General features: G+C 43.4%; 6 protein-coding genes, 1 long non-coding RNA gene and 1 other non-coding gene across 22 annotated transcripts; 4 read left to right on the top strand and 4 right to left on the bottom strand.

Annotated features, from left to right (window-relative positions):
• Positions 1–6,999: 6,999 nt before the first annotated feature.
• SLC9A6 (solute carrier family 9 member A6) lies at positions 7,000–24,843 on the bottom strand. Its single transcript, XM_031594245.2, has 16 exons — positions 24,540–24,843; positions 21,261–21,460; positions 20,841–20,918; positions 20,154–20,230; positions 19,257–19,369; positions 17,456–17,561; positions 15,370–15,511; positions 15,036–15,141; positions 14,744–14,832; positions 14,433–14,546; positions 12,795–12,906; positions 12,432–12,585; positions 12,269–12,299; positions 11,240–11,319; positions 10,605–10,710; positions 7,000–10,165 (listed from the first exon to the last, which is right to left on the bottom strand). Exons 1-16 carry the CDS (start codon positions 24,799–24,801, stop codon positions 9,890–9,892), a joined length of 2,046 nt encoding a protein of 681 aa, XP_031450105.2. The 5' UTR covers positions 24,802–24,843; the 3' UTR covers positions 7,000–9,889.
• A 79-nt stretch (positions 24,844–24,922) lies between these two features.
• MMGT1 (membrane magnesium transporter 1) lies at positions 24,923–29,877 on the top strand. The gene is made up of 4 exons (XM_031594246.2): positions 24,923–25,340; positions 25,595–25,647; positions 26,488–26,591; positions 27,793–29,877. The coding sequence occupies exons 1-4, from the start codon at positions 25,259–25,261 to the stop codon at positions 27,953–27,955; spliced, it is 402 nt and encodes a 133-aa protein (XP_031450106.1). The 5' UTR covers positions 24,923–25,258; the 3' UTR covers positions 27,956–29,877.
• An 8,561-nt stretch (positions 29,878–38,438) lies between these two features.
• On the bottom strand, positions 38,439–71,564 carry LOC116229635 (integrator complex subunit 6-like). Of its 5 annotated transcripts, none has more exons than XR_004167051.2 (19): positions 71,243–71,417; positions 71,086–71,163; positions 58,020–58,169; positions 57,256–57,345; positions 56,765–56,948; positions 55,827–55,955; positions 53,728–53,891; positions 52,575–52,727; positions 50,889–51,021; positions 46,883–46,977; positions 46,040–46,150; positions 44,248–44,463; positions 43,679–43,802; positions 43,009–43,151; positions 42,624–42,855; positions 41,368–41,760; positions 39,867–39,960; positions 39,151–39,452; positions 38,439–38,710 (listed from the first exon to the last, which is right to left on the bottom strand). XR_004167051.2 is itself a non-coding variant. In XM_090150332.1 (19 exons), exons 1-19 carry the CDS (start codon positions 71,559–71,561, stop codon positions 39,353–39,355), a joined length of 2,862 nt encoding a protein of 953 aa, XP_090006458.1. In that variant the 5' UTR covers positions 71,562–71,564; the 3' UTR covers positions 38,439–39,352. The 5 variants fall into 5 exon arrangements, 3 of the variants coding, with proteins under 3 accessions (XP_090006458.1, XP_031450101.1, XP_031450102.1); XR_004167050.2 differs by having other exon boundaries at positions 39,075–39,452; XM_090150332.1 differs by adding an exon at positions 71,429–71,564 and having other exon boundaries at positions 38,439–39,452; positions 71,243–71,382.
• An 8,549-nt stretch (positions 71,565–80,113) lies between these two features.
• On the bottom strand, positions 80,114–92,445 carry LOC149916041 (uncharacterized). 3 transcript variants are annotated; one of them, XR_016471139.1, is made up of 4 exons: positions 92,031–92,445; positions 84,134–84,241; positions 82,109–82,230; positions 80,114–81,212 (listed from the first exon to the last, which is right to left on the bottom strand). It is a non-coding gene; the product is annotated as an uncharacterized LOC149916041 (long non-coding RNA). The 3 variants fall into 3 exon arrangements; XR_016471140.1 differs by lacking the exon at positions 82,109–82,230; XR_016471138.1 differs by lacking the exon at positions 80,114–81,212 and having other exon boundaries at positions 81,245–82,230.
• Positions 92,446–92,485: 40 nt separating this feature from the next.
• MOSPD1 (motile sperm domain containing 1) lies at positions 92,486–106,482 on the top strand. 2 transcript variants are annotated; one of them, XM_031594239.2, is made up of 6 exons: positions 92,486–92,618; positions 98,164–98,421; positions 98,605–98,680; positions 101,678–101,907; positions 103,525–103,686; positions 105,941–106,482. In XM_031594239.2, the coding sequence occupies exons 2-6, from the start codon at positions 98,268–98,270 to the stop codon at positions 105,970–105,972; spliced, it is 654 nt and encodes a 217-aa protein (XP_031450099.1). In that variant the 5' UTR covers positions 92,486–92,618; positions 98,164–98,267; the 3' UTR covers positions 105,973–106,482. The 2 variants fall into 2 exon arrangements, with proteins under 2 accessions (XP_031450099.1, XP_031450100.1); XM_031594240.2 differs by having other exon boundaries at positions 101,678–101,904.
• Positions 106,483–109,103: 2,621 nt separating this feature from the next.
• Positions 109,104–124,026, bottom strand: LOC116229633 (P2R1A-PPP2R2A-interacting phosphatase regulator 1). Of its 8 annotated transcripts, none has more exons than XM_031594236.2 (10): positions 123,629–124,023; positions 121,991–122,069; positions 118,671–118,727; positions 116,422–116,465; positions 116,288–116,342; positions 115,777–115,869; positions 115,170–115,258; positions 114,486–114,547; positions 113,790–113,886; positions 109,104–112,744 (listed from the first exon to the last, which is right to left on the bottom strand). In XM_031594236.2, exons 1-10 carry the CDS (start codon positions 123,742–123,744, stop codon positions 112,585–112,587), a joined length of 852 nt encoding a protein of 283 aa, XP_031450096.2. In that variant the 5' UTR covers positions 123,745–124,023; the 3' UTR covers positions 109,104–112,584. The 8 variants fall into 8 exon arrangements, with proteins under 8 accessions (XP_031450096.2, XP_090006459.1, XP_090006460.1 ...); XM_090150333.1 differs by lacking the exon at positions 123,629–124,023 and adding an exon at positions 122,825–123,568 and having other exon boundaries at positions 114,486–114,550; XM_031594235.2 differs by having other exon boundaries at positions 109,105–112,744; positions 114,486–114,550; positions 123,629–124,022.
• Positions 124,027–125,919: 1,893 nt separating this feature from the next.
• PABIR2 (PABIR family member 2) lies at positions 125,920–136,369 on the top strand. Its single transcript, XM_031594234.2, has 10 exons — positions 125,920–126,140; positions 126,390–126,468; positions 127,718–127,774; positions 128,153–128,196; positions 128,275–128,329; positions 128,556–128,657; positions 129,880–129,968; positions 130,527–130,591; positions 132,789–132,885; positions 133,942–136,369. Exons 1-10 carry the CDS (start codon positions 126,025–126,027, stop codon positions 134,090–134,092), a joined length of 855 nt encoding a protein of 284 aa, XP_031450094.1. The 5' UTR covers positions 125,920–126,024; the 3' UTR covers positions 134,093–136,369.
• LOC116229791 (small nucleolar RNA U109) lies at positions 133,712–133,856 on the top strand. The gene has a single exon (XR_004167104.1). It is a non-coding gene; the product is annotated as a small nucleolar RNA U109 (small nucleolar RNA).
• Positions 136,370–141,713: the final 5,344 nt, after the last annotated feature.

Raw genomic sequence — 141,713 nt, forward strand, 5'->3', positions numbered from 1 at the left:
AGCCATCTACCTGCCTCCTCCCTTCCTTCCCCTCACAGCTGCTCACTCCAGGTGGGACAATTACCAATTCCCTCATAACTCTCTCCAGGCAAACACCCTTTCTCACAAGCAGCGTTATTCTTTCCTTCAAAACATCCTGGAAAAGCCCTTTTCCCCTTGCAACGCTGCAGCCTGAGGGAGGGCAGCCATGTGGGGGCTTGGCACAAACACAGCCCCCTCATCCCACCAGTGCCTGAGAGCAGGAAACATTCCTCTGGTGGAAAAAGAGAAGGAACAAAGCAGGGGAGGAGGCACAGCAGTCTCCACACCCGCCATTTTGTGGCCCTGGGGACAACTCCGGCCAAGCTGGGCCCACAGCAGCTGAGCCTCACCTGCAGGCAGGCCTCAGCAACACATCGCCAGGCAGGAGAAGTAATGGAAAAGCTGAAGTATTTCAGAGTCATTCCTCTCAGGGAGTAAGGAAGGGTGGGGCTTTGGGGATTTTGTAACGGTGTGGTTAAAGCATCAGTGATGTAAACCCTTTTTCCATGGAGTTTAATGCGGAGACTGCTGGGCTGTCAGGCTCTGTGCCAGGTGCACCTCTGCAAAGCACAGGCGTCGGTCAAGCAGAAAGCAGAGCCTGAGGAGCAGCGTTCAGCCCCCCTTGCAGCCAGCAAACATCAACAGGAGGCGAGAGCCACACATTTCCACCTCTTTGGGGTATGGACCAGCAGCCCAGCAAAGACCAGTTCATGTGCTCATCTTCAAAAACAACATTACTTGACCACAGCCTTGCTAGCTGGAGATGCTGAAGCAATACACTACAGGCAGCAAACCCATCCAGGTGCAGCTGTGGGTTTGTTTGATTTTTCTCAGCAGGTGATAAACTGCTAAGCAGAGGGCACCACTTTTTCTGCAGTAAAACCCATCTTTGCATACAATGTAATTCTTCCTGTTGGTATGGTTTGGGCATTATACGTGCACACACAATAGAGAGAGGGGTCACATTGCTGCCAATGGGGATCAATGGACCCTTTTTCATCAGCAGCTGTGCCTCCAGCCAAGGATGTAGGAGGAGGTTCCAAGCACAGCAAGCAGGCAGTAAGACAAGAAGAGGGCTGTGGCTGCTGCTACCCTACTCTGCTTTCCACCCTTTAATGTCAAAATACGTCTGTAGCACAGCCCTACAATGCCATCAGCAAACCTGGACCAAAAAAGAGTTTCAAAAGCTAGAAAATCACCTGCTGAAAGGCCGGTGCCAAACAAGCCCGTGAGCAGTTACAGTGACCGTGTTATTCGAGGCATCACCACCACTCAGATTTTCCTGAGTGACACCAGAACCTGCACTTTGAGAGAGGATCTCACTAAGGATTGTTCCCACCTTCAAAAAGCAGCTGTGGGGAGGGTTCAGCTGTCAGGTTAAGAGGGGTGGCCGTGTCAGCCTGCACGCTGGCCTTTGGCAGAGGTCAAAACACTTCTCCCAGTACATGGAAAATCGCAAAGGTGACTCCCATTTATAAAGGATGATGCACCAGAGCCCTGCAGAAATGGACCCATCTGTTGGCTCGCCGGCTGCATTCTGAAAAGGCAGTGCTGACAAAGGTTTCCACCTCTCTTTCCAGCAACAATATAAGTTTTCAAGGAATGCTGGCGGCATAGGCGGGCATTTATCTGCAGCCTGTGGGGGGCTGTTAAACACATCAGGTTTTCTGCCAAGGGCAGGGCTGGAGGCTTTGTGCTGCATTGTTGTTTGAAGCTCAGCATTTCCAGCCACGTTCGCGTGCTGTGCTTTGTTTTGTTTGCTCTGCTGCTGGATGTGGAAGCCAAGGGGCAGCAGCATGGGGGTGTGCACCTATAGGGCGTGCTACCCCTCTAAATGGACAAACATCTGCTTCCCCCTCCCCATGCTGAGGCCTCCTCCAGCTTCAGGGCTTGTGTAAACCTTTCGTGACCCTTGCAGTCTGCAGCACGGGGAACAGTCTGGGCAAATAACTTTCCTCCAGCAGAACTACTGCTGTGACTAAAATTTTTCAGCCATCCTCCACTGAAGTCAAGTCAGTTTCCATTGACTTCCACAGCTGCAGGGTCACCGTTTGCTTAAGTGTTTCCAGACTTTGGCCCTGCAGCAAACACCTTCAGCTGATATCTCTCAAATATTTTAGTATCTGCATAAGCAAACCAGATAACATCTGTGACAAGGTTTGGTTCTTCTTCGTCTTTATCAGTTATTGCTATCGAGTGGATATATATCCATCCATATATCAAACAGTTACCCTGTGATTATCAAACAAAGGGTGCTGGCAGCAATGAGGTAAACTGATAGCAGTACAAGGCTTTACTTTTAACGTAGCAATGGGATTTGCAGAGGTATCTCTTATTGCCACCTCAAACATCCTTAGTTTCGTCTTGCTGTCCATAACTCCCCTCACCATGTTCTTTTTGTATGGTGTCAGTCTCAGCGTGACATTCATGTTCTGAAAAATGGCTTCTGGATATCAGATCAAAATTAAGTCCTTTTATTAATTTTAGCTTTTGATCTTAGTCTCATTAAAAATAATAATAATAATAATATTTCAAGGAATCTACAGGCTAACATCAGTAAAGTAAGTGTTTAAGAGGGGTTTTTCAAAGCACAACAAATTTTGTTTTGCTTGAGTCTGCAGCTAAAATCAAATCAATTAGCAAGCCGAGGACCATGAAAACACACACAACTGGGTTAGATCATTGAGATGCCCATGAGAAATGATAGGTACAGCATGGGCTAGGCTTTACAGCTCAGGGAACTCAAACAGAATTCCTCATCCTGCTACAAGTGCCTCACTCCATTTTGGCCATCACGTACCCTCTGTCCCCTGGGCACTACCTGCCTGGCTCTGGTACAGGCAGACCCACTCATGCCCAATGCATGCAGTCCCTGCTTTGTGGCTGCCTTCACCCTGTCTGTATGAGCTTTTTTACCTTCTCTCTCAGTTCAATTTCCCCTTTCCTGAAGAAGCTTTTGTTAAAGCTACAAGGCTATTTATGGAAGGTTTAATCCCTAATAATAAGGTTTGAAGGGGTCTTCATTCCCTGTCTCACAAATGGACAGCGTTCCCATAAACTGTGTGCTTTGTGTTTGCTTCATAGTCAGGAAAAAGTCAATCTCTGAGCACTTTACAAAGGCTTTGTTTTGCGAGCAACAAAAAAAAAAAAAAAAAAAGAAATAGTCATGGGAAAATTACAAACTCCTTGGCACTAAGGAAATTATGAATGCAATTTCCTGAGCTCCATGTGCTGGAGGAGCTGCAGCAGATTGCAATCAGGCAGCTTTCTCTACCAAAAGGTTTCAGCCACAACACCAGGCTTTGGGATCTGCCTGTGCTGGACTTCTGCTTTCCTTCCATTTCAGCAAAGATTTGCAGCTGATTTAGATCACAAAGCGAGCACGGGTGTGTTTTCTGTGGTTTTAAACCAAGTTTTCTGGGAATCAGCTTTTATGCCAAAATGAGAGCTCTCTTTTTATCTGAATTCTGCTGAAGAAAAGTGATTCAGAGATGGTTTGAAATCGAAGCTGAAAGAGACCCAAGAGAAAGAGCGCAGATATATGCATGGATATAGAGAAACTGTCTTCCTGCCACTTTCATACTGAAATAAATATCTTCAGTAAAAACAGATTGAGATTTTTCCTTTCGGCAGCTCAAGCAAGGGAACAGAAGAATGAACTGAACCAACAGTGGGGAAAAATATTTGGCAGTAGGCACAGTGGATCTGAGGAAGAACGTGAGAGGTATGCTGAGGCCGTTTAGATTTTGTCAGATGAGCAGCACCCTGCAGCAAGGAGCCATCTGCATACAGCAGAGGCTGGTGCACACACTGACCTCATAATACGCTGCACAGAAATCCTTTCTCCCCACACACACAGGGTCTGGGGACAAAAATGCTGCTAGAACAACATTTAGGGACTCATCAGTACCTGTCACACTTCCCAAGGCTTCTGGCGCTTGGTGAGTGCAGATGTGATGCTGGGATGTTGCCCTGCAGCTTGAGCCAGCCCTTGCCCTGTGCTCTGCTGCCTGGGAGCAGCTCTGCAGCAATGCCCCTGGCTCCTGAAAAGAGGTTTGTGCCCCTTGAGCAGGGCTGTGAGTGTCCCTGGCAACTCAGAGCCACAAACATGGAGTGGTCGGAGCCAAGAGGGACCAGCCAAACTTGAAACCTGGTAACTGCGGTGTAAATATTTACACGCTGCGCCTTGGTTTGACTCATTGTGCTACATCAGGAGCACGGCCAGCCACAGAAGTCCAGGTATTAACTGTCCCATTTGTTGTGATCCAGGACTTCCAGCCGGACTGTGATCCCACCGCCTTGATGTCTCACGTCAGCCCCGGAAAGCTGTGGGTGCTCCTCACACTCCTCTTCCCAACCCAAGGTTGCTCTAGTCTTAGCAGATCTACAGCATTTGATTTGCCCACTGCTCCCCATGCGTTCCAAGCCTTGCAGCCCAGCCTGCTCTGTGCTGCTGCTAACACAGCTGCTCCAGTGCAATTGGAAGGACTGCTGGCTAGGAAAGCTCTAGGATGATCATCTTTTTCCAGGGAATGTTTTACTCAACCTCTACACCCTTGTCACGAGTGCCATCAGTCTATTATCAGCTCTGTCATCGCAGCACAGGCTGATTCCAGCTGAAGCTACACGTTGCTGGTGGGAGCTGAGTTTAGGCATGCGAGTGTGCCAAACAGTACTGGCATCTCTCTAGTGGGACAATAGCACTGAGCACTTTAAGGCAGCTGGCCCAGAGCTAAGGCATTTTATTGACAGCAAATATCTCTGCAACAAAGCTCCAGCTGGCAAACCAGTCCAGGAAAAGCAGGAATCAAGTCACAGGGGAATTCATTTGCCTTTTGTAACAATTGGGGCATTCTCATGTAAGCAGCAGGCACAATCATGAGATCCCAGGGTGGAAAATGTGACCTTGTGCATTTGCAGTGTTGTATCTCTTTACCTGATGCTCACACCTGCTCTGTCAGAGTCATCCAGGCTCCAGCACTGCCTTGGTGTTGCACCTTGAAAACAAACAGCCATGCACATAGTGACCTCAGACCACTCAACCTTAGCTAAATGGCTCCAAAGTTAAAAAACATAGCAAGTCTGTTGTTCCCCTTGTAGCTCTGGGAGCTTGGGAAGCAGATTTAGCCATCCACTGCTGTTTATCTTGCTCCACAGCTTCTGTTCTCAACAGTTTTTCTTGTATTCCCACAATTCACCATCACAAAGGAGCCACTTCAGGGTGCTGCAGGAACTCAGCTATCCTTCAGGTTATGCCTATAGAGCTACTAAGCAGAAAGGATTCATTCTGGGATGTTCCCCCCCCCACTGGAGGGGCAAGGAAGGTGCAGCAGATGCATTCCAGGTAAAAAACATGCCTACAATTGGAGAGGTGTGGTTGCCCTCTAATTGTCTGTAATTAGCCCATCCTAAATGAGAGGCATTAGCCGGGTACCTGCAGCGTGGTTTAGGTGTACTCAGAGGAGAGAGAAGGGTGAGGGGAAGTATTCCTACTGCAGTCTCAGACTGGGTACATTTACACTGTGAAGTGCTTTGATGTTCAGTGGTTGGCATTCTCCTGCTCACAAAGCATCCTTCGCACCACGGTGCCTCCCCAGCTCTGCTGGAGGGTGCTAACCTTGCTGCTGCTGGGAGGAGAGCAGGCACCATGCAGAGAGCCGATGGCTGTAGTCTGTGCACTTTTTATCTTCGTCTGCATTCCTGGCAGCTTATGCATACAGGAAAGGGAGTGACATTCACACATACCCTTAGAAGTATCTTTGACTGCACTATTCAGCTGAATACAAGGGGTTAGGGATCACAGCCTTATACGGGCTCCTCGGGGCCAGAGCACTGCTGGCACCTCTGGTGGAGAACAGATGGTGGAACTGCCTGTGAAAGGCCAATTAAGAAAGATCAAATCCTTTTGTGTTTATGTATGCCTAAACATTTGACAATAAATCCAAAACTCTGCTAATGGGAGTCCTAAATCTCAGAGAGTTTTCTAGGGAGCTGACTGTCAGCAAGGACCTGCTTCTTCATTTCCTCACCACTTGCCTGGTCTGCCAGCTGTTCTTCAACGACAAACACAGGTGGCTGAGGGATGCTTGGAGCTCAGTACTGGAGGAACAGACCGTGTAGGTCTGTGAGCCTTATGACCAGCAGGACACTGGAGATGGACAGTTGCTGTCCTTTGCAATATTGCCATCTAGAGGGCCCAGCAGGAACAGGAGATCCCTGTGTGCCACCATGAGGTAAGGAAAGAAATTCCAAAGCTGCTTTTTTTTTTTTTTTTTTGCTTTGCTTTGTTTTCGTAATTTTGCCTTACATGAAGGCTTTCTCAGCATGGAGGTGGCAAGCCAAGCACACAACACTCAGGCATGAGAATACATCACTGCTCTGAAAACAGGCCTGTGGTTTGTTTGAGGCTGTAGATACAGTGCTGGCCAATTCCCAGTGCTTGATTGATCCCATGTGAGTATTGTGGCTTGGCTGAAAGCTGCCCATGACCTCTCCAATTAATTGAACTAATAGAATGGGGGCTGCTCAGCAGCTCTGTGCACCTATCTGCAGTGCAAGTCCATGCTGGGATCTGTCTCTCCCTTCCTCCAGAGCAGCACCTATGCAGCATTGCCCCTATTACAGACACTCAGCCCCAATGCCTGCGCTGCAAAACAGCTCCAATGAATGCAGCCATGTGCACTGGGGAGCACTGGTGTGCTGGAGAGAGCATTCAGCAACGGTGAGCCCAATCATCCCCTATTTCAACACAGCAGTTGAATTATAAGGGTGTGCTGCACTTCTCTGGAGGGTTTGTGAAGATAAGGAGCTGCCAAAAGGCATTTATTTGATCACTGAACTGTGTCCTTGCACAGAAGAGTTCCCTGGTCTGCTGGCACAATCGAGTAGCCTTGCTGTCTTTTACATGACCCACAATGGATTGACATAGGCTTGGAGCAGCAAGCCCTGTACATCCACAAAGAGGTCCAAGAAGGTAAAGCAGCACCTCTTCTCTTTGCTACAGGTTTATTTCCGTGTGAATTAAGGAAACAATACGCACAATTCCAGAAAAAAAAAAGTTATTTTATAGGCCCAGAATCCTTCTTTCACAGTACAACGCAACAGTAAAGGATTTAGTCAGTGTAAACAGAAGGTCCAATAGTGATCATCAGCTATCACAGATCAGCTGCACAAACACCACAGCTACAGGGTTAATGCCATTACCACACAAATTGACAGTACTAGTACAAACCATAACTTCACCTACAGTGCTTTTTCCTGTGCAAAAACCATGACAATTCAATTCAGAGAAGGAGGGCACCTCCCCTAAATTTTTGTGTGAGATGTTAACTTCCTCCTCAGAGTTGTCCTATTTGGCAAAGGGCCTTGGGGCTCAGGACACCTTTTCCCAGCCCCTGCAGCACACAGAGCAGTACAGCTCCACGTCCCAACCCAGCACTCATGAGCTCCGTGCTGCAGAACAGAGAAGGGAATCAGCTGAGGATCAGATGAGTCATTTACTGCATCACCCCTGAACTGCAGCGTACATTCATTCTTTCAAAAAGTTTTGGTGAAATAGTTCTGGTTATGTGATGTATGGATAATAGCAGTTCATAGGTACCCCATAAAATCATCATTTGTTCATTTATTTTTTTTTTTATGTACTAATTGAGCCGTGACTGCCATCAAGAGCTAAGGCTTACAGTAATCTGTTGGCAAGCTTGAAGAAAGTGGATAAATGATTCAAGTGGGAGAGTGAGAGAAAGAGAAGGATGCCACCAAGGCTGTGGCATGGGCTGCAGCTCTGCGCCTCAGCCAAGATCACAGGAGGGAGCCCTGCAGCACCCACATGCTTCTGCTGCACGGAGCCCAGCGACTGCACCGTCAGTTGAATTCAGTCTGACCACACAGGAAAAAGCAAGAGGTGGTTATTTATCATACCTCTTCAAAAAGGCAAAACCAACAAAAAGGATGGAGGAGTGATGTAGTAAACCTAAAGTCAACACGTACCTACTTTTTTTTTTTTTTTTTTTAAATTTTATTTTAATCATTTATTTTTCCAAACACATGGAGTTAAGTTACAGATGCCATATAAAATGCACACTTTATGGAATTCCTGCATAGCAGGAAACAAAGAGCCTAGCGCTAATCCAACAGCTACGTTAACAGCGGGACTGCCATTTACTGGTGCAAGGAAGATTCCCTACCTAAATAGAAACAGAGTACACCCCCCTTCTAGAGGAGTCCTATGGCAACACATATACATCTTGTTCAGAAGGAAAAAGAAAGCATTTTCTTGGAGATAAACTGCCAAAATAATTGGTTTCGCATCCATAAATTTAAGGCAATGTTACTTAGACCTGAGAAAATGAAAAAAAATATATATTTGAATTTATTTTCTCACCCATAAATATACACTCAGAATTTCAGTGTCTCCTGTCTCCTCCAACTCTCAGGTGCCACTGGGGAAAACAGCCATAGGGAAACTGCTCTGAGGTCTCAGGGTCGGATCCTATGAGATGCAGAGTTCATTCCAAGGAAAGCAGCTGGGAGGGCACACCCTCCCCTGGCTCCATCAAATACTCTCTTTTTAAACACTTTTGTCTGAGACCTCTGGAGGGGGTTAACTCCAGAACAGGCTACAGTGCACTGGTAACCCTGAAAGGTTTGTATAGCAAAACTGCAGCTAAAACAGACAATAAAACATTGAATTTTGGTGCTTTCCTCCATTGAAGAAGGAAAAGAAGGATGCCAGGGTTAATAATTTCACTGCACCTTTATAGCCTTTCCTGTAACTACAGCTCAAATCCTGTAACACTAGTGTGAAATCACAAATTGTTCTGCACTCTTCCTTGGGAAAAAAAATAAAACAATAATAAGAAGAAAATCAACTGGCAAACATTGCTCATTAAATGGTAAAAGACGTGAGAGAGATCAGGTGGGGATTACAGACACACAGCATGCTAATGCTAAGGAGTTATTAAACAAAGTGCAATGATTTCGACCCTACAGGAGGACGGACGGATGGACAACTCCCTTCAGTACCACTCAGGTGCTGAGTGCCCCTGGGGAAGCGTGGAGGCACCATGGCAGCCTGCAGCCATCTGCCACCAGACTGGCCGCACTCTGGTTCAGCACATCCACGGCTTCAGCAGAGATTTGCTTGCACAAAGACACAGTCGCTTCCCAAATGTGAAATCTGGTCGCCAATTCAGGGTTTGTTGGCTGCTTCTAGAAAGCTGCTGAGAGACAGAGTCGGCCCTATAACCTGTGCACGTCCTGTAGCTTCTGTGGGACCAGCTCATTCTCCAGCACAACTCACCCCACCTAACACATGAGGCTGTTAGTCTGGGGGGGTCTGCCATCAGCCCTGGGCAGAGCTGTCGGGTCATTAAAAGCAGGAAATCTCCAGTTCCCTGCTCAGGTTCCCAGACAGCCAATGAGAGCCTGCAGTCTGGTGTTCTGCTGACATATCAAGCACAACTATCCAAAGATCAGAGGCAAAAACTAACCGTCATCTGAGCAGAAAGCAACTCCTGCTGCTGGCCAGCACCTCCTGCATTCAGAGGAGGGACGGGGAGTCAGCTGCTTTACTTACCTAGCTGGGAACAAAACCCTTCATCAAATCACACATTACAGAAGCTCACTGTGTGCAATAGACTCTTAACGCTAAAACGGTTCCACCCTACACAGTGCAGTCAACACAGTTTTTAACTTAAAATTGCAGCTTGTTCTTTACAAGTGCTTGGCAGAGAATATTTATATTCTTCTGACACCATATAAATAATATTTATACAGCTTAAACATTTTGAGACATGCATTAGACTTTAGGTAGTACACATTTCTTGATCATATATGCAAATATTACTGTCAATTAAACCAAGCAGCCTTACGCTGGGCCGTGCCTCGCGCTATCCAGAATGCTTGACGGCGGCTCCGAATCGTCCATGGGAAGGACCAGGCGTGTTCCCCGGATCACAAGTTCATGGTCCCCAAAAGCCAGCTCCCGATCAAGAGCATCCTCAGAGCTGTTCCCCACGAAGCGCCGTGGCACATTGCTGGACGTGACCGAGTCAGTGTTGACGGTGGAATCCCCGTAGGTCAGGCTGATGTCCCCATCGTTCAAAATGAGGTCGGAGTCATCGTCCTTCAGCTGCTCCTGGTTCTGGGCAATGAACAGAGGGAAAGTGCTGCTTAATGTTTCCCAAACAGCTGTCGTAGAATACCCCGAGTTAGAAGGGATACATAAGGATCGCTGAGTCCAACTCCAACAGGATCACCCAAACTTCATGGTGCTGAATGAGCAAAGGCGCTGCACCGCAGCCTTTCCTACCTTGTGGCCCTGCAGATTTGGGAAAAACCTGAACTTCCCTGCTGGAAAACCCTGAGAAAGGACACCTAAGCTTCATGCAGCCAGCACCAAAGGAACTGCCACCCACACACCACGTGACCCTTCATGGCCAAACAATCAGCTGAAAGAGCAACACGTTCATGGGACTCAGCCCATGCATCTGACTTCCTCCTTGGCATCCAAAGGCTGCAGAGGAACACAAGCACATCAATCCCCACTGACACCACCAAAAAGGTGGCACCACTGGACTCACCTCGTAGGCCTGAGGGCTCGTCAGGCAGCGGGCGATGGGCCCACAGCAGCCTGGCAGTGTGGTGGTGAGGGGAGGGCCACTGTGTGTCAGCAGAGGCTTCAGGTAGCTGCAGGGAGGGGTAAGGAAGAACAAGGAACACAAGAGGAGCACAGCAGTGTCAAGAAGTCAGGAGTGGATGCAGCAGTGGGGCTTGGTGTCTGGGGGAAATCACAGGAAGGAAAGAAACACAAACCCCTGGAACCACAAAACTGAAAGGGATAAATAACCTTATCCCTTAAGTACAACCAACAAGAGGGATAAGAGTGGATCGGGACACTGCAAGAGGATTTGCAGCATCCCTTGTCCCATCATCCTGCACCTCTCAGCCTAGCATATGTTAGCTCATGGCAAAGCATTTGAGACGGAGGAGAGACACTGATCCAGCAGGAAAAGGAATGTCCCTCTGCCTCCCCACCCTCCTGCCCTGGGGAATAGACACCAGAGACCTTTGGGGACCTTCTGGGTTTCCAGGCTGGGAACACAGCTTTAGACTGAGCACTGTACTGAATGGCCAGGGGACAGGCAAGTGAATGCTGGCTCATCTGCAAAGCTGGCATGGGGGATTTGGCACAGCCCTGAGCACAACTCAAGGATACTTGTGATCAAAGTTGTACCACATGCGGAACAGCCAGGCGCTTTCTGCCTTCGTGCTCCTCCTCTCACTCTCTGGGACGCCCTGTGAGAGAGCAAAATGTTATCAGTAGAAGAGCAAAATGCTGATTCCGGGGAATGCAGGAGAACACCTTCCTACTGCTCCCTAGCAGAGTGCTTAGGGTGCAGTGAGCACGTGGACATCACTCACAGCCTCAGGGAGATTTTTTCTGCTGGGGCCTTCCAGCTTCTGGCCCTAAACGTTAGTGCCTCACAGCCAGCAATCATGCTTAATGGCAGCTGACAGGGCCAGCCTCTTTCCAATCTCCCTTGAGGTTTAATATGCAAATAATCATGTGCCATGGGCACTCAGTGCTTCCTTCTAGTTGGATAAAAACACAAAACTGTTTGGAAGAGTCTATGAATACAATTATACATTTCACAGCAATTTGGCTTTCAGATTCCAGCTGCCTTTTTCTTCAGGAGATGAGCAACCCAGACAAAGGCACTGAATGAAACAAGCCCCTGGGGTGCAGAGCCCACCCTGAAATCAGCCAGAGGCACAGCCACAGCATGGCCAGGCTGCAGCACTCATCTCACTGCCACCAATGGTCCCTGCTCAGCCACGTGGCTGCTCCCAGCACACAGAGGCACGGCAAGCCTGGAGATGCTACATGAAGTGGGGCAATGAATGGCACTTCTGTCCTGCATGAGATGCTGGGATGGCAGAGAACCTCTGTGTCAGGCAGATTTTGATATTAACTTCAAAGAGAGAGACAAAATGTCTTGCAGCAATAACACGGGCTGTCTAAACACTGCAATGAAACACTTCTAAGGCTTTCTTTCAAACTGAGCAAAGAAAAGCCCTATTAGAACTCCAGAGGGCACAGAAAAGCAATGACTCCTACTGACTACAAACTGCTGAAAATCCTCCCATGGCAAGAAGGGAGCAGAGCAGAGAGGAGTATTCCCAGGCTCCCAGGCACAACTCCTGCACCAAGGAGTGCAGTGCGAAGACCAAAAGCTGCACTCACCACGTTCTCCTGGTCCGCATCCACACCGACCCTGAGGAGGAGAAAACAAGCACAGGGTGAGCACAGGCAATGCCTGTGGGTGCGTGTGCTGCCTGGCATGGGGAAGGATGGGGAAGCTCTGCAGCTCTCATGCCCACGCAGCCACACTGGTGGCTGTACTCACCGGACATTCAGGCAGGACAGCATGGCTGTGGTGCCCCCACCAAAAACCCACACGGTGAAGAAGACGATGAGCAGCGTGGTGCTGAACATCATCTGCCGGGCGTAGGTGGCCGTGTCACGGATGGCAAGGGCAAATGCCATGGCTCCTCGCAGCCCTGTGAGAGGAAGGGACAGTGGAGTAGCTATCTGGGACAGGGCTCCACCTCTACTGCAGGCTTCCCAACGTGGTACCAACATCCCACTGCCCAGACCCCCCTGCTCCACCTGGTGAGTCCCACAGAGCTCTGTCCTGCTCAGCCCTGAGAGGTGGCTCGGGTGGGAAACAATGTACAGCATGTTCAGAGAAAAGGATGCAACAACGTACCAGCAAACATCATCATATGCTGCAGATTTGTTCCAATCTTATTTCTCCTCCCCAAATTCAGTAAAAATGACAGTGGGTAAATATTGGCAGCTCTTCCTAGGAAGATAGCAAGCTGTGTTTGTACTTGTTAAGGAAACCGTTCTTCCTGTGTTTCCCATCGTATCCCACCTCTGCACACAGAGCCAATTCCTGCTGCCAAGCAGCAACACGAGGAGCTCTGTAAACACCAGTCCTTGAGATGCAAAGACAACAACCCAGCTCAGTGTGGGAAAAGCATGCTATGCATCACCAAAGCGAAGCACACACAACAAATCAGAAATATCACACAGGGACAAACACAAATAAACAAGGGAAATGATGAGAGGGCAGGTTTGACAAGAGAGAAGAGAGGAAAAACACCACTTCTCACTGCACGTTCTCCCGTGCTGTGCTCCTTTTCCACTACAAGCACTACTTGTCCTTTGCAAACCTCAGGTTTTCACAGCTTCCACGACCCCTGCCATTCCTCAGCACACCACACAGCTTGGCTTGAAGCAATAAGCAAGGCCTCATTCCCAAAGATTATTCAGCAAAATGAAAGCAGCAGCAGCTGAGAAGGAAAAAAAATACCCTAATGCTGTTTCCATAGCCTGTGAGATACAAGGAAGAGCAGCCCCTTCACACTGCTTTTCTCTTTGAAGCCATATCTTTTAATACCAGTGCCCAGATGGCAAAACTAATCTTGCAGCCACCAGTATTCAGTGCAGCCTCAAATAATATGTAAAATGCTCCCAGCTTTTATGTTCTTTCCTGAACATCATGAATTTGCATAAGAGATGTATTTCGTGTTCCTTCACATGAATGAGCCACTTCAACAGTGAGCCAGTTCCTACTAAGAGACAGAGCACATAATTGCAATCTGAGCACCCAAATGCATTTTCATGTTCTTCCTCCCTTTACCCCAAAGCAACTTTGCAAAAGCTAAGTGGGGGAATTCAGCAAATTCCACTCACAGGTCAGCACTGGTGAAGATAACATTTATTCATCTGTATAAACGTGCTTCAGTGCAGGCAAAGAGTGAAAATAATTCCGCACATCCACAATGGCTTCCCTGTGATACGAACAAAATTCCTTCAGATTCTCACTTTTCTGAGACATACCAGGGCTGGTAGTGTGTCCCCACTAGCATCAGCCAGTGGAAGGGAAAATCTTTCTCATTCCATCACTCAAAAGCATCTCCAATAGTTTTACTATGCTATTTTGACAAAAAGGTGCTTTTTTCAGGTTTAACCAAAGGGAATAGCACAGAACAAAGGAAACAAACTGCTGCATTCAGGAGGTGACTATCTGCAAAGCCACTCCTGTGCCATGCTGCCACATGACGAGGCATCACAGTCACAGCCAGCCCTGAGCCCCTGCAGCAGCCAATGGATGGCCCTTGGAAGCAGGCAAGACAGCAAAAAAGAAGAAAAGCTGGGAAAACGTATCATAAAATAACCAGCAACAGCATCATTACCTGGGATAAATCCTCTTTTAAAAATAAAGCGAGGCTGAGTGGGGGAAAAAAAATGCATCTGTATGAAAAACCACAAACTAGGAATGAGGAACCTCTCCTTTTCTTTTCTTATTCATAAAAAAAAAAAAGACATCAAAGGATACAAAAGCCCCCACCACGAAGGTAGGGTTAAAGATGTGGTTCTGGAAGGTGAACAGTGCAAGTCCCATGTAGGAGAAGATGAAGTTTTCTGCCAAGAAATTCAGAAGTTCGAACAACTGAAAGAGGAAGACAAATTAAAAGGGAGTTAAACATAGATTTAACAAGAAGGTTAGCCCATCCATCACAGAATAAACACTTCTGCAGAAGCAGCCCTAGCAAAACGAAGCTGCAGACTGCCAGATGCCCTTCACTCTGGCTAGAGAGAAGCAGAGAATACTGAGCTGCAGATTCAGAGGATGAAGGGGGTTCTCACCTGCTTAGTTCTGTGCTGGGACTCTGTAGATAAGTTGTTATAGGTGTAATGGGCTTGTGTGATCCCACAGAAGAGTACAGCCACCACACCTGGGGAGCACAGCATTGCGTTAAACTCCTGGCCACAAAAAGGGAGCTAAGCTACACCCCACCAGCATGGGGTTCAATGCAATAACCCTAAAACCCAGAGCAATTAAATCTGTGGAAGCAGAGGGAGAGCCCTCTGCAAGAAGCAAAACCCAATGGCACCACCATCCCTATGGATTTCTATCCCAGGTGGAGCTGGAGCTTACCTGTAAAGCCACACGCTTCGGCCAGCAGGAAGGTGCTCCAGGACATCAAGAAGAACAGGCCAGTCTCCAGCAGTGGGAACTCCCGCAGCTTGGTGAACTTGGTGACGTTGCAGATGGTTAAAGACAACTCAGAGAGCAACCGTAGGTGAAAGGGTGTGCAAGCTGTGTGTCACAGCAGCACTGCATCACCTGCCCCCACACAAAGGCCATGGGGCTGCCTTTCATTCATTTACAATCGTGAAACACTGAGTCTGGGTGAAACGCAGCACAGCGAAAGAGGAAGCTGTTATGAAAAAGCTCAGGGGGAAGAAAAAGAACACAAAGAAAAGGATATTAAAGCTGTCACAACTCCCGTAGCTGCTCCCATTGCAAAAGATCCACTGAATATCCCCAGGAAGATCCCGATGGACTTGAACATTGCTGTGACATCAAACGTGTGGCTGTTGTCACCCGCCGGCTGGTATGCAACAATTGAACTGAAATAGGGAAGAAAAATGCACACAAGAACAAAACACTCCTTAGTCTGCTTATCAAAATGCTATGACTGCTGCAAACTGTGAGCATGAGAAAACAGAGCAGCAGGGAGGGAGCAAACTGCCCCTGGCCACTTGAGCTGCCCTTCACTCCCAGCCCCACTCCTGCAGCCCGGCTGCCCCAGGAAGGCTCTGCATTTGCTCCCTCAAGAGCATCAGACCAAAGCCCATCTCTTGCACATCTGCAAATGCATTTGCTAGGCAACAGTTCATTATTTACAATGGCATTGTGGGGGCTTGGCATCAGCTCTCCATAAAGCCAGACCCTCCAGGAACACAGAGCATTTAATTGGGAAGCCAGCACTTCTCTGTCGACACCACAGAAGCAGCAGATGCAAATATCCCATGGAGAACTGCAAGTTCCTCAGTTTTACTGCATTTAACATGCACCATGTTTAGCACCCAGAGCAGTGCAGCATAAAGTGCAATCTCACAGGGCAGCAGGGTGAACGGGGCTGGTTCACAACTGGCCTTCTTTGAGTTCCACGTGCTGAGAACATTAATTCCTGGTTAGCCATCCCTTGGCTGCCTCTTGGCCATGACCTTTGGGCAGTTGCTGTTTAACCTACTGAGTTATGCTGGAATGAAAACTTACTGTCACCCACACTTCCTCCAGCTTTCCTCCAAATAACAGACCAACATTTTTCTGCAACACGAATGATAAACCAACACTTTCCAGCTTGTAATGAGTCCCTTCCCTTGCTAAATTTCCCTGCTTTTCATAAAGTTTGCTTCTTCTGCATCATCTTTTACAGTGCAAGCCACAGGTTTCATCTCTTTCATCCATCTTTTACTTCCCACTCACCACCATGGTCTCATTCTGTGGCTTCGTTGTTTTGTGTGGGTTTTTGTTAAATCCCAGTTGGTTTCCCCCTGTTTGGATGTTGGTTGGGCACTTGACCCTTTTGCAGCCTTCCTCCTTTTTTGCACCACTAATAAAACTCCATTGCCCAGGCCTTTTGGGAGCCATGCTTCAGCCACTGTGAAATCCCCTTTGGGAGAAGCAAGCTGCAGCCCAGCTCCACACTGCACACCATTTTTCAGTTCTGGGTTCAGTTCCCCTTTACAGCCAAGTTCCCTGCCACCAACTCTGCCACAAAGCACCTCCTTGCAGGGCAGGAGTGATGCAAACAGTTCCAGAAATGCTCGATTTAGTAAATACAACCCAGTATGGAGCTCACAGTGCTGCCTCCACGTCAGTAAAGCCCACACAAGCAGCGTGACAAGTATTCCAGAAATGTTTTCTGCATTAGTCGTAGCTATAAGTTAACCTGTCACAACTGCAGACACGATATATTTCCAGATAGGCTCCCATGATGACAACACAAAGGCAACTCAGATAAAATATGTCCCACATGCAGAGGACATAAAATATTAAAGAATATTATAAAACACTCTTTAGAAAGGCAGCCACTTTCTGGTGCAGGAGCTCAGCACAGGATCCAGCAATGCCCTCTTCTTGGGCACACAGACAATGGGCAGAGAAAGCAGACAGCTGCTTTAGCATCTATTCCCACCCAAACCAACACAGCATTTGTGGGTGGGGGGCAGGCAGGAGCAGACACTGAGCAAAGGGCTTCAGTGGGATCCTGTGGCTGGCATAGAGATGCAGTGCTTTTGGCATTTCAGAGAGGCTGGGACAGCAGGCCATCAGAGAGCACAACATTGTGCAGCAAGTCACTGTAACTCCAACCCACACTCTGCAACAGTGTCTTCAAGGAGGAGAGTGATCAGAAGGTCACTACAGCTTCTGGGGACACTCAATAGGAAATTTTGGTCTGGGCAGCACTGATGCTCCTGTTTTACAGGAGTGAGGCCTGGTGGCTCCCCACAATGCCCAACATGTAATGTACAAAACAATTAAAAGTAAAAACAGAACACACTTACGAAGACAGCACTATGGCAACGGCATCATTGAGGACGCTTTCGCCAAAGAGAAGGGCATACAGCTCAACATCAACCTGGAGTTCATGGAATATGGCAAGAACAGTCACTGACAAATAGAAAAATAGAGAGACATTCAAAAAGGTGCCATCAGTTTGGTGTCATCAAAGACAAAAGGTCCCTTTTAGAAAGCTGCCTTCCTGTACTTCCAGAGGCACCAGCTGCCCCCATGCTCTTCCTGTCTTCCTTCTTTTCTTTAAGACACAGGTTTATTTTATGATTGACCCTCCCATCTTTTTAGGAAGACGCATCCTGGGCATCAGTTCTACATCCTAAAGCAGAGAGCAGAGTCTGCTGCCAAGGGCTGCTAACTAACTCCAGCCAGCTTCTTGGGGTCACCTTTCCAACAATGGATGTGGCTTTGGGCAGCCTGGTCTGGCAGTTGGTGACCCTGCACATAGCAGGAGGATTGAAACTGGATGATCATTGTGGTCCTTTTCAACCCAGGCTATTCTATGATTCTGTGATATACAAGTAAGATAAATACATTAGAATTGAGAATATTCAGGGACTCCCTCTTGCACACTGATGGGGGTTTAACCCCTATGGGTTCTGTTTTCACCCATGAAATCTTGCTCCTACTTTCAAGCTTGAAGAAGGGACGTGTCACCAACAGCTCTGCATCATATCTAAGCATTACCTACAGAGGCTGCCTGACCTCTGCTCATCTGCCATAAGGGTTCCCCACACACCCACAGGGTGCTCTCCCCATTGCAGGCACTCCAGTCCCCTAGGGAGACTACAGGGAGGAGGCTCAGCCTCAGGGGGACATGCCTGGAGAAGCTGGGAAATCACAGTCAGCTTGATTTTTTTTAAGGTTTGGGGTTTTTTTAATAAAAATATCAGGAGTAATAACCACATATACATATACATACACTCCTTAATTTGTCTTCAAAAATGGAAATGAATGGTGAGATAAGCAGGTAAGAGCCAAATTCGTCAGAAATGACAGCCACTGGCACCTGTTTCAGAACAGCAGAAGATTTGGCTTACCCAGGCCTGCAGCCCTTCCCTCTCATGTAAAACTGACCAGTATCTGTATTTAGAGATCCCAGAGCTACTGCAACTCCACCACACCTTTCCCAAATGCAGCAGCCGGGCTGACTCCAGAACTGGTCAACAAAGGGCAGAAGGAAGGAGAGGCCCTCTCATGGCCCTGTGTTTTTAGGGGAAACTGGAATGTGCAAACAAACAGCTACCATGTAAAAGCAACCATCAATCACGTGGTGTTCAGCTGGACAAGGTGTGGTTTTCTTAGTTTTCATTGACAAAGTGCTTCAGCAGACCAAGTTGTCACTACTGTCCTCAGTACTGCTCATGAAGATCAATTTTCTGTTAGATTAGCCACTTCCAAAATCCCATCCAAATGGAGGCTGAAGGCATTTGGTTTTATTAAGGTTGAACTAAAACCTCCTACAAAGTACATCTTGTTCTGCATTTGCTACTTGTGCAGGATGTCAGAAGCAGACAGCAGAAGCAAACACCTGTCCCAATGGACCCAGAAAAGGTGAAAGAGATACTGGGCTTCACAGCAAACAAAAATTAAGAAAAGCAGAAGTTTGGAAAATATATTACACATAACTGGAAGGAAACAAAAGGGAAGAAATCTGACCACTGAGAGCACTGCAAATAAACCTAACTTCAAAATTCAGAAAATGGGAAACTGCACAGGTTTCAGATCTCTCCTTTCTTCCCCTCTTCCCCAAACGCAAGCAAAACAAGGGAAAAAGAGCACCTAACATACCTGGGTCAGTAGCTGATACAATGGCCCCGAAGAGGAGGCAGTCGGTGAAGTAGAAGTCTCCCCCAAGCTGCCCGGTGACCTTCATCAGCGCGACACAGCCATACAGGACCGAGCTGCGGGAGCAGAAGAGGCCACTGCTGAGATCTGCAGAGCAAAGAGTTCCCCAGAATCTGCCAAAGTAACTCCCGAAAGTTGCCCAAGGATAGGAACACTGAAGAACTGCGTTGCATGAACTCAGTCTGATGCAACAACAGGGTCCCAAAGCAGAGTGCAGAACTGGAATCCAAAGCACCGGCAGCACAGCACCAAAGTACAGCACTGGGAGGAGATGGCACTGAAGCTGTCAGCAACATGGCCACAAAGAGCAGCAGGCAGGAAAATTGGACAGGTCATGGCAACACCTCTGGGACTGCTTCACAGTCTTCATGCCAACACATTTCAGTGGGACAGACTTGGCCTCACTACAAAACATCCCAAACTTCCAGCTAGGAAGAGATAATGCAGGTGCTGAGCTTGGCTGAATCCCCTGGATCTCCAGTGGAAAACACCATACATTCACATACTGCTATTGAGAGCAGGAATTATCTAGCTCCCTCTGTGCACACAGACAAATAGTTTGAAACACAATATGTGTTTGCCAGACATCTGTCTCCAGCAAGTAAGGGCAGGACACACATTTACGATTCTGCTCTCCACTCGTGTGTCTCATGCTTGCTAGGACTGCACTTTCAATAATTTCAAGTTAGCACCTGTTTTTTCACCTGCTGGCTGCATGTATAGACGTTCTGTATGAGGTGCAGAGGAAGCACTGCATACAGAGAAGCCTGCCTGACCTCCCAACCCCAATCCACACACAGCTCACAGCCTCCCCAGCACCGCCCGGCCTCTGCTGCTCACCCAATCACCAGGCAGGAAATCGCAGTGCCAAGAAAAGCGTACGCCAGAATCGATCCCAAGTTCCTGAAGAAGTGCCTCTAGAAGGAAAAAAAATGGAAGAAAATGAATGACACCTCACTAAGAATTTATTTCAAGCTGTGCCAATGGATAGATACCCACAGCAGCCTGTGTCCAGTGCGAATACCAAGAGCTGTGTGAGCACAGCAGCACGGTGTGCAGTCAGAGCAGCACAGCTGGTGCAGCATTAATAAACATGAGGATATTTTCCTGTACCAATGTATTTAATAAGGTGCTGCTCCGAGCCTTGGGAACTGATTTCCTAATGCAGCATGAGTTCTCCTTCCTTCTCCCGCAAGCTAAACAGAACCGTTTTCCTCTCCCTCTCCATTTCAGAGCTTTCTAAAACCTTCCCTCCTCCAAAGTGTTTCGTAAGTTGGGATGGCTGGAATGGCCCAGCTGACACCCAAACCCCTGCACAAATCCATGCTGCCAACGGCTGAAGTCACCAACTCTTCCTGGGGCAAGGATGAGATCCACAACCCTGCTTCCCACCATCCTATGTGCACTGGGAACACTGCACCCAATTCCACAGCTGTGGCTGCTAAGCAAGCTTCAAAGTACTCTCAAGTATGAAAAATGCTCTGGTGGCAGAGGAACTGAAAACGTGGGCATTGTAAAGGCACATACCCTTTTTAAGCTGTAGCCTGCATAAAATATAATTGGAGGAAGCAAAATGTTGAAAAACACCTCAGGATCAAAAGTCACCTGTAAAACAAACACACAAAAAAAAAACGGTAGAATGGTTTGTTAAGATTTTGCAAGACAAAAAAGAAAGAAGGAGGAGGTATGAGATACCCTGTACTCCCAAAAGGTGGGCATAGAGGTGTCAGGGCTCTTTCACACCCACAAGCCGAAGTCTAAAGCAGCTCAAATTAAGATCAGCTGCAATCACAGCTTCATTACGTTGCACGTTAGCTAAGAACGTGGAGAACCAAAGCAAATATTGACTAAAACAATCACTTGATCCAGCAGACACAGGGTTTCTGTATTTGCACACACCCACTGGAACTGGTGGGGAGCACCCCATCCCCTTGCCAGCATTCTTACCTTCCTCAGCATCTCATTGTCCTGGACATTGTTGAGCTCGTGGGCGCTGATTTCCCCCTTCAGAGTATACTCATAGAACTTCCCGCTGACGTTCACCAGCAGTGTGGCAGGGCTGGTCTGCACCTGGCAGCTCAGAGTCACGTTGTTGACATCACTGGGGACGTGGATGCCGTAGCGCAGGACCACACCAACCAGGACACCTGGGGAGAGATGCACAAAGGGCCAGGGATGGATGCTGTGAGCATTTACAGCTGGAGACCCAATTGGACATGTATCACCAGCACAGAAAGACATTTTGGCAGGGGATTAAAAAAAGGCACCAGGAGCCGTTGTGAATGCTTTGAGGACAGTAAGCATCTTTCTGTTCCAGGCCAGCGTGAAGGGATGCTCACAGGCACTGGCCAGAACAGCACAGATGGTTTGGGGTCACTTTTTTTGCCATCAATTCCCTCACTCCAACTCAGCAGAGTCATTCTATGAACTTCTACACTCCTCCTTCCATGAAACAATGGGAATAGCTCCCTTCTTCCCCACACAGCAAGACCCTATCCACCAGGCAGTGGAGCCACACAGTCACCTCCTGCACCAGGGAGCTTCCCAGCAGCAATCCCTGCTGCAGTAACTCAGGTAGCATTTGGGGCCAGCTCTGCTCAGTGCCCTGCAAGCTTTGTCTCCACACCACCAGCACCAACCTAACGGTGAGCCAACACTGCCTGCTGGGGTCCAGTGTGGTGGATTTGCAAGTCAGCAGTTTATATGGCACTCCTCGTTTGCAGCACAGCTCGTTAGCTGCACGTAAAGGTCTTGCATCCAGTTTGATGGCATTTGCCAGCATGAGCTCCCTCTCTCAGGCACTGAGCACTCTCCCAGCAGTGCCTCCTGACAGCCACAAGCTGTGAGGATGGGATGTCCCATGGACCCTTCCCACTCGGCCTTCTGCACAAAAAAGTTTGGAAAATCCTTGATTCAGGCAGCGCAGCCAGAAACTCCTGTGGCAGCTCTCTGTCTCCTCAGCTGGAATCCCACCCAGGGACACCAGGACTCGTGGCTTTGAAATGAGATGCCCTGCTCAGGGGAAGGAGGGAGAGGTTTCGGTGGCGGCTGGAAATTCAGGAAGGATCCTGACTCACCCACCTCTCACCTCTTAATCCCTGTCCCAAAGAGGAGCTACATCTGATAGCAGTGTTCATCCTCACCAGCTCACTTACTCACGCAGCTGTTCCCAGCCCCACATGTCAGCCAAATCCCTGCTCTGGCCAGGAACAGGAGAAGGAAGGGAATGGGAATGCTCTGGAGCCAACCTTTCCTGCTCACCTCCCATGTAAGGGAGCTGCCCAAAGGCTCCTGGCACAAACCTGACCCAGACGGCCCAACTTGTCAGACACCAGCACTAGCCCTGGGCTAAGCAGACTAAGCCCAGTATGTCCTCTTCTTTCTGATGGTCTCTTAGGAAATAGCTTTAAATCCTCTGGCATTCGAAGGACTGTTCTAGCAGCAATCCATGAGCCGCCTGGTATCAACATGGGACAAAAGTGAGAACCTGACACCAGGAAGCTGCAAGCAGCAAGGAGCTGCAGGCAAGGCCAGAGAATTCATGGAGCTCTTCTATGCAAAGTACAACTTTATTTTCATTGCATTTATCCCAACCTCATTAAAAAGAACAAAAGCCCACAGGCTTTTTTTTTTTAGGTGCTGTTGAACATATCTCAGCTAAGATTTAAAATACAGACTAACAGATTATGACAGCAGCACCAGGAAGCCAATGGCACACATTAATCTGGACACTAAAAGGAAAGAAAAATGCAGTGAGCACCCAAAAGCATCGTGCCAACACCCAGCTGGGATGAATCCAGGGGCCAAGAGGGAACCAGTACAAGGAAGCTGAACTTCTGGAGAAGCTTCAGCACATCCCCGCCAGCCCCCGAGCCGAAATAAAATGAGACTGCTCATTTAATTGGCCTAAATGCTAAGTACCTGGGGTGTGGGAACCTAATTTTAAACACTGAAATGAAGCCTAGGGGCTGCTGAGCACCTACTGTCTATCCCAGCGAAATAACTCCAGCTCCTGAACACCAGCCCTGAGCCAACAGTGTAATTTGTAAGGTATAAATCCACCCGAAGCAACAGCTTACAACTCAGGGTGAGAACACAGACACCAGGGAGTTTGAAGTAAGGCAGCAGGAAGAGATGCATGCAGAAGTTCTCAGTAATTGGGCTTTTTTGTAAAAGACAAGCTTTTACAAACTGCTCCTCTGCCCAGATGTGAGGGGCTGTTGTGCAGCCCTCCTGCTGCAGCACCTCCACATCTTCTACCAACGTCCTCTGGGGTGAAAGCATCACAGGAGCCAGGCATGGTCAAGCTGAAGTCCCCTGATTTTGTTCCCAGCACCTTTAATGGTGTTGCTGCAGAACAGCGGGTTCTCACCAAAACCACATCCCTGTTCTGACCCGAGGGACAGAGCACAAAAAGCAGTGAGAAGTCGGGATTTTCCACCTGACCAGACAGGAGATGTTACTTTTTTTTTTTTTTTTGCCAACACCTCCCTAAGTGCAGCCTGTGAAAGAGACAATGGAAAAGATGTGTTTTAGAAACTGAGATGCTGAGGGTCACCCTCTGAGAGCACAGTGCAAGCAGGAGGTGACAACCATGGCCTGCAGCGATGGGTGAGCGCAGGCACCGTGTGCTTCCCCACACCTTTCTGAAGGACGCTCGCAGCTGAACCGTGGCACAGCAGGAGGCAAGGAGCACAGCGGGCCACCACCCTCACAGCAGGGCTTCCATCCACGGGCAGCTCAGCCACGACCAAGCGTGGCTGTACAACACCCGGGGCGGGCAGCACGAAGACAAGTGGACTCCAACACCCAGCAGAAGACGCCTTTTGTACGCCGCGCTCATCGCTCCTGCCTGGATAGGGATCCGTGCCCGCGTTAATCATTCCCCCAGCACAACGCCCAGCCGAGGGCCGGTCGGCCTTCAAACCGCACCGCGTGACCTCGGCCCGGCCGCGTTTCCATCCGCACACCCGGGGCACGAGGAGGACCAACGGCAGCGGCAGCCCGCGCCCGTGGCTGCCAGCACAGCCCGTAGCGCCGGGCACGGTGCAGGCCACGCCGCGCCCCCCGGCCCGTGCCCGCCGCAGGCTCCGCCCGCACCCCGCCGCCACCGGGATGAAGGCGAGAAGGCGCGGATCGGGGCGCCGCCGCCCCCGGGGATGCGCGGGGTGCCGGGGTTGGGGGGCGGGGGCGGCGGGAGGGGACGGCCGTGCCCGCGCCCCTCACCGTAGATCATGGCGAGCCCGGTCTCGTGGAGGAAGCGGGCGCGGCGGTGCTTAAAGAGCCAGATGGTGAGGATGGTGAGGGTGAGCAGCAGGATGAAGACCAGCAGGTTGGCGCTGTCCTGGCGGTGGCTTTCCTCCGCCGCTTTCTCCGACACGATCTCCTCCTCCAGAGCCCCGGGTCGCCCCGCCGCCGCCGCCGCCCCGATCCATAGCGCCGCCGCCAGCACCGGACCCGAGCCCGGCCACCGCCGCGGCCCTGCCATCGCCCCGGCACGGCACGGCCCGGCCCCGCCGCCAGCAGGAAGCGGCGCTGGGCGCAGGCGTGGGGCGGGGACGGCGGCGCCGGGAGCCCGGATAGGGGCGGAGACCGCGGGGACGAAGTTTGGCGCCGGGGTGGGGATGAGGACGCGGTGCTGCGCGGCCGGGGCTGCAAAGCGATTGTTTGCGAGCTGGGCGAGAGGGGAAAAAGCCCTCAAACGGAGCGACGAGTACCGAGCGGGGCTGCGGCGCAGGGGGGGGTGCGGGACCGCCCCGCCCACAACCCCACAGGCCCCGCCCACAGCCCTTCATGCCCCGCCCACAGTCCCACAGACCACGCCCCCAAGCCGTCAGGCCCCGCCCACCGGCTTTCCGGTCCCGTCCCCCCGTGGCCCCGCCCACCCGTGACGCCATCACTCCGCGCCCGGTCGGGGCGCCCCTGGCGGCGGCGCGGCGGGCAGGATGGCGGCCGCCTCGCTGTGGAAGGGGCTGGTGGGGCTCGGCCTCTTCGCTTTGGCCCACGCGGCCTTCTCGGCGGCGCAGCGTGAGTGTGGCGGGTGTCAGCGCCGCGGAGAGGTGGGAGGGGGGTCGGCGGGTGCGCGGCCGGCACTCCGGGGAACTCGGGGCCGGGCTGCGGCCCTGCGGGGCGGGGGGGACGAGGGGCTCGGAGCTGCCCGGGGCCGGGAGGGCCGGCCGTGTCCGTGCGCGGCGGTTGGCGCGGGGTGGAGGTGCCGTGTCCGCAGAGGCCGGGCTGGGCCGGGCTCCGCGTTGGACGCCCCGCGCGTTTGTGTGTTGCAGATCGCTCCTACATGCGGCTGACAGAGAAGGAGGACGAGACGCTTCCCATAGATGTAAGTCGGGGTCGTGGGGTGGTTGGGAAGCGCGGTGCCGTTCGGTTTGCTGGGTCTCCCTTGTGTTGATGTGGTAGGCAGGAATCCACATGGAGCAGCTTTTAGGTTACCCTTCGATTCAGGTTTCTTCTGTTGAAAAGAACACGATTTCTCCATCCCCACATCCTGCAGTCTGTCAGTGCACAGCAGCCCGGCCTCCCTCTGCGCTCCCCCTGTCCTGATGCCTCTCAGCCAGGCAGACCCTGAGCACAGCCTGAGCTCCAGACAGCTGCTGCCCTTGTCTCCTGCTCTGCAGCATAAACACCATCCTCCCTCTGGCTCTTGTTGGCTGACATTTGTTTATCTAGCGTGGCTCTGTGCATGTTTCATGCCAGCACAACCCACTTCTGAAAGGCCTTCTGTATTTATTTCTTTTTTTTAAATTCCGCTCCAGTTCTCTGTTCTGGTTTTGTTGAACCTGAAAGGTGAGGAGGTGCTTACCCCCTACAAACAGCACCCTTCCCCTCTGTGCAGCTACCATTGGCCACTGATACACTTCTCTAAACGAACATTAGATCCTTAAGTGCATGAGAACAGTGTGTTGTTGTGCAGATCTCCCCATGGAGTTGTGTGAATCGGTGCAGTTCATGCAGCACAGACAAGTTGTCAGGTGCTGTGAGCTTTTCTCATCTCTAATGCTCAATAATCCCATGCCTCAGTTTCCCTGCTGTTGAACTGGAAAGTACTTTCTGTTATTGGGTGAAAAGCGCAGGAGACACAGTTTGAAAGATGAGATTTTTTTTTTGTTACCATGAAGAATATTTAGTAATCAGTGTGTTGCATTGTTCCCCTCTCTTACAGATAGTTCTTCAGACTCTGTTAGCCTTTGCAGTTACCTGCTATGGGATAGTACATATCGCAGGAGAATTTAAAGACATGGATGCCACTTCAGAACTAAAAAATAAGTATGTTTTATTTCTTCTCATAAACACACACATATCCATTACACTCTGTGCAATTGGGGCACGTCTGTGAAGTGGCAGCATCAGGCTTGGCTTCTCTTTAGCTCAGCTCCTTCACACATACAGCTGTGACACACAGGATCAGTTATATTTGGGGAAGCCCAATAACATGTGGAACTAAAGGTGGAGTTGAATAACTGGAACAAATTAAATACGTTTTCCCTTTGCTTCTGTTCCAAAATCCTGCTGTGCAGAAATGTTTGACTGGGAGTAAGAGCTCAGCAGTCACAGAGCACTGCTGTGAGACAGTCTCACATATCACAGGGCCGTGTGCCTGTCACACCCCCTGTTGCTTATGGCTTCTTCACAGCAAAAGTCTGTGTTGTTTGAAACTCTCAGTGAAATATTCCAGGCAGAATGACAGACTTCGGCAGATTTCAAAAAAATAATGAACTTTGAATTGAGATTTTGAAAAGGATGTGAAGTTAGGATGGTAGAGGTGACCTTTTTGGCCGTCCCCATAAACCTAGGAGAATATGGAAACTAAACAAGTTGACATTGCTATGGCATTGCTTCATAGCATTTACTTAAAACCCTGAAGTTCAGACATAGAAAGGAATGGGAAACTGACAGTGACGACAAGTCATGAGGCTGTCACGTGTGGCATACATGGAAATAGCCATCCACAGCTCTGCCCCTAAGCTCAAGGAAGGAAAGTGAAGTTTGACAGCAGTATGGGCCGCCTCTGCAAAATGAACAAGCAGAATTTGTCAAGCACCTTGGCTTTGTATTTCATGGAATGCCTTGCATTGCAGGGGACCTTGAAGATCATTAGTTCCAAGCCATGAGTTGGGTACCCCCCACCAGTTCAGGCTGCCCAGGGCCCCATCCAACCCAGCTTTGAACACCTCCAGAGATGGAGCACGCACAGCTCTCTGGGCAGCAGTGCAAGGCCTCACTGCCCTCTGATTAAAAACTTCCTCCTGACATCTAACATAAATGTCCCCTTTTAGTTTAAAGCCATTCCTCCTTGTCTTATTTTCTCTGTCTTAGTTTAGAAAACACATGAAGTGAGCATGGCCTTCCTGAGTTTTCTTTTCAAAACTTGTATTGCTTTGTAAAAGCTGGAATACCCCAGACTGACTCTTCTAAAACTCCTGCTCTAGAACAGTATTAACGCTGACTATCTGCCTTTATTTTGAAGGACGTTTGACACGTTAAGGAACCATCCATCTTTTTATGTATTTAATCATCGTGGTAGAGTATTGTTCCAGTCCCCAGACACAGTGAATTCTTCTTCAAATCAAGATGCTTTGTCATCCAGCTCGTCACTGAAATTTCGAAAACTTGAACCTCTGCGCCGCTAAGACTTTTACAGATTCTAATAATAATCCAGGACACTGAGATGTAATATTGAAGTCGGGGATGTAAACACTTTTTTTTTAATTTCTGGAGCAGTATTTATATTGATCTTCCAGACTTTATAAAGTATATATATAAAAACTAAGGACCTTCTTTGTATGCTGTTAATGAAAACGAATTGGCAATGCGGTATAAATTATTCTACAGTTATGCTGTGAAACACATCTTCAAAATTTCATATACTAACAAAGTTGCAGGTGACCTAACTTCAGCTAAAATGAAAAACAAGCTAGTTTGTTTGTTCTTTTACCACGATTACTGTTCTTTGTTAGGAGGGAATGTTTTAGTGCTATTTATTATCTCAGTTTGCTTGCACTACAGTTTATAGAACTCCTTCAGAAATACTGTGTGCACTGCATCACTTATCAGCAGAAAAAGGGCAGTGTTTCCTGTTCCTACAGAGCCACAGAGACCTGTGTGGTGTAGGTACAGGAAGTCAGAATGGTTGCATTTGTTTTTATTTTTTTTACAGTACTGGAAAGTAGTTTTGTGAAGGGTGGGTTTGTTTTTTTTTTTTCCCTTAATTCTTCATTATCACATTATTTCCTTGTTGCCCTCCTTTCTTTAAAAGCAAACTGTCCTATGTTGCCCCCGTTTGCCTGGGATGTGGCTGTACAGTTGGTGCCTGCGTGGGGGAGGCAGCTCACTGCTGATCACATCAGTAATCTACTATGCTCAGTTTCTTCACCCACTGCATTTTTGTTCTTTGATTGTGAATACAGATGACTGAATGGTGTGTAAGTACTTCAAAATGGTAGCAGATAGTAGTTCCCATTTTCTGTGAGAGGTATTCAGGTATCAGTAAGCAATGTCCCTTCTGCAAAGGTTACAAGAGTAAGGTCCATACGGTCCAGCAGCTGTGTCTGTTTACTGGCATTAATACAGTACAGGTATTCAGCTAATTATAGTACAGTTTCCCCTTTTCTGTCTACAGAGCCATTAAAATTGATTTCTTTTTCTAGCTGAGCCCTTCGGTGATTTAAAATGACTGTCTTGATTGTATTTATTAGGACAGATGATGTGGTCCTTAACTACTGACTTCTAAATTCTGATCCCCTCTTAGGGGCTGAATCAATGCTAACGTTTTCCTCGGTCTGGCATTTCAGTCCAGCAGTGGAATGCTCTTCTCCCACCTACCTGCCACAGCAAAGAGAGGGCAGTGTGAGATACTGATGGGGCCAACTAGAATTTTGCATAGTCTGAGGATGATGTCTCACTGCCTCTGTGCAAAGTCAACCTTTTGTCCTAGCACCTGTTTTTTAAACAGCTAAGAACTGTCAAAAGCAAAAAGCTTAGCAAAACTACCGTGTAAACTGAAGCCTCTCTTTCTAGCTCTGCCCATCCTATGGATTGGGTGCCCCAATGCTAGAGCAATACCCGTAGCTGCTGCTCTACAATCACTCTTAAACATCTGGGTTTGGTTGGAAAGGGTTACTCTGCCAATTAAAACCTTAAGTGTTCTGGTTCCCCCCTAGCTGGTGTCAGGGAGGGAAAGTGAGGCCGAAGGTCTGTAATCATTGTACCAGACTGATCCTGCAACTGTGGTTGGCAGTGAGCCATTGGGAGAGGGTATCTTAGAGCAAGGCTGCTCACCTTATATGTCTAAGAAGCCCCATTTGTGCTATGGTAAGGCTACACAGGCCTGTCCAAGGTGGGTGGTGCTACCATCTGACAGTTGTAAATCATTCTTGGAGAAAAACATCAGTTCCTCAGATGTGAGTCATGCTGGGAGCACCCTGTTGGCTGTACCAGGACTCTGTGGTGTGACAAGTAGCCTTACTCTTCAGCAGCAATGGTGTACAAAGCTGTACAAATTATTTTTTCTTATTGATCTTGCAATGTCCAATAAAAACTGATATCTTAAAAAGTGTTTGGGAGTGGTCTTTATTTCTCACCTGGAGCCTGCTGCAGGAAATCCCCAGTGAGAGCATATTGAAGTGATTGTACCAACAGTAAGTGATCTTGCCTTAATTATGGCAGCTCTGCGTGAAAGTGTGTGTCTGGCCTGGTGTTCATTTCTGGGAGATAAGATCAGTGTATGGAATGAAAGTAACATGCTGCAAGGAGCTAAAGAAGACACTTTGGATGAAGATGTTACAGGCTGGTGGTTTTCTGCCTTGGCGATCCTTAGCCAACATGTTTTCTGCCTTCCGTTTAACCATAGCAAAGGCTTTCCTAGCCCTGCCTGCCCACAAGGACAGGCTCCAGCAAGGGCTGCTATTGCAACAGCTGCTGGGGGAACAGGCAGACTGCTTCCAGGCTGGAGGTAGTTCCAATCACAGACTTGAGCAAGATCTCTTTGCACTGCCTGTCCTGCTTTTCTTACAGGGAAGGTTGGAAAGATATCAAAATAGAGGAGCTTGCTTAACTACAGAGTGAAGAAAGCAGCAGGCTCACCCTTCATCTGCTTCCTGTGCTGTCACAGCTGTCTGCATCCAGCACTGAATACAAGAGTGCAAAAGCCAGCAATTGGTGTCTTAAAGCAGCTTAACCTGCTCCCAAGGATGCGTTGTGCTTACCCTGCATGGCAGTTCCTCACAGGAACATAAATTGTACCAACAGCCCCTTGGATGAGACCAAATAGGAAAAGTTTCAGCCTCACCCCAACACTCTTCTACTGCTTTCAACTGATTTGGCTGCAGGATGCGATGTTTCTACTACATTAAATCCTAAAAAAAAAAAAAGAGCTGATAATTTGCATTCGTTGTTCCACAGATCGTTCCCTGCCAGGGGCTGGGCTGGGAGATCTCTGGTGGAGAGTTCTATGCTCCAAGAGGGGTCAGTGAGGGCAGAACTGCAGCACCTCTTCTGAAAATGATTTCAATAGCACACGTTTGTTCCAGGTCTGTCTGCTCCCCCCCCTGGGTGAGAGTTGGATCCCGCAGCTCCCCGTGCAATTCCTGCTGCCCCCAGGCCTGGCAGGCAGCCAGCATCCAGAGAAAGGGCACAGAAAAGCTGTTCTGAATGTTAAACAAGCAGAAAATGTTGGTACCAGCTTTCCTAGACCACAACCAGCAGCGAAGGGAAACCTCCTGGCTGCTTGGCCTTGAGGGTCACCTTGGAGCCTTCACCACCTGGGGGAGAACTGCAGTATGAACAGATCGGGCACTCCAGCAGGTGAGGGCCTGTTAATCAGTCCGACATTTGTCTCAGTGACACAATGTCATTTCAAAACACTTCAGACCACAATAAAAGCTATATCCTTAAAATGGCAGCTAATTGATTTTCCTGTCTTGCTCATTTAATCCGCTTTCCAGCCAAGAAAGGCAAACAGCAAGCAGGAAGGCTGTCAGGGGCACAGAATGCAGGAGCACTGAACACAGGAGCATAGAACACAGGATCACTGAACAGAGCCTCAGAGCACTTCAGCAGGGGTGCAGGCTGTGCCATGTCACACTTTATCAGGTCATTTTTTAGAGTAAGAAAGGGGAAAAAAGGGTGAAATTTGGATTATCCAACCAATGGCTCGTCCTACACCAGTGGTCTGTGGGAACACACAGAGCCCCAGTGCAATCATGGCAGCCAGGCAGTGCCCTCCTGCCCTTGCTGGTGCTGCTGAACCTGTTTCCCTAGGATTAGCCACAGGCACTCCAGATTTAAAACTGAAAAATCATCCCCCTCCCCCCCAAGAATTTTCAGCTGTGTGCTTTAGGGAAGTTCAGGGCCAGCCATGCAAGGCCAGAGCTGATGTGCTCAGAGCCCCAGGGCCCTGAGAGGGCTCTGCTGCTGGATGCACCGGTGCAGAGAACAGACGCTACAAGTGGTTGGCAGCCCTCTGTCACATACAGAACACATACAGGGACTTCAGTGCAACCTGTGTGATTTCAGCCACAGCTCCACCACCATCACCACTTGGAAGCAGTTCTGCTTGTGTTGCTGCTGCAATACCCACCTGAATAGATCAGCTCCAAAAGCATTGCAAAGGAAAAGCTATAGCAGAGTGAGACCTGCACTCTTCTTGCATAGGACAGACCCACATATCATCTGGGGTACAACAGGGCTGGTTAATAAACCCAAATGTAGTGCAGGCACAGCCATGTTGCTGCTTGGGTTTGGCCAGAGCTGACAGCAGAGGACAACCTCTGGAAGGGACAGGGCGAGATGTCCTCTTACCCTGCACAACATGAACAGTGCTCATTTCTTGTGGTATGGGGAGGGCTGCAAGGCTTTCTCCTTTCTGCCCTTGCTTCTCACAGCAAGAGGGAGCTGCACAGCTCAGAAGAACTCAAACCTGCAACGTTCCCAGCAGCTGGGACCAGCCAACACACAAGTTAGGACAGAAGCCCTTGAAGAAGCAAGGTGAGTCATTGCAGATGTGGTTCCAGAAGAGCAGCAGGGCACAGATGCCCATCAACCCAAAACCACAACCCCGGCTGGCAATGGGAACGAGCACACAGCCTCCCAAAGACAGGCACAGCTTAGGTTTGCACCTATCTCAGGCAGACAGACATCTCTGGGCACAGATGTCTAAGGATGGACAAAGCAAAGCTTTAACTGGCATTTTCAAACTCCTACAGGCTTCCTACTGTGACATGAGCAGTCCCCTCCATGTCCTTGCTCGCTCAGCCCCGTCCTGCCTCAACGTGGTGAGCACACCAAGTCCTCAGGTGCAATGCAGGCCCTAGGAAGGAAAGTGCTCTCTGGTTACATCTGTGTGAACGTAGCATTTTGCAGCTGGAACCCAGGCAGCTTTCAGTTGCCCTGTGAAGTCAGAGCCTCCTTGGGGCTGTGTTGCACTCATGGAAAAAGCCAGCACCCAACCTACCCAGCAGCAGCTTCCTTTCTCAGCCCGGGCTGTGACTCACCACAGACCGCCTTCCCCCTGGGGAACGTGCTGCCAGCTGCCAGAAAGGACCAGTCTCCTGCCCTCACCTCACCTCACCTGCACCAGGTGAGCTCCCTGCCCAGGGCAGCACTGAGCCCCTGCATGCCCTGCCCACACCCAGCCCTGGGCGAGGGAATGGTGCTGCCGCAGCATTTCAAGTACACTGAGTTTGTATTCCTGCTCTCTGCCCGTACTCCTGCAGAAGGATTTGCTGAATGCAATGTATTTCAAATGGCCTTTTCTAGAGCTCGCCAGTCCCCCACCATCTCCTCTCCCACTAATGACTACTTTGGATTGTGGCTTCTACGCTCTGCCCACTGCTTGTTGGCAGAGGAGAGAGCACTGAATCCAGGGATGCCAGAGGAATTCAAAACACGCTTTTATAACGGCTGAGAAAGACAAGGTGCTGGAGCAGCTCAGGTCAGAAACCAGAACTCGAATGTTAAGAGGAGACAGCAGCCTATGGCCCTTGGCCACATCTTTGCAGCCCTCCTCCCTCCCGCTGTCCCAGCCCCTTCCCTCCAGCTCTACTCAGCCCACTGACAGCACAGGCCCAGCAGCCTGCATGCTGCTGTACGGTGGGATTTCCAACACCAGGGAAAGAATTCAGTGTACAAGACCAAATTAGGGCATGGATTTTACAATCTTTGCTAGTGACATGCTATACGACCTTGGGTAAGTCCCTCCATCCTTCTTTAAAGATGCTAACAGAGGAGTGCCATGACACCCTAATTAGCAGCCCAAGAAGCACTCGAGATAGTTTGTCTCTCTTCCAAAATACCCAACCGCAGATGAACTGGAACAATCTTAGTTTTGAATTCTGCAAGCAACTGAGATCCAAGCTGCTCTCAGATCAGCCACTTAAACAACACAATCAAAGTTAAATGTGCCAGCTGTGCACAAAGGATTGTAATATGCTGCACAGACTGGAAAATAGCTTCAAGAACTGATGTTATTTTTCCATGGCTGGGATGCCACTGTCGAGCAGCTGCATTATAATAGTCTGCAATCAGCAAAAATTTTATCACTTTTTAGTCCTGGGGAGGAAGGCTCATTGTTATTTCTGTCCAACTTACAAAAGCAGCCTTGATTCCTGAGGCACCCTTTACCAAGAACCACTACAGCAAGAAAAACTGACAAAAAGCCTCCAATGTCCCATGCTCAGAGCCCAATTACACCAATTTCCTAAGTGAAACAAGTTGTGCACGCAGTACCTGCTCACACCACTACTCCCACTTCAACAAATAGCATTTGGCTTTCCACAAACCCAGGAAAAGCTCCTGCTGCCCACTGCCAAACACCCAATGTGGTCACTGTCAGTGCACCCAACCACTGCGCCCATCCATCGGGCCATGCAGTGCGATGGCTGCAGGGCACGGTCCCTCCCTGCAGGAGCCCTGCTGCCTCCTCTGCACAGCAGCAAGAGGGAAAGCCTTCCGACTGCATCGCTCCTAAAGGATGGAATGTCTCTCTGATATATTCTACAAATTAAATATTGACAAATAAAATTAAAATATGTACGCGCTCTGAGAAAATGACAAAAACCAGGCGGGCCTTGCAGAACAAGCTTTGCCCTTTTGGCTACAAAAACACTCTGTAAGCCCCTCCCTCCTTCTCTCTGTCCTGCAAGCATTTTACAACAGGCACAGCACACAGATGCCTCGGCAACAGCTCTGTCCTGCTCAGCATGGCAAGGGCAGCACAGGTACCCAGAAATTCGCCAGAGGTGCACGGTATTTTCAGGGACATCACACAGGACTGCTTGCATTAGAGGAGTGGCAGTGACTGAGATGACAGCAAAAATGCCAAGGATTTGGCTACTTCCACTGCTGCTGGAGCTGATCCTAGAATCAAAAATAGCTGTGAAACTCCCATTGCAGATGCTGAAAGAGAGAAAACTTTCCCCGGCTCTCAGAAAACAAATAAATCTGCAGCAAAAATCTGACTGGGGGTTTCCATTTTGCTGTGTTTCCCAGACCAAGCTGTTCTTCTCAGCTTAACCAGAAACTGTACGTGAGCTTTGGTCCAAGTTCAAAAACACAGATGGCAGCTTCTTTAGCAGCTCCCCAATTCATGTTAAAGGCTCCTTTTCTTGACACGGTATCAGCAGTCTCCATTCCAGGAAAACCCACATGGCTGCCAGTCCAGGGCAGCCATACGCAGTGATGTTGTTTCACCACATCTGAAAATACCCTCCACTGAGCTGACCGCAAGGTTGTACCAACAGTTTCACCTCTTCCTCAGAATTTCTTCCTCATTTTTCTGAACTCTCAACAATCAGCTGCTAAAGTCACCACATCTGCTCTCCCAGCCCTGAGAACAGTCTCGTATGCTTCTTAAATAAGGTTCTGAAGCAGAAAACAGATGAAACGAAACTGGCTTTTACAGCATCCAAGAGGTAGCTGCCTTTCCTACCAACTCTACCAAACCCTGTACTCACACTCCCTGATGGACAATAGGGTTCCTGCAGAACTCCATGCAGTGTCAGCCACTACCAAGAGACAGTTGCAAGCATTATCAACACAAGAGAGAAGAAAAAGCATCAACACTAAAGCCACGCCAGCAGGCCGCTTCCAGGGATGAAGTAATGTGCTAATTTGCAGCTGGACTGGAATGGCCCAGTAAATCAGACACATTGGTGGTTTTGGTTTAGTCTTCCCCACCTGAAACGCCACTGGAAGTAAGGCAGTCAAAAAGCTGATCACAGGATTGAGATTTAAAAGCACAACTTAACAGTTCCTGCAGGCCACAAGCTTTTGCTAAATCCCAAAGCATTCTCCTTCTCCCATTTCTTCCTTTTCCACTTGACAGACTTCAGAGCTTGTTTTTGCAGACCTGAAAGTTGTAGCTCCATTTAAACCCAGTGACTAACATCCTTCCTTCAGATCTCTGCCAAATGCTGTTTTTGCCAGATTTGAGGTGTCTTTGGCCTCATTTTCAGCTTAACTGGGTTGCATATTCTTCAGGACAAGTGCTCCAGAACCTATTTGCTAAAGGTGTGATGTTGCCATGTTGGCTGTTACGAAACACTCCAGTTCAGCTTTACAAACTTTTATGGTTTGTTTCCATTAGGCAATCCATTTCACTCTTATTTTTCCGTCAGAATCTTCTTAGCAGATATTAAAGAAATAAAAATTCAATACACTACATCACTGCCATTTCAGCCAGCCAGCTCAGAGGCAGGACCCAGAAAAAACTACAAAACAAAAATGTTACAGGAGAATTACTTTTTCCTATAAAGGGAGATGTGAAACCTCTTAACCACTGCAAAGCCAAGCATAGCTGAGCAACAGCCTCTCCAGCTGCTGTTTTGGAAGATGACAGTCACCTTCTGATGTTGGCTAGGCCTGGGGAAGAATACATCCCTGCACATCATAAATGTACAGCACACAAATGGGAACAGAAGCACCTGAGAGACATCTGCAGCAAGTGGGCCCTGGGAGCAGTAAGGCTGCAGGCTCACTTTAGGAAAGAGGAAAACTCCATGTTTATAAGAAAAGAATGAAGACAATAAGCACCGAGAACACCCAATCAGGGTCAAGAAATAGAAAAAGCAGAACACATACAGATATCTGGACACCAGGGCACCACACTTTTCCACCTTTAGCAGGAAGATACACCGTACACCGTTAATTCAGACTGTTACAATGCTTTTCATGCTCCTTAGAGAAAACACAGCAAACTATAGTTTTTGGTTTTTTTTTCCCTAACGTTTCACTTCAGATGTGCTGCATTATTTCAATCTTGTACAAGGGCTCAACAAACGCAAGTATCAACAAAGCACATACAGCTTTCCAAATTCCATCTACAGACACATTTCCACTTCCCAGCCTGTGCCCGTTTCCTGATCCCATGGAACACTCTTGCAGCTCAGAAGCTGACCAGACACACTCAGTAACACAGCTGCAGGGGTCACGATCTCCACGCACAAGAAGGAAGGTCTGACACCAGCACAACCCTTCCTGGCTGTCCTGGTTGCACATCAAAGTGAACTGTGCTATTTGGAAGCCACGGCTGTATTTTTTCAATGCATTTGCCACCCACGTCAAAGAAGGTTGTTTGTTTTACAAAGGATTCTGTTAATATTCTCTCTAACACAAGTCTAAGAACATCCACTGGCTTCCTAAGCAAACAAGTTCATTATGTGCTCCACTTGGGATGTAGGACTGTGTGCATCCAAACAGAGTTTTCTTCATCTTCTGACTGAACAATCTGAAGATGGTATGTCTTCCTTCCTTCTTATGAAGATTCATGTTCAGTTCAGTGTGAAGCTTCTTCTCCTCTGATGCTGTTACCCAAATTCATTTTATTCCTGTGCATTTTCTGATATACAGGTTTCCAAACAAGGTCACCATCTCCCTATAACTGATTTGGCAGCCAACTGTATCACAAAAGATTATATTCAGATACCACACAAACAAGGTCACTAGCTAAAAACTCAGCCTCTGCTCAGGCACACTGTGATCAAGTAGCTCTCCTGGAATCCGTGAAGAAAATTAAGTAAGAATTAACTAGAAGAAGCCCATCTCCTCTTACCACCTACTATTAAAAACCAGCATAACCGCAAGCAATTTGATGCACATAACTATGCATTTTAAAACCATGTACATGCAGTACATGTGACCTACTGTAAATAAATTCCATCTCAAGAATCCAACATTAGGCACGCGAGGTCCATTGTGGTGACATACAACTTCCACATAATGATTCTGAAGAGATAAATCCCAGTTTGTATCACTTATCTCTGATGTATTACTGTATCTTTTAAAAATATGTTCAACTGCACAGGTAAGTAACAGCTAGGAGTTTACAGTAACTTCTTTCCCTGTATCACTTCGTCCACATAACACTGTAACAGAGAGCTGCTGCTGCTGGAATTTATTTCTTTTTTGAATTTCACTGGTGCAATTCCAATGGTCAAACTACCTCTTCCAGAGGGACACGGCTGCTTCAGAGAACAAGGAAAATACATCTGACAGGCCGGCTAGTACTGAAAACACTAGCAGGAACAGAATTTCAGGTCACCAACTTTTATCTCTTTCCCTGCCTCTTGTGCTGGCTTGTCAAGTAGAATCCTTAGGATATTTGCAGTACTTCATAAAGAGCTCGTTCATATGAGCACAACTTCATCCTGTCTTTTAAAACAAAGCTGTTAAAGGATCAGAGGATGTTTTTATACGTGAACATCTGAAAACACAGAATTATCTGAAGAGTCACCTACTACTGGCATCTTATTGGTACTGTTAAAAGGAAGAATTCAATTACATGCAGGTGCTTCAGTCTTCTTCTCATGTTCTGTGAATATAAAATTGCCTTTTGACAAAAGAGGAATAGAGGAGAGGATACCAACTCAGGTAACCAAGGATTTGGTAAGACGGAACTCAGTGAGTAAAAATGTGCACCCTGCACAAGCTGAACTGACTGATGGGGCAGGCACTCCAGGGCACGTGCCATAGGAAAATAAATACATTCTGCAGCTATTACCATAAGCTGAGTTTGAGGGCGTGCAGACCAGAATTACAAAAATATCAGCAGTCTGCTGGTGACAGACAATTGGCGGAACTCAATGCTGCCCGCTACAGACTCCTCAGATCAGCACTTCTTAAAAATTAATAAAATGGTTTATTTTATATATACATTATGTTCCAAAAAATTTATACAGTTAAAATATCAAATTAGTGATCTGGTAACAATACTGTTCAAAATAATCTCTTTTGTATGAACATTAAAATACACGTTTTTAAAAGCGTTTCCTTTTAGTGCTTCCAAAGCACAGCGTGTGCCAAGGCCACCTGAAGAATCTCCGTCCTCCTCACAGGATGAAAGAGAACTGAAGTCGGGGACCTGGGAAGCCTCAGGTGCACTTTCATAATGTCTGCAGACAAAACAGAAGAGAGTCTGAGGTAGATTGTTTAGTGACCATCAGGTGGTAACAGTCACAGGGCTGTCTTTAGCTTTCATTAACACAATAGCAGTTTCTTTACTCTCAATCTACACTGAATCTCAAGTTTAAAGGCATGGCTAGTAGTTCTCAGGAACAAGACCCTTGTCTCTGTGGTGGCAACATGCAATATTACCAGTGCAGGTGTTTCTGGGAGGGTTTTTTTGGGGAACACATGGGATCTCTCTCCACGATGCAGACAGTGTGTGCATTTGACAGTGCCCCATTTAGTGCAACCTGCTGCCTATAGCACGTAAAATGTCTAATGACAGTGTTCAAATGAGTAAATTCTCATCACCTGCAGGAGGGGCAGCAATGGTTATTTTCTTCAGCCTGTCGAGCAAATAGCACCCTCCACAGGAAAAAAGCCACACCTTTCATAGCAAATCCTTAAGGTTATAGCCCAGCTCCTGCCGATAGAGGTTCGTAAAGTTAAAGCTCCACTGCTTCTTCTCAGACTCTGACAGTAAAATCAGTTGACTGCCAAGATGGTGACGGCAACAGCTGCATTCTCTTCCACTCTTCTGCGGCACAGCAAACTCATTCCTGGTCCGTATTCGTCTGGCTGGTAAACTATTATCTACTGTTGACATGATTAACTCTGTTGGGTAGGCTGTTGAACTCTAGTTCCTCTAGTATTCTCTCTAAGTGTTGTATTAAGACACGTTTTTTAAACCTAAGGAAGAGAAAGAAAGTAATTTACTTTTTTTTTCCCCCAAAAAAAGTAAGTTTGACAATTCCATATAATTTAGCTATGACAAATACTACTACCAGAGCCTCTCTTACCAGCACAGTAGAGCTTCCTTTATTTGAGGATTGGAATGGCAAATGTAATTTAATAAAGCCACCATTTCCAACCCCGACAAATTTGGGGTTTTTCTTTCATAACCACCATCTTTCTATTCTACATTTTCTTCAACTAATGGCCATTTACTCCAGAAAATGTAAGGGCAGACTGACAGCTAGAACAACTGTACTAATTGAAATATGTCAAAATAGGAAAAGAAGTAGCAGTACTGGAAATTTTTATATTTTATTAATATAATCAAAAGTAACAATTTATGACTGAGTCATTTTTATCCATACAAACCTTGCTGCTTCCTTGATAGCAAATTCAATGAAATACTTCTGAATTTCCATAGGTCCTTGTACCTCCTCAAGAAGAGAGAAGATTTTTTCATAATCTAAAAAAAAATAATAATAATAAAAAATTCAAATAGTTTAGAAATACATCTTTCAAATGCAGGTTCAATAACTCTCAACAGTCAAAGGAAGCAACAAACAAAGCCCAGAGTTTCAGACTTCAGCATACATGCTAGACCAAAATATCCAGCGTTAGCTTTGTGCACAAGAAAGCAGGTGATATCAATAATCTGAAGTGATATTGATTATCTGGTATCCAAATGTGTCACTGAAGAATTAGGTTCTCTTAAACAAGCAACAGCTAGAAACATCAGCCTTGGAAAAATGCAGGCTAGGTCTGACCAGTAGAGACCATCACTGTGGATGTAGCACCAGCAGTAGCAGATGATATGAGCACAGAGGTATCCCCTCCTTCACGCCTGCCTGAACACTGCAGCAAGGCATGCCACAAGTACTAATCTGCCACAATGACTGCATGTCTCAGTGAAATGCTAAGCTTTGGGAAAGCAACAGAAGATCAGAAAAAGAATTAAGAATAGTCCATCTGATTACTGGCTCTTGACAACATATTAGAAAAATACTCAGTAGTTTAAGTTGTAGAAATAACTCACTTGGATACAGACTACATTGAGGACATCCACAGTTTAAGAACTGAAAGATTATGCCTATGGTAAATCCTACAGCATACACATTAGCTGGAGTTACTGTATACATAACAAAAGCCAAGGTGCCAAGTTACTTTTCCTGACAACAATTTAGATTTTGGGGAATTATTAAACCTTACAAGAAAATAGAGAACAAATGAATGTTAGTCTTCAGTTCTTATGAGTTTACAACAGCATTCCATCATTAATTACACTCTTTCTCAAAATAATAAAACATTATTGTGCTGTTAACTGCAATATTCCCTTTCCATCAATCACATTTCAAGATGTACCAGCCCTCATAGCTACATATGCCTTTGGCCTCAATCACAAGTTCTGGCAAACCCAGAACAAAGTACACAGGGTATATATATATATATATATATATATATATATATATATACACACACACACAAGGAGCACTGCAATATAAGGGAAAGTCTAAGACAGGCATTGCTGTCTGTTAGCATTCCACTACTGAAGTATCAAGTCTCATAACATCATTGGTAACACTTACAAAAATAAAACCTGTGAAAGTTGCCTCGTAAGATACTTCTTACAACAGTTAATCTAACTTAAAGGGAAAGCAAGGTCACTTGGCACTCATCTTCACAGACACTGCTGTCAACTCACCTGCCCTCCCATTTAAGGACCTTCCTCCTTCCCCGTTCCTCTTCTGCTCATATACAAGTTATCAAAAACAATTTGAAATCTGAAGTTCTACATCTTTTCAAAATACCTTCTGACATAAAAGAAGTCTTCTCTATGCCTAGCACATTTTTATTACAGTAACAAAGAACTTACTTCTTCCAGGTTTGCGAACCTCTTTCATCACTTTAATTTTGATATCAGCATTGTTTCCCTCCAACATCATAGGTGTTATTTTAAAGGAATTTGGCACAGATTCTGAAGCTGCCTCCATCACTCGTTTTTGGTCATCTCCAGCCACGCCGTAATTTAGAGGCCCTTGAACAAGTGCATTGGTGCCCGGTTTGTGATCCAAGCCATCTTCACTTAAACAATTGAACTCATCAGGTAGAGAGTCCAAGTCATTGGGTAACATTTCATCATCTCCCATGGCAGCTGGAACAGAAGGAGCCATTTGTACAGATATGCCATCAATTTGTTTTTCCAGCAATTGACAATTTTCTGCTTTCTTCTCTCCATTACCATCTTGCACAATATTGTTAGTGGTGTCTACAAAGTAAAAAGATGCATATTATTATTGAATAATTCAGTATCAAAAGCAAAAAAGGAAGTTACTCTGCACCCCTTCTTTAAAGTACCGTGTAGAGATCAGATAGTGCTGAGTAATTCTCTTCAGAAGTTTTATCCAACAATTAAGGCAATCAAATGAAAATATCCCTTAGGATAGCTACCATCTGATGTAATTGTCACAAAGTCACCATTTTCTGAATTCCCACTGCAGTGCTATGACTTCTAAGTAAACTAAAAATCACAGGATCACAGAACTGTAGGGGGTAGAAGGGACCCCTGGAGATCACAGAGTCCAACCCCCACAGCTAACGCAGCTACAGCAGGTGGCACAGGTCAGCAACCAGATGGGTCTTGAATATCTCCAGAGAAGAAGACTCCACGACCTCCCAGGGCAGCCTGTTCCAGTGCTCCATCACTCTGACAGTAAAGAAGTTCAAGTATTCCCTCCCCTAATTCAGCAACTAAGAGTATTCTCTTGACTCTGCTGCAATAGGCATGTAAACATAACTGTATTTGTTTTTACTTTCTTTCCTGACCTCTCCTTTCCCCGCTGCAGAATACACAAATGAGAACTAAAAGCTAAAATGAAATGCTTGCTAACTCCAAACCACCTTGGCGAAAGGTTTCAGAACTTTTAAAAAATCTTTCATCAAATTATTGTTCATTCAAGACTTCATCAACTGCAAGAGTAGCCTGCTTAGCTACAACAAAAGAAATCCGATCCTAATCAACATTAAAATTAGCCTATGAATTAGCCTAGAAATCATATAGAGACTTTTTTTTTCTTAATATGAATTTTGCATAGACTTCCCACTTCAGATTTGCACTACAACTCAATATACCTTTATTTGTCGGTACCCCTTTGAGGTTCATATGTGCTGGGGATCCAGAAGCACACGGTGGTCCTTTCCCACCAACATGATTTGTTACAACTGGTGGTGACTGTGGCCTTCTCAACAGTGGTGACATGCTACGCCTTCTCTTTAGAGATGCTGGAGTATTTGGCTCTCCAGGACGCTTAATCTTATTCTGAGGCCCAGCAACAAATTCATCTGCTTCATCTATCATCATACCCTGAAAAAAATATATATATACAATATAAAACAAGTAAGAAAACACATATATTGCTTTATCAATTAGATAATTATTAACTAGATTAATTTCCTCTGCATGACAATGCATGTGGTTTTCAAATAACAACAGGGCAGATAACGAGATTCATCCTACCTTCTTATCCTGTTTGAATGGGTTGCCAAACGTATGAAGCCTTTTTGGTTGATCTGGATCAATCTCTCGAAGGGGTGAAGGCATCATTTTCAAGTATTCCTGGTAATTTCCCATTTGAGCAACAGGAACACTGTGAAGGCAGTCTGCAGCACAACAAGACATCTTAATGTAGTCTACCTTAAAACTAAGGCAATAAATCCTCATACACTTCAACTGTGAGTGTCAGTATTTAAGAAGTAGAAAAGTGGAAGACTGCAATTTCAGAAATAAGGTTTGCAAGAGTTAAGTTTAAGTGACAAAAGAATGAAAAATAAGCAAGTTCAATCTCTATTCTAACAACTGCAAATTTAGACCACCAGCACTTAACTAACAAGGGTAAAGTGAAACATGTCTCTCTCTTCATATAAAAACATGTTTACTGCAATTTATTGCATGGGAAATCTCTTCCATAACAGTTCTTTTTAAAACTCAAAGCAAGTACAATGTATTTCCTGCCAGAAGGCAAATGTTTCATTCTTTCCCTTTCAGAGTCTACAAAAAGATAATGATTGACTCAATAAAAGATGCAAGGTCCACTTCCTCCCCACATGCAGGACAGAAAATTCTACTTCAGTCAATTAAATAGTTGTGCTCTCTTCCATACTGTTAATGAGTAACAGTGGCAGCATACCTTCATCCTGCCCCACGATGTGCCTGTGTGTTTTCAGAAGGTTGGTTCTCATCCTAGTTAGCTGATCTAGAAGACTGCGACGAGGAATATCGTATGCATTCCTGAATGCCTGTGGCTTCAAATCCTAGTTTTACAATAAAACAAATAACCTTCAGTACTCATGCACAGAGGAATTTCTCTATGAATTGTAATAACATCAACTACTAAAAAAAATTATTCTAAAGCAACTTCAGATCTTCATAATCGGATACAGCAGGCTCAATTTTTTTCAAGTGTTTTCAGTTTTAGCAAAACTAATAGCAATTTATTTCTGCACCGACAACACTAGCTGTCTTCTGCAGAGATTGTCACTTCCAACACAGTAATCTTTGCTTATGACTGGGATTTTCAAATTATGTCCCAAAAGCACAGGCAAAAAACTGCATTTACTCTAGTCGCTACTTATGTCTATGATGCATTTTTCAAAATTCAGCAGAAGTACTTAATTCCTTCTTCCATTTTAAGTCCATAAAAATTACTCATTTAAAACAAAGCAACTGCTTAATCATTCAGACCACTGTGCAGTTTACCTTGTTTAAGAGTCCTATGTGGAAGCCAGCAAATTCTTTAACATTCATTTCCGCCAGTCTCAGTGGAGATTCCCCAGTGATACCTTGAAGCAGTTGCTTAAAATCCCTACTGTGTACCAAGGAGAGGCCACTGGAATGATTTTTCACTTTTATTCCAATTTCTTGTGGAACTTTCTTACCCACTGAACCTATTATCCGTTCCGACTCTATTTTTGTCTAAAATGGAATCACATCACGAGTTAAAGAATGAGCAAGCATTGCAGACTTTCAGTATAAAACATTAACAGAATAAAACTACAATTTGGTTCCCAACCACTCAACAAATGGGAGAACTCCCTACACCCAGGGATATACTGGAGGACAAATATTAGATCTGGTTTAGAATAAACTCCTACTGTGCTAGCATAGAGAAAAAAATATTTAGGCAGTTTATCTAAATTTACATGCCAGTAGGTGGTTCTGAATGTCCCTGATTTTGCTGCAAGTCTGTGACTTTCTTTTTGTGCTCCTGAAAAATCACTTTTAAAAGGGAAAAAAAAAAACCCAAAAAAACTATCTGGCAGTGAGATGCCTCAGGTTAATGCCAAGTTCTTTTTAAAACAGTATTTCAGATTTCATTTTGATAGGAACCTAATAACTAAGGTTTGTACTAGGCTTGCATCAAGATAAGGGAGAACAGTAGTTGAACCTACAGGTATTTGCTTCATGTTAAGTTTCTGAAAACATGTAACTTCTCCAATTAACAAAGTTTTCTTATTATAGCTACAGATGATTGTACTGTATTAAGCATGGTGATCTCAACCCACTTCCCCCAGATCTCATCCTCTACAGGATTTGTTTCACTGTTTATGGGAAACTCTGAATTTTAAGGACAGATGAAACACACCAGAGTTCTGGAATTGCTTGGCCCTATATAGGAGCCTATAATGCATGCAACACATTTAAACTGTTTCATGTTCTGACAATGTCTGTGAAAACCACAGTAGCCATTTCAAACCATTCCAACTCCATACTGCAGACTAATAATAGAATCTGTGTGTCATTACATTAGCAAAATAACACATTTTATGCCTAATAGATGCTCAGTCATTCAGAGGCTTTTGGAACGTATTTTGTGCATTCTTTAAGACGAAGGATCTTTTCTTTGTAATTTCTAAGGGCTGCACTGTTTTGCAACTGACTTCTAGATATTAAATTACTGTTGCAAGAACCATTCGTGCTAAGGAGGCATGGCTTTCAGATAGTTACATCCAAAAGGGCATTACTGACAAAAAGAGAAAGATCCATAAGACTATTTTTCATCAGGTGACACAACACACATACTGGATTTGACCTGAAGGAAACAGGAAGCTCAGATATAAAGTGTGAATTATGATCTTACTCGCCATGGATGGGAATGTACACTGTTTGGAATGTACACACTGCTAAGGCATCCATGGAATAAATGTGAAACTGAGAGCAAGCCTCTGACTTCAGCTCTGATGAATAATGCAAGAGCAGTCATAAATCCAATTAGTGATAATCTTTGGAATGCAAAGGTCTAGCAGACACTTAGAATGCAGCTGAGGAGGTCTCCTCACTCCCCTCCACCACTTACAGAAGGCACAGTCACTGGCTACAGAGTCACTCTGAGTTCATCCATATTTGTGGTGGAAATGCTCACCCAATCCTCGATTACAATGTATGCTGAACACCCATATGAACTCCCACAGGGATTAACTGTGTTATAATAAGATTACCACAAACTAAATAATCAACGCACTTCTAATTGCAAAGGTTTTATCAATACTACCTGTTGGCTGAGTTTTTTAAGGTAAGAGATAACACTGTAACTAAGTCCACAATCTAAATTATCTGATATCAGATTTGGAGCTCCCATCATCCTTAGGGCTTTCTTTAATGGCTATAAGGAAAACAAAATACACAATAGTAAGAGAGTAAGTCTTTAAAAAAAAATTGTATAAGATCAATTACAGGAAGCTAAGGCACATGGATTAGTGCTCTAGCTTTTCCACTTTTGGCAACTAAAATTCAAGTCTATTCAGATAACAGGTGACATGAGTTTGGTAGTCTAACTAGCTTGCAATGGACATTATGCCACATTACCAAGACACCACACGGCATGGTGCAATTTCCACAGAGGCTCAGTACCAGAATAGCCGGGATGATGCAAGTCCATATTGAGGTGCATTGTCCAAGCTACGTATAAAAGGTGACATGGTTCCTCCCACCACCCTTTATCTGGCCCAGCCAGTATCTTAGTATCAGCTTTTGAAAATCTAGCAGTTACATTAATGAACAAACAAATCTGCACTTTCCTTACCAAGTTAGAAAAATAATGCCAAATTTGGTTACAATCTGAAGTATATTAGATCAAAGTTCATTTAGTATACAGTGATCTGAAAATGCATTCAATTATATTGATATTGTTACTAATATTCAATATTACAAGAAATTTATTTATTTTAAAAACGTTTGACCTGATCTACATACCTCTGCAAAACAAAATGTTCAATAGCTAAAATTTCACTGTAATTATATCAACAAAATTACTAGGAAGAGGTATGGTGCACAGGATTCTGGTCACATAAGCCATTATTATACCCAGGAGCACAAAATGAGAAAAGTTACATACCAGTATGTAGTAAGGAGGCATTGTTTTTAAGTAGTTGTCAAAAGCCTGTCTCCACTTCAGATTTGGCTTAAGTTTGTGAACTTTAAACAAGTCATCTGCAAGAAGGAAAACAACAAAAGAAGGTTTGGTTTATATAGTCCCAGACCACTTGCATTATCACAGATTCAACTGCCAAGTTCTCCCCCACCCAGCTTTTCTTCTCCCTCCTCCCATCTCCCAATGGGCCTTCCTCACAGAAACTGTTCTTAACCTTAGGTATGAAGGATTTTGGAACCTCCAGTCCTAGCTTTGGTAGACAGTCCAGAACAATTTCTCATTACAGACAAACAAGGTATGCCAGACTTAAAATATTGTGCACAACTACTGGTACGTGCAACTGATTCACCTGGTGAGTTTCACCTCCCTTCTCTCTCTCTTGCATCATCAGGGACTCCCTGTTTCTGATTAAACCAAACCCCTGTAAGAGAAGGGGGAGTGGAGTACCTTCAGCACCACTGCCAGCTCATGCCAGGTCAGCAAACTCTGCCACAGATGTAGATGAGAGAGCCTAATAAGCTAAAAAACTGCTGCCCTTTGAGAGAGGGGCAACTAGATGGATTATTTCCTTTGGACACCGTGTTACAAATACCTTGCTTGCACTAGAGATGTGCATGCTGTGTTTAAAGATCACTGACCTAAGGCATGTAGCCATTTGCTGCACATGCCATAAATTTTAACAGCAATCTCTAAACAGAGGTGAACACAGCATCCTGCAATTAATCATGTGAAATCGTAGATTACCAACTGAGATCAAGTTTCTCTTTAGTAGGGTCGTAACATTGGCAAAGTGAGCCTAGTCGAAGTAAAGACAGGACTAGAGAAAGGGATGTCCAAAAATTAACTGGAGAGAGCTGCAGGTGACAGAATTGCACGGAGAAGGGTGTGAAAAAGACAGATGCAGCAAGGAAATTGTTTTCTCCAGATGGAGCTTTCAGGAAAACGTATTTGGAGAAGAAAATGTGACTCGTATAGTATTCTGCACAAATGGAACAGATGTTAAGATACAATTTTCCAACTTCGCATAGTCAAACCACACTTAATTACAGGGATTTTCTAATCTAAATGAATTTTGTACTGCGTATCAGAAACACTCTACAGATGTTCTAGCTGTTCTCTTTCCAGGCCTGAAGAAAGGGGGTGGAGTTTGATAGGCTAAATTAGAACTCTGTTTAAAATCCCAATGTACCACATGCTTAGTACCATTATCCTAAGGAACCTGTGATAGTATCACAACATATGGCAAAAACAAAACAATATCCATCCGTGTCTTATAAACCCATTAGCTCTTTATGGCAGAAGTTAGCTATACCTCTCTCCCAAAACTGAAAATGAAAAACATTAGAAATCCTGTAAAGTGTTCAGTGTTATAGCACGTTCTAATATTTTAAAGCCTATGAGTTGGTTATAACAGCTTTAACCTTAAACTCCTTATCAGTGCTTTACTACTGTCCCATGTCTTCCTCTGTGCAGGTAGTTCCAGTATATAATCCCTGAAGTTTGACAGCACAGCCACTCTCAAACAGTAGAGATATTCATAATATGCTCTGGTTCAACTACATACAATCTTTGCTGAGTAAGTTCTCAAATCTAAGCAGAGCTTCAGCAAAGACTTGTCTTATCTGCAGTGAGAGCCTCCCCCACAGCATGAGCTTCCTCTAAAAGGAAGAAAGTCACAGCAGTAAACTTGGCCACAAGTTTCAAGGAGACCACCAGTATCTTACCTGCCTCTATTGCAAGAGTTTGAGACATGCACTGTCAGCAGATTACAACACAGGCACTCAAAATGTACTATTTCCACTGTGCACCAGGCTGCACCCAATCATTTACATTAATAAGGAAACAACAACTCAGCTAACTATCTCCCACAGATCAAATCCAGATCCTTCCGATAATATTTTATAATATTATAATGATTGCAATAATAATATTAAATATTATTGTAAATTCTTAATAATATTTTCATAAAGCAGTTTTAATCCAACCTACTGATTTTCAGATACTACTTCGTATCAAAATAAAGTTCTTTTAACTTATCCTAAGCTCAGAGAAAGCCAAAAGCAGTGGATCTTTGGGAAGATGGCATTTAGTAACCACTAGGAAAGGACCACAAGCTGTAACAATTCCAAGAGAATAGGTACAACTACATACACATCAGTTAACATAAGTCGTGCTCCAAAAGTCCTTTATCCACTCTACACCAATACAGAGAACCACCAAAGCAAGACAAAGAAGATACCGATATACACCTTTTATATCCTGTGCCACATAAGGGTGCTTGATGCACTTTCAAACTCAGTGAATAGTTCAAGATCAAAGACAGAGAGTGAAAGACAGAGAAAATGGTCAACAAGCATTCAATTTTAGTAGTTCAGCTGGAACCTAATTACCAGAGCAGTTCATTTGACAACAGTCCAGTCGTGACAGCTCACACCACAGAACCCAAAGTAAAAACATCACCACCCACATTACATTCCACCTGGACAAGTACAGCACCACTCTCTGTTGAATCTCTGAGCTTTCTGATGTTTCTGCAGCCCTCCATGGGCAGACATGACCTCCCACTAACACAAGTGAGATCAGTCACAAAACACCTTGGGCAACACAGCACCTCACCTCTGCTTAGATCCGTGTCTATTCCCTCACTTCACTTTATGAATTTGGCAATCAAAATCAATCTTTCAACAGGAAATTTCTGTAACCTGCAAGCCAAACACACTCAGCACTGAAGTACCTCAGCATCTTTCTGTGAAACATTCTGTCTTCTGAAGTGTTCCTCAGGCTGAACATACTAAAAACCCAATCTTGCAGAAACAGACATAAATAACCAAACCTACAGAATGTGATACTATTTAGATCCTTCCATCACGGACAACTATAAGCATAAATTCCACCATGCCTTAGAGACCAAGGATAAACAACATCCTGGAACAAGATCTGAAGGTAACTTAACAAGCAGGGAAATTCTTCTGGCATCACTGATGACTTTTCAGTGAGTGGACCAACAGCAGTAATTCAGCAGCCACCAGCGTACAGAGAACACTACATTAATCTTGAAACATCCTGCTTCCACACTGTGGGACAGCTGCTAGGCTACAAGGATCATTACCATCAAATTCACCTTATCAACAAGCACAGATTTCTCTTCTTTTTCATTAAGATCAATTAGGAAAAAGCACGGCTAAGTTGTTTTCCAGAACCGAATGCAACAATCTTGTGCAAGATGGTAAGAATCAAACCTGTGTTAACTTTTCCACTGTTATTTTGTATCATTAAACGTACCCACAAAAACAGAATTGAAATATCCTATATCTGTAACTAAAATGCTTAGTAACAAACTTTATTTTAACAAACTTTGCCATTACCCTTATGCCAAAACCCCAGCAGTCACAATTGGTATGGCAGTTACTCACACAGCACCTTTTCATATCATCTCTCTTGTAGAAAGGAAGTTCATTGTGAGAGTGAAAAACATTGGTCCTTTGGGCAGGGAAGAACTGTAGGCTGTTTCACTGCTCTATTCTTTCTTACAGCTCTAAACAGCATCAGGGAATTCCCTCTTCCCAACACCCATAACACTGCATCTGATCTTCCAGAAAAAATAAAAAATGAGCTGCTACTAGAGCAACTGAAAAACCTGGATACACCATACCCTAAATGAGGGAAAAGAATGGAGGTTGAAGCTTACTCCAGGTTAAGGAAGAGGCTACGTGTCTAGGAGGTGAACAGCATCAAACATGCACTGGAAGCAGGTAGCTCTCCTCCTCTGCTGGAGAGAAAAAAAGGGAGAGGGGGTATGAAAATCCTCTCCTCCCAAATTTAATATTAAAGAGTTTGCAACATTCTCTACTCTCCAATCTCCGTTACTTTATAACGTCTCAAGCTAAGGCAGAACACTAACCACTTTTTAATTATTTTTTCTTATTCTCAAGTAGCTGCATCAGCAGTCCAATGTAAGCGTATTACCTACCTAACAATGGAAGCAAAACAGGATAGTTGTAAGGCATCACAAAGAGGTTTACACAGGTTAAAGTAGTGCTTGCTTTTAAATACCCAAACGGATGGCCAAGCTCACTGTATTTTCCACTGCCGCTCACAAATACCTGAAGAAAAAGAAAAGATAGCACTGTATTACAGGACCACAAAGAATACAAACCACACAGTATTTAAAGAAGTCTGAATTCAACTGCAGTAAGACAACAATTATCAAGAACCAAGGCAAGTTTAAGGTGGCACACATCAGGACAAGCATGCACTTACATCTCCAGCTACAAAACGCAGACATGCAACATTTAGTGTACACCAGCCAGTATGGAAATGCTCTTCAAGGTATAAAATTTAAACAGGAAGTTATTTAAAACAGGTGAAGGGATCATTATTAAAGACACATTAAAAAACAACACACTTGAAATGACTTTGACTCATAGAAAAGCATGACTACAATTTACAACACTGATAAAAAGAAACCTGGAACTTTTTATATTAATGTAGCAAGCCCAAACAAACACGAATATTCAATATTCAACTTTCAATTATGTCATATTCCCATTTTCTTAATGTTGACTTCTTTAGAGTATACATGAATATTAACCTTGAAAAAGCAATACTTGCAAAAATATTTTTTAAAGGATAAAGATGGTACATATTGGGACACTCAAAATAATCCACAAAGCAAGACTAATTTGCCTAAGAAAAACTTAATCTTGCAGTTCCAAAGGAAATTTTTTTCTCAATTTCTTTTCCAGGAACTTTACTGGGAGTGGAGGTGGCCTAAGGGATGGGGTTCCCTCTACAGTTCCTTCAACAAGCCCATTTCCCAAGTACAGATGGGTCTGCTGATCAGGCAGAAGAAAAAGCAGGTTTTGAAAAATAGCAGAAAGGTTTTAGTAAAAAGATTGTGTGGATGACTTTGGCTTTAACCCCCACATTTGAAATAAGTTTGTTAAAATTAATTTCAAATTTCTTTAATTAAAAGCAATTTCCAAAATGTTGTACTTTAAGTGAAGTTGTAATGTGTTTTAGGGGAGCAAAAGCAGAACAAAGACACTTCCAGTCCCACCCTTCCAGCTAAGATAATACGCTCATCAAGCTCCTCTTGGATCTATTCAGATAGCCCTTACAAGAACACAGTTTAGAAGAGAATTACAAGCCTTACTGTCTAGAGAATGCAGGAACAAATCACTTATACAAATCACAAATGATTTCAGCAACAGAACTTTGGCCTTTTCAAGGCCAATCTAGTTAAAATCAACTGCTTCCATTTAACTCCCACCAGTAGTTTCAATTACTTAGTGGAAATCATTACCTAATCAACATCTGAAACTACAATGGAAACTAGCACTAGGTTTTCCCAAAAGCAAATGGAAGCCTACAGAGAATTTCAATATAGCCAAGAATGGAGCTTGAGGGACACAGTTCTCAGCAAAATGAAAGGGACCTAGAAACAGAATTAAATGAGATTAGAAAACCTGTAGAGGGAACACTCACTCTAGCTTTTCATAATTCATTAGAAAGAAGGTAACAGAAACCTTGACATGCTTCTTTCAATCAAGTGCAGTCTGACACCAGGCCCCAAAACCTTCAGGCCTACAAAAACTAAGGCACAGTCACTTTAGGGTACTCATTATGTTTCTAGAATCAAACAAAGGGCAAATACCTGCCAGCAGGTATGGGGAGACTTTCGTTCCAAGATGTACTGCGTTAGGGGTGAAGGTTCAAGCTCATACTTGTCAAAAGGAAGCTTGTCTATTACCATTGGCTCACAATCAACGCAGGAGAACCTCACAACAGGGTGAGCTGTGCGTGGAGGCTAAAAGGAAGGGGAGAAATATAACATATCTGTTATCTGGTATTTACAGTTAAAAGAAAATTAACTCTTTGGGAAAGAAAAGATTCATAAGTATACATTCCACTATCCTTTAAGCTTGAACACTCCATCTCCAGTTTCCTTCAAAAAGGAGACATGCTCCTACAACAGAGTATTAAGTATTTCTCTAGTTTAAACACGCAGACATTGCTCCCCAACAAGAGAAAAATATGGTTAACATTCAACTATTTATCTTGATACTTAAAAGTCTCCATGCTGTTCAACCCCTATCACAGTTACATTTAAAGAAAACTTCCAATTTCCAGCTTGCTGTTCTCACGGAATTACAGGTTATAAACGACTCACTTTGCAAACAATATTCTCAAGATATTCCCTGCTGAGTTTGATTTTTTTTCCTCTTGAGTCATGGGTGTTGGGGAGGAAACAGTACTGAGACCACTTGCAAAGTGTAAAAACAGAACATGCCTCACAAGAGAGGCTAGTAAGGCATGCCAAATGCATGATCGTTCTAGTGAGAAAGGGCAAAGTTAATGCTGTTTCTATCTTATTTTCTGAATGGGTAGGCTTTTCTATTTCAGTTTTAATTCTTTCTGGTAGGGAAAGAAGAGGCCGTACATGAAGTACTGCTAAGCAAAGAAAAAAAAGGTCAATCTATCCTCATCAACAATAAATACTCCCTGTTCCACCCAAAATGCATTTTTTATAACGCTGTCAACTAAAAGTTGTGGTGTATAATGTAATTTGTAGATCAATTCTATAATCTTTTCAAAGCTTTACCAGAGTATCCAACTATATATAGAAGTAAAACTTTCAGATAGAATTATCTCCATGATATTGTTCTGTGTTAAAAATAATTTTAACAACCCTTACAAAGTGAAGTCAGATCATACTAGTAAACAGAGAATGTAAAAAAAAAATGGTATTCATTTTCAATCCGTTTAATTAGGTGCAGAATCCTTGTTTTCAGTTCTTATTGACTTACCAGTGTTGGTGAATTCTGATCAGGCCAAAAAGATTCTGGGATTGGCCAATGCCCAACAGGAACACCAGTTTTGGGGTTAGGCCGTACATAAATGAGTTTATGACAACTATGCCACGGTTGAGAAGCAAATGAATTGATGGGCCTGGATGAATCAACAAGTCCATCTAAAATTTAAACAAAGCAAAATAACAACAAAAAAAGAAAATAAAAAGCTACATGGCATGCATTTGTCTCCCAGCAAAATTTCTGTATTAGTAACCAATAAGGTGCTTCATCACAACTCTTTCAAAGACACAGATCTTTACATCAGTGGTTGAAAAAAGCTACATTAAGTGTAAAACAACATAATCTGAGAAAAAATTGGTAACATTTGTCCATCTACCCTTCCACGCCAGTGGCATAACAATTAGACAATTAGTGCAGCAGGGTACTTTCTTATTATGAAAAATGCTATTTGTTTAAGATCAATACTTGGACATACATCTGATAAGCAATAGCAAGTCTTTCATTTTAGTTCTGCTGCACCTGTAAAGACAGACAGTTTGCATTTACAGTCTTTCTCCATGGGATGCAAAGCTCACTGACTGATGTCGCCGCTCATGGAAACTGAAAGTGGAGAAAAGTTTCATGGAAAAGTCAAATGCATCCGGCAGGAGCAGCTTTTGTCACATTCTTCATTAGTAAGCAGTCACAGAACACTTCATCTCCACCGCTTGCTGGAAAAAGCAGTGTTATCTGCCAGTCTGCTGTAGCATACTAGCACAGAGCTCCCTCCACTCTGATTGCAAAGAGCTTTGTAGCAGCACAGCATCTCAGAACAGTTTTCCACACTGCTCTTCAATTCATATGGCACAAAAGAGATCACCTTAAAGAATCTCAGGATTATTTTAGTTTACTAAACTGACCTGCTTTAGACAGCTGGCCAATAATACCGTGCCTTTCAGTTAGCCATCAGTTTTTTGCTCCTCTGCACTATATACACAGTGACCCTACAGCTTTGATAAACAAGAAATTTCTCTCTAGTTGAGGACTTCCTCAATTTATGTAAAGGCAGAAGTTCTCAGTATCTTCATGCATATGTATTCACAGTACATCACCACTTAAAATGTGACAAAAGGAAAAAAACCAATTTCACCAGCTGTTTTGCCAGAGGAGAGCATTGTGGCCAGCAGAGACCCAAGAATCTGCTGAGGTGCTGTCCTGCATGGCCCTACAGGAAAAGCCTTGAGCATACTTCCAATCAAATGATATTTATTAAGCAAAAGGAGAAAAAAAATGTATAAAGCAAGAAAAAAGTGATTAAAAACAAGTAATGAAAACAAAGTTAAAAACAGGCTATGCTGGGATGCTCAGGGGATCCTAAAAGCTATTATGCTTCTGACATTCCAGCAACACCCTTATTTTCTAAATACAAACTGGTCACAGCTCTCTCCTTTCCAGCCATGAATTCTGCAAAGCTGAAAGCCTGTTCCATGTTAAGAATGCATTTTCCTATTTGGTTGTGCACTTCACTTGCAGCTTGCAGATCAATTCCTTGTTCTTAGCACAGACTTTTTCACTTGCAGCAAGGAACATTCAAGAGTTTGTGATCAGTTAACAGAATGACTCAAATACTCCTGAATTTATTTCATTTATACACAAATTTTGACAGCACTAATTCGAACTTTAGCACTTTCATTAAATACTCACTTCCCTCTGTTGCTTCCTTCAGCCTCCAAAGGAAGAGGTGAAGAAAGTGACAGGAGAGCTGGCAAGCAGGAAGGCTATCCATTCAAATCCATACAAACATACAGCACTTTTTCAACTCACCAAGGACCAAACTGTTACTGGGACCAATATAGCAAACAAGGCTAAACAAACACAACTCAAAAGTTACAAAAAGTACATCCGTTGTGATCTGGAGTATTTAAAGAGCAACCAGAGCTCGCTCACTGAAAATTTATAGTTTAATCACTTTTTTTTGATTATATTAGGCCTCTGATAAATCCTGTACACAATGGTGAAAAGTTAGTAGGAAGAAAACTGAAGACACTTAAGGACATTTGCATGCACATAGAACACTTTTTAAAAAACTTAAGTAGAAAGAACGGTTACTGTACCTTCTCCAATAGGAGCTGGATCTGGTCCTGACTTTTCAAAGTTAATAACAACTCCACTTTGGACTTTTTGAACTAGAGATTCTAAACACTGGTTCAACATTCTTTGTGTCCGAACACAGTAAGAACGACCTACACAAGAAAACATTAAGATTACTAAAGCTTTCCTATTCTCCTTGTGTAAATTAAGGAAGATATTTTGTTATATGAAGTCACACTGCCAAGGCTTTTAGCTTAATCAAAAATAACAGCAGCAAGCTTAATAGAAATTGTTGCAAAATGCTTTACAAGCGCAATAAAATCAAAGGAAAAAAAAACAGCTCAGATTTTTCTTCTTCATAAGAAAAGCCATTAAGGCTAAATCAGCCTGGACTAAGACCAAGTTTATAAAGGCCCTCAACAAATTCTGATTTCACAAAGTCTGCATAATCCATCTGCTTTTGTCTATCCAAATCTAACCAACACCAACACAAACCCGAACCTCCCCTCCCATGCAAGAGGGAAATTTTTTCAAGAACCAATTTAACAAAAATTCTGAAGAAGATCTTGAAGACCAAAGTCCAGAATTAATTATTTTAAGATTCAATATTAGCTTATTAGCCATTCAGCAGAATTAATATCCATTAAGTAATACCTCTTCCTCTCAACTCAATATTTATGCTTGTAAATAACAACCAACCCCTGGAAGGACAATCTAAGAAATCTTCAATCCTTCCTACACTGATGCACTGAGAAAACACTGCCACATCCAGTACATCTGAAACTGGAACGTGACTTTAAAGAAAGTTCTCCCATGCTACAGAAAACTAAGCTCAAAAAGCACCACAAAGACTCAGGCAGACACTGAGTAATTCTGAGTGAGAGAAAAGCTAATGCAAAAATGAATCAAATACATGTTTTAAGGCAAATGCCAAATGCAAATCAAAATAATATCCAGGTACCTCCTGTAACTTCGCACATCTGTGTGATAGCAGATTCATCAGTAGGCACACTCCCAAGCTGCTCTGGTTCAACAGATGCAGCTCCTGGCAAACGCAGCACTAGAGCAAACAGTCTTTGATCCCAACGAAATGGTTCTTTGGTTAGTTCACTTCCAGGCAAAGGAGAATTCAAAGGAAGATGAAGCTGGTAAAGAAAGATTTAAGAAAGTTTTCAATATTTGACAAGGCATCTGAAAACATAATACCTTTTTCTCTGTAAAGGCCCCCATTTCTCTTCTATCCTCTAGTTTATCTGAAGTTACAGTCTGGAAATCTACACGGGCTATAAAATTAAGGGCTGAGCAATGACAGCATATCCAGCTTCCTTGCTATGTAGAACAGGCTGATGAAACAGAAGTACTTTTTGCAGGAAAAAAAGCACAATAAATATTCACCTTAACATAGCACCAACTTGTAAGATCATAACTCAAAAGAATTTCATGTCAGTTTACCTCCTCCTGAACTCCAGCCGTATTCGTCAGCTTGTTTCCATCTGTGATGGTAATCAAAATAGATGGCTCCAGAAAAAATGGATTCCTTCCCTAGAAACAAAAGCACAGGACATTCAGTTGTAGACTAATATTTTTGTCATCATGAAACAAGCAATAAGATGAACAATTTATCAAACCAGAAGTTCTCTTTCAGCAGGCATGGAGCCATGCAGAGCTACTTATGAAGTGCATGTGCACAGACACTCACTGAACACATTTTTAGAATTACTCGTCTTTTTCTTCCAGTAATAACTTCAAATTTTTCTATTCCACAAAAGCATGATAAAAATTTATAATAACTCAGTGAAGTCATCATTGCACGATGACAGTGGAACAAAAACTGAAGCCATATTTTTAACTGAATCTTCCAAATGTGAGAAAGGAGAAAGAATGTTAACTACAGATAAAATAAAACTGAAAATAAAATTTGCTGCCATCCAGTGTACAATGCAGCTACTGTCCACTACAGATTGAGTTACTTATACTGCTACTTTGAAGTTCAGCAAGAAAAAAAAATGGTATGATCATGGTATCTCATGGTATGATCAGAACATGCAATAAGAAAGAAAATCAAACCTGTCAAGTTTTAACATACAATTATCCAATAGAAATTGAAAAATAGGGAAAAAAAATCCAAAAAGATATACTTAAACCATCAAAATCCCTCCCTTAGTATAATTTAGAAACACACAGAGAAAGAGGAAGACTAGAGACAGATTTATTACCTGTCCATAGTTGTCTATTCCAGACACTAATCTATTGAGATTTAACAAGTCAAAAGATGATCTGAGTGCCTGACCAAGGGTTGTCAGTCCTGACGCCTGCAGATTTTTGAGTTCATTCATAAACGTTGCATGATTTTCCTTCCATCCAGCCTGTTAGATAAAACAACAAAGAGAAGTTTTTCAAGTTTGGGTTTTGCAACAAGCTTTAATCAACTGCAAGTTGTCATTAATCCTCCTTCCTAACAAAAAAAAAGAAGACTGTATTCTTCATTAATAAATATGATGCATCATTTACATGCTACATTCACCTAATTCATGGCTGCAGAATTTGATGTAAAACATATGGGAAATATACAATGAGATACTGACAACTTCTTTTCATTCTTCCTCCAAGAAATCAAGAGTACAAGAAAAGACTACCACAAGGACTGCTACTGCCCCATTGCTGCTGCTCAGACCTCCAAGGTTACCTCCTCCCTGGTGCACCAGGCTCAGCAGGAACCAATGCTCTCTACTCCATGTTGTGCAAGAGCCTAAAAGGACAGGATTTTCCTGTATTTTTTAAACAGTTACATCCCAATGCTAATTTCTAGAACATGCTATGGGTTGGGTAGACAGCAAAAAGACAACAGGCTTGGAGTCATAAACCAATTTAAGAACAGAGTAAAAAGGGAGGAGATGAGAAAATCACTGTCTCAGCTGAATTCTCAGGCCTGTGCTAGATCTTCCCTTCAGAACAAGAAAGTACCATAAGCAAAATTAATAAATTAACAAAAATGTACAACTAGCAAACTGCAGGAACTAAAGCATCAGGAAAACTCCCAGAGATGCCACGGTCTGGGTCTGCTCACATGCTGCTTTCCCTGTCCTGGCCTCTAATAGCAAGGATGTGAAGGTGAATGCTTTGAGCAGCTCAGCTCAAAGAGCACAGAGGATTCCAAACCTCCAGAGCTGTTCAGTATGAGGCATCCTCAGAAACACCTCCTAAAAATGCTGCAGGACACCACTGCATGCTGCGTCTCCACGCATCACACCAGAAATGTTATGTGAGACATCAGAACATACGTAACACCTTAACCAGCCATTCCCATGCTTCAAATCATTTGCTTTGTTGTTCAGAATGAGCTCTCCATCAACAGGGAGTGTTTCTCCACCCAAAAACTGCATGGAAACTCCTGGAAGTGAGCAACTACAAAAAACTGTGTGTCAATTCAGCGAATCCCTCAATGATCCTGTCTGGTAACAGCAGCTATACAACAAGTTGTGCCTCTTGGGAAAAGCCAGGTTCAAGGGCAGCAAATCCAAGATTTCCTAATTTCACACCTAGTTTTAAATAAAGATTAGTTAACATGCTACATTCTTCAACTTAACCTCAAAATAAGGATACACTTTGTTTTGGTTTTGTTGTGATTTGTTTGTTTTAATTAGAAGGACCAAATTTGATGACAAGAAGGTCTTCTGTTAAATGGATTTGCAAGAAATAGTCTGCTCAATGTATATAATTGTACACATACTTTGAGGACAGAAGCTTGAGGCCAAGAAGATGTATTTTCTCCTCTCCATTTATGCAGTAGAATCACTCATGGCAAAATAAAGAGTCAAGTTTGTAACAGGGAGCATACGCATTATGAGTTCAACAAAGCACTTCAAAGTGATTAAATAATAATCCTTCCTAAACTCAAAATACGCCCAGTAATGCCACTTTGAAAAAAACAAAAGAAGAAAAGCACTGTGTTATGGAGCACTGTTGCTGAAATGGTAAGGAACAATTAAAAAGAAAAAGAAAAAACAACCATCATACATCCAAATGTTAAGAGGACCAAACACACCCTACAAGAACTACATGTCCTCTACAGGTCAGTAAGCTTTAAGTCAAAACTAAACATCAGTTATTTTAGTTGTTCATGAAGCAATTCTAAACAAATTCCCATTACCTTCAATATTCCATCCCTACTTAATAAATGTTGGGCATAAAGTTAATAGCAATCTGAGCAGTCATCACCTTGGCACTACACTTCTATGCTATCCTTTGGTGGTTTACACAAAGTAATTTTAGCCTCCCTGTGCATACCAAACAACTTTGCAAAGACAGCTGGGTGAAAAAAAAAAAAAAAAAAAAGGGAAACACAGCAGCAGTACTGTAAGCAAAAATCTGCTTGCTTGTGCCAACAAGAGGTGTCGAGGCAGGAGACCAAATAACTGCATTTTCAAGTGCAACTTCTGGACACCATCCTATGCAGCCCTGAGCTCCGCAGTGCTGTCACTGTTAGCTGCACTAACACCCTCTGTAAGGAAATCATGCTGGGAAAAAAGCAGCATACCTAGCAAGTAACTAGCTCTGTGGTGGCTTAGTTTGGAGACAAATCTACACCCTGCTCTGTTTCGCCATACAGCTAAGGGAGCATCCCAGCAGCTTTAAAAAGCAGGTGAGGTCAAAAAGCTCCTCCTGTCAGCCCTACGTTGTCTACAATTCAGGCAAATGTCAAGGCCAAAAACCTAGCATGAATAAGCTTTTATTTACCTCAACCAAAACCAAGATGAGCTGAACAGCAAAAGCAGTAGAACTGGGCAGCAAAAGGAAATCTGATTCAGGATCAGTAATTTAAAGAGACCCTCAAGACAAAGCAGAAACGAGAAAAATATTTCAATTGCAAGAGGCTGGAAATGACATCTTATAAATGCTTTGGAAAAAAAGCAAGAAGAACAAAAAAGCCACTACATTTATCACACAAGAAAGCAATATCAAAACACAGGTCACACATGACGTGCAACACGTATGTACTGCAACCCAGCCACACTGCCTGATTTTAGATACTACAACATCTTTAATGTAAGCATTTACATTTCACACACAGCACGGGGGGTGGCAGTGACATCCACTTGGAACAAATAAGGTAAGAAAGAAACTAACTGTTGAAAACTAAAGCCAATTTTGTATGGAATTTCAAAGTATCACAAGAAGAAAGTGGAAAGCAGATGTATATTTTGCCTCCCAAAGCTGTTTACTTTGTGCGCTCACCACTCAAATTTGTCCACGTATGTATAAGAATCAAGTAGATATTTCTGTCCTAGGGAAAAGAACTTTTTTTGACTCCCTATGATGTCAGAGGTTGCTTCTCAGTTGTCAGCTCTTCGAACACAGCCCCACATGGCTCCATATCCTCTGCAGAAAGGAATACCTCCCAGGTAATCTTGACTACCCCACCCCAGCTTCAGTAACTCAGGGACAGGAATTCTAGTGAAAACAGTCTTCGTTTTCAACGCATTAATACTGAGAATTGGACACCCCAGTTTCACTATGACAGATCTTGCTGACGGGGAAGGAGGGGGAATACCATCCATCCGTCTCCTTTTTGCAGAGCTACAGAACGCCCACACTGCTCCCCTGGTTTTTATCTGATGTTCAGACATCTCCCCGCGCAGCAGATGAGAGGTACCAATTATGCTATGAAACACTCTGTACCATTTTAATGTTTAAAATTTCTAAAATAAACCAACACCACACAACACCTACCAATTTCATTCGCACCAGTTGTTTGCCCTGCACCAATGGGGTAGGAGAAGGGCTGGTTCCAGCACACACTCACAGACATAAAACTCTTCTTCACATACTTAGGACTTCCATCCTTGAGGCAACAGAGCTCACAGGTTCTGCCTGTTCCTTATTTGCAGGTTAACTCTTCTCTGGTTCCCAGTACCTGGATGCTTTTATGCAACACAGCATCCCGTCACTGCAAGCATTACAGGCATCACACAGCCCTCAGTAAAGAAACCTATAAAACCAATATTCTTTTTTGTTCTTGGCATAGAACAGCATCGCAACACCCATCTCTTAGACATGAGATCAGAATACCTCCAGTACCAAGTGATCACAGCACACAGGACTGAAGCTGGGCAGGGGGTGGCACTGGGTGCAAGGAACCAGTGTGGGTTCGAGCTGCCCTGGTCTTGGAGCACTGCTGTAGATACATCAGCAGATTGTGCTGGGCTGCTGTGGGAAAGAATCCAGGGTTGATGGGACCAAACCAGCTGTGTGCATCTGCTACTGCTGTGTTATACTCCCCACCATATAATAAACAACTTGTTTTACTAGTTCCATTCCCCATTCTTAAAGTCTCCCCCTGCCTTAGGTAAGGGTCTGAAACACACAAACAGCTGCTCTGGAGCAAACTAGGACTGCAGGACATCAACAGACAGAAAGACAAGTACATATTGGTCAGCGAGCCACGGGAGCTCAGCTTTAGGTTTTCATAGGAATCAGAAAATGAAAGAGTTTCACAGTGAAGATTAGACATGAGCCTACTACAGACATAAGATGCTATGCGCTGCTGTTGGACCATTTTAGAAATAACATTAGAAATAAATCTGAAAAACACTGGGAAGAGCAGAACAACTGAAACTGAAAAATGGGTGCTCTGAACAAAACTTCACATTGACTCCTAGTGCCCACTGCTCTTCCAGACCATCAAACTTGCTTTCAGCACCAGCCAGCCCCAGCTCTGTCTTCCTGGCTTCTTTCTGCTGCCAGCACTGCTGGAAAAATCACAAGGAAAAAAGACAATAGCTAAGAGGTTACAGAGCGTGTGCTATCATCACAAGGGATTCTTCATGACACACTGCTGGGACTAGAAGAATTGCTCGCGAACCTCTAGCTTTGCAGCATAGAGCTGAGATGACACAGCATGATCCACATTCATGCTGAAAATTCTCACATTCTTCCCAATCCTTCCAAAAGTACATCACCAAACCAGCTGACCAAAACGTTACATGTCTTGCAAGCTTGTTCCGAAGCTCAACAAACAAAGCAGTCAATCCAGAGGTCATCTCATCAATGCATTTCCCCCACTCACACCAGAAATGCTGCTCAGGGTGCTGCCAGTCCAGCCCAGCATGCCCACAGCCCCAGCACACGCTGTCAGGGCACCTGGTGTAACTTAAGGAACCAAGTGTTCTGACTCAACAGATGCAGATTTTCCCACTAAGTAAAGTGGTCTTTTTTTTTTTTTTTTTTTTTTTTAGTTCCTAGTTTTGGGGTTCTTTAAACTCTTACCAGCTCTACAGCTAACGTGCTACGTACACCAGTATTAATGCATTACTCTCACTTCTGAACAGAACACACAACAGCTTAACTTAACCCTGCTGCAGATTTTTGTTTGCAGTTGAGTTAGACAACATCTATCGTATGGAGATGTCTAATGTTATATAGGCTGTTTTACATTTTCAAGAGTTTAAAAGCATCCCAAAAAACAAGGCTGAATCAACAACTGTCTTCAACTTTAAAAAGAAAGATGACAGAGTTCTGTAGAGTTGACTCAGTAGTCTATAATAACCTTTAACATTTCCTATGCTGCTTTCCTGGAATGTCCTCATAGGAGCCTATGAAAAGGAACACGGTAACCAGGTAAAACATGAGACTGGCCCTTTGGTTAAAAAAATAATAATCATAGAATGGCCTGGGTTGAAAAGGAGCACAATGCTCATCTGGTTCCAACCCCCTGCTATGTGCAGGTCACCAACCAGCAGACCAGGCTGCCCAGAGCCACATCCAGCCTGGCCTTGAATGCCTGCAGGGATGGGGCATCCACAACCACATTTTTCCTTGGTGCTTACTAAAACCTTCACTCTAGAAAAACACACTGCTTATACTTGCAATGGATTACTATACAATCATTTTTTAAAATTATTCTTCAATCGACAAGAAAAATGCAAAGATTACTTTTAATTACTCACGCTACATTTTGCTGTTGATGTTGGTAAAGACACAAGAATCACGCATTAAGCAGTATACTGCAAGAACATGGTTTATGAAGAAAGAAAAACTTCCAAGGCTAAATCAGGAGAGAATTTCTTAACTAACAGTCTGCATTTACAATTCACAAAAACAACAAACTCCTCCCGTGTTTGGTTGTTTTGTTTTATTTTTCCATTGTCTTGTTTGTTTTGTAGTTTAGGCCATTAAATAAAGCCAGGACTACAAGCATTCAAAATACAGGAAGAGGAGAACCACTGAAGGATGGAGACATCCAGAATTTTCTCAGAAGGCCCTCAGGGCACCGCCGTCCCCTCCGAAAGCACCCATCTTCCAGAAGGCCATAAGCTGCCTTCCAACTCACACAGTACAGAAATAGCTTTTCCCCCCCATTTGACTGCAACTATCTGGAGTATGAAAATGCCACAGGAGATAGCATTAAGATCTGTCTTACCCATAATAGGCTCAGAACATCACTCCTGCACCACTGCAGCAAGTCACTGCTTCCTCCTGGCAAGCTTTTCCAAAGAACCATGCAAGGACGAACACTGCCCCAGTGTCAGCAGCCTTAATTACCTTTTTCCATTGCTTCACTGTGTGACAATCAGCATTTAGCACTATTAGCTTTTCATGAAGGTTAAAAATAAATACTCATTTTTGAGATATCACAGAAGTATGTTCTGCCTATTCTTAGCTCCACCACCCAGCCAGGCTGCGAGGCCCAGCCCTTCACACAGAAACATAACCAAAAAATGAAAAGGCACACATGCAGAACCAGAAAGCAGCAGCAACAGGGAGCAGGCAACCAATAAATATTACACAGGATAGGAATCAGTATATCAGGACCTTCCTACTTGCAGAAGATCCCACTGTGAGAACACAACTGGGGAGATCCAATTTAACTGTTTGATTACACATTTTAAGCTTCTATTTTTAAAATAAAAGCAACCTTTGCACCGAGGATGAGTTAAGCCTCTTAGTGCAAACATATCTACTTTTGTCTAGTTTATCCTGGAGTCTTAAGGGCTTACATCTTTGAACGTGTCCAAGATCAAAGAAAGAACCAAATAAAAAGATGAAAAAATGAATTACTGCACTGGCTATGAACTACAGATACTGGTTTCCATTCCAATCCTTTGCCATCTCACCAACAGCATGGAGCAGCATCCTGCTCTGGGATGACAAGGTCTTACTTTACAAACTCCTGTTAAAACAGAATGGCTCAAAACGTTTCCTTTAAGAATTCACACAGCAGCACAGATTCTCCTTTCTCATAAGGACTGGTACCTTCTTTCAGTATGTAACTAACTTCCAAAACTAAGTGGCAGCCAAGCAGAGCTTTGCCTATCACATCCAAGCAGAAAAGATTTCTTCTATTTAAATTCACTTTCTTCCAAAACATGATCATCTTACATTACCTTCATTTTTTAACAAGAGAGCTTCATTTCAGTGTGTAGCAAACTATTTGTCTCTTTTAGAAGAATCACTCTGAATATTACTGCTTTTAAGAAAGGAAAAGGTACATTGCTAGGCAGAAAGCTCCTTACTTCAGTCCTTCTTGTCATACGGGTTCCTGTATGAGCACGTTGACTGCAAGTCACAAATAGAAGGCAGATAGCAAGGAGCAGTCACTCCATATAGGGAGAAGGAAAACCAGCATGTTTATGCATGTTTAGTAACACATCAGAGCTTTACTCTACTCAATATGACATTTCTGAAGAAAGGGAACGTGCTTTTTGGAAGTTGCTCTCTGCTGGAACCCACTCAGTACCTCTGTAAGCTAAGGGGAGCTACAGCACCTCACTGTGTCAGGCCAACTTACCAGCTGTTTTCAATAAAATTATTTTAATTTTTGTAGCAGTTCTTAAAATGCAAATCTATTACTTCTATCACCTTCAGCTTTTCTTGTTCAATTTGGTTAATTAAAAGCAAAACTGGGCCTCTGTGCATGCAGTGCACACTTCCTTCATTGAAAGATTCGAGTGATAAAGCAGTTAGACAGAAAAGTGAGGTAGGAACTGTTGGTGGGGGATTCTCAAACAGTATTAAGTGGATTCTGTTTTGTCCTCAAAATAACCAGACAACTGGGATTTGCCTGAATGCTCCTTAAATAACTGACTTTTGTTTGCTCCTCTTCTTAAATTAATTGTGCTTAAAACAGAGCAAGGGTGATCGTTGGTTTGGAGTTGCCAGTCATTCTGAAAGCCAGACCTGTAAGAACAGGCAAATTCCATGGCAAAAACCAAAGCAAGCAGAAGCTGCATAGCAAGGCTGGCTCTGCTCAGTATGTCACAGGCAGTGGAAAATGTTAGCATTGAGACAGATTAAACCTTGCTTTGAATGACTCAAAACACACAGGGAGGAACTGCTAGTAAGTAAAATAAGAATGGTTCTCTCTCTCTGGTAAATAAGCACAGAACACAGACTCCTGAAGCAGTTATCAATAGCACACCATGTAGCCTACCTGTATGTCATTCAATTCAGATCTAGATTCTGCAGTGTTTTTTTCTCCTCCCAAAACTCTTGGCTGGTAGTTCACTAAGCATACAGCATACATGGAGAGAAAGATAGGCCTCTCCCACCCACCTCAGCTTTCCTTCCCTCGTGTTTCTCCAGCTGCTAATCTGCTTTGCCCCAAAGCACTCTGCCTGCTGGTAAGCCTCCAGCTGCACTCCCAGTTGTTCACATTTCCTTTTCCAGACAAGTCAGACCACTGAGTACTTGCATTTGCAAAAAGTCACACTTTTTGTATAGAAAACCCATCAGTTCTTCAGAGTCACAGGGAACCACTGATCAACAAACCAACCTAAAACTAAGAAGAAAAGGCACGTCTAACAGAAGGTTTTCAAAGAGCAGTCATACAGTTAGGAATGTTGAGCCAGGTCTCAGACAAGCACAGAACACAGTCCTGGGCCCAGATTCTGGGAACCTATTTATAGCACAGTCTACAACTGTGCTGTACTGACAACTGACTCCTGAATTCACACACAGTGCAAACACAAATAATTTCAGATGCAGCAGAGTAAACGCAACTCAAGTTCTCCCAGCCCCCTGACTTGTTACCCAATCACTCAGAAGGTCGTATTACAAAGTCACGCAATAACCTAACACAAAAGCTGTAATTCTATGACTCTGTCATAAATAATATTCCTCAAGCACTGAGGAAAGGCCATATCAATACCAGCAGCCCAAGATAGCAGTCACTAGGGAACAGGGCACTGCAGTTACAAAGTCTGCATAAGACCAGCACTGTTTTTTTCTGGGACTGGAGCAGCATTCACAACCCCATGAGCAGACCACAAACAGCAGGATGGGAGGTTTAACAAAATCAGCACTGGGAAAACAAAGAGCTAAATCTTGCTTTCCTTTTCAAAACTCTTTTTAGGTAGAGATTTGAGTACATGACCCATTTACAAAGAAATTTTGGGAGATCGTGCTTTAAACTTCTTCCCTCTTTTCTGCATGGCTGGAAAACAGCAAAAGTCTGGGGGAAGGAGGGCAGGTGAGAGGACTTTTCCCATCTCTTCCCACAGTTCCAGCACTATTAATTCAGGAAAAGCTGAAGAAACTGTCCTAATATCTTGTCCATTTAAATCATTACATCTGCTCAAGTATAGAAAAAAAATTCATTTGCAGAAATGAAGTTTTAATGAAAAGCAACTGAGCAAATACAAAGCAGAAAAAGTCACAGAAGTCCATTACTGACACATCTGCAGTCTCTGACCTGCAGATTGTGGGATTTTAGGAAAGCAGAATTGTAAGTAACATGGCTGGACTGTTTTTCCTCCCTCCCCTACCTGGTATTCCATTATCAACCACTTTTTGCTCAAGAGGTGGGGTTGGTACATCCTGAATGAACACCAGTGTGAGGTTAAAGCATAGACAGGAAAGAGTAAGCTTCATCCAACAAGCCATTAATACAGCCTTCAAAACAAGGATGCGTTATATTCAAAAATCAGATATAATACATTTATCCCAGTCAGAAGGCCAAGGATGTCAAACACTGTCCCAGATAGCAACACTGTTTTTTTAAATCCACTTTTCTCACCCAATAAAACTAGAAACATACACGTGTACATTCCTTCAATACCTAAAATTAAGCACCAGCGTTTTGGTTGTAATGGACACCTGCCACCTGCAACTGGACATAAAGGAGTTATACTGTAGATACCATTTGCTCCCCAAGTGTGCTCAATACTCAACATAAGAACAGACGACCTGAGTGCAGTGCCACTAACACACCACTAGACTGGGGCAGACACACCTGACAGCATCCTATTTACAAATTTCCACCTAGAAAGTCTCTTACCTATAGCATAAACATAAGGCTGCAGTTCTTAATTGAAGTAACATTCTACCTTTCCCTTCTAGAGTGACTCACTGATCAGCAGAAGTTACAGACAGCCATCCTGCTGACCTGCAGAGGATGACATCTATGGATACGCACAGGTTTATACATTGCATATGCACAGCATGCTTTTAAAATATTTAAAAAATTGCCTTTAATTGCAGAGACTTTTGATAGCGAAGCAGCACTTGCAAATGACTGCAGGACAAATCAGCACCTACACATGATCACAGAATCAACCAAAGACCACAGAATGGTGGAAAGGGATGGTTCAGAACGCACCTTAAAGGTGACCCGGCTACAAGCCCCTGGCTGCCCCCCACCAGGTGGGGATGCCTGGGGTCCCATCCAGCCCAGCCTTGAGCACCTCCAGGGGCTACGCAACAAGCGAGAGCAAAGCAGCTCCAAAGGCATTTGCTCTGAGCGAAAGGTGCTTAAGAGATTCCCTCCCTCTCCACATTACTGTCTCTGCCATCCTGGGACACCTGTCCCTTCAGACACGTGCCACCCCAACGCTTCGCAGGGCCACACCACACACTGAGCAATCTCATTTCAGAGAACTGACTGGGAGGGCTCTGAGCAGTCCTGTGGCCCCTCTCACAACCACTGTCACATCTCAAAGCACTTCAGACCTTCCATGCCAAGGATAGTTCCAAACGCAGCACCTCACCGCACAAATTTTAGCACACCATTTGTAGCAGAAGCCTTCCATTTAGGCAAAATGCCACATGTACGATGTTCTTTCCCACCAAAAATGAACCAGCACTGCCGTTTTAAAATATTCAAAGGCTGCAGGTAAACAAGTTCTGAGCTACGCAAAACCAGTTCATCTCAATTAACCCAGAAGATTATTTCCTTCGGTTGTTTTACTGCTAAACTTAAGAACTATCTGTGAGATTACGATGCACACTAATCAAATTACATAAAGAAAAAAAGAGGATAAAGCGGTCGCAAAACCAGCCACCACTGCACGTACTTGGAAAGCAGACCTGCAAAATACATTCACTTGCCAACTCTGTTTTCTCTTCTTCTAAATCAACAGAGCTAATGAAACGCCATCTACAGCAGCTTTAGGAAAGAAACTAAGCTTTGCTTCTTTTAGAAATGCTTTTTAGGATGTCCAAACATACAGAACCTGGGCCAGACTGAAGTTTTCCTCAAGTAACTCTTGCTAGAACTACAGAGGGGCACCACAAACACAGGTAAAGGACCTGAGAACGTGCCTTCAGCTGGGAGCAGTATGGTGGTGCTGCTGTTAAGATCTCTCTGCTGAATGAGAGACAGGACGGCAGCCAAACCATAGCAATTTCTGGGGTGCTGTGATGTGGTCGTGTAAGGAATGGAGAAAGCAATCTATTAACTATGGTAAGCACTGATTTATTGGATTGGCAGCCTGTTCAGGGAATGATGCTTTAAGGCTGGGGTCCAATCTGAAGGTCAGCATACTAAAAAGAAACATAATCTAAAAAAGTCAGGCATTTGCATAAGAACTGAAAGGTGCCTTTTTTTTCTCAGCTATTCACTGTATTAGAAACATTATCTAATCGGACAACAGTTATCACACAGTCCTGTCTGTTTCAGCCATTATTACTAGAACTGGGCACAGAGATGTTCATTAGTGCCTTATTTTAAGCATAAGGATTTTCTTTTTTCAGATCTGAGCATAGCATGAGATAATAATCTGCCACATTATCACACAGCTCTCCAACCAGAAGGGTCACTTTTAATAAATAACCATCTGTGGAAAGGTTCCTCCCTCAATCTTATGGTCATGCTTTAAAACACTTGACACAAAAGTAGGACAGAACCTTTACCTCAGGAAATTCAGTTCCCTGGGTCTGTATGACACTTGGTGCTCGTGCCCACTTGATGTTTGCATCCACTCACAAACTGGGATCAGGAAAAAGATGTGAGCCTTGTGTCTTTTAAAGAGATTAAAGATATAAAGCCACTCGCCAGGCCAGGCCAAGGTGTGTTGGTAAATCTGAATTTTTTTACAGCAGAAAACTAATGATTCCTAGTCACAGAAATATGATTATTTCTGTTCCCTCTTCTAAAAAAAGGGGCAAGATGTAGAAGTAATGTAGTGTAAAGAAGTAAAAATAACATAATAAACGAGCCACAATAAAAGCTTTCCGTTTCCTGGTGAAGTTTAGCAGTGAAAGGAATTGTGAGCTAAGTTCCTTCATTAAAGGGCAGGGGCACAATCGTCATCAAACGCTGCCTTTTTCACGACTTTTCCTCGGGAAGCTCCGGCCGGGGAAGCAGGCAGGAGCCCACCGCAAGTTTGCACAGCGCTTCCTCTGGCCTTTGCGGCAATTCCTGCGTGCCCGCCGCTCCGTTTGCGGTAACCACGGCCCCGACGGGGGGCTGCGCAGGAGAATTCCACCCCTGCCACGGCAGAGACCCTTTCCGCAGCACGCTTTGAGCGCTCGAGATGCGAGTTTGATGCTTTCCACCGAACGGCCTCACCGCCGTTTTCCCTCCGGCCGTGACCTCGTGGCGCAGCACAGCCCGCCGCGCGGCAGGCCCGGCACGCGGCCCCTCCCGCTCCGTCCCCGCGGCCGCAGCCAGGCGGGAGGAGGCGGCACCGCCGCGCGCGGCCCCGCGCTGACCGAGGCCGCTGCCGGGGCCGCCCGCGTGCCGCGCTCGGGGCTGCGCGGCGGCGCCGTGCGGCGCGGCCCCGCGGGAGCCACCGCCTTACGGGGGGCGGGCGGGCAACGGCCGGGGAGGCGGAGCGCGGCGGGGCGGTGAATCACGCCGGCGTACGTCTCCTCCCCCCTCCTCCATCTCAGCAGCGCCCTCAGCCTCTCTCCTCCATACAAAAGCAAAATGTCCGCCATCTTCACCAGCCGCTGCCGCCGCCGCCGGGTCGGCCGGGGCCGCGCCGCGCCGCCTCCACGCGACGGGCGGCTCCGCGGCGGCGCCGGGGCGGCGGCGCGGGGCGGCGGGGAGGGGGGCTCGGTTACCTTGATGCAGTAGGGCGGCTCGTCGAAGGTAACCAGCATGTACCTGTCGCCGCGGCTGGCCGGGTCCCGGGCCCGCAGCTGCGGAGAGAGCGGAGAGAAACGGCGTGAGCGGGCGGACGGGGCGGACGAGGGCGGCGGCGCCCGGCCCCGCACTCACCTTCATGAAGATCTCCACGGCGCCCTTGGCGACGTCCAGGTAGCTGGTGCCTAGATACGCCCGCTGGTTCATGGAGGCGGACGTGTCTATGAGGAAGAGGAGGATCGGCATGGTCCAGGCAGAGCGCCGGCCCGCCGGGCACCCTGCGGGGAGGAGGGAGCGGGCAGCGGCTCACCGCCCCCGGCCGCCGCCTGTCCGCCCGCCCGCCCCGGCTCCGCTCGGTCCGGCTGCGGCGCGTTACTGAGCTGCTGTGTTCGCCGAGACTCAACTTCTCTTCCCTGAGGTTCCACCAGCACCATGTGATCAGCGCGCACGCCATTGGCTGCGAATTATACCCACATTTGCATATTCATGAGGAGGGAGGCGGGGTGAGGAGGGAGGTGCCAGAGGAACCCTGCGCGCGCGCACACCTGTCAGCCCGCCCCGCCCCTCTGCGGGGTTCCCCGCCCCTCGCCCCAGGGGCTGCCCCGCCCGGCCCGGCCCGACGGCGGGGGGAGCTCCGGGCAGCGGCTCGGCGCCTCACGGGCCGCTCTCGGCTCCGGCCCCGCGGCGCCAACCCCGAGGCGCCCATCGCTCTCCCGGGCCGAGCCGCCGCCCCACACCTGCTCACCGCGGCCTACCCTTGCGGCCTGAGCAGGCGCGGAGCGCAGCGGTGGGGCCAATCGCCCGTGACAGAACCGCGGTGCTCCCGACCGCTGGAGGTTTCACTTAAGCACTAAATCCTCAGCCCTTCCATTCGCTGGTTTCTGCTCAGGCAACAGTTGTCTTCCGGAGTCCCAAAGCGAGGCGGGACGCGGGGCTCTCACACCCCACCGATGGGGCACCCAGCTGAGGGCAGGGCGAACCGCGGCCAAACATCCACAGCCCGCCATACCCGCACCGCTCCGCGCCCCTCCCAGGTGGGGGAATTCAAAACCACCAGGCCTCGGTTCGGAGCAGGCTGCTCAGCCGGGCCCTGCCGCCACAGCCCCAGTGCCACCAACGGGCAGCGTTCAGTGCCTGTCTGCTTGTGCTTGCTCGTTTGCTTCCAGGATTGGATCCAAGAAACACGACAGCAGCACTGTCAACATGAGCGTTAGTTAGTAATAATTAAGCAGCTAATAATATTTTCCAGTGTTTTTACATGTAAAGGCTCTTTCTGCGTATTTTTTCTTGCTCTTCATTCAAATAATAAGCAGAGGCACAGTTCTCACTCTGTTTCTCAGAGCTCCTTGGGCAATAGTTATTTCACAACACCACAGGTGAATGCTAAAATCCCCATTACAAAGCATTACAAAATGCAAAGGTTGGTAAAGATACCATTACCCACGTTGATCAAAATAATCAGATGTAAATCCAGGTAATTCAGGGATGCACTTGTTCCTTGTGGACACAGAAACGATCAGAATACAAGGCAGTGCCAAATCTCCACACTGTTTGCAGAAAAAAAGTTCATGGGGGTTTGTTTTAAAAGCTTCTGCAAATATTTTTCGCATCACGTTATCAAAGTATTTAATTGTAGTGTGCTTTAAGTAGATTAATTAATAGTTGAGAAGCAGCTTATTTTGAAAACAAGTACTGTCAAACTTGGAGCCTCTACATTCCATTATCTAGGCCCTCTCTGTAAGTTACATATCTGTGACTGCAGCTGTGTTTAAAGTTTCTGAATGTTAGCAATCATAGCAGAAATGCCAGGAGGGATAAACAGATAAATAATTTTATGTAAGTATTAGTGCATATCAATGGAGCCAGACTGCAGGAACAGGATTTGAATCTCTACAGATAAGGCAAAAATGCTGATACCATATTTTTTGTACTGCTGCATGTCAGTCTGGAAAGACAGCTCCTAGATAGGAATAGATTTGCTAAGGCCTGAATGGAAAGTAAACTATTGGTAGGAGATGCCAGCTAATACTGTTAGGTTCCTGCACTGAGAACTTGATGAGGCCACCTATGCATTTCTCTCACATCAACCAGATGAAGTCAGAGACTAACTTTTGATTCCAGCTGATCTCAGCCAATTCGAACTGGCAATCCAGGGGCCTCACGTCCTACAGTGTCCTCGAGCCAGGCTGCGTCAAATGCTAAACAATTAGAAGTTCATACCCTCACATTTTCATGTTGCTGGTTTTTTTTTTTCTTTTAACCCAGGCTGCCTGAAATTTAAAAGCCAGTTCTCTCACATTCAAACGTAATATTTAAAGGTCAAGACAAAACATTCTGTTTCCAGTTTCAGAGGATGACCTTTCTAAGGGCAGCAGCAGGCAAGGTTCACATACTCTCCCTCTCTTGAGGATTCTGGCTTTTGGAGCTTGCTCCTGCTGGATACCACAAAAGCTACAGTCCAGCAATTTTCTGGGCATTATACAAGTCATTTATTTAGTTTAACGAGTTTTGGTTTTGTTTTTTTTTTTTAATTACTATTACTGAAAATAATGGACACCACAGTTGCTAACATGCATGAATGCAGTAAGAGCAAGTAGTTCTATACTACTTCCACTCTATAGAATTTGTCTTTTTCAGTGCTGACTACTTGGCAGCTATGGTGACAGACATTTGTTATATCTATAAAGTTCAAAGTATTCTTAATTTTCAATTGAAATTACACTCATTTTAATTTCTTTAGCTCTGATCGTTAAAGAAATTGTCTCTAAGGGGAAATTAACCAGAACAGCTACTGCAGATTAAGCTCTCCTACAATTAAATATTTTGAAATCACTCCTGTGTAGATACTCTGTCAAACATTAAAAAGAAGCATTATTTTGTAAGAATGATGAAACAGATCAATTGCATATTTTCCCACTGCACCAATAAGTTATTATTTTTCTGTTTCTTGTCCTAACACAGCGTAACATCTAAGCTGTGGCATCTAACAGGTTTTAGCTCTAACAATGATCCTTACTTCTCAACACTTTTGTATTGCTTCATCTGTTATTTTTTTTCCCCCTAGCTACTTTCTTATCTGAAAAAGCAACATATCCGTGAGACTCTAGCCCTGTTCCTTGGGACACCACAGAACATCAGCTTTGGCACCAATTGGCCAATGAGTCTGAGACGTGCTCGATACCCGAGTCAGAAAATATCCACTTAAATTCTGGTTCAACAGCTAAATCCTTCAAACCTTCTTCCACTTATGCAGCTCCCTGTCTTGGTCTTGTAATACAGCTGCCCTGATGACTTATTTAAAAAACTTCAAGCCAGAGCAAAAATGGTAAATGTTCAATAACTGTAAAAACAATAATGAATCCATGTAGCCAGTTGGGAAGTATAATATAATCCTCATTAACCAGAAAAGGAGCTGCCAAAGGGCTAAGGGATTTGTGTTGTAGCACATTAGACAAAAGTTTCAGTATTCACAGTGAGATTTTAGAAGTGTTCAGCACTTAGCCAGCCATAAATCTATATCGTCCCTTTCGGAAATATGAAATGTTTGATTTCAATATGAATTTGTGTGCAGTCAATCTCTAGCAAGATTAAAAATAAAAACTTGTGCTAAATAATAACTTTATTTTTCCAAAGCTCTGGTAACTATATGGCAGAGTGAGGATATAGAGAATTGTATCTGAGATGGCAGAAGCTGAGCAAATTTGAGACCTTTGATATTTTGTGCTATATGAGGGCTAAATACTCTCACCCCTCAGCAGTTAGCCATTCTTAAGCCAAACAATGGAAGAGAACAGGCTTCTTCTGCCACTATGTCACACAGCCCCTTCTGGAAAGAAAAAAAAATACAAAACCAAAAAGCAGACGAGTGTGTTCCAGGATATTGCTCAGCAGCACATTTTTTTTCCTTTCTGATTTTGTAAGTATGCTACATGCTTCCACAAACTGTAACTTGGCCCTTAAAGACTTCTGCCCCCTTCACTTGCTCCATTTTCCTTTCTGTCATCCCTCCACTAAAGACAAGTCAGAGTTTGAAAGTCAGTCAGCTTTCTACAACATTTGAAGAGTGTGGGTTTGCAGAGTAGAGGACAGTAACTGAAGCTGAGGTGCAAATCCCATGTTACTGTTGCCTTCAGACTTCGTGTGAACCTCTCATGGCACTTGAATTTCTTTTCACAGGCTTCAGTGAATTAAAAAATTCCATTTTCAGCTGAAGCATAAGGAACAGACAACAGATACATGCCCTGTCTGCAGCCAATTTTCTGCTGATTTATTGACTGTGCATAAATACAGCACTATAACTGTCATATTTAACCACAAAAGAGAAAGCTCTATGCTCAGGAAAATAATTCAGGGAACATCTGAGAGTTTCATTAAGTCATGTCATCTCTTCCATGCAGTAAAAGAAGCCTTTTAGTGAGGGGGAAGAGTCCAGCCAGCATTGTTTCCTCTCCCTCTCTCTCTCTCTCTCTCCCACCCCAAACCCACAGTTTAAGCCTTTGCTGTACATTACAGAGGCCAGGAAAGTGGGCAAGTTTGCATTTCAGTTCTGCTGCAACCACACTAAGGAGAGATGTGAACCTCCAGCTACACTCCTTGTCACACAGCCATTCCTAGAAAGCTGCTGCCAGCAGGGCAGCAACAGTGCACAAACACAGCTCCACGAAGCAGACTGAACTGTCCTGTGGCTCTTTCAGGAAAGAAAGCACAACCCTCAGGTCCTCACAAGGCTGTCAGCTGCTTCCACCAAAGAGTACCATGGTCCAGAGGGCTCCCAAGTGCCTCTGCAAGGTTTTCATGTGAGCACAGCTGACACTGCCTGTGGTCCAAAGGTAAAAGACAGATCACCACTACCTGCATAATAGCAGGTACACTTTAATTTCTATTTTGCTTCAAAGACCAATGAGAAGGCTATGAGGAAGTGATTGATTGCATAAGATGGTGGATCGTTTTGCAATAGTGGTAGATAAGCAAAACTCTGACAAAATGTCTCCGAGGAGAAGCTTTGAACAGCAAAACATGCTGTAACAAACTTCCAGACAGGCAAGGCTCTCCGTATGAGAGCTGATTTCAAAGTGCAAGAATCCCTCCAGAGAAGAAACAACAGTCAGAAAGTTTGAAGCAATCACAAAAAGCAACAACAAACAAAAACCATTCTGACTACTGGAAAAGAAACTGAAACAGTAAGTATAGCAAGCTGGAGAAATGATTTACTGTAAACGTGAAGATGAGAAAAAGAAATTAGAATACTGCACATACCTATACATCCACAGAGAGATACAAAATCAAAAATACGTGCCTCAGCTCCATGCATCTTTGTGATCAAACTGCAAATAGCATCAGATTAAGACCCTGCAAATCTCACTGAGTTTTCCCAACAAAGATTATCATCTCTTATGCATGCTGGGAGACAACAGAGAAAAGAACAGGAGAAGGATTTCTGGTAGCCTGAGGCAGGAGCCATGTGTAGCAGACAGTCACAGCCACAACAAGCAGGGGCTCAGAGGCTGGAGGAGCCCTGGGGATGCTCTGACCTGTAGGTGCATTTGAATTGACAGCCAGCCAAGAACTGTGTGAAATTCCCCGTTACTTCCTTTTACTGGTCTTATGCTAAATGTTGCTAAGCTGTACCTGGGAACTGGGCCAAATCAGCTTGAGAATCTTTGGATGAAAGGCATTATATTTTTATATATATATATAAAAAAAAATCTGGAGTAGTACCCATGTGGAAAATAGCAATATGAACTAAATGAATGTGCAAAGTAGCAAGATTTGTTTTTTATTACATTCTATGAGGCAAAATATAAGACAGACAAAGAATACTCACATAGGCTGGGGATTTACTCTGAACTCAGAGATTTCACCATAAAGGTAAAGCCACACCTGTTTCATTCCTGGACATAGTTATGACTTTCTACTATATCATATATGCATGTCTTGCCTGCAAGGTAAGTTACCCCTTACAGCTTTCAAAAGTATCTCCAACGGAGAATATTTAACTAACCTGATGGTGCATTCCACATCCTGCCTGCACCTGATCCAAAGCAGACAAAGCCCTACTGCAAGTCTCAGGGAGCCCCAAGTTCTGTACATAGCCATGACTCTGTTTTTGGTCTGTGAGTCACTCTTCAGCCCTCAGCATCATTTCAGTCCATGGGGGAACACCCACTATCCTCAGCCCAGAGTTGGGGCACAAGGTAATGTCTCAGAAAAAACATCACTTTAATAGATCATCATTTTCACCTTGCTGAAATTGATTTTTTTAACGGGATCAATACACTTATTATTTAGTTGTCAAGAAAAAACTACAACAAAACAAAACAAAACAAAAGAAAAGAAAACCAAAACAATACAAAGCTACTACAGCAAACACTGTGTAATGAAAATGCTTATGGTAAAATACAAGGCATTTTCAAAATGTTATTTTTTCTCCATAAGAGTTCAGAATTTTATCCTAATGACTATTTTTCACTGAAGATGGTTAAAGAAACAGAGAGGATTATCTGCATGAAGCACAAGCTTTAATGCTATGTAAGCTCTTTCTGTTCCTGGTACAGACCTCCAACCAGCATCTTGTGCAGCTACCTGGCCTTCCTGCCTTGGTTTCCCCAAGCTGCACAATGACTTATTTTGCTGCTATCACTCCTCACCCTGCCCCCAGTCTGAAAGCCACTCAAAACTATGCCAAGCGTTCAGTAAAAAGACAAGAAATCAACCCTGCCCTGTAGTTCTCTCAAGCTAATTTCAGACATGATCTAATGAGTGGGTGGTAACAAAACAACAAGGCAGGACAGGAGGGAAAGGCCCAAGAAGCACTGTTGGTGCTGGAAGGAAACTCAGCAAAAAGCAAGTGTGCAGGAGAACAAAACAAAGGGTCTTCAACTCGTCAATAATTATTTTTATTTTAGATAACCAAGGAAGAGGAGGGAAAGGCTCACCTCCTTAAGTATCTGGTAGGTGTTTGGAACAAGTTTCCAATAAAAGCATAATCAGGGATAAAACCTTTGTCTTGTTAGACCAGCTTCATGCATAGGGTGACATGATGAAAGGAGATGGCAGGAGCAGACAGTGAGGTGCAGCAGAACTGCCAGCAGGATGGACCACACGGGAAATTCAAAGAACTGAGACATGGCAGCAAAGGTGTGCAGAGTTTTGAAAAGCTTGAATTTGATGCAGTGGAGAAAAAAAAAAAAAAAAGGCACAAGGTGGAAAACTGCAAGTCTGCCAGAATGAAAGGACAGCAAGGTGTTCCTAACAGACGCATTCCCATGAGTCTGAAGGCATCTGCATTTGCCTTTCTCAAACTGGATATTTATGCCAGATGGGAACATAGAGAAGACAGCAACTTTTTATTTAATTTTTTAGCTACTTTTCTGTCTCTTACGATTTACCCGTGTCAGAAGATGCAGCACTTACTCTGGACTAAATGAGGGGGGAAAAAAAAGCCACAAAGAAAAAAACAAAAATAAAAAAAGCCAACAACCCACACATTCTGCTCTCTCTGTTCCTGTTTAGCTCTGCTGACGTTGCTCAGTACAGCCTTACTGAACTTCCTGCTCTCTCAGGTCCCAATTTTGTCACATCCTTGCACTCAATCAAATTCTGTGTATTAAGCTTGAAGGTTTGTTGGCAGCAAAAGAAGACTTCAAATCCAGACATTTCTCCTGTTTACTTGCCATGTGCTCTTATCTACGTTAGGATATGAATGCAACCTCAAATTGGAGAGGTTTACAAGAGCAGAGTTTTCTCTTCTTTTCAGAAACTTTTGGCAACTTCTAGGAGCTGAAGGCTAATTATTTTAGCACAAAGAGGGATCAAATAATATTTTAATTATGGTATTCCTGTATAAGGTTTCCTCAGCACTTCTACCTGACAGAAAGAGCAGTAATAAGAAGTCCATATTTATCTTTTTGAGGTACAGAACAGCTTCACTACAAGAAGAAATTAAATAGGCAAAAGATCTTCAGGTTGGAAGAAAAAAAAATGACTGCAGGAAGAAGTGATAGCACTCTATAAAATCCTGAATGGAGAAGGGAGATGCAGAGTAATTGTTTGCTTTCTCTTCTGGTATAAAAGCTGAAGGAGCATCCAACAAAATCATTATGCAGCAGGTTTAAAACAAACACACCCAAAAGAAAATACTCTTTCATACAGTCCATCATTACACAGTGGCAGTCATTGCTTCAAGAGATTGTGGAGACTGAAAATGGATTTTAAAAGACATTACACAAATTCATGGGCAGTGTGATCAACAGCAAATAAATACAGTAGGTAAATGAAACTTCTGGGTTTTCCCAGAACCTTTACCACACTGATCTCCCAAAGCCAGGAGGATACACAGGATACACCAAGCTAAGATGTTTTTGCATGTGCACTTTTTCTTCATCTCTAACCATCTGCCACTGGCTGTTCCTGGAAACAGCGTGGCAGTTCCTGTTGCTCAGTGCAGAGCTACAAGGCCAAGTGTTGCATGTTAGTCATGAGTAGTCAACAGTTCTCTGCATTCTCCTGCTTGGCTCTTTCATATCTTCTGGCAGCCTCTCTCTTAAGGTAGACGATACTTCTGGCAAAACTTCACAGTCCAACCAACCCTCCCACCACTTTCCCTGCAGCAATGATACTAATAATTGTGTAGAGAGAATGTTGCATTCACTCTTTCCAGTTAAGTGCAAATCTCACATTAAAACAAGGAGAAATGTAATTTACATTTTTGCATTTAATTGTGGCCTCTGTATTCCATATTCAGTTTTGCAAGAGAAGACACTGCAGCTGTCCTCCATTCTCAGTAAATAATAAAAAAAAAAGAGTCCCCAGTAATAATTTGATACTCTTTCCAAAACAGTAGAGGCACATTAAGGCCTCCAAGCAACCACTCTCCATAATTAAGTGCAAGTAGCAATTTACCTGAGAGAGCAAAAAGTCAGGGAAAAATGCAACCAAAAGAAAAAACAAACTCCACCTTGAAGTCATTCCGTTTCATTACAAAAAAAAAAAAAAAAGTAACTTTAATAAAAGATTTTATATGCAACAATTGTAAGAGGCAAGACTTTGCAATTATGATTTTGTCCACCCTTTTTGAAAAAGCTATAACAATGCAGTTCTCTTCCAAACAATTTCAGAACAGTCGGAAACATTTTCAAACTTTAATCATTCCCTATTCAACTAAATCCATTGTCTTTGCAAGGAAAATCCAACTGAACAGGGAATTTGTGCCAGCCATTTCCCGTATCACATCATGCTCATTCATCACCCCAATACTTCTCCAGCTTTGCACAATTTATGTACTGTAGTATCCCTGTGCCAATGGCAGGCAGCTTGTCCCTCACGCCCAAGTATTCCCATCCTTTCTTGTTGCTCCTTTCAATATCCCTTCTCCAACATCCCCTTTCCTCCCAACACATGCACCTCCTGCTCCCTCTTTTTACCACTCTGCAGCAGGGCAAAATAGAATAGAGAAGAAAGCAGCAGAGTGGGGGAGAGAACAGGACATGGAGGGCGATCAGTGCTAGGCACAGACTTTACGTACACATAAAAAAGAAAACAGGATTGAAGACCAAAAAATCTAATGATGGCCAAGCACAGCAGAAGTTTGCGATGAGCCACTGATGACTCAAGGTTTCCATAGCATTTGTATTCTCAGCTTTGGATCACACTTGCAGTAAGGCAGAGGTGTCCTAAATTGCCCAACACTGCTGCAACTTGGTTCCCCTGGGAAGAGAGTCACTAATACTGGACTGTGCCCACAAGGTTTAATATCTCAGTCCTTACAATGTGGAGATTCCTACCAGGACCACACAGCCCCTTTTCCCTTCTCCCCAGTTCCCACTTGTATTAAGTAACACAGACAGAAGAGAAATTAAAACTGCAGGAAAATAAAAGTATTAAAGTAAAAGAGGGAAAAGACGCTTGGAAAAAGTAGTCATAAAAATGTAGAACTAAAGGCAAACAAGCACACAGAGAACCCCAGTTCTAACAAGATTCCTTCAGAAAGAGCCAGAATTACACAAGATATATAAATTATTCAACTAAAACCATAAATTGTCCTTCCATAGATACAACTGGAGCTTACCTGAGCCATGTGGCAAGCACTCACAGTCACCTCATGTATCTAAAATGAGCATAAAGATACAAGTTAACATTTTCAATTTAAAAATCAGCACCAACATGGGGTTCTTTAATCCATTAGACTACTCAAAACAAAAATTAATAACAATGTATTATAACTCAGTGCACTAAAGCACATCACTTCAGACCAGTAGCAACAAACGAGAAAGTAGCCTCACCTTCTAAAGAGAACTTCAGTTAAATGCAGACATTTCAGTTAATAGGCCTTGACTAAGAATATTTTTGCTCTAGGCAGTCTAGCCTGGTACACTTTGAGCTTAATTCTCAGTTATCAATCATTTGAAACTCCAGATGAACCCAGTAAGATCAGGCCCAGCTGTCCTGAAATGGTTAATCAAACAGGCATACAAAAGGAGGTGAATCCATTGAGATTTTGGCAGTCAGGGATTCACCTGCAGTAAGACTAAGAGGGCAGCAGGACCCTAAAATGCAAAGATACTGCCTGCATCTCTAGCAGAGCAATGAACAGAAAATAGAAATACTCTGATAGCAGCATCCACCACTGAGCATATTCTTTTCCATATGTGGCACAAAATGCAGTACTGCATGAAGAAGAAAAGTCCCTGAGGTTGAAGAGAGAGCAGGACAGCACCTGTAGTTACGTGGGTTGTGGCTCCTATAGGGAATACTGCTATGGTCAGTGCATTCCTTACTAATTAAATACAGTCCCTTGGCTGCCAGCCAATTACCCCTGTAACCCTCCCATGGCTATGTTTGAAAACCTGTGGTCAAACAAGGGATATGTGGAGAGCATAGAAGGTAAGTAAACTCAAATTTAAAGCCTTGCTGCATACCAGATAAAACCATAATATTTCTCTTACTCATCTACTATTTTCAAAACAAAAGCAAAGGATATCTGTTATCAAGCTGAACTCTTACTTCCCGTCTTGCAAAGCTGCAGCTTGCTGAAGCTCAGAAGCTCAGACTCAGAGGCCTGTCCCATGGCTCCCTGCATCCAGGCTCTGGTACCAGCATGTTCACAAGATCAGAAGCTAAGGCAGCTGGTGATGTGGCAAACAGGGAGGGCAGTAAAAGAGGGTAGGGCAGTGTTACAACAGTGCTACAGAAAGCTGCTGCACTTGCTGCAAATACAAGGTGTAGACTGTTGTAGTCGGTGCAAATCTTCATTGAAGTACAAAGTGAAAAATCTATTTTCTATTTTTTTTAAATCTATTCTTGAAGCACTATACAAAGCTGTCTGTGTATAAGCATTATATTCAGCTAATCTTTTAGTCAAAAGAGTGCTATCTAATTTCATAGACCAAGTCTACACCATGGCTTCTTTCTCAATATTTTTTTTTCCCTAACTTCATTAAAATGAATGAAATCTGAGGTCAGTGAATGACTTACGAGCTTTAGGGTTTTGCTAACTGTTCTTTCCTACTGAGATTTACTTTCTCATCATAGCCTAATTGTTAGTTTCACAGAGGTATAGAACATATACATGCTCAAGAGGCAGCTGGCAGTGGCCATATCCTGACTCCTGCCAAAATCCATTTATGGGGATCTAAATAGGCTTGGTAAAAATCTTCACTTTGTGGCCACTCTCCAACAAAGAAAGCATGCAGGCACGACTCTCACATCTAGGTCTCTCCACAGATACTGCTTTCATCTTAATTTTTATTTACTGGTACATAGGAGTTTCCTGTATCATGAGCTGGAAATTGCTTCTGTTACATTTCCAAAAGACATCAGAGGATAACAATATCAGTCACTGTGTCACAGAGACCATAAACAAATTTTAACATGCAATAGAGGAAAAAATCCTGAACCAAGAGTTAGCATGGCAAAGTAACTCAGTCCTCCCTCTGAAAACACTATTGCTTATTGCTTCCAAGGTCAATGAAACTATAAGCAAGCTGCTTTAGCAAACTCCATAAATGTGCATATGTCAATGTTCTGAATTGTTAATTCAGAAGATATCTGAAGAACGATTAAGCTCAGAAGTAGGCAGGCCTCAAGTACAGCAGCTGAATGAAAACTCAATGAGCTTGTGTGGCACTGAGGCTAACCTGCTGCTTCTCCAACAGGTTCCCATGCTATCTGAATTTTGAACCAGGAGATTAAACATGACAATTGCCAGGGACCTCAATGAAGAAAGTGAATTAATTTCTGGCTTCAAGGTCTAGAGCAAATAGCTGTTCCCTCCAGAGGACCAGACCTTTTTCCAGTGGCTTGGCAGATGTCCACCTCAAAATCCTGCACAGCAAGGATAAAAGTCAAAAATCTGACCTGAGTTTCCTAGGGCCATGTTAAATCTCAGTATCAACAGACAGGAGAAAGCTCTCCGGATGAGCTTAGATCTGGTCTGGGATCATAACAAAGTGAAAGCCTTCTGTCCAACCACAGTTATGGGCATATCAAATAATTAAAATATTTCTTTGTATGAAAGTTGTGCCTTTGATGAGATATGAAAGGCAATAAAGGAGATCATAAATGACCAGTAAGATTGAGAGTCAGTGATGCGTTTGTATTACTTTTGTACTTGCCAATATTTTGGTTCAGTGACAAACATTAATCCCAACTGTTACCAGTCATATAAACAAACACATTCAATATGCTTCCAATGGTTCAAGTGTTTTATTCTTATTCACTAGGAGAGAAATTAAATCAGTAGGATTCAAAGGTACTTTTGTCACTGAAAATCACAACTGACTGCTGTTTGCCTTATTTTCTTTACCAGTAAAGAAAGCATAATTTTGACTATTGGTCACAAGTTTGATTTTTTTTTCAGAATTTTTACACCTACTACATTTCTAATTTAAAGGAGGTGACATTTGCAGCCTGGTTTTAGATGCTTATACAGGGTCATAGAGTAAGTATATGACAGAAATTACAGCAGAATCTCTATTCTGTTACTTACAATAATGAGCTTTAACAACTATTCAGTGCTGCCTCCCTTACCTAAATAGGAAATCATAAATGCAGTGGTTCCAGTTTTCAGATAATATGATCCCAGCCTTCCTCTTTTGTTGTTGTTCATTCATCCTTTTTATGTAACTGTTCCCTTAGCTGTGAAAAACATAAAGGTCAAGATGACACTGAACTGTATCATTTGGAAGAATTATCAAAATTGTAGATAAAATTTAGCAGATTGCCACTCATTCTCCTGATTTTTGGGAGACAAGATGTTAGTAACATTATGTTAAATAGAAGCACTCCAGTGAATTGCACACCAACTACTTCTGCCATCAAATTTGCTGCCTATAATTGTGTATGCCACAAAGCTATACAAGGGGAGCTGTTAAATGGCATATTCTTGCTAATAGCAAGGTCAGATAGCAGTGCTACTGTGTTCAATAAATTTGGTGGATCCAGTTTATATCTCACATTGCCATAATGTTGGTGGCATTATATTACCAACTTTTATCCTAGTATAATCCAAAGTATCTCACTTGTAAAGTGTTTTTTGTAGTTAAAAAATTTCTTGTGAGTGTAGTAAGGCTGTGGCGAATTTATCACTATTTACTACAGAGAGCACAAAGAAACTAAAATAGAAGATACACCAAGTGCTGTATCTGCACTGTCTGTACTGTGCTGTTTTAACTGTGCTGTTAGCATCGTATTTGGAAAAGAAGCAACCCAAAGGCTGTACTAGACTAGAAATTTTGAGAGGATCTGTGTGCAGGTTTCTGCTGGAAACACCTTTGCCATCAAAGGCCCACTCTTATGGTAATTGAATCTTTCAAGAAATCAATAACTTTGTCAGATATTCACTTCAGGGGAAAAGCAACATTTCTGAGAGCATCTGGTGTCACTTCAATATTTTTCCCTTCAGAACAATTTTTCAGTATTGAGCCACACAGCACAGTGCTGATAAATACTGCATATACCACATTACAGTGCAACAGATTCTAAATTTCAGTAAATCCATAATGCACGTATTTTCTGAAACTTTCAGTTACACTCCAAATAACCTACTAAACTTCACAGAACTCTTAAGGGAGCTCTCTCCCTCCAACATTCACCGTGGGATTTCCAGTTTTTCCATTTCTCGTTGCTGAGCCAGGAGTTAGGTGGGCAAGTCCTGAAAGAAGACCATGGCAGAAAGACTGCTTGTGGGCTTGCTGTGATGGAAGAGAGCTGCAGTTCAGACTAGAGCTCAAGGCACCCAGCTTTCACCACACTCACTCTCAAGCTGTCACGCTCTCATCTTTCTTAGCTGCCATCAGTGTGTTCATCAGGCAAAAGTGAGGAAGAGGTGAAAAGCAGCATGTGGAAATGCCAGCTTACAGCAGGAGTGCTGCTAGGGCCTGAGCAGTGCAGGGACACAGTAGGCAGTTCTTCCAGCAACTCACCGCTCCCAGCCTGTGTGCGTGCAGCACGGCGCTGGCAGGCTGCTGCTGAGTGTGTCAGAAGCTCTGAAAGAAAGTCTACCAACTTCAAACAGTTAAAGGCTGTGCTCCAGCAGGGCTGCAGTTAGTCCTCATTTAGTCAACCTCTCCTTCCTCACAGAATCCCCACAGCTCGGTTCAGAACCATCCCCTGCCTTGCATTCAAGCAGCACATATACTGCAGAGCTGTGATTAAACCTGAGGGTAGGCCACAATTCTGCCAGCTCTGGCAGAGACATGGGACTTTTGTGATGTTTTAATGAGTTTCAAAAGGGAGATTCTATCTAAGTGAAAGCTGATCATAATAGATAAAAAAAAAATTATTTCAAATCATATTCTCTTACGTCTACATTTCAGAATAAACATAAATATCCAGGAGAACAACAGGCAATGTGAAACAAGATTTATGAATGTGCTGGTACAAGTTTGCATGTGAGCCAGTACAGGTGAACAATACAGTGACTGACACTATAATTTAGCTTTTTATGCAGCTTAAACAAGCACTCAGTTCTTCACCCTTTCATCACAAAGTGGCACTTCATCTCACAAGTAGTTAGCTTTAGTTCAATAAAAGAAAGAGTTCCCAACAGGAAAAGGCAAAGTAGGATGAGGCCTCCATAAAAAAAAAAAAAAAGACAAAAAAAAACAGATTAAAAGCATTATTTGAAAAATGAAATATTAATACGGGCAAGGCTTCCAACCAAATGTTTCCTTTGGTATTTGCTCAAGAGAATGTTATACCTCTAGTGGCAGTAGGAGTGAATTACTTACTATTCTGACTATGGAAAATTCAGACTGCAGTTAAGTAGTTTCCCCATCTTGGATACAGGTACATACAAAAACATATGTCATTTTTGAAAAATGACATCTTAAATTCCCATGTCAGTAATTCACACAGCTCAGAGCCTGAGAGTCAAGCAAAAGACATGAGTAGGCCATTCCAAGTTAAATACTGTAATTCATCCAAATAAAATGACAGAACACACTCACACCCGAATTCGGATGTGCCTATGGCTTCTGCTGGTCACCAAACACCTACCCTCAAAAGAAAGTCTGTTATAAAAATGCTGAGGTACAGTTCATCCCTTCAGGTACATGGGAGGGCAAACTGCATGCCACAGCACTGCTGGAAGACACATTATCTTACATTTTGGAGTGAGGCATAAGGCAAGACTGGTGCACACTGTGACAGTGCGGGGAGCTGTGTCTGTGGACACATATCTCCTCCCAAACCCAGCTGTGTTGACAGAAGAGTCCTCCCTCAGTCTGCCCAGGGGCTTGTGAGCATTGCTTTGCAATAGGTTACCACCCCTCTGATCTGGATATACTTGTTTGAACACTCCCTAACCTCTTTCAGTGAATATCATCTGGGCCAACAAACACTTATTACTTAAAATGTTAGGCCATGCTTGCACAGACATTTTTCTTCCCTGCAAAGCAAGTTCCTGCACCCCAGTCTTTGGCTATGCTCTTTAACCTCAGCATCCCCCATCCCTATAGATCAATGCTCCATTTTTATATTTTCATAAGCCTAAATTGACAGGTTTTAAGTTGGATTCCTTCCATGCTCCCGACTCACCTCACCTAAATGTTAAGGTCTGTGCCGACAGAATGGAGGATATGGGAAGTGGTTGGAAAAAATGGCCGTGGGGTCCCTAGGTCAGATTTGTCCAAAGGAGAAATGTTCACAGAACCATGGCCCTTTGCATTTGTCCCTGGGAAATGACAAGATTTATTTTACAATCACGTCATGAACAATCTGAATCTCCTGTCAATGTCATGCTCTCCTGATCCATCAAACCAAGTTGGATCTCCACAATCAAAGCTCTTTATGGCCTGAGCCTTAGTGTAAGTAATTGAAGATGTGGCTATTGCTGAGTTGTGTATTCCCACATGTGGTTCAGAATTCTCCAAAGGCCTGTTGCTTTTTAAAGCCTTGGAGCTACAGGAGTTGCAATAATACCAGATGGAGAAATAAGCTCTAACCCCTGTGTATGCAGTTTGGGTACAGGTAGTATCTATGCTGACAGTGCCCTCTTCAAGTCAGTGTCTGAAGATTATCTGCACCTCACAAAACGCTGGCAGCAGCAAATGCCAAATCCAGAAGCTTTCTGAATTTCCAGATCAGAGATAGCTCCAGCCTATATGCCTCCTAGATTTCTAATTTCTGTAATATGTTCACCACGTAGCAAAGGTTGCACGAACTAAGCATAAAGATATCTGCTATCAGCAACAACAGTATCTTGTTCTCCGCTCCCAGCCTTTTAAAAATCCTCTGTCCTGCTGACCTTAATAAAGAAAGAGTTCAATAGCAAAGATGCTTGGTTTCCAGATATATTCCCAGCAGAACTCCACGCAGGAGCCCAGAACACATCTCAGTTCCATGCTCAAGAAACAGAGCGTGTAATGTGAAGAGTCCTTCAGAAACTGGCTAGGATCAGAAAGAGAAGGACAAACGGTACCTGAGGTCAACTTTTAAAGACAAATCTAACTACCAACATAGGCATTTGCCAGCAGGATAGCAGAGCCCTCAGTAAGGCTGCCCTGCCTCCCCACTGTACAGCTGCACAAAGACTTAATAAGTTGCACACGTAGAACAACTGAGCAGCGGAGGTGTAGAATGGATTGTACTGAGAGTGAAGCCGTTAATAAGATTTGTATAGCAATGCTTTTTATGTTAATCTCTAAAGAGTTTGCTTTTGTAACATTTAACTGATAAGCATATAATCTAGTTTTAATTTAATCTCTGCAGGTGTTTCCCAATGGTAAATGTTAAATTTTTATTGCTTCCTTAGGCAGCAATAATAGGGAAAATCTCTTTAAAGCTCCTACTGTCCATTTGTATGCAGATAGCATCATATTTTATAATAACTGTAAATCTGTCAGGAGAGCCTCTTTCTTTTGAGATTACATTATAAGTGTCAACCCTGAAGTAAACATATTTGGAAGGAAAATGAAGTAGAGATGTTATTAGAGGCCTAATGAAACAACTGTAACTGCTGATTTCTAAGAGATGTATGCACATATCCTTGAAAGAAGCAGAGCCCACGCTGAGTTTGCAGCTTTTTGATGAGCAGGACAATGGAGATTCTCAGCAGGGTCCAACAGACAATACAGAAATAGATCCTACACTTCATAAAGATGATGACTATCTATAAAACCCTCAATGATTGCTCTCTCTGAGGTTTCTAAATGATTATAAATATCATGGTGTCTAAGAACCAATTATGGCTTCTTTCATATAGCTTCATAGAACAAAGGATATGTCAAGAACTCCAACATCAATAAGCATAAGCTCAGACACCAAGTACAAAGAAGCAAATCTTGATACCTGTCTGAAGAATATTTGGGCAAAATTCACTCGAGACCTGAGTGAGAGTTAAATGAATGTTTAGATCTTACACTGGCTTTATTCTCAAGAATGAGCATGCATGAAACCTGCCCTTGTTTAACGTTAGTATTCTAAAGCGAGCTATGCTTTAGGCAATAGTTTTCCCAAATCACTGTATCTACTCTGAAGGAAATACAGCTTTCTGCATGCTGTACTCACCAGAGGAATGTCACAGGGGCCATTAGTAGAGGCAAGAGCTAAGGCAAAGGACTTCTATGCTGGAACTGGCTTGCTTCCAAAGCAGTTTGGAGCATGGGCAGTTGAGAGCTTTCAGATGTCTTTACTCTCCTGTATAGACATGCCTTGAAAGGGATTACACTTTAACAGAGGTTTAGATATTTCCTCAACGGCGCTTAGATATGTGGCTCCCAAGGTCCACATTATTAGTCATAAAAACAAACACTGTAACCCCTGACACAAAAAAATACATGCTAGTACATTTAAGTCCCAAGTGACATAGAATGGGAATGCAGCATGCTGCCACTGAGGGGTGGAAATTTCAAAAGTTGCCTCAGAAGCAAGTGGAAAAAAAAAAGCCAAAACTATTAATGGGTGATTTAAATGTACAAGAACTGTTTGGACAGTATAGGTTGAACAGTTCTTACTTTTATTATAAGTGAGAACATTTACACTGCTTTAAAAGGTGGTAGTTTAAATGCAGCATTTTTTTCTTCTGAGACTTTTAAAATGAAACAAATATCTTTTATGAAGTTGCCTGGGTTTTTTTGTGTTGTTTTCTTTTATAAGCTGGTATTAACTAGAAAACTCAAAACACTGTCCACAGAAAGACAAGATAAAAACAACACAACATGGGTGTGAATGGAAATAATGCAGATACGTCACCTCATTTCCTGAGGTATTTGAAAGGAGAAGTGGATTTGCAATGCTGCGCCATGGAGAAGGCAACTGTCAAAGAAAACAAAATTCACAGGGGTAATTGGGCATTAATGTTGTTTTCCTCACAACTTAAGAAAATCTCCACAACAAATGAGTTTAGAATCTCACATATAAAGTATTTAAACAGATGGATAATCACCACAGCAACCAAAAACACTTCCAGAGAAGTCATTCAGGAGCATTCCGTATTTGCAGACTCCGGTCTCAGGTTTCTGGCAGCAAGCAGGCAATATTTTATGTAACAAAGACAAGCCAGTGTTTTTAGGTAACTCACAGTGGTTTCCAAGGTAGGTAGAAAATCAAGAAGACCTAACATAAGCTGCAGGAAAAGAATTTTTTTTTAACTCCTCCAATTACACTTACAGCGACCTGACAAGCGTGTCGCATATTCACTTCTGCATCTTACGTCTCTGCTCCTTTGGGTCTATATTTCCAACTTCCTCCTCATCCACATGTTTTTCTCACTTTTTCCTCTGCCTTACTAGCATTGCAAAAAGGACTGCAGCCTCAGTCTGCCTCTGATCCAGAACACAGTTATTCTGGCAAAATAAGGTAAACTGAGAAGGAGAAATTGAAAGAAACAATAATCTGACTGTAAAGAACTTCACATAAATCTGTGAGATAATTCTCATCATTGCCACACATGGCAGTAGTCTCCATTTTCCACATCTGAGATGAGCAGCCTACAGACAGCACATGGCACTCCTTACTCTTTTCAACCATCTGAAGTATTGGGCACTGCTGGCAAGGCAGCAAGAAGAGAGGCAGGACTGTATCAGTCCGGGTTTGGACATGCTCCACACCAAAAGCTCTGCATCAGTGAGTTTATCAAGCAGTTCCGCAGTATTTCTGTATGCATCAGTACTTGTTAAATAGCAACAGCACATCCATACATTCAATAACGTCCTGAATATGAAACACAATCTCTCTCAAGGGCCCAGTATTGCAAAATTGTCAGTGACGTGGGGTGTGTGCTCTCTGATGCATCAGGCACAGCAAACAAGGACGGAACACTGACTCCTACTCAGTTGTACACAATAGCTTTCATATTTAATTGGAGTCAACACAGAGCTTTTAAGATACCAAAATAACCCAAAACAAAGCCCAGTGATAGGTGAGTGGAAAAGGAGGAGCCCAGTATGATTCCTGATTGTCAACAAGCAGTCAGTAGGTGTAAACACTATTAAAAGCGGGACAGTAAAAACAACCAAAATTGAGCGCTGGAAACTCATAGAATGGCCCGGGTTAGAAGGGACCTCAAGGATCACAAAGCTCCAACCCCCTGCCACATGCAGGGCCACCAACCTCCCCATTTAATACCAGCCCAGGCTGCCCAGGGCCCCATCCAGCCTGGCCTTGAACACCTCCAGGGATGGACGGGGCATCCACAGCCTCTCTGGGCATCTGTTCCAGCACCTCACCATTCTCATAGGAAAGAACTTCCCCCTGACATCCAACCTAAATCTTCCCTCCCTCAACTTAAACCCATTTCCCCTTGTCCTGCTGTTATCTACCCTTTCTAAGAGTTGACTCCCTCCTGTTTGTAGGCTCCCTTTAGTTACTGAAGGCTGCAGTGAGGTCACCCCACAGCCTTCTTTTCTCCAGGCTGAAAAAGCCCAGCTCCCTCAGCCTGTCTTCATAGGGGAGCTGTTCCAGTCCCCTGATCATCTCAGTGGATCCAAAATGAGCTCTCAGAGAAGGCCAAAGTCTGTAAGTCAGTTTGAAAACAGTGATTCCAGCTTATTTGTAAGCATTTAGAAATACTACTTCTAGCTGATTGAAAGTTCTTAAGACACAAAATAAATCACCAGTTTTCACTGCACAGACTTCCAGAAACCGACAGGATTATAATTCCCATGTATATTTCAACTGTAATATTAACTAATTTCTTCTTAATGAACTACAGGTAACGATGAGGCCTGCAGAAGAATTTGGTAAAAGATGAGCACTAACACATCTTGGCTCAGCTGCAAAATGAATCATTTCCTTTTAATCTATCTTTCACGACTTTTAACAGACAAAATACATTGCTTTCTATCCTGCATTACTTCATGACGTGAAATGCCAACGGCTGCTGTTTGTTGCATGCAGAATTGCAGTCGCTTCACTCTGCTGATGGGTAAAAGATTCTGCAGCCCTGCTGGCTTGGAAGGCTTAATTATAAATCTTAATTATTCACCTGGCCCGCAATAAAAGCGCTGCGGTGTCCGTCTTACAGCTGTTAGTGACCTCACACACTGACTGTGGGGCTGCATTTTTCTCTCCGTAAGGAACCCAAAGGCGGAATAAAAGCCAAGGCGATAACGGGCAGTGCGTAAAAGGAGCCGAAGTCCACGAACAGCTGAACAAAAACGAGGCCGCCAGGTAAATAAGAGGAACAGAACAAACGTAACAGCAGAGCGGCTCACAGGATCCACGCGTCACTTCAGCTGTTCTGCTGTACGGCGGCCTAAGGGCATCGGCCAGCCGGGGGGGGGGGAGGAACAACACACCGAAAGCGCCCGCAGAACGACCGACAGCAACCGCTGCGCGCTGCCCGACTGACGGACCGAGCGGCGGACCGGCCGACATGGCGGCGGGAGCGAGGCGTTGGGGGCGGGGCTTGCTGACGTCTCGCGCTGACGTCTCGCGATGGCTGGAGGCAAGAGGGAGCCCGCCGCCATCCCGGCAGCCATAGCGACGACGCTACCCGCAGTGACGGGAACAGGCGGGAGGGGCGCCGGACAAAAGGGGCGCCGGGCGAGCCCGCAGCCAGCGGCCCCGAGCGGTGAGTGCGGGGCGGGGGGCGCCGCGCGACGCCTGTGGGGCGGGGAGGAACGCCGCCTCCTGCCCGCTTCCCTTACCGGCACGGAGCGCCGCCGGACCCGGCGAGGCCGCGCTGCCAGGCCTCAGCCCCCAGCGCGGGCGGCGGGCCGGGCCGGGGCTGTGAGGGGCGGCGCGGCGGGGGCAGCGCGCTGTGCCGGGCGGAGCGGGGCCGGGCTGTCAGAGCGCCGCCGCCGCCTTGATCTCCGCTGCCGAGTAACAAAGGCAATAAATGGAGCGTGTGCCGTCGCTCCCGTTTCTCTGCCTTCAGTAGGTGCGTCTTAAGAGTCCAGTTAGAGCGTCTTCTTTCCCGTATTTCTCCCAAGGAAGAGCGCTTCCCGCAGTGAATCCGTGCCGTCCTGACATTTGATCTGTGTAGCTGAACCTGGGGATGAAAGGCCACGTAGCGCCGAGCGGCGCAGTATGAGTGTGAGGGCTGGGGCACGGCGCCCTTGTGCCCTCATAGCGCCCTATGGATGGAGCAGAAGCAGAGCCCGGCTGGGATTCCACGTGTCCCTGCTGCTGCATGCCCCTCAGGTGTGTTAGAACAAAGCTGCTGTTGTCACATTGTCGGCATTTGAAAAAGTCAAGGAAAAATAACTCTGGGCCGTGTTCTGGGCTGCGTTAAAAAAGGGGTGGCCAACGGGGAGAGGGAGGTGATTGTCCCCCTCTGCTCAGCTCTTGTGAGACCCCATCTGCAGCACTGCATCCAGGCCTGGGGCCCCCAGCACAGGAAGGACGTGGAGCTCTTGGAGCGGGTCCAGAGGAGGGCACTGAGATGGTCAGAAGGCTGGAGCAACTCTCCTAAGAGGAAAGGTTGAGGGAACTGGGCTTGTTTAGCTTGGAGAAGAGAAGGCTTTGGGGAGACCTCATTGTGGCCTTTCAGTACTTGAAGGGAGCATATAAACAGGAGGGGGAACGGCTGTTTACGAGTGTGGACAATGATAGGACAAGGGGGAATGGTTTTAAACTGAGACAGTGGAAGTTTAGGTTAGATATTAGGAGGAAGTTTTTCACACAGAGGGTGGTGAGGCACTGGAACAGGTTGCCCAAGGAGGCTGTGGATGCCCCATCCCTGCAGGCATTCAAGGCCAGGCTGGATGTGGCTCTGGGCAGCCTGGTCTGCTGGTTGGCAACCTGCACATAGTAGGGGGTTGAAACCAGATGATCATTGTGGTCCTTTTCAACCCAGACCGTTCTGTGATTCTATGATGAATAGAGTGGATCAAGCAAGTTGTGCTGTTGGTTCTAATAAGTGACCTCCGCTGGGAGCCTTCTGATTTCCAGCATCCTGAGGACAATTCAGTGACACTTCTCATCACTCTGTGAAGTAGCAGAGGGTTTGGGAAGTCTTCGAGTGGTTCTGCCAGTTCTGACGTCACTGTCCACCCACTTCAGTGCTTTTGCAGAATGTGTGCCCTCCTAGATCAGCAAACTGAAGTGAGGTTAACCAGCTTGCTCAAGGTCACAGGGTCAGTGACAGAGCTGGCAATAATGGAACGCAGCCATCCCCACCGCCGGCTCTGTGCTCATCACTGGATGACTCTCCCAGATAATTGCAGGTAGTTTAAACATTGCGTTGCGTAAGTGTGTTTTGAGGCCTTCACAAACTTTTGGAAAGATGAAACGTTAATAGATCTGCTTCAGATCTTATTATCTGTTTGCACAGAGCTCACACTGAAGCTTAAACTTCTCCTGGCATTGGGAGAAATTTTGAGGACTTCATGGCTTATTTTGTGAATATGTGCTCAAAAGTCATCTGTACCTCAGTTGCGTGTTTGTTAAGCAAATGGTGTGGAAAAGCTGCTTGTGTAGATTTAGAGGGTAGATGATGGGATAGAACAAACATCGATTACACCGTAATTACAGTTTTTAAAAGGAGAATGTGGAAACTATGGCTCTAAAGAGTTCTCTGAATAAAGTGTTTACCAAATGATGTTCTGTTATTTGCCACTGTTTGAAAAAAAAAAAAACAAAAAAACAACCAAACAAGTGTGCTGGGAAGCCATAGTGATGGGCTGCTGGAAGTTAAAATGGAACAAAAAGCTTCCCCCTCCTTGATTTATTTTTTCTGCACGTAATTGTTAAATAAAAACAAATCCGAATGGCTGTCATCTCTGAGTCTAGAGAGAAGTTTCACTTCATGTTGTTTTTTTGTTTCTTTTTTTCCTGTTAAGTTTATGAAGAAAGGGATTTCAGAGGAAATGCTGACAGTTCATGCTGGTGTGACACATGCATTGTATATTTAGTAGCTTCAGGGAGGAAAGATCCTTACTGAGCTGCAGAAAATATAATGGATAATGGTTGGTGAGGACTTCAGAGAGCACTGGGAAGCAGGCTGGCATTGCTCAGGTGTTCCAGCTCAGCCCTGTCCTGCAGGGAGCGTTGAGTTTGGCACAGTCCTAACGCTGTGTGGACTTGTGCTGGTGGTCATAGATAGAGACCACAGGTCTCTGTTTTGTAAGGATTTGTTTGTGCTTATCTTTGTGTTCTGGAGTTAATTCTGATGACCACTGGCTGCACAAAATAATCTGGTAGGAGTTGCTGTGTTGTAGTGCAGCATGGAGAACAACAATGGCCAAATTCCTTTTAAGTGCTCTGCCAGTGGTGCCGAGGCAGCACTGCATAACTGTGCTCTGGGCATCAGCAGGAGTCCTGCTCTAAGTTTGATCAAAAAGACATCTTGATGATACAGACATCCTCTGTTCAGGGGGGGAAAGAAAAGAAAAAAAAAAAAAAGAAGATTGACAGCTTGTTGTTGATGAGCACTATGTGAAAGATGCACACTGTTATTCATACTAAATTGCCATATCTCCCCCGTGTTTGTACAACTTATAATGCTGTCTTTGGGAAAAGTACTTGTGCTGATATTACCTGGAGAGGTATCCCAGCAAGGCGACTTGTCAGCTGAAATAACTCTCTCAAAAGGAATGCTTGTGGCTTGCCTAGAAATCTACAACTTTATATCCTGAATGACACTGCTGTGTCAGCAAATGTGTCTGTTGTAGAGCTGAGTTTGCCAGATTTTACTTCTGCCAGTTTGAGTGCTAACTTCTTATCCAGCCAAGTTAAATATGAAAAGGAAGCAATAATGGGATGTACTTCTTTTTAGGGTAGGTAGCTTTCAGTGTGAAAGCTCGTGGAATCCAGGAAGGTTTGTGCACTGTTACCAGAGGATGTGTAAGAACAAGACCTGCTGGTAGGCTTATGGTGCACAGCTCTGCTGGTGCTGTGATGTGTGGGTTGGAGCACCTGGCTGCTTGCTGTTGGCTGAGCTGAGGAAACTGGAGCTGTGCTGTGACGCCAGGAATCAGAATGAAACCCATGCAGTGCTTAATGGGGCTGTGGTACTCCCCGTCCCTGGAGGCATTCAAGGCCAGGCTGGATGTGGCTCTGGGCAGCATGGTCTGGTGGTTGGTGACCCTGTACATAGCAGGGGGGTTGGAACTAGATGAGCATTGTGGTCCTTTTCAACCCAGGCCATTCTGTGATTCTATGATACTTCATTTGTAATCATTAAATAAAAAACAAATGGTTTACATTTTAATAAATCTGGTCACTAAAATATTTGGCAGTACTTTGGTAGTGGTTGTACAGAAGTTTAAAGCACTTATTAGGAAAACAATTGCTCATTTCAAGAAGATGGCTTATATATCTGATATATATAATGTATGCAGTATGGTATGTTTGAGAACCAGTTGTTCTCATATGAACTTGCTGAACACTGTGTTAATTTTGGGGGGAAAAAGAAATAATAAAGTACAAAATCTGTGCATCAGAAGCTTCAGATGAAATTATTTCCTATGCTGATTATTTGGCATATAGTCATATTAATAATAACACATTTGACATATATTAATCTACTTAAATGGCACAATGAATCTCATTTTGCAATGGCTCATACAGTTTTGCAGGAAATATTGTTTACAGCTGCTCCACGCAGTGATCTTAGAGCTTGTTAATTCCTCTGAAACAAAATGGATTTATGACAATTCTAAGAAGCACTGCGGAGCCCAAATTGCCACTCACAGATCTGTTTCTTTTTCCAGTCCCTTCTTAATAAGGTAGCAGAGCATCAGCTTTGGAATGCTCTCATTGGGGATTTGTTTTCAGAGTATTCTTAGCAGCATTTCAGTGAAGCGGAAATCAACCTGTGTCTGCAAGGAAAGTGGGCCCAGGGAAAGGTGTTCCAGTGAGAGCAGTTCTCTAACTAGTTGCTATTTAAAAAAAGTAAAGAAATAGAAGAGCTTAACAAGAAACACAACCTGTAAATCTAAAGATGGGACTACAAAAATATGCTCTAGCAAACATTCATTTCTGTCATGTTTCAAATAAAAGTGTCGATTTGGTGCTTGGAAATGTAAACATCACAATGTTTTGAATGCAAAAATCCAAGCTTTTATTTTTGTTTGTTCAGGATGCTATGGGAATTCAATGCTAAACATTTCAGAAACTGAATTTCTTAAGGTGCAACCAGATCAGATTATTTGTCTGGAGAACAGCTGGAACAGATGTTCTGTAAAGCTGCATTGAAAGTAGAAATCACAGCTCGTGAGCCTGTGGGAACTTTTTATTCTTTTATTACTTTCTACTGTAGAATAAAGCTGAGCCTCACAGGACACCTTTAGTTTGATAATAAAACTAGAGGAAGTACAATAAAATCTGACAATCTTGGGGGAAGAATATGTGAAGTTGTCTCACTGTGTTGTGTCTGCAGTGTGTAAGATCACTGGCATGCAGCGTGTGCTGAGGAATCTGCCCTTAATTTTATTGGACAAATTATATTTGGGATTGTTGCTCGATCAGGTCAGAGGTTCTGGTTTTAGTTCTGGAATGAGACTTGGAATAAAAACTGTGGGGGTGGCAAAGGAGAATTACGATGGTTATGTTTTGTTTAAAAGCAGAGTTGATAGAAAACTTTTCTCATTTCTTAAGCCAGTAATAAATCCAACATATATTTGGTGTTATTCATCCCAGTTAATTTTCGATTCATTGCCAGTAACTACCATGCAATCATAACAAGACCTTAGTTTAGACAAAGCATGAAGATGTTCCCCATTCCTTTGTTCTGAATCTGCCTGTGTGAGCAGATACCTCAGTTACACTTCATCCAGGAACGTCTGCATAGGTCACAGTGCGGTGAGATCCTTTCAGTGATGCCTGCTGCTGCCTTCCACCTTTGTTTCCTCGTTTTGCTCTTTTCTCAACTGTTTGTTTTCTGAGGTGAGAGTGGCATTTATTTGTGGTGTTTGCTTTGTGTTGCATAGTCATGTCACAGAGTCACGGCAGACTGGGGGCTGAAGAAGTGCTAATCCATTTCTTTTAGAGCAGTTTGTTAAATAGATGCAATCTGGTGCAAGTAGAAAAGGCATTTCCACATTTTTAAAAGACAATATTCGGTTATGCATCTACCTGTATACAAGTTCTACCTTCTTACATCTTTGTTGTCTGCCTCAGGTTCAGGGAACAATCTTCTTACCTTTTCTCTTTTTTTCCCTTTCTCCCTTCAGAATTGCCAAAATGCTTTGGAATTCTTAAATGATTCTAAAACTGAAGTTGCTGAAGATACAAAACTCATAAGAACACAAGAAGCAGCAAGGAGGATTCAGTGCCAATGCAGCAACAAAGAAGACAGCCAGAGTTAGTGGAAGGAAATCTTCCTGTTTTTGTTTTTCCTACAGAACTTATATTTTATGCAGATGACCAGTCGACACACAAGCAGGTGTTGACTCTATATAACCCCTATGAGTTTGCCTTAAAATTCAAAGGTGGGTTTCTTAGGTTAAGTTGTATTTAAGGATTAGTTGGTGATCTTGAACAATCCAATTATAGTTCGTGTAACAAATCATATTTGCGACAAAACCAAAGCCCTGTCTTCACATATATCTGTTGATGAAATAACTGAAGTGTTAATTTGTGACTTGTCACCTCTGCTGTCCTTTCCTTTGCAGTTCTTTGTACAACTCCAAATAAATATGCGGTGGTTGATGCGACTGGTGCAGTGAAGCCTCAGTGCTGTGTTGATATGTAAGTAAAAAGTGGTTTATTTTTCCCCTGATAACACAACATCTGCTTACCTTAATTTCCTTCATTATTGCAAGAGGTAGTAAATGATAGCATACACAGCATAAATTATATAAATATTGCCGTGTTTTCCTGATCTCTTGTATTCTTGTGGCCATTCAATCTTTACTGTTCTTTTACTCTAGGGCAAAGGTAACAATTTGGAGATTGCTCCTTTAGTTTTCTCTTGAAGCATAAATAAAATGCTATTAAATGCATCCTGTAGTATATTTTGTAAACAATCAGTGAGAGTATGGAGTCTCTGAGTACTGTTTTGTTATTTCTAACAAGAAGAACAAGACCACCCCTAGGGTTGGGATTTCTTTGTGAGAAATGTTTGTTTGCAGATTGACAAAGTGAAAATGTATGAAATTCTACTGAACACACTTTCCTGGGACATATTTAACAAAGGTACTTTTGCCTATCTTTCACCCTGGACACCTGTCTTGTTCTCTCTGCTCTCCCTCCCTCCTTCCTTTCTTCCTTGCCTCCTTATCTCTCTCTCTCTCTCTCTCCCTCCCTCTCCCTCTCTCTCTCTCCACTCCTCCTCCCCTCCATTACTTCTCCTTTCAGGTCCCAACACAATAACAGAGGAAAAATGAACGCTGGTTAAGTTACTCCAATAACGTGTAGGGCCTGAAGGCTGCTAGAATTCAAAGTAGAGGAAGAAACAATAGATATGATAAAATTCACCAACTTTTTTCATTGTATTTGCAACATTATCTCTATGAGGTACAGATAGAACAAAATTAATGAGAATATCAGTAAGCTACTGGTAGAGTTTAGCAGACATTTACACGGTCTTGATGTTTAGTTCATCTTTGGCTTAAACAAATGTATTAAATAAGAGTTATGCCTATTTCCTGGGGAGTTTCTGTGTGGCAAAGAAAACCCCATCTGGTTCTGTTGATGTTGTCCAATGTCAATGTTCACTGCAAAGCTATGAGCAGTACTAGGTAAGTGTGGCCACTTGCCAGATAAACATATTCTACAGAGCTTCTGATTATGCAATGGCCTCTGAAAAGAAACATGAGAATGTATCTGTTTATAAGGGTCTACAGAAAACATCTTCTTGCTTGGCAGCAGATGCGTGTTCTCATAGTGCAGCATTATGTACAGATTTTGTTTAGGTTGATAGTACCACATACTAAGAGGAGAAAAAAACCATAAAGAAAGTCTTAAAGGGAGAAATAATTTATCAGAACAGCAGATTTAGTTATCAGGGTTGTATGAAAGCATTGTTGGGGGAAAATCCTTCTGTTTTAATGAAAGCACTCACCCAACCACCACTGAGCTTCTTGAAGCCTGACATAAGCACACTGCTTGGTTTCTAAAGTAAAACCACAGACATTTCTATGCCCATCTTGCTTAGGAGAGATGACTTAGTTTCTGTTTCCTTGTTGAACGGTCTGTTCAAACTATATACTAGTTATAAGCACTTGCTCTGTGTTTATGATTGTAGATACCTTGTTGTGGTACAGTTCCTTTAAAAGAAACCAGAAACAAACATCTGTTTCTTGTAGCATTTTAATGCATATGTATCACAAAGACAGTACTCTTACAATTGTTTCAAAAAAGCTTATCCTGTATTAACAAGGGCAAAACCACTTTTTCCCCTCAGGACATGGCAACCTTCTTGAAGCCACATCACTTATACATAGGTGTTTTTTCAGGTTAGCTGTTATTATCTTAGAAATTTAGAGTAGCCTCTCATAAAGAAGAAGGAAAAAAAACATCTTCCATTCCAGAAAAAAATACTTTGTTTTAACTCTAAGAGCTGATATGACTTAAAAACCTGAATGTTTTCTTTTTTTAGTGCTAGATGGGTATTTTCATAATGAATCATAAATGCAGAGAGGAGGCAGGTGAGCAGAGCAGTGTGCAGAGGTCTGTATTGCCTTTGATCAGTGTTATTTTTAAGCTGTGCCTTTTACATGTCCTGCATATGATTTTTTTTTTTTCACATTAAATACCATAAAACTAGAAGTAATGTAACAGTGCCTTAATTTTGAAACCATCCTGGTCAATTTGTTCAAAACAGCAGAATTCACAGTGGTTGCTAGACAGTACCAAAGTTTGTGAGGGAACAGATGGACTCCAGGCATGGCTCAGTGTTTGCCTATGCTGTAGTTAGGGGTATGATTGCAGCTTGTGTAGATAACAGCAGGCCTAGCTCTTGCTAGCTGGTCAAATATCTGCAGTATTTCAGTTCAGGCTGCAGAATATGCTCAAGGTAGCAAGACTGCTGAGCAAAGCTTTGACAGCACAGAGCTCTACTTCTGAGAGCCAAGCTTGCTCACTGAAGGATGGCAAATGTTTATATAGGTACATAACTCTAATTTTGATTGCAGTTTCATGCCTTAAACTGGTGAGTTTCTGATTTTGAAAATCTCTTTAAATCCAGATGACTCTTACCCATAGAGAGAATTAGTTTTGCTTCTGAGAAAATATAATTTCAAAGCTTTGAGCCTGCTTTCCTGAAGACACTTCTGCCATCACCTTCTGTCCAAGCATTTGGCAGTCCTTTTTTTCCCTACCTACCCCACATCCCCCTCTACCTTTTTGACATGTTGGACAGCATAGAGCAAAATTATTTTAAGAGGAGGCATCTTTCGATAATGGATGTGTTGTGAAAAGTGGCAGTCAGGTCCCTAATGGTGTGTTCTGAGAAAGAATAACTGTTGGTTTGTGTTTTTTTTTTTTTGGCCAGCCAATTGGAGCAGATATATTTAGGAACTAGAATACCCTATCATCCCTATCATGATACAGCAAACACAGGGAGGAGAGAGATTAGGCAAGATCAGATCTTCAAGAACATTGAGTGACTGAGGATAGAATGGGAATGTGAACTATTGCAGTGCATCTGTGTGGGGAAAACGGGAAACATTGGCATTGCAGGGCATGATTCCACAAGACATCATTTTGACCAGCTCCTCTGCTTGAAATTGTTTTACTCTGCAGTGTGATTCGTCACAGAGATGTTCGTGCTGCTCACTATGGTGTGATAGATAAATTCCGTCTGCAAGTGTCTGAGCAAAGCCAGAGGAAAGCACTGGGGAGAAAGGAGATTATTGCTACTCTACTTCCATCTGCAAAGGAACCACCACAACAAAAGGAAGAGGAAGAAAAACGAATAAAAGAACACCTGTCTGAAAGTGTCTTTTTTGAGCAGACTTTGTGTCAACCAGGTAGTTGAAATCTTTATCCATCCTGTTCTCTGAATCAGTTTTGAATAGCTTAAATAATAGAAAGACTAGACTAAAATAAGCTTTAAAATAATTCTTATTAGTTACCTTTATCACCAAAGGATGATTGCACTCAAGAAGCAAACTGTGACAGTTCTGCTTGTGCTGTCTTGATTAATAATAATTTTTTTCTTCTTTGAAAAGTAGAAAAAAGCAAAATTGATAGCTGGAAATTCATCACATGTTTTGTACATGATGAAGTGAATCTAAAGTCTTGGGCAAAGCCTGGATCAAACAGCTTAAAATGACAGGGGGAGAGAGAAAAAGTATTGAGTCTTACTGGAAGTGAATCTGAACGGATCCTCAACTTCTGCTGAATTATAGTGTAATATTCTTGTCACTGCTTGCTTTTTCATGACAAGAACAAAAATAAGTTCCTGAAAAGAAACTGACTTGCTTGAGACTGTTTCTCCTGCTAAAATCAAACTGTGTCAGCATTTATAAATGGTTTGCTGGCTGGTGAAACACCTTGTATTAAGAAAAAAAAAAAAAAAAACAACAGATCCATCTCAGTATGTACTGTAGGAGGATACATGTTTAAACTAAACCTACACTATCTCTGGGCCCACAGAACACACTGTTAATGTGATAGTTGTTCCAGTACAGAGGGTTTGAACCATTCTGAACAATCTGATATTGGTCTTAATCCAAACGCTATTTCTTTTCTTTAAATCTTTAATTAAATTATATTGCTTGCTTACAGAAAAGCAGTAAAGAGCAACTTATGGTCTTTGCATATAACCTGCAACCTAGAAATAACAGTCTACTGGAATTAAAATAGGACACACAATGCCAGTCACAGTGAGGATGGAAAACGTTGCTAAAAGCATTTGTTAATTTCTAATAGGTGGTTCTTAGCACTGTCAGATATTCAGAACTAGGTTAGAAGTATTCAGCTAGTACATTAACAGCCTGAAGTGTGTCATAGAGGAGGTTCCAGCAGCACAGCAAAGAGCACGGAGGATAAATGAATCTATAGTTTGCGTTTCCTTGTTTGGGTGATACTGGATTGTTGTGGTAGTTCAGTTTTTAAAGCAAGTTAAATATGCTACTGAGCTGTTGCATGTAAACTGGTCCTGGAGCAGGCTTTAAATTCTTCCTTAAAGAAAGAGGGAAAACTCACCCGGGCCAACAGCCTGTGCTCTTGCTCTAGCCAAGACTTGTTCTGGAGGTGTAAGAGTTTTCTGCCTGTGTACCTCCTTTCTTTTCCAATTAACTACTAATTGCACAGGGAGTGTATCAGTGTCAGGATGCATAGTGAAACCTCAAGCACTGCTGAAACATCTAACTGCCAGGAGTGTGTATATATAGCTACTAGGCCTGGCAGGCTCTGTTCCTCTAGAAGGGAGAGATTTGGAGAGTCATGCAAAAACAAATGCCAGCATCAGCCTTGGAACAGGGAGCAGCCTCCTGCACTGCAAGATGCAAAAAGCTTAGGAAAGTAGGTGTAAGTTGTTTTCCATCCCCTCCAAAGTTAAAAAGATAAAGAAAATATCAAGGTAGTGCAGCTCTGATGTTATATGTGTAGATGTTCCTTACAAGTGGCACTGTTTTGTTTTTCAGAAAACAGACCTGCCTCATCGGGACCGAGTTTACTAACAGTCTTCCTGGGAATAGTGTGTATTGCAGCACTAATGCTACCTACATTGGGGGAAATGGAATCCCTGGTGCCTCTCTACCTCCATTTAAGTGTGAATCAAAAGTTAGTTGCTGCTTATGTTTTAGGTAAGTATTCTGGACTTTATGTTTTAGTGGAGCTTTTGTGATTTGGGAAACTTTTCTGCTATTTGTCAGCAGCTTCAGGAAACCTGGAGACAAAGAACTGCCTTACATTTTCTTTTCCACCCCCATTTATATTTTAAGTTACAGCCAGAATGATATATGAGGGAAAATTGATTATAAATATCTTAGACCAGATTTTAGTCAATATTATATATAGGCTTGTATGTACTAGTTTTGCCTTCATTCAATGACTGGCCCAATTACTAATACCTATAATCATCTGCCCACAAAACTGAGTGAAACGTATTATGTTTCTTACACTGAATACAGTTAATCTGTTGCAGAACCTAGAACTCTGCTGGTTTTATTTCTCTCTCCAAGCCAAATGAGCTGGTCTGAAAGGCTGTGTTCATTGTCTTCTTGATAAGCAGTTAAAATGTTCAAAAATAAATGGTTATTGTTGCTTACTAAGAGATCACTGCCATCCACAACTCTTTGTGATTGCTAACTTGCTCCTAAATTAGGAAGCATAGATAAGTTGCACGCTTCATTTGATTTGACTATTTTTCTGTAGCTATTTCAGATTGGAAGAGCACTTAACTCCATCCCACTACCAGGCAGAAGTGAGAATTTAAAGGAAAAGAGCTAGGCAGCTTCTAACTGATAGCTAGAGTTGAGGTAGTGGTGAGAAAGAATGCAAGAACTTGTTGATTAAATGCACGCAGTTTAGTGACTGACTTTGCTAAGTTCATCTGCTGAAAGGGTTTTAAATCTCACCTGTTGCTAAGCAGAAGCCTACATCTTTATCTGAGCTGTGGCAATGTATTTTCAGATTAGAATCTTGCAGTAATCCTGGTTTTATTTTTACTTTTGAAAATAGTCCCAGTTTCTGCTGGTGACAATTATAATATTAAACCATTTCAATTCATACATTTGCAACAACCTACCTGTTCATAAAGTTCCTATAGGTCTTGATTCTACTGTGGGCAGAGTGCTTACTGCTCAACAAAAAGGCTCCTCTGGGTACAGCACTTATCTACAACACAAGTAGATTGCCCTTAAGAAGGTGCAAACACTTCTGCAATGAAGTACAACTGGATTGTTTAGTTTTTAACTGAAATGGGAGGTTTGTGCTACACCAATGAGACTACATGACATTGGAGAAGAATTTGCTTTACAGAAATGAGTTAAACCCATACACGTGGTGCAGGTTGTTCCGTTGCACCTTCCAGAAGCTTGTTCTCTGCAGTGATTTAAATAATCTAAATTAGTGCCTACAGCAGTTCTGGTAGTTGGGATTGTCTGAGCTAATACAGACCTTGACAAATAGCTAAACTAATTCCTCTTTAATGGGATGAAATGCTTGTCTAATGGAAGGCAGCATTACAATTCTGTTGTCATGCTTTTATCCTTAAAATCTTTATCAAATAAGTTACACAGTATGTGGAGACAACATAGCAAAAGAGTCTTAGCAATTTCTTTGTCTGGTGAGATCTGTAGGCTGTAAGATCTCTGCTGTGAAAGGCTATTATAGAAATGTATTCCAAGCCTGAAATAAGATTGCCTAAGAACTGGTGAATTACTATTCTGATGTTACAGAAGGCCTGTATGTTTTTCCATATGCCTCTTTTTCCTGTACTAAATAAATTCATGGCTATTAACTTTTTTCCCTGTATTTTCTGCTTTCATTCCTGGAGCCTATTCTTAATTGTTTGGGGGTTTTTTAGGCCTCTGTCAGAGCAGACTTTTTTCCCCTCCCTTCTTAAAGGTCACAGAGCCTGCAGAAAGCTCCCTATGCAGACTGATCAAAGACCTGCTTAGGACAAGTATTCTTCTGCAGAGAAATGAATAAAAAACATCTTCTAGCTTTTAGCTAACCTGCCTTACTGATGACTCAGCATTTGAATTACACTGCCCATAACCATCCCACATCAAAACCAATGGCTTCCATGCCCATGTTAAACTTAATGTTTAGATTTTAACATGGATGAGATTTTCCAGCAGGCAGTTGGATGGTTGTACAGAGCAGTTACAGCTTCTTTGAAATTTATCTACAAGGCAACGCTTCACTACACTGTAACACACTGATTTTTGTCTACATCAGAATTTGGAGCAATACTTCTAGTACTTATGTAAGGGATTTGTATGAACTCCTTCTGCATGCATTGCTTCTGTTTTATTTTCTGCCCTGTGAAATGATAACTGTCTTCTCTATCTCAAAAAATTAAAGCACTTAGTTCTTAATCCTTTCTTCCAGGTCTCATCACCATGGTTATTTTGAGAACATGAGCAATGACTTAACAGGACATCAAACACCTTACTGTATATTCACATCATGAATGTGGACTGCCTTTTACTCCCATTGGGCTCATCAAGATGCTAGCAGCTCTGTTCAGTGATCTAAGATACCTTCAGAAGTGTAATATATTTTAACTATGTATAATAAATGAAAGACTCAAAGCACTTTTAGGTGCTTCTGTAACAGACAGCTATGAAATGTTCAGTGATACCTGTGAAAATAATTTGAAACACTTTTATATTTACGCCTACTGTAAGAAAATCCTTATTAAAGCAACATTTGTTATTTTTAGTCTATGTTCACATCAGTGCGTGATCACTATAAAAGCAAACTGTCATGTAAAGCGTTCCTTTGGTTTGTGGCTGTACATGCTGAGGCTGATGCCTAACACTTCTGTATATGTACCAGAAGGATGGCAGTCGTGGCTAATCATTGAAGCAAATGGAAAATTTCATCAGTGAAACTATGAAATAAACCATTAAATTTAGGTGAAGAAGTAATTCTCAAATTCCTTACTTCATTGTTACTGATGTATCACCGAGTGCTCATTTTCTTACCTGGGGAAGTAATTTCTGCAACAGACATTTTGTATTGACTGTAGACAATAAAGACCAGTTCTGTAATCAGATCCCTTTGTTTCTTAGGGCTGCATGCAACCTGTGAGCTACGTGGCATTAACAGAACCTGAACTCACACTGCACACCAATATAGAATTCAGCACCTTTTCCTATTTCACAGGCCAAACTAGGCAGAGCAGCAAAGGCATTTTTGTTTCCACCTTCCCCCACCACACCTTACAGCTGAGGCTGGATTTCTTTTGTATGAGAAACTCCTGCTCAAAGTCCTATGTTACATTCCAGGTAAACATTTACCCCATTTCACATTTCATTGTGAAGATGTTTAATTATAACATTTCTACTACTTCATTTCACTGTGACTGCATTTGGTTCATACATACAGATTTATAAGGAGTCTATATAATAAATATGCTTTGATTTGTATAAGAAACATTTTGGAAGTTAAACTTTCCCCTCCTGCATGTTACAGGTCACTTTTCTGGACTTTGTACACAGAAGCACAAGGAAACCACACAGACATTGCTGTTTAAAAAAGGATAAGGTTGAATTTACATTAATAACTACTGTAAATTTCTTACATGTAACACTCCAAGTCTTTAAAGGGCAATAAAAATGTTACTTCAGCTTGATTGCCAGGAACTGAAACTGTGTCATCTATCAGCATCAGGTGATGAAATAGACATTAGTAGATCTTAAAAAAAAAAATTTAAAAAAGTGTTGGTTTGAGCTCTTGGTGTTCCAGACCTGTGCTACAGCCAGAGTTCTCTTCCAGTTACAGACACAGAGGTAGGCATGGCTCAGAGTTTTCCTGCTGCTATGGAGCTGCATTCTTGTAGCTTGGCTGATATTTTTAATCACCTGCACTGTTAATTTGGAGTTTTGTGAGACACACATTGCCAACATTCATTTTCATGGGAGTTAGAAAGAAGCAACCAGCATGGAACAAACACCTTGAGCAAAGAAATGGGGAATAAAGAGTTATCAGCAACCAAGAGTACTAAAACATTGGAATGTTTCTTGTTCAAGGTCAAGCCAGGAACAACACACAGATAAAGTTTCTGTGCACAGCGTAACTCAGCAGCTGTAGATAAAGCTCATGCTTAGGCAGAATAAATGCAAATTTTGACTCTCTCATTGCAGGGAGATGACAACATAGTCACAAACCTACTCTAACATTGGATAAACGAGACCTGAGCACAGCTGCAGTTTAGAACTGGGGGAACGCATCACCTCGTGCCACAGCAAGGCACAGGGAGACACTGGGTCTCCTGTGGGGTGGGTGTACAAGGCTTAAAACACGTTCAGGATGCATTTATCTGTCCGTGTGCACATACCTCTGGTACCCTGAGGCCTGTTTAACAGGACTGTTGCAAACACTGGATGCCTCTGGAAATAAGACCTGAGACAGTGAATACACTTCCTCTTCAAACACCAGGAAAAATAGTTAAGTGTTTATGTCATTTCCCATTCCTGACTCCTTAAGACAAACAAAGCAGTCATTTCCTTGAGATGGAGAAGTATTTTGAGCAGACAGGAGTTCTTTAAGATCACCCAGCAGAAACAATCAACTTGTTTACCCATGACCTGTGATGGCATTTGTATCTCACACAAGCAATGCTGGCAGGCAGGAAATGAGTGCTATGAGGATCCTCTCCAGTTGCATCACTCCCAGCAGCCAGAGGTGTGGTGCAGCATCTCCTTTAGATGTTTGCCTTGTCTGATGAGAAAATGCTGAGATTTCCCCCTTTGTTCTGAAGAAGCGAATCACAGAATGCTTATAACTACAACAGATCCAACACAACCTTTCCAGAGCTCCAGGGACAGGGAGGGCTTTTCACACCATCACTTCATCCCAGCAGGGAGCACAGCTGATGTCCCCAAGGCTGGAAAGTGGGCCCAGCAGCCTTACACAGAAATAGCCTGAAAAAGGACTCGCCTACTGCCCACATTTCTCAAAATGGGCCCAGGGAACACAAGTGAACACACTGTTAGATGGTTACAGTTCCTGCTCTTACTTGAACAGTTGAATGGTGACGTTTGTGGCAGCTCAGAGAAGTCATGCACAGAACTGTGCCTCCAATAGCAACGCAAAGAAACGCTTTTTGGAATCAACTAGCTAAGAATTCTCAAAGTCAACTGCATGTAATTTTATGTTCATACAAGTATGTACTTGTATGTAGCAAGTATGTGATAACAAGCAAGCCTCAACTAGAGGGGGGCTGCTCAATAGATTTGACAAAAAACCGCCCTATCTCAGTCCTTGTGTTTCAGTGCACACTGAACATACACAGCTTTCCACCTGCAGAACCTCCCTGCTGTAAGCTATGAGCTGCTCACTTCACACAATAAAACAAAGCTAACATACACCAGCTCTCAAATAATTACAAAGCTCCATAACCACACTGATAATAAATTGTGGAATTAAATGCAAGTGAAATAACACAGGCTGGTCTGTGAAACAGCAGAGAATAATTACACAAAGGAATATCTTAAGCAAGAGCAAAATCATGATTACAGCAGCACAAATGAAAGCAATTGAAATCTTCAAAACGAAGAGCTACTGCTGAAGTCAATGTGCTTGTAATGAAAGGATCTTGATTTATTTTTAGCAGGAAGCTTCCTGCATCAGTTTCAGTGCCACCACCTGATTTAAGCTACTTGAAAGACTGGAAGTCAAAACAGTGCACTATTTTTGTGCCACAAAAACCAACGCATGATACATACACCATGGTTTTGATTTTCCTCTGCAGAGGGGGAAAGCAGCAATAAGAACCAGATATCCAAAGAATAGAACCTTTACCTCTTCCTACTTCAGTTCCTGCACAGCGAAATGACAAATATTTACATGCCATAATTCACCACAGACAAGAGTGCTAAATAAAACAGTTTTAATCTGGTAAGTGCCAGATTTGCCTGAAGAATCTTCATGGCCTGCCTGTTTCTTGGGCCAGGTTCATCATATCCAACAAGGATGCTCATTTTCAGAAACCACAAACCAAATGAGAAGTGAAAAGACTGCACTGTTACAGGTTAAGAACAATAAAATCATCCACAACATAATCTTTGAAAACAGCCAATACACAAAGAAGCGAGGGGGCAATTTTTATAACAATATGTTTCAAGCAAAGTGCTCCTCTGTGGATTGAGACAGTTTTAATTATAGTATTTTAACTGTAAACATTCAATGACACTTACAAATATTTTAACTCTGTGCTTATGAGAAGAGGGAACAACTTAAGCTCCATCTGACAGCTGGTGACAAGAAAGGGTACAAAGAGCTCACATATTCTAATAGCAACTCCTGAACCTCTCTATTTTGAGTTCCAAATGCAACATATGCAAAAACATAACAAAGTGAACACTTTTCAAGTGACAACTGCTAAGAAATGCTCAAGCTGTTACATAGCTTGAAGGCTGGTGGAGCTCCAGCAGTCACTTCCACCTTCAGTGATTTCATCAGCAGCACTGGGCTCACAAACACACAACTGACCCAAGAATCACAAGATCGCCTCGCAAGAACACATAAGAGTTTGCAGATCTATTTTGTTTGTGCAAGTTAGCTATCACTTACACCCCAGACTTCTGAAGAAAGGTGAAAAGAACAAGTTTAGGATTAGGTTCTCATACTAATGATCAGGAGGACAGCTGTTGAGTATTCAGATGAACAGACTTGCTGACAACACACAAGACCCTAGCAAATTAATCCGGCTGATGCGCTGGCTCATTTTTCCTGGCATTTGTATCACTCTCCCACCATGAAGTATCTATTCCTCTGCTAAATGCAGTAAGTGCTCATTCCAAAAATACAATCCCCTGAGCATTGAGCACTGGCACGGTTATCAGCGTTCCCTGGGCAACTGGGAAGGTAAACCACAAAGATTACTTTTTGGAAATGGTTTTATTCTTCAGTTTTCCAAGAGTTGTGCTGCAGATTTTAGAGCCAACTTCAATGCTAAATAAACAAGGGTGGAAACGTGATACATTGTGATACTCAGATACTCTGAGTTAGAAAGAAAAACTTTTAATCACAGATTAAAATAGTAATGCAGTTACCTTTCTAACACAGCACAGAAACAGAAAACCATGCTTTTTTTTTTCCATTTATTGGCACTTATTTGAAAAGCATAAATATCCAACAGAATAAAAGACAAGTTGACTTACACACAGCCATGGAACCCCCCACCAATGCATCTTTCTTGTAAGATTGGAACAGACACCCAGGGGCCCATTCTTAAGAAGAAAGTAAGATGAAAAAGTCAGTCTTGCCCTCACCACAGAAGAGTGAGCACACAGCAACTCTTTGGCACATCATCTGAAATTGCAAAACAAAACTATGCCATATTAGATGGCAAGGAGACATTACACACAAGTTCATCTATCGGCCACAGGGCAAAAGACAGTCTGAATAATAACAGAAAAAGAATCTGCAGGCAGGAAGTTGGCTACTGCAATAATTTAAAAGGAATTAAATCGGAAGCGAACCGTGATATACCTTACTTGAGAAGTGTAAAGCTATTAAATAGGTTCTATTTTTTTCCTACAATAAGGGTAACTAGTTATTGGTCCTAAGGTCACTAGGCAGTAAGTCATCCATTTCTACTTCTGATGGCTGCTGTCCAAAGCTCCATCCATGTGAGTATTTTGCAGCAGAATTCAAAATGGGCTTCTCTCCTACTTGAGGACCTTTCCAATCTTCTCATTAGAAAGATCTAGCATTCAAAAAACAAAGCATTTTGCTCTGTTATTGACCTCTCTGGAGAGAAGGCTTACAACCACATGGTTTAGATGCACACACATGTACAAAGGGGGATCCAGCTGGGGAAGTTCAGTTCCATAGCAGGAGCCAACCACCAAAATGAAGTTGCCACAGGAATGTTTGGAACACTTCCCTATGCTGGTTTACAGATTTTTGCTCTTGTCTGAGGAATTTCAGAGTTGAAATCAGAATGCCTCAACCCAATGACTTTTCCAATGAAGTACAAGAACCCTGAAATACAGCAGATCACCAAACTCTACACTTCCAACCAGCACCTGAAGCTTACAGCAGCAGCAGAAAAACCCTGGTGCTGTTATTCAAGGCAGTAACATCAAGAGATTAAATTCTGAGGTGATCTGATCACCTGAACCTGTATAAAAGCATTCATTGTCCCTCTTTGTTTTCATCCATCAAAAGTCATATACAAGGACAAATACTGCTTGTTAAAATAATGCACTTTTGGAGTACTAAATACTAAAAACTCACAACTTAATGTTTTGTGCTAAACATGATAACTATTTTTCCCAATGAAAAGATTAATGGAGCTTCTACCATTCTAATACATCATGTAAATGAAGAAAAACACAAAAACCCAGAAGGTTCCACATTAACTTTGGGTCTAGTCACAACAGCAGTCCTGATCATGAGTAAAATCCAAGACACACATCTAAGGTGACAAAACACCAGCTTGTTCCTTTGAAATCTAATTAGAACAACAGAATTCAGTGAAGTCCATCCCAACAGAATACAGGGATCAATTATCCCCCCTCCCAATACTCTCTCTTTCATATGTAGAGCAACAGCAAAACAACCTAACGCACACTGAGGGAATAAAAACAAATTAGTAAGCTGCTTCATTGGTTTAAGACTGAGGACAAATGTGAATTATGTCACTACACAAAGCACCACTTCATATTAGCAAGGACGCTGCCTCTTGTCTGCTGGAGAGCCAAGTCTTCCGCATGCATACGGTATTTGTAACTTACACCAACAGGAATAAATCCATAGGAAATCAACAGCTCGGATACTGTGTCAGCATCAAATATGTTTGCAATTCAAATGCTTACTGTATTTCAGTAAATGTCATACAAATCACTAGAAACGTGAATTCCTCCTCAAGGAACTATTCTGGAAGTTCTCTCGAAATAATGACATTTCTGGAAGTTCCTATGAGGAACAGAATCACATAAAAGACTCAGTTACACACAACAGGAAGCCTTACTGATATCCAGTCTGTTTCTTGGTATCCATTAGCAGACATTTGCTTCTCAATCGACAGGTAACTTAGCTGTAAGATCTACTGGTAAAAATGGAGATCTGGAGTCAGAAAGTGACACTGGGGAGCCGGTGCTGGCGCCAGCTTCAGCTGGTGAGTCACAGGAAGAGCCTGCACTGCTTCTGTTGTCATCTAGGGTGTGCGCCGACAGACTGAAAACACAGCGACATCAAGAGATGAGAAATGAAGCCCTCCAGTTTTTCTTAAAAGCTCCAAATATCACCGTCTACCCATTATAAGCCCATGTTAAGAACAAGCACACGACTCTGAAGGAATGGTAAACTTCATATTTGAAACAAACCTGTAACAATACACCTTGCCATCTCTTTCAAACAGTAACATTTGCCCCTTTCTCTTCAGCTTACCCCAAAATAGTTCAGTTATTTACCAGTGTTGCAAGCTTTACTCCCATCTCTTACAAGGTCCTCATGTGTCCAGATGCTCTTTTCTGCCTACTTCACAGCACGCAAAGCACCATTTCATCACCAGTGACAACAAGAAAATGTTTTTAAGAATTACCATCTCCTAAGATAGGCAGCAAATAAAACCCATACTGCTATGCCTACTATGAACAGACGTGCAGAAAAGTTGCTGTTTTCAAATACACCTATTTTACTATCACCATTGCAATGGGCTCAAAGCTTGTGCACGCCTATGCACTTTAGATGACACCATAAACAATCTCACTGTGGTATCTGTCCAGGCATACCCTAGGTATGACTACACCCTCCCAACCAAAATACTAAATCCCCTTGCTGTTTCCTGTGGCTATTTTTTCATTAGTGCTTTTTATCTCCTCCTAGCAGGGATGGTTGGGGTGGTCCAATATGACTAAGAACAAAGGGGGGAAACAAAACAAACAAAAATCCCCCCCCCCCAACATTAACATCTGTATTTAATTACAATTTGAAACTGGATTTCAGAAGTTGCAAGCCATAAGGGATCTTTTCCTAAAGATTTTCAACTCCCATATACCTGAAGCATGTTAACAGACAAAGACTGTCTACCTGTTCTAGAAATTCTAAAGTTGAAGTGAATGATAATGTCTGTTTACTATGACACCTTCAAGGCTTCAGAAACACAGGATGTTTGCACTAATTCAAAAGAAATGTAACTCCAAGTGTGAGCACTGCTAGATGAAAAAGAGTCTGGTAGTGCCTCTGATGCAACCTGCACAACAAACAGTGTGGCAATTACCATCCGCCAAGGTCTGGCTGCTGCAAAGCTTCAGAGGAAAGCATGTTGGTAGAGCCTTGGAATAACCTTTTTGGATGATCTTCCATTTCAGTTACACCTTTAGTAAGAGGGAAAGGGTGGTAAAAATTACTACTCACTCAAACCAACATCTTCTACAGAGCAAAAAAACAGAAGTTCAAACTTATAAAGTAACACTCCATAAGCTGCAATATTAAAAACAGAAGTTTGATGCTGAAATTTCAAAGGCTATTTCTTTTAGCCTAAGCAACAAGAGTCTCTAACAGATTATGCACTGAGGTATAGATATCAGATATTTGTACTTTAGAAGAAAATGTTTTCATTTAATTCAGCTCAATCAATTCACTGACTTCTACCAGCCAAGCAGAGAAGCTGAAAAAAAGTAAAGCTGTTTTCCCTCTTGTAATTAATGAAAATGAAGTTCAGGATTAATTATCATTAACCTTATCACTAAACAACTACAGCAATGCAGACGCATTGGGTCAGAAGTAGCTTTATTGAACAGTACATGCTCATTTATTGCTTCATCACCACAAACAGTTCTATTTATTTAGTAATCTGTAACACCCTTTATTTCCAGTGACTCTGCATCAGCCAGTAGAACAAAATTACAAAGAGCTATATATGAATTATGGTAAAGTTTTGCCTTCTGTCCTAGCAAAAAACTGAATACTGTACCTTTTCTTTTTATTGGTCCAAGAACACTTGGTCGAATGCAGTTAATTGGACTCTGGCTTCTCCTGCTAAAAGAAGACAGATGCTATACTGATACCACCATTACCAAGGGAAGCTTGAAAACATGTAAAGAATTGAAAGATTTTCAGATAACAAAGTGCTAAGTGGAATACAGCAAGAAAATAGGCATTAAAGCAGCCTCTCCAAAACAGTTTTCTGACATTTTATTTGCATATGTTTAAAAGAAAGACCAGGGAACATAGTCCTTCACAGGAAAAGTTAGGTCTCAGTACTTCACAAGTGGAGCAGTCTGAAAGCTCAGGCAGTACTTTGCTTAAGTGTTATGGCCCAATGAAACCTAATGGTTTTCCACCTACATCACTCAGAACAAAACAGAACCCATAACAAATCCTAAATCCGTTGGTTTTTTTCCCCTTAAAATTCAATCTAGTTACAAAAAGAGCAATACAGACATGATATTGCAAAGACTAATGCTGAAATGTAGCCCACTTCCCTGCCATTATAAAGGATTTCAGCAGCCATTTTAAGACATGTAAAATCTAATGTTCAGATCAAGTTGTATATAAGAAATATACTTTAACTATTTACATAACATTTTGGTATCTCAAAAGCCTTGTGTGAATAAGCTGTGCCAGTTTCCTATTACTGATAGGATCTGGAACTTACCTTGAAAATCGCCTTGTTGGACTTGGGCTAGGACTTGGAGGTAATCCACTGCTACTCACCAGACTTTGCAAAGATGGTGAGAAGCATTGCTGAGAGCAGAAGTTTGTGTTATTTACATTTAGTATCACACCCATACAGTAGAAAGCAATCCTTACACAGGTAAATTAGCAACCCATTCCAAATTTAAAGCAACCCATCTAGCTGGCTACACCAAGACAGTGCTTTTGGATACTGAGAAAGAAACTGAAGTTGGACAGATTCCATTTTCATGCAGAATGCATGCAAGTTGACAAGCATTTATTCCATCTCAGGCTGGTTAAACACACTAGTTAATAAAATAAGAATGTGTGCCTCCTCCTCTTGTTTTAAGTTGAAAGCAAGTTCAATTTATTTACCACAGACTGGCGGTGGAACACTCCACAGAAATTCACATCTACAAGGCATACAGCTGCTAGCTGGGAGTTTCTGTTTGAGTTTTAGGAGGGTTGGGTTTTTTGGTTTGCAGCTGGTGTAGAAAAGAGCAGGTGGCTTGCTCTTTTGCTACTAATTGGATTGAATTCAGTTAGCACTGCTCAGGACAAAACTTTTGTTACCACGTTTTGCTCACCTTCCCTATTCCTCTGGTAGGTGAAGGAGCTGGAGAGACTGGGACAAAGTCTACTTGCTTTGGAGATGATGATTTTTCAAAATCATTGTTACTCTGTAAACAGTGCATACAGTTAATCTTGTGAGCAAGCATCTTCACATGAAAGGGCTGTTTCATGTAGAACTGAGTATGATTCAAAAGTTATCAGCCTTCATCCTCGTGACTTTTTTTCTTAGGCAACTATCTATAAAACAAGCCTTAAGCATTACTTGTTAAGTATTAGAACACGGAGGAAAATTTGGACATGCAGACATCCATGCAGTTTTCCTTTGACATTCCAGCCCAAGGAACCCACTGGTATCCTTGAGCAACTGATAATTGCGTGCCTTACCAGTGTGAAAAACTGCTGGCCAAAAGCAGTGCTACATTAACCACCTTAACTGTGCTTAAACTATACAGAAATGTTGATGTCAGTTTCTCTAGTGTCCTGATACTGATAGCAGGAATACAAATTAAAGCACAAATGCATTACCAGGCTCAAGCTCTCCTCCCATGACTGGCTCATCTGCATTGCTACTTGCACTTCTCTATAAAGAAGAAAAGAAACGTATTGCCCTAGGCCCATAGGAGACTGGATTAAGTAAGCTAGCTTCCCTTAATGCTTACCTTTCATGTACTGTTTCTCTGTTCATCAAGTTCATTCCTTCTTCCTAAAAAAAAGATGAAAAAATGAGAGAAAAAAGAAGCTTTGCTACAGAAAATTAGGAAAAAATGATTTTATTTTACTTCAGAATAGAGATTTTATTCAACTTAGTTAAGTAACAATAACCTCAAGCTCTCACAAGACAAAGAGAACAGAGGGAGAAAAAAGGAAAGAAACATATCAAGAGGGACCATCAAGAAGTTGGGAGCTGGCTGTTTTCCACACTGTTTTTTTAATTTATTTTCACTCTATCAAAAAAGTACTTCAAATGCAGATCAATACCAACCAAAAATCCTACACACGCTGGAGTATCTTTATGTGCTCTTGCAGAATATTATTTCTTAAAGTAAAAACATGGTTAAAGACACAACTGGATTGATATACTCCTTATTTTATGTACAACTATCCAATCAGACTGCATCTCATTGTATATATGAGTATATGCAATAAATTCGGGATTTGCTGTTTTCTTCTAAAACATTCATACAATATTATTAAAACAGATCAGAGATGAAGTATTAAACATTAACATGACTCAATCCCCTCTTAGAAACTAAACAAACACTGCACAGTCAGGGGAGTGAAGAAGTACATTCCCCAATTCAGACCAGTTCAAGAATAAAAGCTGAAATAAATACATTCACAACGTTCATCATATGCAGGGAGAGCCTTACTAACACAGTTAGTTGTGTGCTTTGCTGGGATTTGAAAGAGATGAGAAGTGGAGCAGGTTGTTCCCATGTGTGCTGGGCGCACACAGCAGCACAGAGCATTTCAACTTGTGAATTTAACTACCAAGTACAAGTTAGGAAACATCAGCACTCAATAAATTTATAGAATAACATCGAATGCAGAAATATCTGAACTCAAAACAATTTGAATGATCAAACTTTATTTCATGTAATAAATAGAGCAGAGAAACCACAGACATTCATCTCCTTGTGCTCATCATATTTATATATTTCTCCTAAATTTTTCTATATCAATAAAAACAGCTTTAAAATTGACTTCAGTGTTTCAAAATCTCTCGAAGCCAGTACACGGTTTTCATAGTAAACAAAAGCAGCTGTCTTCTTCAGGGTTACTAATGCACACACCTTAAGTACCTGAGTGGGATGCAGAAGCATCATACCCTGAAAATGCTGTCTGAAACTTTTGTTTTTACGAATTCAGAGAACTAGCATATCCATTGAAAACTTGAAAATTAAGAGCAAAATCAAGCACTTTCAAGCTAGTTTTGTAAGTACTTGACTGCCAAGAAATCAATCACAGAATCATAGAATGGCTTGGGTTGGAAGGGACCTCAAGATCACAAAGCTCCAACCCCCTGCCACATGCAGGGCCACCAACCTCCACATTTAATACCAGCCCAGGCTGCCCAGGGCCCCCCCATCCAATCTGGCCTTGAACACCTCCAGGGATGGACGGGGCATCCATAGCCTCTCTGGGCAGTAAAGAACTTCCCCCTGACATCCAACCTAAACCTTCCCTCCTTCAACTTAAAACCATTTGCCCTCATCCTTCCAAGGACAATATTTAAAATGGAGGAGCCACAAGAGTTCAAGTTAGCTAGTTTTAAAACGTGCATCTTCAGCCTGAGCTGTGTTGTGGGTATCGATGTTATTTAAGCCTGTCCAGATATCTGCCATCCTCCCTCCTCCTCCATGCTCTAACACCCTTCCCCTCACACTCTAATGGCACCAGTGATCTGGATGAAAATCTTATGCAGATAAAAAGCTGCCCAGCCAGAAGAGTCTGAACTACTTTTTTTTTGCCAGATTGCTTCCTTATCCAGTTCTTTTTCCGGCTGCAGTGAATGCTGTGCCAACACAAGTTGTCATTAGCCTTAAGTGTTTATGCTGGCCTGACTGCCAAAAAAACCTCAGTGAAACTTTATTGGAAGGGTTTACATTACAGGTTTCCTTCTTAAAGTGTCAATTCTAAGACTCTTTACCTCTTTCAATACAAGTCTTCTTCTCACTGTAACATGTATTTGTCTTTTTACAGGATTTGGAACACTGCAAACAAGATATAATCTTTACTTTCAAACATACCTTGAAGCAATAGAGCACTGCAGACTCTGTACTGTTTCGTAGCAAAATCTGAAGTCATTTGAAAGGCACTGCACATTAAACACACAGCAAATAAAGCACAAAAACAACCCAGTCACATATAAATAATTTCATATTTAGAGATTGGAACCTATTCTTACCTGTTTGATTTGATGAAGACGGCTGCTAGGAATACGGACAGGAGATGATGGCACAAACTGCAGAACAAAACAATACATGACTGAAACAAACTTAAAAACCACAAGCGAGGGAGGGAAAGATACAGAAATGCAACTGTGTAACACTATTCTAAACTCAAACTACACCCAGGAAGGATTTTGTTTGTTTAAACAGCATTTGTAACACTCAATATATACAAACTCCATGAAGCACTCCCAAGAATGTGATCCTAGGCATTTCAACATCACACTGCTGTGTATGCTCACAGGTAAAGTTTCACTGGTGCCACTCTGGCAGACAGCACGACCAAAATAAGCAGTCAGCTGCCCCCAGTGCCACTGCCCTTCCATTTCTGTCCCTGCACTGCCCTCTCTCTTCTGCCAACACAAGCATCCGTGGGGCCTCACAGCAAAGCAGCAAAAAAGGGAAAAACAAACCCAGGGAAAGCTGTTGCTGAAACAGCGGCTAAACATTTAACCACAGCCTGAAGTGCTTTGCCTTAAAAGAAAAAAAAACAGCAGGAAAGAAAACCACAGCATTTATTCACTAGATGCCACTGATGTGTTCTGAAAGGAATTGCACAGATCCTGAGCACAGCTGATCCCTAGGCAATACATGTACTTACCAGAAATGGCATAGCAGCCCCTGTTGATGTCATTATAAGAATCTGAGACTTGGAAAAGTTCATACAGCAAGAAAAGCTCCTAGAATTCAGCTAAGCAACTGGGACAAGCACCCTAACAGCCCGGAGATGGGGCCAGAACATGCACCTCTGTTACCCAAGCACTCTGACAGCTCCCACTGTTCTCATTAGAGTTAACACAACACTTTAGAAAAATTACTTCTTTCCCATTCAGCTTAACACAATGTGAAATATTAACTGAACTTAGAATTTATCTGTTGAAATAAACTCTTTAAATTGACAGCTTCAGTCATTTGCTGAACATTCTAACCATCTTTATTACAGCTTAAACTGCAATAAAACCCAGATTAATTTTTCTAAACACATAAAAAGTGTTTTGAAGTACATTTTATCACTTAAATACTATGAAATTAAATGTATCAAGACAGATGTCTATCTAGCATCTTAGAATATTCTAAGGCCAAAAAAACTACACTTCTTTTGCTCTAGCATGAATACAGGGGAAGTCACTTAGGGTCCTTAATGCTGAAGGTTAATTATATTCCAGAAACTGTTTAGCTGCAGCTGATCCTGGCTTAGGGCAACAAGAGGAGAGGATAATCTCTAAGTTCATTTCCAATTTCATTCCCCTTGCCATGCTCAACAGAACCAGAAACCAGCCCATCATTCAAAGAGACAAGGCACCAGTCTAGCTGCTGATTTTTAGCATAATTTCAGCTGTATTTTGTCAGCATCTGGTCAGCAAAGAGCGAAGAATAATTACAAGCCCCAAAAACCAACTTATATGAGGCCACAGGGACATTTCCTCATGGGGTCAGTGTTTAATTCAAGTCTCTGATGCATGCCTTGTGGAGTCTAAAGGGAAGGTCTTGGAAGGATGTAGTCTCACAGAGCTCCAAATGCAAGGTAAGCATAGGGGAAGAGCTCTTTGTACAAGAAAATGTACAGCAGGTTTAAGAAGATGAGAAAAGAGACACAAACTGCGAAGCATTACTGAAAACTCCTTTGTTAGCTCTAAATCAATTTTTGTCCTTAAGCACCATGTCTGTCTTTCCTAAAAAGTTTCCATCCTGAATAGAAGAGCATACCTGCTTTTCAGCTTCTGGGACAGCTGTAAGAACCAGCCCATCAGTGCACCAGCTCCTGCTTCCCAGAAAGTTACAGGCAATCTCCCCAAGTTAGAATTCTCTATTTTTCCCCCAACAATTGAGGAACTTCAAGAAGAGAACCTAACAAACTGAGCTTTACCTTCAGTTTGTTTCTCCTTTACTCTGACCATAAAAATAAATAAATTTCCTCTAAGCTACAGCCCTAGAAAGTACATGAAAAAAAGAGACACGTGTTTAATAATTTGTTACCATAATAGTCTATCAGGATTTATTTCTCAATAATCTTTCTACAACTTTACATTAAATGTCCTGAATATGTTACAGACACAAGCCTTTGTTTGTGTAGCTGTCTGTCCTGATTTTAAAACAGAATGTTAGGAGAGAGACATCAGTCGAGGTAATATGAGCATCCATTCTTCAGCCTCTAGCATGGAGCTAGCAGATTGCTTCTAAAGCATTGCCAAAAGGCAGCTAAGAAATAACAGGGTAACTGCAATCAGCTTTACAGGAGACTATAATACTGCAAAAGAAACCAAACAGGGAAATCCACAAATCAGAATGCACCAAAGGCCATTATGGTAGCACCCCTGGGTTACTGTGGTTTTTCCTCATACTCAGTGGGAAATTGTTGCTACCCCCCTCCTACCTGAATTAGCTTTTCCAAAACTTTAATAAAATATTGATTGCAGCTGAGCATTATCTTACATACATCCGTTTTTCCTAAGGCTGTTCTAGGGGAAAAGTTGCGTGGAGCTGGCAAAACTCCTTTTTGTTGGAGGAAGCAACTGCCAACATACCCCAGCCCTTCTGCTAAGGGCTAGCAAACCAATACATGCAACCTGTGCAGGTGTTCTCAATCAGTCACAATCACACCCTCCTATAGCTTAATAGCTTACAAATTCAGATTTTTGGGAATTGTAGAAACAAAAGCATGATAAAAATTGAAATGCCTCCAAGAGGTAGAATTCCTTGTTTAGAGTGTCTCAAGCTCTGTGTTCCATCAGCCAGTTCTATCTCATTACATCAGCTGTAGATTTCAGCAGTATATTCTGACCTTAATAGAAAAAGAACTTAAAACCAGAACATGACTGCACTTGTTTTTTAAGCATCAGAAATTATGAGCACATCTATACCACCAGTTTTCTTTGCTATCTTACTTTTTAAACATCTGCTCACATTTCCTTAACCAAGTTGTGGATGCCCCTGGAGGCATTCAAGACCAGGCTGGATGCGACTCTGGCAGCCTGGTCTGGTGGTTGGCAACCCTGCACATAGCAGGGGGCTTGAAACTAGATGATCTTTGAGGTCCTTTTCAACCCAGGCAGTCTATGATGCTATGAAGTTACGATGACAGTGAAACACAAGCACTCTCCAAGGCCAACCAGCCTACAGAGAGCATTTCACTACAGCTACAGTACACTAACATCAGAGCAGAGCCCTGTTTCTGAAAACGTGGTTAGTTTCAGAGATTACAAACTCCTTTCCTTCTTTACTTCAGTTTGCACACTTTGCTTTAGGCCTGACGTGGGTGCTCTGATCGTGTCCTTACCAGACTGTGACGATTCATAACCGTGGTGCTGTTCCTGCGGGTTCGCAGAACGCTGCCCTGGAACACCTGTGAGTTATCACTGTGAAAAGAAACATCTGTCAAATGCAAAAGCCATTGCCTTCCCATCAAAAAGCACCTCTTGCAATAAGCTCAGTTTCAAATGCTATGACAGTTATCATCTCAAGGTGAAGCACAACCGAGTCCCAGCTATTTCTATTAACTGATTTATCTCATTGAGCCTAAAAATAACTAGAAAATTAAGACAGACCCTTTCTGTGGGAATTCATTATGTTTGGAAAGGCTTACAGGAATCATTCACCAGAACAAATTCATAATAGCATATAACCAGAAACCAGCTTCAGTGGCAGCAGAACATAGCAGTGCAGTAACTCTTATCATGAGGAACGCTTACATTCAGAACAGCAGAGGTTAAATTAAGCACGCTGCAAAAACAGTTTAAAAACCCCTGAGACTTTTGGCTGCAGTGATGCCCTTAATCAGGAAGCAACACATCAATTTAAATGATGCAGGATTAGGTATTTGACATAAGCACAGCTCCTCTTCCAACACAATCCTCTTTCTATTGATTCCTAAACTAAGTTTCTCTGGCCATCGCTAGTATTCCCAACAGCAATTAATTAGTACTTAATGATACTAAAGGAATTAAGTTTTTGCAGAAACTTTGAGCCACGTGGATTGAGTCCAACAAACAGTGCTTACCGGAAAGAAGAAGAAGGGGGGTGGAAAGATTGATTTGGCATGGAAACAAGAATCAAAAGTTGAGAGAAAGGTAAACTCTGTGCTCTAAGAAATGGCACCTGGGGAAGTTCTTACCAAATCTTGTATGAGGGAAATGGGGCCGGTAGGCAGCCACAGAGCACGAGCAGCAGCCCAGGAGCTGAGCTTTGTTCCAGTTTGCTCAACAAAGCCATTCTGGGAAAAAGTGACGTTTCTTGCCAAGAGCTGCAATCTCACAAGAAGAGTTTTCTGCTGGAAAATTCCTAGCAGGCAAACCACTGCAACCACCTGCAATTAGCTCCGAAGGGTTTCGGTGCCATTTGCATAAACACCTCACCGAGCGGATGCAGTTTTAAGGCGAGAGCTCTGGCTCACCTTTCTGTTTGCCCACATCTTGAATTAAACGGTTTGTTTACAGTGCGGCGAGGAGATTTTAGGGTTTGCTGGTTGTTTTTTTTAACTTCAGAAGTGTCCCTGCGGAGCAGCCATCGCTCACAGCACTCCGGCCCTGCTCACAGCCGTGCAGGGACAGCTGCTTCCTTACATTCCACAAACCAATCACACTTCTGCTTACTTCACCTCGGCCCACGGCTGGCCAGGCAAGCGCTAACGCTTTCTGAGCCGCAGCGTACGCTCAGCTTTGGTATGAGGTCTACGAGGTTTACGAGGTCTCTTCATCGCCAAACAACGGCACTTGGAGTTGTAAACCAAACCGAGCGGTTTGGGTGGGAAGGACCCCGAAGATGACCCGGAGTTCGCATCAGCCAGAGCAACGCACGGGACAGCGGACGCCGCTTCGCGCTGAGCTACGGCTGCCGTACCGCCGGGTCCCGCGCAGCGCTCGGGCTGAGCCGTGAGCCCGCAGCGCTGAGCCCCGAGCCCGCAGCCCGCCGCGCTCACCTGAGCCCGTGGATGAGGGGGGCGCTGTTGGATCTCCTCAGCCCGCCGCCGTCGCTCGGGGCCGCGGCGCTCCCCGGCGGCAGCTCCAGGTCCAGCTCCATTTTCTCCTGAGCCATCGCGGCGGCTGCGGCTCCGGCTCCTCCCGCTCCGCCGCGACGCCCATTCACTGCCGCCGCCCGCCGCGGCTCCTCGTGCCGCGGCCGCCCCCGCAGGCCCCGCGAGCGAACGGGACCCGGCGAGGGGGGCGGCCCCAGTAGCTTCCCATGCCGGCGGCTGCCCGAGGGCCGGCCCCTTCACACGGCCGCTCTCGCCACGCTCCGCGATACCGGCGCCGCCGCCACGGAGGGAGGAGCGCCTCAGGCCGGACGCCCCTTACCCCCCCACCCAGCACACCCAGCGCGCATGCGCCGCAGGGCGCCAGCACGGCGCCGCGAGCAGACGCGCCGTGGCGGCAGCGCGCATGCGCAACGTCACCTCCGCCCTCGGGAGCTCGGGGCGGCCGGGATGCGAGGCGCGGGTCCTCGCTTACCTTAATTATCTTATGCTGCTTTATCGACGGCCGCGTTTATTTGGCGGCATATTACAGAGTCACCGGGGTTGGGAGGGACCTGAAGGTGTCATCGAGTCCAGCCTCCCTGCTGAAGCGGGTAACGTATTGATGGCAGCGGGCTGCGGGCTTTCATCTGCCCGTACGGCTGGCGGAGCTGCGGACGGCTCTGCTCAGCGCTCAGTGCGCCGTAGGAGCTCCTTGCGATTGTTACCTCTGCTGTCTTCCCTAACGAAGACTTTACGGTTTTCAAATTCTGTGTCAGAGCAGCCTGCAGAGAGCAGTCGGGGATGGAAGGAAAAGCCAGCGATGTGCTGAGCAAAACTGCAGTCATTGGCTTCTTTAATTCTTGGGGTGAGGTGGGGATTGCTGGTCATTTCACAGAGAATCGTCATTAGTAGCTGTCAAATACCACGAAGAGTGGCTCGATGTTTTTTTTCTGCTCTAAGACACTGCAGGGAGTTTGGTCTCCGGGTTTTTTGGTGTAAGGACATATTGAAAAGGTTTGAAAATACTTAGAGTGGTGTAATGTGGGGGCCCTGGTAAGTCATCTCAGATCCATAATAGGCTTCTGTAGCGTCAGCATAATGCAAGAAATGTAGATGTCAGAGAAACAGCTCCTTGGAAATATCTCTAGATGTGGAGCAGCTGCCATCAAACTCCTGAAGCAGTTCAGTTATCTACAATCATACGCATTTGGACTATTGAAAGGAACAGAATTTATGCAGCTGTGTTTCCTCTCACATTTGAGATGGTGAAGAATTCTAAGTCTTCTATCCTTATTTTTTTCTGTGCACAGCAGCTTTGAAAAATAGTAGATATTTCCCAGGCACAAATGGAAACCTCCTGAAATCAAGTGCTGGTAAGGCCCTCAAACCCCACATGTAAGAGACAAACGTGTGTGTTGAAAATGCTATTATAGAAAAGCATTTGAACAATAAATCAGTCAGCAAGTACAAATGTGAATACTTTGTCTGGAATGGAGGGAGAAAATTTGAGTTCCAAACTGAAATACTGCCAAGAATTGGAATCACAGGGGTTATAATGAACTTTACACTGGACTTTTGAATGCAGCACAGAGGCTCATATTCATATAAACCATGGAAAAAGCTTCATTTGTTGGCAGCAAAACAGAACAAGAAAAAATACCGGAAAGAATTGCAGGGTTTACACCACAGAAAGAGAGAATCCGAACCCGAGCAGGGCTACGGATCCTTCCCAGCAAGGCACAGCAGAGCCTCACAGAACGCTCCGAGCCGCCCGCTGCTGGATTCGAACCCGCGGCTCCTCGCACCCCACACCGCCCTTAGCCCGGCGCGCACTGCGCTATTTCAAACGGACTCCCCGCCCCGCCGGCCAATCAGCGCGCGCTCTCCTTCCGGAGGCTCTCGGGAGTCCGTCCGGGGCCGGAGCCGAGCTTCGGGTTCGACGCGCCTCCCGCGCGCATGCGCATAGCGGCACGCAATGGCAGGACGCGTGCGCACTGGGAGGCGGTTCGGGTCTCCGCCCTGTCTCCCACGCGTGCGCGCTGGGCGACGGCAGCGGGCGCTGGGACTGCGGGGGGCGTCCGGCCTGAGGCGCTCGCTCCATCCGCAGCGGCGGCACCGGCGTCGCGGAGCGCGGGCGGCGGCGAGAGCGGCTGCGGGAACGGGCCGGCCTTCGGGCCGCCCCCGGCATGGGGCGCTGCTGGGGCCGCCCCCCTCGCCGGGCCCGGCGCGCCCCCGGGCCCTGCCCGCGGCGCCGCCCGCGGGGCCTGTAGGGGCGGCCGCGGCATGAGGAGCCGCGGCGGGCGGCGGCAGTGAATGGGCGTCGCGGCGGAGCGGGAGGAGCCGGAGCCGCAGCCGCCGCGATGGCTCAGGAGAAAATGGAGCTGGACCTGGAGCTGCCGCCGGGGAGCGCCGCGGCCCCGAGCGACGGCGGCGGGCTGAGGAGATCCAACAGCGCCCCCCTCATCCATGGGCTCAGGTGAGCGCGGCGGGCTGCGGGCTCAGGGCTGCGGGCTCAGGGCGCTGCGGGCTCAGGGCTGCGGGGCGCGCGGTCCGTCCGGCGGCTGCTCCGCCCGCGCCTCGCGGGGAAACGCGCTGTGCGACCTGAGCGGAGTGCCGCTCCCGATGCGGGCCGGGTGCTGCTCTCGGGGCGCTGCGACGGAGCGCTGCCCGGCTGAAGCAAAGCACGCCTCAGCAAACCTGTTCTCTGTTTTTCTTTTCCCTCCAGTGATAGCTCCCAGGTTTTTCAGCCTTACGTGTTGCGAACTCGCAGGAACAGCACAACAGTTACCAGCCGGCACAGCATGGTAAGGAATCCCAGGCACGCTCTGTTTATCCCTAACGAGGAGGGGGTGGGATGGAGAACCGAAGCCGAACTCGATTTGTACTTGCACTGAGCGTCACGGCCAGCTTCCACACTGCGATTTCTGAAGCTCCGAGTAGTTTCTGATTAAGTACAGTCTTAAAATGAATTCCAACGTGGGTTGGAAGAGTAAACTGCTTTTGTAACTGGAGGTGTTTAATGGCTGTCTGATTTGCAATTCACAAGGAATTCACAAATCTTCATTCACCTGTTTGCTTTTGGTTTTGTCTTTTTTTTTTTTTTGGCAGGGCCACTTGTTCTTTTGTGAAGCCTGGTCAGACAGTATGGATTTGTATGAAGAAGTGTATTTTATATGCTGGGCAACGTTTTGCCCTCTGTTATATGGACCTGTTTTTGCACAGTACTGAACTTTTCAAAGATGTGGCATTTCTTTTCTCTCCTGTTCCTTATTGTCAGCTCAGGACCTCTGTGCTCTCTTCCCTAACGTTTTTCTTTTTTATCCGAGGATATTGAAGATTAAGATTTGTTTTTCTCAAAACCTGTGGAATGTAAGGTCCTCAAAGAATGTAGTTTTAATAGATATGTATGCATATAGTTATTGTTCTGTGATTCTGATCAGGATAAAAATGAGATGGAGTTCTAGTTCATAGACTTCCATTGCAAGTTTTCTTTTAAGAAAAAAAATGCTTTCAAGATTTTGGAACTTGGATCAGTCATAAACAGGACATCTGGATTGAGAACTGATGGCCTGCTTGGATGTGGCAGCAGCATCCAGGGGGAGTAAATGCACAATAAACTTTGCAATCGCAGAAGTAAAGTTTTGTGAAATGCTGTTCAAGACAGAGATAAAACCCTATAGAAGTCAGCTGGTTGTGTAAGTTAGTACAAGACTCTGTCTTATTAAGCTGGCCAGGAGGGAATTAGGTAACATTCTCAGCTTTGTTTCTAATGCCTGTCTTGTCTAAATGGCACACAGAGCTATTTGTGCACTTGAGGTACCAAGCAGCACCTGCGTGCAGCTCTGCCACTCGCTGAATGACAGAATAAATTTGTAAGCAGTAAAACTAGTCCTTTCTCTGGAAGGTCAGTGTTTTCTTTTTGCAACGTTATTGAGTCATCTGCATGTAGTTGTACAGCTCATTTTTAATTCAACAGGAATTAGCTGATGCTAAATAAGGCGTATGCAGGCAGTTGATGTGTGCTTTAATTGTTATGGCTGTCCCTTTTTTCAGTTGCTGTCATCATCTCCTATTCGTATTCCTAGTAGTCGACTTCATCAGATCAGAAGGGTAAGTGCAGTTTTCAAACTGTGTATCTTATAACAGAGTGAGAAACGTTTATGTAATATTGAAGTACTTATCTATCAGGAGTCTTTCCTACTGAGTTTTTCGAGAGCTAGAGAAAAACAGAGCTAAAAAGGATTTAATTTTGATACAGAAGCATTACTGTGAGGCGTGTTACTGTCATGTTTAAGTTACCTTGCATTTTTAGTGCTGTTTCATTAAGGAGAAATGTTGAAGTAGGCTTGTGGCAGTCTTTTCTTTCTGCTGTGTTCCCGCTGTCCATATTTCAATTCTAAGTGCAAATTCTTGAATCATGAGTATAATGCCGAGTATTTATTTTGAATCAAATGTTATGGGAAAACTTAGAATGTTTATCTCCTGCAGGAGGAAGGAGTGGATTTAATGAACAGAGAAACAGCGCATGAAAGGTGAGCGTTATTGAAACAAGATGATAAAACAGTCAGTTGTTCTCTTTGTATCTACTGATGGGATCTTTTGTATCCTAGGGAAGTGCAAACAGCAATGCAGATAAGCCAATCATGGGAGGAGAGCTTGAGCCTGGTAATCTCTTTGTAGATGTTTTGTTTTTAATTTTACTTCTATGCTCAACTGATGAATTTAAGGGAAAGAGAGAAGTAACTGTGGAAATAATTTGAGATAAACTTAAGTTCATCTGTTTTAGTTCTTTTGCTCACTTGGCCTGACAACTTTCCATCAGGAGGTTGTGGCTTGGGTTCTAAAGTAATGCTTTTTGCCAGTGTTAAGTTTGAAACCTTTGTATTTTCAGAGTGACAATGACTTGGACAAGTCTGAGAAATCTTCCTCCCCAAAGAGAATTGACTTCATTCCAGTTTCGCCTGCACCCTCGCCTACAAGAGGAATAGGAAAGGTAAAATAAGTGAGATGCCAAACAGAAAACACATTTTAGAATGTAGCTAAACTGTGAAGCTGTGAAACTTCACAAATTGTTTGACAGTTTAAAAAAACAATGGCAGAACCCAATGCAAACCCACGTTTTACTGGTTTCTGAGAATCAGGTGTTTATCCTAAAGCCTGCAGAGTTGAAGCAGCGTGTGACTTCCTTCACGTTTTCACTTCTGTAATGTTTGGGTGAGTTAGAGTTCTGATTCTAAGGGAACTGAACAAGGTCATTGTAGTAATGATTGTGATCCCCAATTGTGTAATTGGGACATGCTGGGGAAGAAGAACCAAAATCTGAATATGTTGTATTGGAGAGGAATAGAGTAGACACAGACTAGGAGCTGCATATCTGTGTGGTGAGGAGAATCAGTATATGCCCATCAGTAATGGAAAGGAAGGCATAAACTCAACTGTCAAGAAGTACTGAGCATTGAACATGTCAAATTTGCACTGAAAACTGATGGCAAATGCTGGAGAAGGAGAAAGGCAGATCTTGGATGAACTGCTTTGTTTTTTTTCAGTAGGAACAGGGAAACTGAAATGTAGCAAAGAAAAACTGGCAACTGTGTTGTTTAAATGTGGGCTGCTTGACCTTGTTTCCACCCTCTTGTGGTTCTGCTTTTGTAGTGCTACTGTTTCATTGAAAGTCAGTTCCTAGTGTGACACCACTACAGGACGCTGGCACTGTGCCTTTGGAATTGGAACTGTATAGCTGTAGTAAACTTGACAAACGTTTTTGTGCTTGATTATGGGTATCTGTGGGCTAAAATCAAATTAGCTGCAAGATCACAGAGCTAAATGCACTGTTCTACTCAAGCATATTGTGTTAAACTTTCAGATCAGAGGTATTTTGAGTAAAAACAGCTTGTTTAACAAATGTCTAAGAAAAAGTCCCAAGTACCATACTGCTACCTCTAAATGTGAGGGGAAGAACAGAAACAACAGTTTTATTTAGAAATGGTGTCTATTTCAATTTTTGACTTCGTGTGTGGGTTTTTTTTATTTTACATTAATCTGAACAGTATTTCGTTAGCCATTATATCTTTATGTTAAGTTTTAATTCCTCCAAGATCATGTTTGATTACTGATCTGTCACTAAGTTTTCTCTAAGTAGAGATATTATGATGGGGGAGGACACTTAGGTATTTAAATGGCAATTCTGAATCATCTTAATGTGACTTCTTCTGCAGCAATGTTTTTCACCATCATTGCAAATGTTTGTGAGCAGCAATGGATTACCTCCAAGTCCTATTCCCAGTCCAACAAGGCGATTCTCCAAGTAAGTAACTTCTGAAGCAACAGGTATACATTGGCTTAAATCCCAAGGCAAGCACAAGGATTAGTTAAAGCTGACGCCAAAGCATTAAAAGAGACTTCATTTTTAAAATAGCTGAAGTATTGCCACATAAAAATGCTCTGCAGGTTTGGCCTTTACCAATGGTAACTTCACATGGATGATCTTAAAAGACTCAGTGTTAACTTTAAACCAGACTTAGTACCTTGCAGGGAAATTTCTGGGTACTTCAAATTAACTTGATAAATAAGGTAGCATAGCCATTTTGTGTACATATTATACTGAATCTAGAAATGGATTGAAGTGAGTATGTGATGCACTGAGGGCAAGAGAAGACCCTGAAAAGCTAAGTACAAGTGTTTATGGTAGATAATTCCATCTAATAGGCAGCACTTCTTTGTTTACATATTCAGATTTCCTGAGCATTCCAGTTCAGCTTTAAAGAGTGTTTGATATGATATGTTTGTGTTGATTTAATGCAAGATATGGTGGTGTTCAAACTTGCAGCCTTTACAGACCTGACTGCCAGTATTCTCTCTATAGCAGGAGGAGTCAAAGTCCAATCAACTGTATCAGGCCCAGTGTTCTCGGCCCCATTAAAAGGAAAGGTATGTGTATTTCTGTTTGAGGTGCTGCACTGCGGATGTCATTTTGCAGCAAGATGCATTTTTCTCTTCTTTGTTGTCCTGTAAATATAATGCACTTGTTTCCAAGGTGATTTGGAATTTGCTAATTGTAATTTACAAATTCAAGGTAAGGCAACTAGTCTAAAGCACAAGAATGAAAATCATTAAAACATCTGCTGCACTAAAGAGGCAGGTTATTCTTTAAACTACATGTTTATGAATGTTTGTAAGCCCCAGCATTCCTAAGAGTACCACTGTGCAGTGCACACCCCTCAGATCATCCTAGGAATGTTGCTTATCATTCAATATCTTCTAAACTTAGTGCTGAATGTTTGTTTTCACTGTGAAAGTTCAGAAGGTGAGTGTTTGAGAATGGGAGAGAAGTGGAACCAACTGGTATTCTTTCCTTCTGAAGGAGGAAGACTGCATTCTTTCTTGGAAGTATTCTGTGTTAAAGATACTCAGATTGCATCCTAGAACAATTATCTGTAGTGGAACTGTAAGATTAGAATGTGGAAATGTGTGTCTGTAGCTATATTTATCCTTTCTGGATGTGTGTATGTATGTATATATTAGATACTAACTGCACCAAAAGCATTCATTCTATTTTATAAGACTTACAGTTACAATTTAGCCTTCAAAAAAAGTTGCTGTTTTGTTTTTCAAGACTGATTGCTTGTCCTGTCAGATAGTATCATGCAATTCATATTAGATTGACAGAGGAGAACGCCAAGATAGTATTGACAGCAACAAGAAAAAACTTACGTTGGCTACTAAGTTATATGGATTTTAGAACCATTGAAAGTTGCATAAAAGTGTATCAGGTTCATTGATAAACAGGTAACAGATATTCATGCTCCAGTGTTTTACTTGAAATGTTTTACAACAGACTGTACCTAAGCTGTAATAAAAAAAGTAAACATGAGGGCAGGCTTTGCTCACCCTATCCATGTGTTCTGATGGAGCATCTTTTACAAAGAGGAGATGCAAGTTTTCCTATATCAAGGAATTTTTGGAATGTTACCTAATATTAAACTATCTAATCAATTGGAATGAATTTAGTTGCTTTTTCTAAATGCATAATGTATTAGAGAACAATTCACTGCTGTAGGGAATACTGGCAGACTAGGCATAGCAGTGCAGCATTGACTTTGTGAACTTTTAAGCAGTATGTAAATTGCTGGTTTGGGTTTTCTGTGCTTATCAACTATTTTGTATCTGCTAATTTGCCCATTCTGCTTCACAGAAGCTGTCATTCCTCCCTCAAGGAGGGTCTGTATGCTTGTATGCTAGAGAAAATAAGAAACTTGGGGTGTCATCATGCTTATAAAATGAGTGGTAGTATGATTCTCTTGCATAACATGTTTGCTGTTTTACTGTCATACTGCACCATAACTGCAGATAGGTAAAAGGACAAAGAAGCTATTCCCATTTCTTATGTTTTTTGTAGTCAAGCTAAAAAATTAGAACGTCTTGCAGCTGAGAAGGTTTTCTTTGAAGCTTGTTATTGGGAAGTTCGTGGTATTTCCAAATGTCTGTTGTGCAGGAGCTGTTAATGAGCTAGAGCATTCTCAGGGCAGGTTATATGAATTCTGCCTGTTGTGTTTAATATTCCAGTGTCAGTAGATGAGTACAGGTACAAAGATAGTCTGATCTGTGATGAGTAATTGGAAATGCATACACATGCTAATTTTTTTTCTGTTCAGCTTTTAGTTAGAAGTGTACATTCATGACCAAGTTTGTTTTAATCGGAAGGGTGAAACTGTGTACCAAGCTGGAATTTCTATTTCCATCATCACTAAGAATTTTAATCGCTAGATTTTGACATATGCCAGTTGTCTTATCTCAACTGCTTGCTTAAAATTAAGTCACAGTAATCAGTTTGCTTTAGATTGCTTTGTTTGATTGTGTTCTAATGTACCAAGTGCCTGTTTTGATGTCTTTCAGATCATTGTAGCCACTCAGATACAGCTGAAGCATTAGTTAATTTAAGGAATAGGCTGGATGATTAAACAGTAGCTAGAATAAAATTAATTTCTTATCCAAGTGCTTGAGGGCTTATCATATTACAAACGCAAGCTTGCTGTTTTATGGGACAGGCCTTTCTTACACTGAACAAATATTAAATGGACATTCCAGAGACTCAAGTGAGTTTGATTATTTGCACTGTTTTCTTTAGGTGAAATGGAAACTGAAAGTCAGCCAAAGAGACTTTTTCAAGGAACAACCAACATGCTTTCTCCAGATGTTACACATCTGACGGATCTCAGTTCATGGTAAAATATTGTGTGCCATGAAATACCAAACTTGGGAATGCACATTTATTACAAGATCTCTGCTTTTTAGAAAAAAAAGGATATTTTGTATGTAGCTCGCATATCTGCATTACTGGGAACTCTTGCTGTGATTTGCAGTGTGGTAACATTCCTGTCTGTCTAATCAATTCCTCATGGGCAGACAGTAGCCTAGATTTTATGTATCCAAACTGTCATTCTGAATGTATTTGTTAGAAATCTCAGTTCCTGAGTCAAGTTACTTCATCTGGAAGCTGCCTTGTCATTTCAGTACGTTGTAGGCTATGGTCACAGTATTCACAGCACTTAACTGAATACTTAGGAAATGTGTGTGTGAATAATTGCAGTCACAGTTCATGTTGCAATGTTCAAAACATTTAGCTTTAATTGTCTGTCTCCTTTGTGTATTATGGTCATAAAAAGCTGATTCTTTTCTGTGTCAAAAGTCAGACCCTGAGTATTATATCAACTCTGTGTTGCTGTAATTTCAAGTTTACCTATAGAATTGGAATACCTAGAAATATTTTGTACATTTTCATTCCAGCTAAATTCCAAAAGCATCTTTCTGCACGCTGTCTGGGATCGTGTATCAAGACTTTAAAATTCAAACAAAGTAATTCCTTACTTAAGGAGAAATGCATTTCAGAATGTCTCTTTGATTAGCATACCATTAAAATACATGCTAGCTAATTAATGACACATCAGCTTCATTACTGTTGAGGTTCTTAGTATTCCTTTTCTATAACCTTTTATGTTCTTGTCCTGTAGTTCTCTCTATAACTGATTAAAATCAGGGTTGTAATTTATTATGCATGTTTCAAAAAAACACACTTCTGCTCCTTATTCCCTTAAGGAGCATGAATATATCCATAACATGCTACAGAAAACAAGGAGTCTTCAGGGCTGCCAGTCTTCAAGTAAAGGCTGAGTGGTAGTATATGCCTCCTACATTTCTTCCTCTGAAGGAGAAAATACATTAGCTGTGTACACGAAACCATGGTGCCTGTGTTACTAAATAACCATTTTCTCTTTCCCCAGCCTGTCTTCAGATATTCTTGATGGGAGTAGCAGCAGTGTTGGCTCTTCCTCTGATTCACTGACTAAAGGCAGCATAACCACTGAGTCGCCAGTTACATGCTCAAACTCATGCTCTTCATTCATTTTGATGGATGATCTCTCACCTAAGTGACTTAATCAGTTCTGAGTCAGTGTTTGGCCGTGCTGTTCCCTTGCTGTACAGAGAAATGAACTCTGATCCTTGAACCATTAATATGAGGATTGTTAAATGGAAAATTAGTGTAACTGTAATCCTTGGAAACTTTCCAGTGATTTTGATTTATCCATTTAATGGACATTGTAGACCATATTAATGTCTGGTTTTGCTGATTTTATTTTTTAAACAAATGTCTGCTCAGATTATACTAACTTTTTGCTTTTGAGAACTTGCATACACTTCTTATTCTGAGATAGGTATCTACCTATTAGTGTTGCAATATTGAGAAAAATACTTCTATCGTTATCGTGGTCGCTGTGTCTAGGGAAATAATTTGGTTCTGAAGGATTTGAAAATATTAATTTATTTTCTGGCTCTTCAACCAGTAAGTAAAACTATTTTCCTGACTTTTTTTTTTTTAAATTCAGGCACTAGCCTCAAGTTCTTTGCAGAAGGGAGAAGAAAGATGTTAACGCTGCTAGTAATTTTCATTACAGGAGAGCATGGTGGGTCTGGAAATCTCACCTTTACATTACAAAAACCAAGAAAATAGTGAATGACTGTCACTTTTGCTGGCAGTGAAGAAATAACAGTATAAATGAACGTGATTAAAATAGCTGCATAGTTCTCTCCCCACGCTCTTCATCCTATGGATTATATGAAATAAGGTCAATATTTAGCAACATTTGGCCAAGGAGAATTAATCCATGCCTCGATCTAGGACATACCATGCAGATAACTAAGTTATTAAAACTACTGTGTAGGAGAACATGTATGGCACCATCAATGTCTCCTGTGGCATTGAGGTCATAGGTATTTTTGTGCCTTAGGGGACATTGTTACAAAATTATGGAATGTAAACCGGAGGGGTGGGTGGGAAACGTCCTTTGTGTACAGCTTGTTGATAGCGTGCTTACCAGAATCTGTCATCAGTGCTGCTTTCTTAGTGTTCCTTTCCAAGGAAAGTGCTCCGTTGCGAGGTGCTGTGGGCAATCCCAACGAGCTGGCAGCCTGTGCAGTAACTTTGGAAGCTGCTGCATTCAGCGCTTATGCCTTTGTAACGAGCAGGGCAGATGGTGAAGTGAACGTTGGATTTCTAACAGAAGACTTCAAAGCTGAGGTTGAGTGGAAGCTCTGCAGGTTTGTTTGGCTTAGGAGTTACGTTGGAGCCGTGACTCGTCGTGATACAGTACTTTGGTCAGTCTGAAGTAAGACAACAGAGAATTTACTTTTTAAAGACTTTAACGGGGCAAAATAAATCTGTTTGTAATCTACTGTGTTATGCTATTTATTATTTATAACTCTGTAAAAAGTCTGTGGTGATGAATTATAGTATTTTTTTATGATTGAATAAGTTTTTTATGTTCAGTACTTGCTGGCTGGTTTGTATTTAATACGCAACGTTGTCTGCCAGAACCATAAGCTTCCATTTCTGAATGTTTGTAACATAAATGCTTTTGTTATCTCTAAGTACAACTTCTGATCTTTTTTGAAAGAAAATAGCACTGACTTTAAAGTGAGATAACGTGCTTCAAAAGTGGGCACAATGTCTGGCAATACTGTCTGGCTAAAAGGGACAGGAAGAGATCCATCGTCCCTTCTGTTCTGAAGAAGCTGTTGAGTTTGCAGAAGGTGTGTACCTACCACATTATTTCTAACAGTGTTCTCATTCAATTGTAAGAAGTACCGTGATGGGCCAACGGCAGCACTGTTCTTTGTGTTACCATTTTCACCTGTGGAGCGTTAGTTCCCCGCCTCCAATAAATGTGCATATTGTAATATATTGTCCTTTGGTGCCATTTTTAAATGAGCTCTGCAGTACGGAATGTTAATTTTATTTGTATATGCCCAGTGCTATTTCTTCAATTTTGGATGTCTTAAATTGCTTAATTATTTTTTTATTCATGCTTGTATCTTCTCTGCCTTCTTGTTGCTGAAGAGGGCTGCTTTTACATTTGCAAAACTGTCGATAAACGGTCTGTGATGAAATTCAACCTGTTACCTGTGCCCCACTTTGGTTATACTGTGCTTTACTGGTTCTGTGATCTAGAAACCCGGGCAAAGGGTGGCAGAGGGGGGGAACTATTGCATGCTTTCTTAAAACAGAAGAGCATAGCTGTCGCTTATTTTGGGCTGACTTACCTGTACAATTGATGTATTCCAGATTTGTTTGTTAGTGGAGAGTCCTATAGAAGTGCTGGCCTTTGTAAACGTTAGAATGTAAGCTTCATAAAGCAAACGCACAAATATTGACTCTTGTTACAGCATCTTTTTAGCGTTCTGGCTATTCTCCACTCTTCAGAAGGCATTGCTCTTTTATAAAATATATATACAATACACACGTGCTTTGTCTGTTGTTTCAGAATGAAGTGTCTTACTGTAATTGTAACAGGTCCCCTCTGGGACTGCGTTCTGATCCGTACCCAGCTGTAATGCCATTTGTTTGTGTTAGAACTGACTGGGGGAAGGCTTCTACTCTGGCAGCTGATGTTTGCACTTTGCATGTGAGTTTCTGCTGCTTACGGAATCAGCCTTGATTGCAGTGGAAAGGTTAGGACAGGGCGCTCCGCATACGCCGACTGCAAGTTGGAGCTGAGGATTTATTAACTGCCTGGTGTGTAATGAATTAGATAGCACGTCGGGGAGGAGCACCAGCTGGTGCCGGGAGGCAGCTTTAACAGATAACCACTAACAGCACGGCGGGTTCTTCTGACTTCAACATTGTGCTGAATTGCTGTAACGAACATCTGAGAATTCCTGCCTTTCCTCACCCTCTTTATTTATTTGTTTTTGAAATGAGAAACCATTGATGCAGACCTATTGCTGAGAATCGTCCGTGGTCAAATGCTTCTAACTTTGTGACCGTGGAGAAGTGCAAATAGCAGCCAACACCAATGCTGTTTAAGCAACCTTTTTGATGGAGTGCTTTCAGTGTGTGAATTAGCTGCCGTTAGCTTTTACCTGAAGTACCCTTGACTCCTCATTCAGCAGCCTTACATGCTGGAAGGCTTTTACCATATATATATATGTCAGCTGTGGAACTCTGTTTTGATGATATCAAATGTTCTGAAATGGGTCACAGTATGGGTGTTTCATTTAATTCATTGCATTTCAGATTGGGGATCACAGGCCCAAAAGGCTTTATTTAAGGGGCTGTTTTTCTGACTGCGTGTGATTAAATACTTTCTCCTGCAATGAAAGTAATTAAACTGTCTGTGAGGATGTAAATCTGAGTCCTGCAGGCTTTATTGGAAAGCTCATTCTTGCGATGTCCAAGGAAAGTTGGACTGTGTAGAAACACTGAGGTCCATATTTGAAAAAAATTCCTGAAAATGCTCATTGTAACAACTTGAAATGCTGGAAGTGTTCCAAATGCACGGCCTGGAGTTGGCAGGTTTCTCCAGGCAGAGCCTTGGTGGGGGCTGTATGCAGAGGCTAACTTGAACACATGTAGATTCAGGACTTAACTGTGCTGGTGCACTGCAACAGGCACATCTTGGGAGGGGATCTTTTGCCAATGACTGCAGACCCAAATGTTACACTGTGTGACAGTGAAGATGAGAACTTGTTTTTCCTGGAGGAATTTCATCCACATACAGTCTTCCTGGTAACTTTGTAACAAAAAAAAAAAAAGCTTTGCATTAATATTTGTTCAGATATTTCATGAAGTAATGGGACTAAAGTCCAATAAATATTTTTGGTGCTGTACAGACTGCCTCTTTTATTCCAGGGCTATTGTATAAATGGCAACAGGTATCATAAGAGGGAAGGGGCTTTCCTACCATTCAGTTCTTCAGACTGGCTCGAGATTTGTTAAATCATTCTTAGCAAATGTAGTGAGTGATGTAAGGGGGTCACTGATGTAAGGTGGGCTGCTGACCCACTGAGCTGCTGAAGGATGTAGCAGTGAGCTCCTCAGGTATGGATAAGAGCTTTAGCCCTGACTGCAGACCCGGTTTATCCAGCTTTCAAATAAAGAATGTTTCTGCAATCTGAGACTTTCACGAGTGTATGGGCTGTTCCAACTTACAGGAAAAGGCTGCTTGTCAAACCTAGGAGTGTTTTGCTCAGTCCGTGGCCTTGCTGGTCAAAACTCAAGCAGCGTTTGGCTTAATTTAATTTAACTGGGAGATGGCATGGGACTGGTGCTCATGCTTCTCCAAGGACTCTGCTTATCCAACTTACAGCTGGGCCTGTGGTCATCAGACTAACATGGATGATGTTTTAGGGTAAGTCTGCTTTCAGGAGGAGTAAGGAGGCTGCAGAGCTGGCTTAAGCTCACCCTTCCTGCTGCAAATGAAGTCTTCATGCAGGCACACAGTGGAGCTGCTGGCTTGGTGCTGCCATTCCCTGAGGTACAGAGGCACACAACTTCCCCTTCTAGCTTGGACCTCTAGGCTATCATAGGGTGCTGGGTATTTAGCAGAAGTGAAACAAGTGGATTTGTTTCAGTCCAAGCCATTTGTTTGCATTAAAGCTGCTTTTTATTACTGGTTTTATAGATCTAAAAGCCTTTTGATATGGGGCTGGTAGGGCTTTAAGTTTGGTGTGTTGAGCCAGTGTTTTCCTTTCAACCTGGAGCAAACGTTTTGTTCTTACATTATAAAGTCTGGAGAGGCCAAGTAGGTAGGTCCTTGCTATTAACAAAGAATGTGCATTAGTGAGCATGGAAGACTTCTCCCTCTTACACACACACGACCACAGGTTGACCTTCTTACTGTGGCTGTGGTAAACTACTGGTGGACTTGGCCAACTGCTGCGTGCCTCTCACTGGGGGGTATAACACAGTCTGGGATTTTTGATTATTTTTCCAATAATCAAATGTGTGTCTTCTAAAAGAATTATCCATTGTGTTTCAATTCTGCAGGCCGTTTAGGTATAGTTTATGCAGCAGCCTGTATAAAAGTAACTTGTGTAACAGCATGAGTCTTCAACGTGAAACCTGGGGACAACGATGGGGTTTGTTTATGCAGAAGTTGACCAAATGAACCCTTGCACCACCTAACCAAGCTCCCTGCATTCTGCAGCAGTCTGCACTGCTTGTGAACTTTCCCCAAAATTAAATGAGCTGGCAGCAGAAGTGCCAGGCTATTATTTGTATTGGGGTTGTTTATAAGGCGAATTACGAAAACCCTATTGTGCTGGAACAAAAAGACTTTCCTCGCCCCAGATAGTTTGCAATTGAAATTTGTGGTGAGAACTGTAATGGTTTATCATCAGTGCAATGCGTGGTCAACAATTTTTCCACTGTAGAAGTCAGGGTCTGTAATACACAGGTAAGAAGCAGGCAACATCAATAACTGAAGGTAATGAATCCAGAATCCAAATCTAAATGAAAGCAAACCCTTTTGCTCTCTGAGCACCCTAACATCATGGGGAAAACTCACATACCTCCCTGCTCATTCTCAACTACAGTGAAGTGTCAGCATTACTTATCAGCAGAAGCTCTAAGATTTAGGAAGAAGAAGGATGCGGCAGGGAGAAGTAGAATAAAAATGTCTCTGTGCCTGTGATACGTGAGTATTGATTAAAGGGCATGGAGAGGAAAGTGCAGCGAGTTGGGACGAATGTGCTTTGAATAAGTCGAGTGCATACAGCACATGTAACATCTTGTTCATGTGCAAGAACAGTCTGGGAAAGGAACAGCTTTGTTTGTGCAGGAGAGAGAACATCAAAGAGATTGCAAGGACCGGCACTGTAATAGGAAACATTTGTCTTTTGAAGAATTGCTACTGCTGGTGGTCAGTTTTTTCCCTTGTTACACAGCGACAGGATGAGGGATGCGATGGTGTGGGCACCAAGAACCTACAGGCAGCTCCCACACCAGCACCCTGCTTGCACTGCTTGGAAGCGGGAGCTCACACAGCACAGCTCTGTGTGATGGTGTGGTGGGCCAGGAGAGCCCAGTGGGTGTCTGTGTGACCACTGGATGGTGCCACGGCCTGCAACCTGAACCAGCAGTGTGACCTCAGCCGGGGTTGTGTCCATCCTGCAGCTTCTGTGCTGAGTTTGTGTCGATTTCTTTCTTTCCTGAGGGACCCACCTCCTCCTAGGGCTGCTGATGTTTGGACCTCGTTGTACCAACAGTGGATTAAAATGAAGAGCTGGAGCCTTTTGGTCATAAGAAAGACACATTCCCATACTAGAGGAGGCTCTGCTCAGCCTGAAGTAAATGAAGGGCCTTACTCACAGGGGAGCTGTGCTCGGGGTGTTTTGCCTCTGGGCTGCTTTCCCCACCCGGGGAGCCGTTTGAAAGCATGCTGTGGCACATTTCAGCTTGTTGCAGTGAATTGCGAGCTGAGCTCTTTCTCCCAAAGTGCTGATGCTGCAGCATTCCGTCAGACCGCAGGCAGCAGGCATCGTGCTGCTGTTCCTCAGTAGTGTGGGCACACACGGAACTTGGGGCATTTACAGCAGCTTCAGCTTTGCAACCCGGTGTCCAGGTGAGCGCCTGGCAGGAGCGCTTTTGCTGCTTTGGCTGTAGGTTGGGTTGGGAGTGCCCCCAACTCGCTCCTGCTGCTGGGAGCTCTGCCTTTCCCCGGCCCTCACGTAGCTCCGGCTCATGGGGAGCGTTTCCTCTGCTCGTTCATAGTTTGCCTTCTCCTTTGCACGTCTCCAGCAGGAAGTGCAGATTCAGCAGGCATTGTGTGCTCGCAGCCTGCCAGCTGCCTGGCTGAGGCTCATTCACAATTCAAGTCACTCCCGATAAGTTTGCAAACAATGCGCGGTGATTTCTCAGCTAGATAGCAGCCGAGCCAGGCTCCTCCACTTCCAGCATGGCAGCAGGACGGAGCTCTGCATTTATCCTGCAAAGCCCCCGGATAAAACCTGCCCTCACACTTCATGCTTTGGGCTTCTGCGATGTTCCGTAGATTTGTTTATATTTATTTGTTGAGAAATGGTTTGCAGTGAGTGCTATCAGAGAAGCATGCAGCTCTCTATCTCAGTCCGTGTTCCTTTGCTGTTGGTCCGCATCCATAGACTCAGAGCTGCCAGAGAGATGAGCTATCAGATAAGGATTTGTAGGCGAAACTGTGCCCACCCCCCCGTGCATGGAAAATGGGCTCTGTACAGAGCACACACCATTTAATCTTACTGACCATGTTACTGTGAAACGGAATCCTCATGATTTGATATCTCAGCTTGGCAGACACTCCTTTTGTTCGTGCATACATACAGTCACAAGTCAAAAGTGTAGCAGCCTTGAACTGCAGGACGGATTTGCTCATTTTGTGAAAAATGTCGTTATAACAAAGAGGCAAAAGTAGGAATATATATCACCCCTGCCAGGTGACAGCACTGTTTTGCTCGTGGGTAAGTCTATGGAAGCTCACCTGGGTGCAATTCCACAGGCAGACTGACATGCTGAAGTGGATTTGTCATTCTGCCATATGGTGGTTTGTTGTTTTTTTTTTTCACTCCTCCTGTAGTATTGCAATTGGAAATTCAAGCCGGAGAAATGTGAAAGCAATTGGGCCTAATCCATTCCTGTTGTTACTCCTTTTGTTTTCACTGGAGTTACTCCAAGGCTGAATTCAGCACTCGGTGAACAACTTGTTCTCCAAAGCTGGAACTTAGGGGAGAAGGTTTCAGGGCC

The sequence above is a fragment of the Phasianus colchicus genome, chromosome 14 (genome assembly GCF_987193195.1).
Source record: "Phasianus colchicus chromosome 14, bPhaCol1.hap1.1, whole genome shotgun sequence".
In the NCBI taxonomy this organism is placed as follows: domain Eukaryota; kingdom Metazoa; phylum Chordata; class Aves; order Galliformes; family Phasianidae; genus Phasianus; species Phasianus colchicus.

Excerpts from the sequence above, each read along its gene's own strand:
- SLC9A6 (XM_031594245.2), bottom strand. The coding sequence starts at position 24,801 with ATGGCAGGGCCGCGGCGGTGGCCGGGCTCGGGTCCGGTGCTGGCGGCG. Across the intron at positions 20,919-21,260 it reads ACAATGAGATGCTGAGGAAG|GTGACTTTTGATCCTGAGGT; the intron begins GTAAGAATGCTG and ends TTTGTTTTACAG. Across the intron at positions 17,562-19,256 it reads TGTATCAGCTACTGACCCAG|TGACTGTTCTTGCCATATTC; the intron begins GTATGTTAGGTG and ends TCTATTTGTCAG.
- MMGT1 (XM_031594246.2), top strand. The coding sequence starts at position 25,259 with ATGGCGGCCGCCTCGCTGTGGAAGGGGCTGGTGGGGCTCGGCCTCTTC. Across the intron at positions 25,341-25,594 it reads GGCCTTCTCGGCGGCGCAGC|ATCGCTCCTACATGCGGCTG; the intron begins GTGAGTGTGGCG and ends TGTGTGTTGCAG. Across the intron at positions 26,592-27,792 it reads ACTTCAGAACTAAAAAATAA|GACGTTTGACACGTTAAGGA; the intron begins GTATGTTTTATT and ends TTTATTTTGAAG.
- LOC116229635 (XM_090150332.1), bottom strand. The coding sequence starts at position 71,561 with ATGGCGTGCGCGCTGATCACATGGTGCTGGTGGAACCTCAGGGAAGAG. Across the intron at positions 46,978-50,888 it reads TGTTTTGCTTCCATTGTTAG|ATGACTTGTTTAAAGTTCAC; the intron begins GTAGGTAATACG and ends TCCTTCTTGCAG. Across the intron at positions 46,151-46,882 it reads TGCCTCCTTACTACATACTG|CCATTAAAGAAAGCCCTAAG; the intron begins GTATGTAACTTT and ends TTTTCCTTATAG.
- MOSPD1 (XM_031594239.2), top strand. The coding sequence starts at position 98,268 with ATGCAGCAACAAAGAAGACAGCCAGAGTTAGTGGAAGGAAATCTTCCT. Across the intron at positions 98,422-98,604 it reads GTTTGCCTTAAAATTCAAAG|TTCTTTGTACAACTCCAAAT; the intron begins GTGGGTTTCTTA and ends TTTCCTTTGCAG. Across the intron at positions 101,908-103,524 it reads GACTTTGTGTCAACCAGGTA|AAAACAGACCTGCCTCATCG; the intron begins GTTGAAATCTTT and ends TTTGTTTTTCAG.
- LOC116229633 (XM_031594235.2), bottom strand. The coding sequence starts at position 123,744 with ATGGCTCAGGAGAAAATGGAGCTGGACCTGGAGCTGCCGCCGGGGAGC. Across the intron at positions 122,070-123,628 it reads CCCCTCATCCACGGGCTCAG|TGATAACTCACAGGTGTTCC; the intron begins GTGAGCGCGGCG and ends TTCTTTTCACAG. Across the intron at positions 112,745-113,789 it reads CAGCCAGACCTTGGCGGATG|TCTGTCGGCGCACACCCTAG; the intron begins GTAATTGCCACA and ends CTGTGTTTTCAG.
- PABIR2 (XM_031594234.2), top strand. The coding sequence starts at position 126,025 with ATGGCTCAGGAGAAAATGGAGCTGGACCTGGAGCTGCCGCCGGGGAGC. Across the intron at positions 128,197-128,274 it reads AGAGAAACAGCGCATGAAAG|GGAAGTGCAAACAGCAATGC; the intron begins GTGAGCGTTATT and ends TTTGTATCCTAG. Across the intron at positions 130,592-132,788 it reads CGGCCCCATTAAAAGGAAAG|GTGAAATGGAAACTGAAAGT; the intron begins GTATGTGTATTT and ends TGTTTTCTTTAG.